Raw genomic sequence first — 144179 nt, forward strand, 5'->3', positions numbered from 1 at the left:
CTGTATGTAGATATAAGAGGAATTGGACCAAATTTCTAGCTGGTGTGATGAACTGCAGTTAGCTCTAAATGTAGAAAAATGTAATTTAGTGCCAATGAGTAGACAAAACAAACCCGTAATGTTCGGATACAGCATTAGTAGTGCCCTGCTTGACACAGTAACTTCCTTTAAATAACTGGTCCTAACGATGCAAAGAAATATGAAATCGAACGAGCGTGTGGAGATTGTGGCAGAAAAGGCAAACGATCGACTTCGGATTTATTAGAAGAGTTCTAGGAAAGAGTGGTTCTTCTGAAAAGGAGACCGCATGTAGGACCCAGTGCGACCTGTTCTTGAGAGCTGCACTAGTGTTTGGGGGCAGTACTGGGTCAAATTAAAGGAAGACATCGAAGCAGTTCAGCAGCAGGCTGCTAGATTTGTTTCTGTCAGGTTCGAACAACAGTAAATATTACGGAGATGGTTCGAGAACTGAAGTGGGAATCCCTGGATGGAAGCCAACGTTCTTTTCCGGGAATGGTATTGAGGGAATTCACAGAACTATCATTTGAAACTGACTGCAGAGCGATTCTGTTGCCTTTAACATACACCGCTCGTAAGGACAACGAAGATAAAATGCGAGAAATTAGGTCTCATACGGAAGCATATAGACAGCCGTTTATCCCTCGTTCTATTTGCGTGTTGAGTGCGAAAGGGAATGAGTAGTAGTGGTACATGGCACCGACCGCCACGCGTCGTGAGATGGATTGCGGAGTGTCGATGTAGATGTAGACCTAAACGATTTTTCAAGTTGCTATGTGAAATCTATGATACTGGCACTGTACATCATGCTTTCGGATTGGTGACGTCCTGTCTGATCGCTTTGAGCAGGAGAACGGTGTCGCTCAGGGTAGCGCTTTAAGTGTGACTCTCTTTGCATCGCTATTAATAGCATTACGTCCATAGTGAAAAGTCCTGTCCAGTGTTCCTTGTTTTTGGATGATTTCTCTTTGTTTTGCTCGTCTTCAAGCCTTGCAACGACAACGCGTCAGTTGCAACTTACTATTAGACGTTTGGATGACTGGGCGCGGGCGAGTGGTTTTAAGTTTTCCACCGAGAAGCCTGTATGAGTTCTTTTTAACCGTTCTCGTTCGATTTTAACCTTTTCTGAGTTGAGGATGAGGGACACTATTCTTACTTTTAAAGACACGGTGTGATATCTGGGGCTCATTTTTGACTCAAAGCTCACGTGGTTACCTCATCTTAAAGGCCTGAAAAAGCGGTCGCTTCAGGCTTTAAGTATTTTAAAATATCTAAGCCACAGTACATGGGGAGCTAACAGGACTTGTCTTCTCCAGTTTTACAGGGCGTTTGTGCGATCTCGGCTCGATTATGGGTGCACGGTGTACGGGTCTGCGAGGCCTTCTTACTTAAAGATGTTGGACGTTGTGCACTATGATATGAAAGGCTTCGGTTGGCCACTGGGGCGTTCCGAACTAGCCCCATACCAAGCCTCTGTGCAGAGGCTGGTGAACCGCCACTTCATATGCGGCGACGGCTACTTACAGTACGGCAGGCGTATAAAACTTTGTCCACACCATACACACCTGCATACCACACCATTGCTCATCCTCCTCTGGCACGGTTCTTTCATAATCGGCAACGTGCGACGCAGCCCTATGGGATTCGGGGACAGGATTGCCTCGCTGCGATGTCTATGGCTGGTCTTCGTGTTTTACGTCGCGGTTGGAGCAGATCTCCACCTTGGCTCCTCCGGAGACCCAAACGTATTTTAGGCTTGACTAATTTTAAGAAAGATAGCACACCAGATTTTACATTTCAGTGTCTGTTTTTTAACATTTTAGACGTGCATCACGGTTTCACTGTCTTTACACCGATGGCTCCAAACAGGAGAATTTCCTTGGCTGTTCTGTAGTGTTCCCTGATCAAGTTACCCGGATTCGCCTCCCTGCTGAATATACCGTTTTCGCAGCGGAGCTCCACGCGATCCTGAAGGCACGGGAGCAGATGAATCGTGTTGGGGCGATCGATTTCTTCTCTGCTCCGATTCTCTTAGTGCCTTACAATCACTGCAGAACCTGTGCCCGACTGAGGAGATGGTCCAGCTGAAACATGACCAACTGTACTTGCTCCAACGGCTGGGTGCCTGGTTATGTAGGAATATGGGGCAATGACCAGGCCGATCGGGCTGCCAAGGAGGCCTGCAGAGAGCAGGATGTGGTCCAGTGTTCTATCCCCGTGCAGTCAGTCATCGCTGCACTCCACAGGAAGTGCATGGCGTTGTGGGAGGAAGAATGGCTGGCGGTGACGGCCAATAAACTGCGGTTGGTATAGTCAACCACTCGGCCGTGGCGTTCCTCCTGCCGGTTGCTCAGGCGGGAAGAGGTGGCCCTCACACGACTTCGTATCGGGCACTGTCCTCTCACACATAGCTTTTTATTACGGCGGGAGGATCCTCCGTATTGTGATGCTTGTGGTGTGCACATTTCTGTCCAGCATATTTTAATAGACTGCATTTTATACCGTGATGCAAGGGCGGAAGCACAAGTTGATGGGGATCTGCCTTCTGTTTTAGCTAATGATGGGACGTGTGTGTCTAGGGTTTTTAAGTTTTGTGATGTGTCTGGACTCTGGCCTAAACTTTTAGGCCGGAGGTTTTAGTGTATTGCAGAGTGGCTGACTCCTCCCCTTTTTTCCTTGCGGTCAGCCAGCCACTTCCATCTGCTACATTGTTTTAGCTACCTCTATCATTTTCTTCCTGTGTTGTCCATGTTTTACCGCTGACGCCCTGCTTCATCCCACGCTTCGGTGTGGGTGAGCACTTATTTTTCAACGATTGTTCCCCGTGTTTTATGTTCCGTTTTATATTCCTGTTCTGGGATTTTTCTTGACACCCGTCTATGTTACTGAACGGGCGCTGAAGACCTTGCTGTCGTGCGCCGAAAAAACCCCTCTACTACTACTACTAATATCATCCACTAAGTTCCGAATATCACAAGGGTACATAAGTAAGTAAAATATCGCACAATCAGCATAACATCTCATACATCCAAGCTGCTGAAGAGAACGGCATACAGAAAACGGAACAGAAGACTGATTATCTGTTAGATGACGAGCAGTTTGGTTTTACGGAAGATAAACGCACCAAAGAGGCAGTTATGACCTTGTGCTTTATAACGGAAGCAGTTCAAAAGATCTGTCGATCTATAAAAACCGTTCAGTAATGTGAAATGGTGCAAGATGTTCGAAACTGCGACAAAAATAGGGGTAAGCTCTAGGGAAAGAGGGTAATACACAATATCTATGAGTACCAAGGGGGAACAATATGATAGTATGACCAAAAACAAATTGCTTTAATTAAATAGTTTGTAAAACAGGGATGCAGTTTTTGCCCTTACTGTACAATCAAAGACGCATGGGAGGAAAGGTTCAGGAGTGCAATTGAAAGTCATGGTGAAATGTATCACAACCTTAGTGAAAGTGAAGAAAAATTACAAGATCTGCTGATTGGAATGAACCGTGTAATCAGTACAGAATATGGGTTGAGAGTAAGTTGAAGAATGATGGAAGTAATGAGAAGCAGCAGAAATGAGAACAGCGAGAAACGTAACAACAGTTTTCCTGGTCACGAAATAGATGAAGTTAAGTAATTCTGCAACATAGGCCGCAGAATGACCCATGAGGGATGGAGGAAGGAGGACATAAAAAAGCAGCCTAGTACTGGAAAATATGGCTTTCTTAGCCAAGAGAAGTTTACTAGTATCAAATACAGGCCTCAATCTGAGGAAAATTTTCTGAGAATTAAGTTTGGCGCGTAGCATTGTACGGTAGTGAAACATGTATTGTGGAATAACAAGAAAAGAAAAGAATAGATGTATTTGAGACGTCGTGCTACAGAAGGATTTTGAAAATTAGGTGGACTGATGATGTAAGGAATGAGAGGGTTCTCCGGAGAATCGGTAAGAAAAGGAATATATCGAGAACACTGACAAGAAAAAGGGACAGAATGGTAGGACATTTGTTAAGACATCACGGAATACCTTCAGTGTTACTAGAGAGAGGCAGAGAGGATAAACGTTGTAGAGGAAGATAGAGATTGAAGTACACACAGCAAATAATTCAGGATATGAGGTTGCAGATGCTACTCTGAGATGAAGAAATTGACAAAGGAGAGGAATTCGTGGCGGGCTGCATCAAACCGGTAAGAAGGCTGATAATCCAAGAAAATGGCGGAAATACAACATGGATCATTTCCTGTGGGCCCTCTGCTGGAGGCCAACCTTAACACAGATCCACCTGAGACCTGGGGAGCTTGGAGCTCTTCTATGTAAGTGCATGGTGATATGTTTGTCAGGCAAGTTATGTCACAATGACGTTATATAACCAGGCATGTGTAACCTACGAACTGCATATATTACAACCTTCTCAATTAAATGGCGGAGAATAGAAACATGCACCTCTAGAGTAATGAAGGCATATTACTCTCATGTTTAGCTTGGCTATGTGTCAGAAAATTTAAATCATTGAAGTATTAGTGATCAGAGAAGTGGCTTCCAGAGATAGTTACGCCCTGACAAGCTTAATTAAATGTTGTTGACATCATCATAATATTGTTGTGACTGTGGTCAAAGTTGTTATTTCTCAATGGTTGTGTACAGTATAAAACAAAAGTTTTTAGTATATATGCAAAGTGGCAGTATAATAAAAATATCTGTGGATCTAATCGCTTTATAGAACATGATTAAGGGTGAACACCATATGCTGTTGTACTGGAAGCTTTTGTAATATGAAGGCTTACAATCATAAATATAACTTAGGCCTGAATACAGTTAGAAATTAGATGCTGGGATTAAAGTATTAAAGTATGTTATTTCTTTGACCTGGTGTGTCACGAAGTACAAAGTTACTCATAATTATCTTTTGTACCATGACTTCAATTCAATAATTTGCTTTTAATCTTCTAATGCATCGTGGAACATTTTAAAATCTTATTTTCGGTAGATGTTCTTGCAAATCGTTGACAAATATTCTCTAATCTACAAATATAGACTAAGATATGTCACTGAGCCTATTATTGAGTACACTCCCCAGTATGTCAATCTTACTACTTATCTTGCTTTTAACTTGAAATTACCAATGAAAGTATCAGCTTTGGTACCAGTGTATAATTCATTGCTTTTTATTTATTCAATGTCTTTTAGTACACGAAAAAAGAAAAACAAGTCATATTACTGTGAAAGATTTGACGCCGTCTGAAACAACTGTCCTATAAAAGTATGCACTGACATACATGCTATTTTCTCTTGTGTTTCCAATGTCTGTATTTACACTACAAGAGGTGCTTGCTGTAGTTCTGCCCACTCTTACACAACGTTTGGCCCACCTCAACAAATTAGAAAGCGTCGCGAACACAAATTGCTGTTCTCAAATTAGATTATATGAACGAGACAGACCAACACATTTAAATTTTCGCATGACCTTATATTTAAGGTCTGTTTATCTGAGAGGCCAAGCTAAGCAATTTTCTTGAACAACTGTTTTTTACGTAACCTCATATGATGCATAGGAAATACGTGCCCCATCAGGTACAAAACATCTGTCAGATGCATAAATTGGCAATACTTTACTTTTTTGTCATCTTCTTTATTTAAATTAGATGTTTCAGTCAAACAACAGACTATCGTCAAACTACCATGGACCGAACCTGGATACAAACGTGCAATTGAAAAAACTGTGGCTATTGTTTTTTTTTCACAAACAAGTATCCAACACAACCAAGTTACAGTAGCATTCTCACAAAATATGAAATTGTACATCAGTTGCATTTGCTGCTCTTTGTTGGAGAGAGCTGTATGACTCACTTTATCTATAATGTCAAATACTTAAGAGTTTCCAGCTAAAGAAAACAATGGTCCGTGATACAAAAGCAAATGTGCCAATGCAACTCATATCCAGACAACAGAAACTTCTGTTGGAAGAAAAACTATCATTGAGAGAACACATATCTTGGACTTTACAATCTTAATAGAATTTAGTCGTTGTGTTATTCTCGAAAGGACTTACCGCAGGCATCTGAAGCAAACATAGAATGTGGAAGATCAGAACTCGATACTGACGAAGCAATTCCTACAAGCTCTCATAACAAAAATTCCTCTGGCTGCTTTTCCCGTTGAGGACATTGTTATAGTTCCATCATAAATTCCATTTGTCAATCGAGATGCCCAGCAAAATTGCGAAGCTTAAACCGATTGCAAGAAGATGCTCCCAACAGTGATGTCATAAGCATAGCGGGCAGTCAAGGAGGACTTTGGACCATTACCTGTCAAAAGCAATGAGAATTCATGAATAAGGATACGTGCGTAGGGCCAGCCAAACCAGTCCAGCGTGGACAGCTTAGTGCCATCGATGAAGAATTGCTCTCCACTGCCACTACTGACAAGGCATGTGAGGAAGCTACTACTGCTAGTTCTGCATGTATCTTGTCTTCAGACTTTAAAAGGCTAATACCTCTATAACTGACACTCATCCTGCAGTCCCCTATTTTAAATAATGGCACACCAACTGCAGTGTGATGATCTTATGGTGTGTTACTGAATTTAAAATTAGTATCTACAAAATTTAATACGCTTCAGAGTAATGAGTCAGTTTTAGAAGGTTATGTAGAAGGGAGAAGGAAGCGAGGAAAGTAGAGATTTCAGATACTGGATGACGTGATGGACGGTACAACATACAGCAGCCTTAAGAAGGAAGCAATGGATCGAAGAAAATGGAGAGACGAAGGACCTGCTAATAGAGCAGAAAACTGATGATGAGAGTAATGACCCTGAAGAATATTTAAATAGTTCCATACTAAAATTGTCCTCCCCTGAGGATTATCTGCTTTATGATGCCTTTAACACAGACTTTAGTTCTCTCACTGATATAAGTTCAACATTCTCATCACTAAACGCAGATTTCACATTTCCCTCATCAACTATCAACAAATTTCGGAAATAAATCAGCCACCCATTTCTCGAAATGGCACTAATCTGAGCCACATCTCTTCCATATTAAGTAAATTATTCTTGTCTCTTATAGTTTATTTCACCCATAAAATTTTCCAAGTTCTATTTTATTTCCCTTCCCTCTCTTCCGATCACTGCTGTGTGCCTCTTGTATACGATGTAGTCTAGTTTGCCCGATTGCAGATTTTTCTAGAATGCTTGTATCTTACATTTTACGGGGAAATTTCAAGGGCACCGCAGGACTTGTCAAACATATTCTGAGTGACGTTAAAGAAAATACAAAATATCCTAAACTATCGGAAATAGTTGAGGTAAATTATGTTTCCGTTAACATAACTTGTATGACAAGATAATCATTCCTATTTTCAATTACCACTGAATCAAAACATAATACGAGTGTACGAGTGGAGATACGTCGAATACATTGTCCCCTAAGAGTGAATTTGACAGCACGGATCTTAGGAACAGAACACTACTTGCATTACGTTTATCGTCTGTGTGGGTGGCGGATTCTGCGTTCACAACTGGAACCGTGGCTGTATAAATCTTTTGAAGCATCCAGCGGCTCCAGCAGACACTGTCATGTCTGCACCGTAACCAAGTCAATATGCAGAGACTGCATCTACAGTGAAGATCAACACCCACAAAGAGAACGCCTCAACGTAGAGCAAAAGATTTGCCCTAAATTTGGCAGTTTGCTTTGTACAACCAAAAATGAATAATGATAGAAACTTAAAAATGAACTGAAATTTGTGATGCAGCTGGGACCTGAACCCAGGTCTTCTTGTTCACTAGGGAGATGTATTAGCCACTACACCACGGCAGCAGTATGACTAACACAGCTCCATGGACAACCCTGGTTCAACGTCCTCCCTAACGCAAACTTCAGTTCACGTCTTGAGCACATTTTCTCCTCTGTGAAACATCACTACTGCCGAGGCTCTCCAGTATTGGCATAGCAAGCCAGCATTGGATATAATGGGGGTAATCCTGCCTGTACATCAGGCGTAGGTCTGATATAATTAAATTTTCCTTGAGACATTTGAGTCTCAACTTTACCTACGATAATGGCAGAAGTTTAAGAACCAAGCTTAAATTTGTGACACAACCGGGGATTGAACCTGGCTCTCCTTATTTACTAGGCAGATGTGTTAGTCATCACACCACGGCTGTTTGTACGCTAATGTACACTGAGATTCATGAGATATTTTAGTTATTCAGTTAGGCAAGGGGAATGTTTTCTTCTTATTTTTCCGGGCTTTAAGGGGCATATTTGTCATATAGTTGAGTAAGTTTGTTAGTAAGCCCATTCAAGTTTTTGTTTATATCCAAGAAACGAATATCAAACGTCCCCCAAACTACTTTTTGCATCTCAGTTGCAAATCCAGAAAAGTTTATGTGTTTGAAGTCTTGGTATGAAATCAACTGCGGTTTCTCTCTGGGACATTCTATCGAGTACGTCAAGAAAATTATGTCGAAGGATGTCATGCCAGTTGCCGAGATTTGAGAAGTACTCTCTTTGGGGGTTTCGCTGCAAATATATCTATGAGCGTGTGACTACTATTTGTAAGGTAGGTAGGAGAAAGCCGAAGTAGCACCCGCTTAAATTTTGCACTGTGTGGCTCACTGTTAGGAAAATTTACGTTCGAGTCACCAGCTATAATTTTATACTCTTATGTCGATTCGAGACGTGAAAGAGCAGTTGTAAAGGTGGCAATCCGCCTACTTTAGAAGGTTTGTATAGCACACATAACAGGAACGTTCTGTTAATGGAAGTTCTCTATGAATGCATATTCCACTTGTTTCTCTTGATTGTTGTTGGATGAGTGTGGCGCACTACGTGACAGTTTGGAGCGTATATGCAGCTCTCCATCATCTGCTACATCCGTATTAGGAACGTGTAGCCGTCCAAATTTACCGAACTCGTGAGAATACTTGGTTTGAGCTAGCTCTCCGAATGAAGTGCCATATGGATTTCTATACACTGAAATGTATGGAAGAACTCGTCGAGAATAGGTGGCAGCTAAAAGACATCTGAGTGTGTAATATGTAGCTAAGTCCTTTCGGGCTCGAAGCGCGCTAGGATGCTATGATGCTAATGGACTTTGGCGACGCTGGGCATTGAGGGTGTGGAAATAATGTATTCCGGAGTGTGCTCTGTTTAAGAACATTAATTCTTTACTCCACACGGAATTTTCCTCTGTGCAAATTTTTCCACTTAAATAAAAAAATGAATCACTCAAGAAAAGAAGTATCTCTCTTGCATGGAAGTAAGCCCTTAATCGCTCTTAATATGTAGGGCCTACTCATGAAGTCACTTTTTCAAATCAATGTTGCAGATTTAAAACACTATAACCAGTCAGAAAAGTCAAACTGTATACACTAAATTGAATGAATGTAAGGAATTAAAAGTGTTTGTATTCAAATATGTCTCCCCCCCCCCATTAACCATGGCACTTGCCTTTGGTGGGGAGGCTTCCGTGCCTCAAGCGATACAGCTAGCCGTACCGTATCTGCAAACAAAACGGAGGGGTATCGGCTGGAAGGCCAGACAAACGCGTGATTCCTGAAGACGGCAGCAGCCTTTCAATAGTTGCAAGGGCGACGTTCTGGATCACTGACTGATGTGGCCTTGTAACACAACCCAAACGGCCTTGCTGTGCTGGTACTGCGAACGGCTAAAAGCAAGGGGAAACTACAGCCGTAATTCGTCCCGAGGGCATGCAGATCTACTCTATGTTAAAATGATGATGGCATCCTCTTAGGTAAAATATCCCGGAAGTAAAATAGTCCCGCATTCCGATCTCTGGGTGGAGATTACACAGGAGGACGTCGTTATCAGGAGAAAGAAAACTGGCGTCCTGCGGATCGGAGCGTGAAATGTCAGATCCTTTAATCGGGCAGGTAGGTTAGAAAATTTAAAAAGGGAAATTGATAGGTTAAAGTTAAATGTATTAAGAACTAGCGAAGTGCGATGGCAGGAGGAACAAGACTTTTTGTCAGGTGAATACAGGGTTATAAATACAAAATTAAATAGGGGTAATGCAAGAGTAGGTATAATAATGACAAATAAAGAGAACCGCGGGTAAGCTACTATGAACAGTATAGTGAACGCATTATTGTAGCCAAGATAGACACGAAGCCCATGCCCACCACAGCAGTACAAGTTTGTATGCCAAATGGCTCCACAGATGATGAAGGAAGAAATGTACGATACGTTATAAGAAATTATTTACATAGTGAAGGAAGACGATGTAAGTAGGCTGTTTAGGTTTTTATGTTGGTAATGCCACGTAGCGCTCTGTATGAAAATCACTGACTGTGCTGTGTGCAGTCTGTGTGGCTGGTTGGACTCATTGTTGGAATATTCGCTTGTGTAGTGTTGGACAGTTGGATGTGAAAAGCGCGTAGCGTTGTGCAGTTGGAGGTGAGCCGCCAGCAGTGGTGCATGTGGAGACAGAGATGCCAGAGTCTTGAGCGGACGATCTAGACGTGTGTCCGTCAGAAAAAGGAAATTTGTTTAAGTGGATGTCACAAAAGTATTTTTGAACGCTTTTAAGGTAAATACATTGTTTGTTCTCTATCCAAATCTTTCATTTGCTAACTATGCCTATCAGTAGTTGGTGCCTTCAGTAGTTAGAATCTTTTACTTAGCTGACGGTGTTGGCGCTCACTGTGTTGCAGTAGTTCGAGTAACGAAGATCTTTGTGGGGTAAGTGATTCATGAAAGGTGTAGGCTATTGTTAGTCAACGCCATTCTTTTGTAGGGATTATTGAAAGTCAGATTGCGTTACGCTAAAATAAAAATTTTGTGTCAGTTTAGTGATGATCAGAATAACTAAAGAGAGAACTGTCTGAGTACTTTCAGTTTTTCTCACATGCCTTTGTATCAAATAACGTAGAAGTTTGCCAGCACAGTAATTTATAATTTTTCTGAGGGGACGTTTCAACGAAAATTTATTAATCATGGAGGGACTGGAATTCGATAGCAGGTAAAGGAAGAGCAGGCAAAGTAGTAGAAGAAAGTGGAATGGGGGTAAGAAATGAAAGAGAAAGCCGCCTGGTAGAATTTTTTTCACAGAGCATAACTTAATGATAGCTAACATCTGTTTTAAGATTCATGAAAGAAGAATGTATACGTCAATAGACCTAGAGACAAAGGAAGGTTTCAGATAGATTATATAATGGTAAGAAAGAGATTTAGGTACCAGGTTTTAAATTGTAAGACATTTCCAGGGGCAGATATGTAACCTGACAACAATTTATTGGTTATGAATTGCAGATTAAAACTGAAGAAACTGAGAAAAGGTTGGAATTTAAGGAGATGGAACCAGAACAAACTAAAGGAACCAGAGGTTGTAGGGGGTATCAGAGGGAGCATTAAGAAAGATTGACCAGATCCGGGAGGAAGAAATACAGTAAAAGAAGAAAGAGTAGCTTTGAGAGATGAAATAGTGAAGGCAGCAGAGGGCCAAGTAGGTAAAAGGACGACGGCTAGTAGAAATCTATGGGTAACAGAAGAGATACTGAATTTAGTTGACGAAAGGAGAAAATCAAAAACGTAGTAAATGAAGCAGGTGAAAAGGAATACAAACTTCTCAAAAACGAGATCGAGAGGAAATGCAAAACAGTTAAGCAGGGATGGTTGGAGAACAAATGTAAGGATGCAGAGGCATAAGTTACTAGGAGTAAAATAGATACTGCCAAAAGGAAAATTAAGGAGACCTTTGGAGAAAAGAGAACAACCTATATGAATATCAAGAGCTCATATGGAAAACCAGCTCTATGCAAAGAAGGGAAAGCAAAAAGGTGAAAGTAGTATATAGAGGTCAATACAAGGCAATGTACTTCAGGGCAATATTATGGAAACGGAAGAGGACGAAGATGAAATAGGAGATATGACAATGCCTGAAGAATTTGACAGAGCACTGAAAGAACCAAGTCGAAACAGCCCTGGGATTAGACAACATTCAATTACAACTGCTGACAGCCTTCGGAGAGCCAGCCATGACACAACTCTACCAGTTGGTGAGCAAGATGTATGAGACGGGTGAAATAGACTCAGACGTCGACAAGAATATAGCAATACCAACCCCAAAGAAAGCAGGTGTTGACTATTTTGAAAATTACTGAACTATCAGTTTAATAGGTCACGGCCGAAAAATACTAACGCGAATACTTTGCAGACGAATGGAAATACTGGTGGACGCCGTCCTGGGGGAAGATCAGTTTGGATTCCATAGAAATGTTGGAACATTCGAGGCACTACTGCCTCTACGACTTATCTTACAAGACAGATTAAGGAAAGGTAAACATACATTTCTACCATTTGTAGACTTAGAGAAAGCTTTCGACAATGTTGACTGGGTTACTCTCTTTCAAATTCCGAAGGTAGCAGGTAAGATACAAGGAGCGAAAGGTTACTTACGATTTGTGCAGAAACCAGATTGCAGTTATAAGAGTCGAGGGACATGAAAGGGCAGCATTTGTTGGGAGGGGAGTGAGAGAGGGTTGTAGCCTATCCCTGATGGACAAAAGAAAAATTTGGAGTAGGAAATAAAATCCATGGCGAAGAAATAAAGACTATAAGATTTGCGGATGACATTGACATTCTGTTAGAGGCAGCAAAGGACCTGGAAGATCAGCTGAACGGAATGGACCACGTCTTGAAAGTAGGACATAAGATGAACATCAACAAAAGCAAAACGAGTATATTGGAATGTAGTCGAATTAAATCAGGTGATGCTGACGGAATTAGATTAAGAAATGAGACACTTAAAGTAGTACATGAGTTTTGCTATTTGTGCAGCAAAATAACAGATGATGGCCAAAGTAGAGAGGATATAAAATGTAGACTGGCAATTCCAAGGAAAGCGTTTCTGAAGAAGAGACGTATGTTAGCATTGGCTATAGATTTAAGTGTCACGAAGTCTCTTCAGAAGGTGTTTGTGTGGAGTTTAGCCAAGTATGGAAGTGAAACATGGGCGATAAAAGTTTAGATAAGAAGTGAATAGAAGCTTTTCAAATGTTGTGCTTCAAAACAATGCCGAAGATTAGATGGGTAGATCACGTAGCTAATGAGGAGGTACTCAGTAGAACTGGGGAGAAGAGGGATTTGTGGCACAACTTGACTAGAAGAAGGCATCAGTTGGTAGGATAGGTTCTGAGGCATCAAGGGAGCATCTACTTAGTATTGGAGGGAAGTGTAGAGGGTAAAAATCATACAGGGAGACCTAGGGATGAATACACCAAGCAGATGCAGAGGGATGTGGGTTGCAGTAGTTATTCGGAAATGAAGAGGCTTGCCGAGGATAGTCTCTGGACTGAAGTCGAAAACAGAACAACATATTCAAATGAGCATGCTAAATGTGAAAGTTGCAAACATAATAGCCCAATTATTATTAATCATTATGTTTATTTACTACACAAAATTTACTACACATATGAACTGCACAGTGACAGCTAGTCTTTGTACATATTTTTGTCCTGCCTTGCGTAATTTATTGGCTCCAAACAGATCATTTTGAATTAAATATTTGGAAAAATAGCTTGTATAACTGTTCTCACTTTCTCCTCTAATAAAAATGAAATCAACAAATATCAAGGTTAACTAGGTGGATCCTGTTCCGTGAATTAAATTATAGAAGTAAAGCCAAGCTGATTAGGATTATCACAATGAGATACAAAGGAGGTTCCCATTTATTGTGACAGTAATGTCATACTGAAATGGGTAAAATTAAATAGCAGGCCCCATTACATTTGGGAATTGGTTCCTCGGTGTCCAGGACATAACTGTTGGAGAATCATACTATTAGCGACAGAGGAAAAACTTAAACGTTTAAACACTGCTCTGCAGTGAGTATGAATTCCAGCATCCCAGGAAAGAGAAGAAAAGTGCGACTTAGGAATAAAATACCCGACTACATCAGCTAGATTGTGTAATTATTTACATGCTATTCGAAACCACTCATTGCTTTTAAACTGTTCTAGACAAGATGGCAATTAACAGTATATTGCACACCGTGCAGAGTGTTCTATGTTTGGTGAACAAGTCATGATTCAGACTCATGTACAATGTCACCATTAAACCATTCCGTGACAAAATATTTTTTGCATCTTTGCATCAAACTCCTTTAAATCATAATTTCGGAACAGTTCTTTAGGAGTGCATATTAATCAGGCTTTTGACAAGACTCAATAACCACAAAGTTTAGACAACAGTATTTAAGCGCCATTAGTACTGTTTTGTCCAAAGGAAAGAGACGAAGAACTGCGAGGCAGTTTTGCGCCCCTTACCTAGCATTTGTAGACTGGCAAAATAAAAAGAAGTCAGACTTTGTTATTGGTTCACTTCATGCGATTCTGTCATCACAAATAATACTGTTTCCACGATTTACAGGAAATATTAAATCTGTGCTACAAAGGAGATTATCTGTCTCTCCACTGCACCAGAGGAAAAATGAAATGCCTCCGGTTCAGGTGACAAATTGCATTCTGTCTGGCAAAGCTAAGGTAAACCTGCCGCAGGAGTGACGCAAGTTTGCTCTGCTTGCCCTGGCGCACAATTTTCCTGGCGTTCCACGTGCGTCGCTAGTCGCACTCTTGTCCGCTGTGTGCCTGGTGGTATATACTGACAGGGGGCTACGTTACGCTTGTGTCCGGCGCGAGCCACAGGGCAGCCGACCGGCCGTGTAATCTTGTGTTGCGCTACAGCGCTATTGATCTCGGTCCCCGCAGCTTCCTGGGCCACCTTTCGGATCATACTGAATCGCGCTGGAGACGCGTACTGGCAGCTTTTTTGCCACTGTGCTCTACATTCAGTAACAGTTTGTAACGAACTGATAAATTAGTCCCTGTGTATCAAAGAAGCTGTAACAATACTTACTGTGCAGACTTCTGCCTCACAAAGGTCATTCCTGGTATGAAAGACGGCTTAATAATTGACCAATTAGCAAATAACGGTGTCACGGAATGGATACCTTATTTTCAATTTCTACCTTACACCGACTTTGAAGCTACAATAAAAAAGAGATATTGGAAGAAAGGAATTGGTTCTGGGAAATCTTTTTCAGGGACTCGACCGCTCATTACTAATGGAACATAGCATTAAGAGTTCAAATTTGCCCGTAATAATGGACATCGTTAATAGGAATGCGAAATCTCTGAGGATGCTACTCTTCACATAAGCATAGAATCAAAATGTCAACCAGTCCATATTCCGAAAGCTTATCCTCCAGAGCTTGCTGATCTGTATCACCTAATGCTCGGTATTCGCCGTTACCCCAGTTAGCAGGTGGAACAACACAATGAATTCTTCAGACCGGGCATTCCTGCACCCACACGTGTCGCGAACCGCAGGCGGCAGCCGAAAATCTATTAATTGTACTAGAAGAAACAAACATTTGTCCGTAAAACCTGATTGTTTGTTATCTCAGCTTTAAATCTCGACAATCTCCTGTGGTTCAATGGCCGAACGAAGTCTTTCAATTGGACGCCACGGCAGCGACTTGTATGTCGCTAATCTACCATATTTGAATAACTAGGGAAAGGGGTCTTGCAGTTTAAACTCAACTTCGAACCACCTGTCCCCACTGCGAACTCCTCACGTCTGAGGAAATTTCTATATTTCTTTATGTTGTCCATCTCAGTTGGATGATCTACAGTTTTTGGTACAGTGGTCATCGGTTTCGGGCTAACACGCCAATTCTCGAAGCACTCACCTTGTTATAAACCGTAACTATGCACAAAATGTGACGCCAAAAGGTACGAATAACTGCAGAAAGTCAAACCGTCGGCAACAAGTAAAGTCATTGGTATTAGCCAATGTGTCTGCTGTTCCTAGCTTGTTGCTTGCCTTCGGAACAGGAGTCACAGAGGTTATTATCAACGAGAGTACTTGTTGCCCACAGTTTGGCTTTCTGGACAGAAGTTATTCGTGCCTTTTGGCATCTTACCGTATGAATAGTTACGGTTACTAACAAGGTGTGTGGTTTGAGAATGAGCATGTCAGCCCCAAACGGCTAACCACAGCAGAAAAATGTCAGTATTCATGCAACTGAGACGGACAAAATAAATAAATTTCGAAGTTTCCTTGGTACTGAACAGTTTCGGAACTAATATCCCATGGCAGTATTCCTCGAATCAGCAACTCGTCACATCGTTGAGCGGTGAAGGCTACATGAAAGAAGTTCTAACAGGATTCTGTCCCATGACATATCAATTATCAGGCATGCGCATCACCATGAGATCTACATCTACATCTACAGGAATACTCTGCAAATTCACAATTAACTGTCTGGCAAACAGTCCCTTGAAGAACTTTCAAGCTCTTTCTCTACTGTTACATTCTCTAACAGCGGTCACGAAGAACGATCATTTGAATCCTGCTGAGCGAGATCTGATATCCCTTATTTTGCCACGATAATCTTTTTCCTAAGTGGGTTGACGTGAGTAAAATAGTTCGTTTTCGGAAGAAAATGTTGGTGATCGAAATTTCCTGAAAACATCTCGCCGCAACGAAAACTGCCTTTGTTTTAACGATTACCACCCCAACTCACTTATCATATCCGTGGCGCTCTCTAGTCTATTTCGTGATAATACAAACCGACTGGCCCTTCTTTTCCTCTGTCAGTCCTATTTCATGCGGATCCCGCACTGTGCAGCATCACACAAGACTAACAGGCAAGCGTGGTGCAGGCCGTCTCTGCAGTAGTCTAGACCTGTTACACCACCTAAGTGTTCATTAACCGTGTAACCGAAATCTGACGGATTTCTTTCAAGGCCATTATTTGTATTGTGAGCCAAAAATCTGCTATATTCAAAACTATTCATTGAGATGTTACTCTCTGGTGCTATATTTCGGCTCCATGGCCATTGTCAAGCTATCTGCAAATTATGTCAAGTTGTTAGTGTATTTATCTATGTCTATTCGTAACTATTAACTGGTTTGTATACATTTGTCGTAATACTTACTTCCATAATGCATCGTTAACGCTGTCGCTGTCTAATATCTTCCATGGCAGCGTAACATGGGTATAGCACATAGTAAGTTGTTCTCTCGATATGTATAGTCTCAGCAGTGTAACTTGTTCCTGAGCAGTATTCGCTAAGACCTATTTAATATTTACACGCAGTAATACAAGGTATTGCCAATAGCCTTGCCGCGGTGGTAACATCGGTTCCCGTCACAGCACCGAACGTAAGCACTGCCGAGGGCTGTTGGCAAGCGGGGTGCACTCAGCCCTTGTAAGGCAAAGTGAGGAGCTGCTTGATCGAGAAGTAGCGGCTTCGGTCTCATAAACTGACATACGGCCGAGAGAGCGGTTTACTGACCATATGACCATCCATGTAAGATTTCAGTGACGTCTATGATCTGAGGATGACGTGGCTGCCAGGCGGTACCGTTGAGCCTTCATGGCCTGTTCGGGAGGAGTTTAGTTTAGTTTCACTACAAGGTATTCGACAGCGACAGTGTTAACGATGTACTACGGAAGTAAGTACTACAACAATTATATATAAAACTCTTATTAGTTACGAATAGACATAGATAGATGCACTAACCTTTCATTGTATGCAGATATCTTGACAATGACCACGGTGCCGATATAAGCTTATAGCGACCAAAAAATAATATCTGAATGAAGTCTTAGAATATACATATAATGTCCTCACATCTCTAGCGCTGCAGACCCAAAAGGATTTAGAAAGGATTCCTTTTAGTACTCACGTAGATTTCACAATTTTCGTTATTCAGATTCTGTTGCCACTTTGCACCCTACGGATAGCTTGTCTAAATGATTTTGCAATCGGTTTTGATCTTCCCATTACTTTATTTGACGGTAAATGACAGCATTACTTGCAAACAGTCTAAGAGGACTGCTCGAAGTGTCTCCCAAATCGTTTATATAGATCAGGAACGACGGAGGATCTAATCGTTTATATAGATTAGGCAACATATCACTTCTGTTTCAATCGATGACTTTCTGTCAATTACTACTTTCTAACAGGAAACATTCAATCGAGCCGCACAGTTGAGAGGAAACTTCATAGGCGCGCAATTGGTTTAAAAGTCTCTTGTGAAGAACGCCGTCGAAAACCTTCTGGAAATCTAGTAATGTGGGAACAGTTTGAGGTCCCTTGTCGATAGCGCTCATTACTTCGTGTAAGAAAAGGCCAAATTCTGTTTCACAAGAAAGACATTTTCTGAATCCGCGCTATTTGACAACAGATCGTTTTGTTCGAGTCAACACATAACATGTTCGAAAATCATCCTGAAAGTTTGTCTGCAATTCAGCAAATTACTCCTCTTTCCGATCACCAGGCCCGACATTTGTCTCTAATGACCCCATAAAGCGAACTGTTACTCTCAGTTAAGAACTTCGTCAGCTGAAGTCTTAGGTTCACTTCTTAGAGGAGAACACAATGATTTTATTTCAATATTCTTCGGAGGGACGATATGTAATTAGAATGATGAGCGGTAGGTGATACTGTCTTTAATTGAGCGGATTATTCCTATAACCAGACCCTATAAAACGTACTAAGACTGTGTCATGAACTTCGTCAGCACAAGACTAGTGTTCACTTGGTAAAGGAGAAGATAACGAAAAATTATATTTTCATGTTCCTCGTAATTCCGAATTATGCGAACGATGTATCAAAAACAGACGGAAATGTATAACAGAATTATTAAGCATGTAATCACATTAAATAAATTTGTAATTAGCTAAATAGGAGAATAATTGCAGATTTCTGTTCATTCTTCCTCTACCGTAATTCGCTTTCAACTACATAGGGCAGGCTAGCTACAGCTGTTTTGCCATTCTTGAGACGTACATAAAACGCAATATTTTCAGAGAGATATGTGATTTCAAAAAATGGTTCAAATGGCTCTGAGTACTATGGGACTTAACATCTATGGTCATCAGTCCACTAAAACTTAGAACTACTTAAACTTTACTAACCTAAGGACATCACACACATCCATGACCTAGACAGGAATCGAACCTGCGACCGTAGTGGTAACGCGGTTACAGACAGAAGCGCCTAGAACCGCACGGCGACAACGGCCGGCATATGTGATTCACTTGGGATTATTTCTTCCTCTACTTGTAACAATACTATGAGACTTGGTTGCCAACAACAAAAGTTCTTGCTGCTGTTGTAGTCTTGTGAAAATGTTGATGGTGCTGTTGAAGGAACTCGGACTGATGCTAATAGTAATACTGTGACAATTTCTTCTGGTGGCGATTGTGATCCAAGCAGCAAATTTGAAACAGGTGTGTGTCAGACTTTAATTACCTACTGGTAATAATAAAAAAATCTGAACATTTCTGAATGGTTTGATGCGGCCCGTTAAGAATTCCTCTTCTGTGCGAACTTTTCGTCTCAGAATGGCATATGCAACCTTCACCTCAAATATCTGCTGGGTATATTGCAGTCGCAGCCTTCGTCTACAGCTTTTATGCTCTTCGGCTCTCTCTAGTTCTATGGAAGTTATGCCCTGATGTCTTAATACATCTCCGATCATCCTGTCTCACCTCGTTGTCAGTGTTTTTTATAAACTCCTCTCATCGCCGATTCTGCGGAAAACCACCTCATTCTTTATGTTATCAGTCCACCTGAATTACAAAATAGTCGCACCACATCTCAAATGCTTTGATTCTCTTCTGTTCTAGTTTTCTTAGAATCCATGTGCCACTACCATACTGTTCTCCACTGTTCTCCAAACATACATGATCAGAAATTTCATCCTCAGATTGTCTTACATTTGATATCATTATGTTATCTTGGCCAGGAAAACCATTTTTGCTAGTGGTAATTTGCTTCTGATATCGCCCTTGCTCCATCCATCATAGGTTACTTTGGTTCCAAGTTAGCAGAATTCGTAAACTACTTCCATTTCGTGATTCCAGATTGTCATGTTATGTTTCTCGCTATACTCATTTTTCAATTTTTTATCACTTTCATCCTCCTTCGATGTACTATCAGTAAATATTCTGGTTTCTTTGCACAGTTAATTCTATTTGACAAGTACTGTTATTTTCCTTCACTTTCATTGAGGGCAGCATTGTCATCAGCGAATCTTATCACTGATATCCGTTTACTTTGAATCTTAATCCCAATCTTGAAACTTTCTTTTGTTTCAGTCATTTCTCCTTCGGTGTATGGAGTGAACAGTAGGGCCAAAAGACGGTATGCCTATGTTACATAACTTTTAATCCGAGATCTTCATTCTTGGTCTTCCACTGTTATTGCTCCCTCTCGTTACTTGTACATGTAGTATACTTCCGGTTTTTCCCTATGGTTTACCCAAATTTTTCTCAAAATTTCTCATGTCTTGCAGCATTTTACTTGACCGAATGATTTTACCAGGTCGAGAAATCTTGTGAAGGTGTCTATTTTTGTTCAGTCTTGCTTCCATGATCAACAGCAGCGTCTTAACTACCTCTCTGATGCCTTTACCTTTCCTCAGCCAAACTGATCGTCTTGTCACAGATTCTCAGTTTGCCTTTGAAGATTTCTGTATCTTATTCTTAGCAGCAACTTGGACGCATGGTTATTAAGCTTATTGTGCGATAATTTTCGCTATCTTCGGAATTACGTGGATGATGTTTTAACGAAAGTCTGACGGTATATCATCAGCCTCTTACATTCTACGAACTAAGTGAATAGTTGTTTTGTTGCCGCTTTCTTGATTTATTTTACAAATTCCGATGCAGTGTTATCTATCCCTTCTGTCACCATTAAATTTGAATCCGTCCAAAGCCGTTTTAAATTCTAGTACTGGATCCTCCCTTTCCCGTCGACTCCTGTGTCTTCTTCTTCACTGTTCCCTTCCTTGTACCTATGTCTTTTTTCCCAATTCTGAACTGCCACCTGAGGTATTCATTATCGCTGTATCTCTAGCCCCAGAGAACTTGAAGCGTACCTCTTCATTCTTCAGTACTTTCGTATCCACTTCTCCGCGCGTTGACACTTCCTGAGTAATCTCTTAAATTACAACCTACTCTTCATCATTACTAAATTGTGATCTGAGTCCATATCTGCTCTGGATACGCCTTACAGTCCAATATCTGATTTCGGAATCTCTGCAAGAACATGATGTAAAGTAACGGGAAGCTTCCCGTGTCCCCCGTTCTTTTCCAAGTATAGCTCAACCTCTTGTGATCCTTCAACAGAATATTCTCTATTACTAATTGAAATCGTTGCGGAACTCAATTAAGACATGCGCGGAAAATCGGGCTTACCTTCAAATGCGAAAGCTTACAGATAAATGTTGCCATCTGCTGCTGGATACTGGAACTATCAAAACTGACATTGGTCTCACCCCTAAATATCGTACCCAGCAACAGATGGCAACACTTATCTAAGCTCTTACATTCGAGTGTTAGCCCCTTTATTCCTTGCATGTTTTCAATTAGTCTTACTCCTCTCTCATTCCTGCTACCATGCCCATATTCTTCCGTAATCCTTTCTTCTGCTCTTTCCCTTAGAACAGCATTCCAGCATGACTATCACATTTTCGTCTCCCTTTACGCACTGATTTGCCCGTTGCATAACTTTATCTCTTCCTCTTCTGCTTGTGACGTCGAAATGTGTAATTGAAATGTTGTTGTTGGCGTTCGTTCACTGTCGATTCTGATGAGAAGATTCTTACCACTCAGTTGTTCACAATAATACATTCTCTGCCCTAACTCCCTATTCATAACGAATCCTACCCCATTTATACGATTTGTTGATGCATCAACATGTGGTCCCCAATTACACAATAATTTTATATTCAATCAAAAATATGAAAGATATACTCATTTCGGGAGTAACATAGGTAATCGTTAATGGGTAATAAGCGTTTCTGTAGGTTACCATTCACTGCTGTGAAACACTGCTGACATAGTACGGAAGTAACACCACCTAACGCAGAACTGGAGGTCTATGAAACTATAATAAATAAAAACATCACTGTGAAACAGAAATGCTCAGACGAGGTCTACGAAACTGTAATAAATAAAAACATCACTGTGAAACAGAAATGCTCAGACGAACACGTCTACTGAGTCACCCAGTTCAGCTAGAAGTGATTCTAGAACATCTCTGCTACCGCAGAACACTCCTCTGTTCTTAAGAGTGGGGAAAGAGAATTGTTGAGTTTTAAAATGTACATAAAAATTTTCTGCTCCCCTTCTAAGTTTCTCATTCTTGTCTGAATCTGTCTCTTTCTCCCTCGTCTCTACCACCATGCTATACAGAGAACAGCTTCTCCGCTCAAAAAATATGGGTGGGGGGGAGATTCTTTCTGTTTGAAGGTACCATGCACTCTCTCGCTTCAGGTTTGGCCCTTTTGTACCCTTCTTGTTGTTGTTATATTCTCTGTCGTCTCTATAACGACGTTGACTAGGGAACGATTCCTCCTTTAATAAAAAGATTCGATGGGTTTGAAACCCCCACCGAAAATTCCGTCCCGTGCTTACTGTGGCCTGTTCCCTTCTCTGTCTTCACGCTGCTTTAATTTTAGGACATTAACACAGTCAGCGACAATGCTCATGGAATGCAGAATAAAGGAAATAAAAAATGCGTCCATAGGAATAAAGGAAATAAAACACAAAGCTTGGGCCATCTTCTCCCCAGAGATTTTCGCACAGTCTTGCCAGAATAAATAATTAGCGTGGCAGAATAGACAATGGCGCATGAAACAAGATGCGAAACTGGCAAATTAATTCGTTATACGAAGGGGACCGACAGACACCTTTCAACACAGTCCATTTGGAATCGTAGAGGTATACTGTTCTCTTCCGCAATCACGTTTCTCAATGTCTCGTTTCGGCGGTCATAGAAAATTGAGAGAAAGAGCAGTAGTACGATTTGACACACATGTATTTTTATTGGTAGTTTTATTTTCAACAATTTTGGTTTAGGCTGAACTGTATTGACTCCGCACCAATTGAACATATAGCCATAATGAATTTTGGCACATCTACTAGGAGCTGCACCACGTTGTACAGGAGAGAGAGAGCATTTGGACGGGACAGGCATGGTGTTGACATCCTTTAGGAGCCGTTGAATTATTACGCTTAGGATTTTATGAATATAGAGGTACAATATTTCTTGTTCGGAGTACAAATGGCCTCACCTATGTTGGTTTGTTAGGCAGTGACGGCGGTCATAAGAAGGTTTAATTTTGTTGTGGAAACAAACTCCGAGGAAAAAAGTACATGAATAAAACCACGTTATTGCTATGTGAAACCTGGTGCCAGAGACAGTTCGTGCTTCGAGCCGATGAGTTTCAGCGACAGCCAGCAGTGAATTTCTGATTTGACCTCCATTGCTTGCTATTGGCTACGCAGAACGGACGTAAAGTCTGCACGCTGTCAGCAGATCGTGTTCCACATAAACAAACTTTCGTAAAGCTACTATTCTTCTCGGCATTTAGGCCACAATGAATTGAACATTACAGGATAATATAAAATAAAACATTAAAAATAAAATATTCAACTTGAAATACCTTCCAAACTGGCTTAGTGTCCTGCATATGCACCATCTCACTGCTAAAACAGTTGTAAATTGTTTTGTACGGTTGCCGGATAATTAAGTCAAAACTGTCTAAAGGTGGGTACAATTTGTTCGAAACTTGTCACAATATACACTCCTGGAAATTGAAATAAGAACACCGTGAATTCATTGTCCCAGGAAGGGGAAACTTTATTGACACATTCCTGGGGTCAGATACATCACATGATCACACTGACAGAACCACAGGCACATAGACACAGGCAACAGAGCATGCACAATGTCGGCACTAGTACAGTGTATATCCACCTTTCGCAGCAATGCAGGCTGCTATTCTCCCATGGAGACGATCGTAGACATGCTGGATGTAGTCCTGTGGAACGGCTTGCCATGCCATTTCCACCTGGCGCCTCAGTTGGACCAGCGTTCGTGCTGGACGTGCAGACCGCGTGAGACGACGCTTCATCCAGTCCCAAAAATGCTCAATGGGGGACAGATCCGGAGATCTTGCTGGCCAGGGTAGTTGACTTACACCTTCTAGAGCACGTTGGGTGGCACGGGATACATGCGGACGTGCATTGTCCTATTGGAACAGCAAGTTCCCTTGCCGGTCTAGGAATGGTAGAACGATGGGTTCGATGACGGTTTGGATGTACCGTGCACTATTCAGTGTCCCCTCGACGATCACCAGTGGTGTACGGCCAGTGTAGGAGATCGCTCCCCACACCATGATGCCGGGTGTTGGCCCTGTGTGCCTCGGTCGTATGCAGTCCTGATTGTGGCGCTCACCTGCACGGCGCCAAACACGCATACGACCATCATTGGCACCAAGGCAGAAGCGACTCTCATCGCTGAAGGCGACACGTCTCCATTCGTCCCTCCATTCACGCCTGTCGCGACACCACTGGAGGCGGGCTGCACGATGTTGGGGCGTGAGCGGAAGACGGCCTAACGGTGTGCGGGACCGTAGCCCAGCTTCATGGAGACGGTTGCGAATGGTCCTCGCCGATACCCCAGGAGCAACAGTGTCCCTAATTTGCTGGGAAGTGGCGGTGCGGTCCCCTACGGCACTGCGTAGGATCCTACGGTCTTGGCGTGCATCCGTGCGTCGCTGCGGTCCGGTCCCAGGTCGACGGGCACGTGCACCTTCCGCCGACCACTGGCGACAACATCGATGTACTGTGGAGACCTCACGCCCCACGTGTTGAGCAATTCGGCGGTACGTCCACCCGGCCTCCCGCATGCCCACTATACGCCCTCGCTCAAAGTCCGTCAATTGCACATACGGTTCACGTCCACGCTGTCGCGTCATGCTACCAGTGTTAAAGACTGCGATGGAGCTCTGTATGCCACGGCAAACTGGCTGACACTGACGGCGGCGGTGCACAAATGCTGCGCAGCTAGCGCCATTCGACGGCCAACACCGCGGTTCCTGGTGTGTCCGCTGTGCCGTGGGTGTGATCATTGCTTGTACAGCCCTCTCGCAGTGTCCGGAGCAAGTATGGTGGGTCTGACGCATCGGTGTCAATGTGTTCTTTTTTCCATTTCCAGGAGTGTATTACATTGTTACAAACGCTAATTTTACAGGTAGCAATACAAAATGGTTGGTTCAAATGGCTCTGAACACTATGGGAAATAACTTCTAAGGTCACCAGTCCCCTAGAACTTAGAACTACTTAAACCTAACTAACCTAAGGACATCACACACATCCACGCCTGATGCAGGATTCGAAACTGCGACCGTAACGGTCGAGCTGTTCCAGACTGTAGCGCCTAGAACCGCTCGGCCACCCCAGCCGGCAGCAATACAAAACAAGTAATTTATTGGTGTCGATCACACTATACAGACGTAGAAACGCTGCCTCCAATTAATTAATCGAGATTCACCTGTCAATGGCCATTAAAATGGGGATTTGAAAATAACCAGCACAGCCTTTTTTCATAACTTCAGTCTACAATAATAAAAAATCGATTTAGCTGAGCTTTTTTTGAAAGCGGAACATGAGCACTGGAAGGAGAGATCGAAAATTGTGGGCTGTAACTGAGAGGCACGATTGGATGCCGCCCTCTTCCTCCAACACCTTTCACGTCGCCGGTATTGCCGTGGGCAGTCTATATAAGACAGGGTGAACGACGGTTATTGGCGGCTGCCTGGGCGACCGCCACACGTTTGCGCGAATACAATAGCGCCGCGCAGCGACGAGGCAGCGGGTGATAGAGCATGCGCCGAGGTCTCGATATTTCAACGATAAATGCTACACTACTGGCCATTAAAACTGCTACACCACGAAGATGACGTGCTACAGACGCGAAGTTTAACCGACAGGAAGAAGATGCTGTGATATGCAAATGATTAGCTTTTCAGAGCATTCACACAAGGTGGGCGCCGGTGGCGAAATCTACAACGTGCTAACATCAGGAAAGTTTCCAACCGATTTCTCACACACATACAGCAGTTGACCGGCGTTGCCTGGTGAAACGTCGTTGTGATGCCTCGTGTAAGGAGGAGAAATGCGTAGCATCACGTTTCCGGCTTTGATAAAGGTCGGATTGTAGCCTATCGCCATTGCGGTTTATGGTATCGCGACATTGCTGCTCGCATTGGTCGAGACCCAATGACTGTTAGCAGAATATGGAATCGGTGGGTTCAGGAGCGCCATGCTGGATCCCAACGGCCTCGTATCACTAGCAATCGAGATGACAGGCATCTTATCCGCACGGCTGTAAGGGATCGTGCAGCCACGTCTCGATCCCTGAGTCAACAGATGGGGACGTTTGCAAGACAACAACCATCTGCACGAAAGTTTGACGACGTTTGCAGCAGCATCGACTATCAGCTCGGAGACCATGGCTGCGGTTACCCTTGACTCTGCATCACAGACAGGAGCGCCTGCGATGATGTACTCAACGACGAATTTGCGTGTACGAATGGCAAAACATCATTTTTTCGGATGAGTCCAGGTTCTGTTTACAGCATCATGATGGTCGCATCCGTGTTTGGCGACATCGCGGTGAATGCACATTGGAAGCGTGTATTCGTCATCGTCATACTGGTGTATCACCCGGCATGATGGTATGGGGTGCCGTTGGTTACACGTCTCGGTCACCTCTTGTTCGCATTGACGGCACTTTGAACAGTGGACGTTACATTTCAGATGTGTTACGACCCGTGGCTCTACCCTTCATTCGATCCCTGCGAAACCCTACATTTCAGCAGCATAATGCGCGACCGCATGTTGTAGGTCCTGTATGGGCCTTTCTAGATACAGAAAATGTTCGACTGCTGCCCTGGCCAGCACATTCTCGAGATCTCTCACCAATTGAACACGTCTGGTCAATGGTGGCCGAGCAACTGGCTCGTCACAATACGCCAGTCACTACTCTTGATGGGCTGTGGTATCATGTTGAAGCTGCATGGGCAGCTGTGCCTGTACATGCCATTCCAGCTCTGTTTGACTCAATGCCCAGGCGTATCAAGGCTGTTATTACGGCCAGAGGTGGTTGATCTGGGTACTGATTTCTCAGGATCTATGCACCCAAATTGCGTGGAAATGTAATCACATGTCAGTTCTTGTATAGTATATTTGTCCAATAAACGCACGTTTATCATCTGCATTTCATCTTGGTGTAGCAATTTTAATGGCCAGTAGTGTACATGACTCCTTGCTTCTCGCGTGGAATGTGTAGCCTCTTACTAGTCAACGACTGCTGTCCCCTTTTAAACCCGTTTGGATTTAACGATAAATGCTTCTAAACTGAAACTGTGTAGCAGATATGCGTAAACACATCTAGCTATTAGCTACAGATCCTCCACTTATTGCTCCTGCGCTAGAGACCATGACGACGCATGCTCAGTCAAATACGTTATGAAACGTATTATTACAGTATAAAGATATACAGTATTAAGATATAGGAATATGTAAACACATGCTCTGAGCTACATCAGAATACCGACGTCAATGTAAATCATCCATGTAACTTTTATTGAGGAGTGTGCCACTTTCTTCGCAGTTAAACTAGTCTGTCGCCATGTAATACAATCTCTACATGCGTATCGTGCACAGTGCTTAAAGGTCAGTTCGTTTCGAAAAGATTCTTCCGCTTTCACAACACTTTCTCTTAGGTAAGAAGTTGTATGCTGCTTGATCACGTGATTACTGGAAGAGGCCTCCCTTGGCCGGCCGAAGTGGCCGTGCGGTTAAAGGCGCTGCAGTCTGGAACCGCAAGACCGCTACGGTCGCAGGTTCGAATCCTGCCTCGGGCATGGATGTTTGTGATGTCCTTAGGTTAGTTAGGTTTAACTAGTTCTAAGTTCTAGGGGACTAATGACCTCAGCAGCTGAGTCCCATAGTGCTCAGAGCCATTTGAACCATTTTTTTTTTTTTTTTTGAAGCCTCCCTTGTGCAACAATCTCGTAGGCTCGTGCATCTACATTTTTCCACAGCTGCTCCAAGAACGGGATCACCAAAAGATACGAACTGTTCTCGCATTGCATCGTTGACCTCAAAAGTAGCCGACTCTCACGATGTGCTATTTTTTTGCAGGGTTTTAGAAAGACTCCGTGTATGTGACTACCCTGCCGGCAATTTTGGGTGAAATCATTAACTTGACTTTAATTGTCGCGAGGATGTTTATCGCGCGATTGTTGAGGGTTGCTCAGAAGAGCTTCTGTGAACTTGGGAAGGGAGGAGACGAAATACTGGCAGCTGTACTTAGGTAGTTCAGTTGGCAGAGCACTTGCATGCTAAGAACAGAGGTCTCGAGTCTCGGTCCGGCAAACAGCTTTAATCTGCCAGAGTGAAAATCTCGTTCAGGTTTATGAGACATAGTTTTGTAAAAAAAGATAAATTATTTTGAAACGCCTATTACTGTAATCCAAAAACGTGAAATTTACAGATATCGGCAAAAAAATTGTGTTGTTTAGGGACACCCAAAATAATTTGAATCCTCCTGGCGATTGGTGCATGTGAATCATTCATTATGGGGTGGATATCTTTTGCTGTTCCAGAGTGAATGAGGGAGCGCTTTTAGAGTTACGGGACGAGTTTATCCACATGCATCTACACTAGACAAAACACCTTACCGTTTGTCGTGGAGGATTCTTATGTTACCAAAACCATTTCCCTCTATCCTAATTAAACTAGCAGATTGTGCGACTGATGAACGACTTTATTAAGTTTCCAATATTAACTCAACTTGCTGCGTTTTTTTGTCGTAGTTTTTTCCCAAAAAATGTGTGGACTAAGTAACATGTTGCACTCTTTTCTAGCAACATACCAGCAGTATATCTACAGGGCCTTGGGAACAGTTCAGGTTTCCGCGACTAGTTGGTAATTTTCAAGTGACACCACAGAATTTGGCCAGGCGATGGGGCTGGGCTGGAATTTAAACATCTAAGATGACAGCAGCCACGCTCCTTATCGGTCACGTGACCAGCCGCACCCTACTCGTCTGCACGTGACGTACCATACGCTCCCCTTCTCCTCCACGATCCCCATCCTGCTCCTGATCAGCTTTCCGGCCAGTTTGAGAGTAGTACTAAAAACAACCAATGGAGCCTAGTATTTCAGCGGGGATTAAAACTAAATCACTATGTAGCACTAGAGCACTCATCTCGGCTGTGTTTAGAGGCAGCCAAATGATTCTTTTTTTTTGTTTTGAGATACTGGCATTTCATCTCTGTCTCTTTGATGATAATCTTTGGTTCTGATTTGTCTGTTTTTGTTCCAGCAATGTCTTTAGTCATGTTGGGTTGAATGTAAAAATAGCAGACTTTCTCCTTGTTTATGACGGAAATATGCAGTTTAAGTGATGCTTCGCATTAAAAAAATCGTGTCAAAGAATGCTCTTCTCAGAACGAGTTCTCATTCTGCAGGGTAGTGTGCACTGATCTGAATCATCCCGGCAAACAAAAACCGTGGACCCTCAAAGCAAGTGCTGATCCCCTCACAAGGAATGCAAAAGAACTTCAGCCAAGAGCGGAAAGTAGGCGATGTGCTGCCGGAAGTAAAGATGTGAGGGCGGGTCATAAGTCGTGTTTGAATAGCTCAACCAATATAGCACTTGGAAACGTTATGCAGGGATCGCAGTTGAGAGTCAGTGTCCGGCCCACAGAAAATTTGCTAAAATCGTCTTTATCAGTTTGTTTGTCTTTTGGTTATATTGCGTATATGTGTTTTTAACATCACACACAGACACATACACTCGTGCACACACACACACACACACACACACACACACACACACACACACACACACAATTATGTGAACTCTCAAATTAAGCACTTAGGACAAAGTTAGTTAGCCGGCGGGGTGGCTGAGCGGTTTTAGGCGTCACGGTATGGAACCGCGCTTCCGCTGCGGTAGCAGGTTCGAATCCTGCCTCGGGCATGGTTGTGTGTGATGTCCTTAGGTTAGTTAGGTTTAAGTAGTTCTAATTTCTAGGGGACTGATGACCTCCGAAATTAAGTCCCATAGTGCTCAGAGCCATTTGAACCCGTTTTGAACAAATTTTGTTAGTGTAGTAATACTAGCCTGACTGAGCTTACAACTGCAGAAAAGACATGTTGGCTAAAATACACGCTTAGCAGGCGAACAGAGGAGCAAATAGGCAGTCTGTCGCTTGTTGTTTGTTGCTTATCTTGGAAGTATTCCTTGCTCGACACGTGTGCAAGTTAAACATTAGAATAGAACTTTGGAATGTGGGCAGCAGCAGCTGTCAAACGTCAGCGTCAACGGAAGTAAAAGGAACCACAATACAGTTGTGAATGTTGATTCCTTTATTGTAATAACCGGTTTCACAGCATTAATACAGTAATCGTAGTCAAAAATCAAACCCCTGAAGATGGTGAACCGTCAAAATAAATAAAACATGACGTCGCGGTGGATAGTGTGGTAGCAAGATACATCGATAGAGTTCAAAGAAAGGCAGCACGTTTTGTATTATCGCGAAATATGGGAGAGAGTGTCACAGAAACGATACAGGATATGGGCTGGAGATCATTAAAAGATCTACGGGATCTTCTCGCGAAATTCCAATCACCAACTTTCTCCTCCGAATGCGAAAATATTTTGTTGACACCGACCTACATAGGGAGTAACGAACACCGCGATAAAATAAGGGAAATTAGAGCTCGTACGGAAAGATATAGGTATTCATACTTTCCGCGCGCTGTACGAGATTGGAATAATAGAGAACCCTCTTCCAGGCACTTAAATGTGATTTGCAGAGTATCCATGTAAATGTAGATGAAGATGTAGAACGAGCATTTTTTGTGGAAAGTTCAGCTGCCTTTCGCAGGACATTTTGAAGTTGGCTCTAATTTTGCTTAGCAACAATCTCGGGTGAACTATCTGTCCGAAGATGGCTACAGGAATTTGTGGCACTTACTTTGTAGGTATCTGTAACAGTGTTCTGTGTCATCGTAACCTATATCGCTACTCAACAAAGGGGTTTTTCTTTTATTTAGCCGAGTACAAGTTGTCACAGTAAACTCGTTGATGCGTCCCGCCAAGATGAGATCTTCTTACGACGATACAGCAGCATATATTGATGAACACTGTGCAATATTTTCTGACGTTTCCAATGGCTACGCCAGATGTTGCGGCCATGATGTTAATTGAGAAGTTCAAATGGTTCAAATGGCTCTGAGCACAATGGGACTTAACTTCTGAGGTCATCAGTCCCCTAAAAATTAGAACTACTTAAGCCTAACTAACCTAAGGACATCACACACATCCATGCCCAAAGCAGAATTCGAACCTGCGACCATAGCGATCTCGCGGTTCCAGACTGTAGCGCCTAGAACCGCTTGGCCACTCCGGCCGGCAGTTGCGAAGTGTTTACAGTAATTGTGGTTCCCTTTCGGGGTTGAAAGCTCAATTTTTAGACGCCTAATGATATGTCCAGCGATCAGAACCCGCTATAAAGGGTATACAGGAAACCCTTTAATTTGTTTCATACAAACCCCAGTTTATTCATAGTTTTCTAGATATTCTGGGGTTATAACAAGAGTCGCTTTTCTCAATTTCGGAAAAAGAGCGCACTGTCCGTCATTTCTGCTCAGCATACTGGGCGTATAATTTTCCCATCGAGTTCAGCGTCCGAGGACTTGGGTCCAGGTAGTCACATGCACACTTCTGCCCAGGGACACCCGCCACGAAATAGAATACGTGCTTCGCTTCATGAATGCCGCCCACGCGGAGGTGCGCTTCCTCCATTTTTCTCTGGCAGTTCTCGGCCAAACTCATCCTCTGGGTTGGTATTTCTACGTCTTTCCAAACAATACTATTAACTGTTCGTAGTTTTCACAATTGTTTCGTACAATTTTCATGGTTTCATACATTACACATTTTTACCTTAAGCGATACTTTTGCGTCTGTTTAAGATCATGTTGATGACTCTCTGTGACCTTAACAGAAGTGTTGATTGCGGTACAGAGTAATAGCATGTCATACACACAGTAGCAGAGATGTCCCCGTTTTTTCCTCTACTGTTCTTCCAACATCAGTATAGGCACACTGGGAAAAAATTAGATACAGCGGACGTAAAGCTCATTACTTGTAACAATGCCGCTGGTCTTGATAATTCGCTCAATTTGTCAAGCAAGAAAGTTTACACGTGTCTTCAGGTGTGCCATATCCATCTGCAACTCATTGATGTTTAGAAGCCATAGCACCACCGGACTGTGGGGATTCTGATTACTGTTTTCACCTGCAGATCTCAGTCGACCCAGACATTCGCTATGGGATTAAGTTCGTTTGGTATAGAGGGAAAGTCGAGATATGGTAGTGCGGCCGTGTGTCTCTCACTGAGTGGGCGAGCGGTTCTAGGCACTTCAGTCTGCAACCGCGCGACCGCTACGGTCGCAGCTTCGAATCCTGCCTCGGGCATGGATGTGTATGATGTCCTTAGCTTAGTTAGGTTTAAGTAGTTCTAGGGGACTGATGGCCTCAGATGTTAAGTCCCCTAGTGCTCAGAGCCATTTGAACCATTTTTTGTCTCTCACTGAACCAACACCGACTCCCTACCGCTAGCATGAGGATGCTGTCACCAGATACCACTCCACTCACTTGCGTCTACGGACCGGAAGAACTTCTCATAAAGCGTCCCACTCCCTATTGTGTACCGTTATCACTTTCTTTCCTACCGAATCTAATATTCGTCCGTCAGGGGATGTTTCCAGATGAGTTAACCGAACAACAGTGCTACAATTCTTTACCCAGTTCTTAGTTTATTTTCAGTACAAAAACTCTGCAAACCAAACTCACAACTTCAGCTGTCAAAACAAGACCCACGGGGCTTTAAATGTATTTTCAGTCCATGTAACAACTGTTGCGATTTTACTGCTACAGTTTGCTATAATCGACACATTTCCGACTTTACGTAGCACTGCATAGTCTATACAAGACAGTGACAATATGCTACGTAGCACATGGCCAATAATTAGTAGTACAGTAGTAGAACAACATGACTGTGCTGACTGGTGTGCGAGCGCCATCTACTAAGTCCCAATACATTATAATAAATTTCTTAGGGTCTTAGACCGCGTCATATTGTCAAGCAAACAAACGTTTTGGGAATTTTTTTCAAGTACTTAGCGATACCACCTATAAAACACAAATATTCATGCTAGTAATTGACAATTAATTTGTTAAAAATACGAGACAGACTAAAGTTAGATAATATGGTTCAATATGATGAGAATTTTAAGTGATTAAACACTATTAATAACACGCACGGAAACTTTAGAATTGTAGTGTTCTGAATTCCTGTTTCGGAAGCTGTTGAATTTTGCATTATTGCCAATGTTATAATGAATACAATAGAGGCGGTAGTATCTTTGAGATTCCGATTCTGTAAGCATTCTCTGTATCTGTGATATTTTAAGATAATTGTAGGATATAAAAATTGTGCAAACGTCTGTCAATTATGGGTAAACATGGAGGCAGCAAAGTACATAAATTAGAGAATCAGTCCGAAAACAGGTAAACTGGTGACATGACAAAATAAACTGATGTTTAAAATTAATAAGTTCCGAAAAGAATTAAATCCACATCAGATACAAAAAACAATGAACTACATAATCAACGCTGTTTCATAAACCAAGAAAAACGTAGCGCAAAGAACACTCCCAAAAGACTAGTGCGAAACTCGTAAACACGTCGATCGTTGAATTTCCTACTCAAAGTAAGATAAGCCCAGAATGCGTTACTTTCCATATCCTCAACGAAAAACTCTACAAATATGACATTACATACGTTTGTGTTAATGATTGCTATGAATTATACAACAGTGTAAAAATCCTTGAAAAGCTTTCAAAAAGTACTTAAAGTGACGCCATCGGTAGATAGTCATACGGGTGCCAAGTCTTATTAAGAAACGCTTGGGTACTTGTCAAACTGCGGTTTTGACTGAGTTCCTTTTCTCACTCTTTGGTTTTGAAGTGGGAAACACTTCGGCATGAGCAACGTATTTGTATCTAACTTTAAGCCAAAGCTAGTTTCTTACGCGTCACAACGTTTACGACGACATACTCTCTGAACTATGTATCATCCAATGATATAATTTTGCAGGTGCATCTACTGTGGAAACTGTCTGCAGAATAACTTGTAAATGCAGTTAGCAGTAAAGACGTAATAAAGCGTCATGCGTGATGCTGACGTTTTAGCTCACGAACAGCCAAAATGTAGTAAGAACCTTCTCTCCAATCGTTATCTTTTTGGAAGCTATTACCAAGAAAAGCTTTCATCTATGATTCAAATTATGCGTGAACGTTTTTAAAGGCCGCTAAGTGCTCTTATTTTCAAATATGGGATGAATGATTACCGTGAGCCGGCCGCTGTGACCGAGCGTTTCTAGGTGCCTCAGTTCGGAACCATGCTGCATCTAAGGTCGCAGGTAAGAATCCTGTCTCGGGCATGGATGTGTGTGATGTAATTAGGTTGGTTAGGTTTAAGTAGTTCTAAGTCTAGGGGAATGATGACCTCAGATTTTAAGTCCCATAGTGCTTAGACCCATTTGAGTTTTGCTAACACTTGGTTCAAGAATAATAAAAGAAGGTTGTATACATGGAAGAATTCTGGAGATACTAGAAGGTATCAGATAGGTTATATAATGGTAAGACAGAAATTTAGGAACCAGGTTTTAAATTGTAAGACATTTCCAGGGGCAGATATGAACTCTGACCACAATCTTTTAGTTATGAACTGTAGACTAAAACTAAAGAAACTGCAAAATGGTGGAAATTTAATGAGATAGGACCTGGATAAACTGACTACAACCAGAGGTTGTAGAGAGTTTCAGGGAGAGCATAAGGGAACAATTGACAGGAATGGGGGAAAGAAATACAGTAGAAGAAGAATGGGTTGCTCTGAGGGATGAAGTAGTGAAGGCAGCAGAGGATCAAGTAGGTAAAAAGAGGAGGGCTAGTAGAAATCCTTGGGTAACAGAAGAATTATTGAATTTAATTGATGAAAGGAGAAAATATAAAAATGCAGTAAATGAAGCAGGCAAAAAGGAATACAAGTGCCTCAAAAATGTGATCGACAGGAAGTGCAAAATGGCTAAGCAGGGATGGCTAGAGGACAAATGTAAGGATGTAGAGACTTACTTCACTAGGGGTAAGATAGATACTGCCTACAGGAAAATTAAAGAGACCACCGGAGAAAAGAGAACCACATGTATGAACATCAAGAGCTGAGATGGAAACCCAGTTCTAAGCAAAGAAGGAAAGGCAGAGAGGTGGAAGGAGTATATAGAGGGTCTATACAAGGGCGATGTACTTGAGGACAATATTATGGAAATGGAAGAGGATGTAAATGAAGATGAAATGGGAGATACGATACTGCGTGAAGAGTTTGACGGAGCACTGAAACAACTTAGTCGAAACAAGGCCCTGGGAATAGACAACATTCCCTTAGAACTACTGATGGCCTCGGGAGAGCCGGTCCTGACAAAACTCTGCCATCTGGTGAGCAAGACGTATGAGACAGACTTCAAGAAGAATATAATAATACCAATCCCAAAGAAAACAGGTGTTGATAGAAGTGAAAATTACCGAACTATTAGTTTAGTATGTCACAGCTGCAAAATACTAACACGAACTCTTTACAGACGAATGGAAAAACTGGTAGAAGCCGACCACAGGGAAGATCAGTTTGGATTCCACAGAAATGTTGGAACATGTGAGGCAATACTGACCTTACGCCTGATCTTAGAAGAGAGATTAAGGAAAGGCAAACCTACGTTTCTCGCATTTGTAGACTTAGAGAAAGCTTTTGACAATGCTGACTGGAATACTCTCTTTCAAATTCTAAAGGTGGCAGGGGTAAAATACAGGGAGCGAGAGGCTGTTTACAATTTGTACAGAAACGAGATAGCAGTTATAAGAGTCGAGGGGCATGAAAGGGAAGCAGCGGTTGGGAAGGGAGTGAGACAGGGTTGTAGCCTGTTCCCGATGTTATTCAATCTGTATATTGAGCAAGCAGTAAAGGAACCAAAAGAAAAATGCGGTGTAGGTATTAAAGTCCATGGAGAAGATATAAAAACGTTGAGGTTTGCCGATGACATTGTAATTCTGTCAGAGACAGCAAAGGACTTGGAAGAGCAGTTGAACGGAATGGACGGTGTCTTGAAAGGAGGATATAAGATGAACATCAACAAAAGCAAAACAAGGATAATGAAATGTAGTCGAATTAAATCGGGTGATGCCGAGGGAATTAGATTAGGAAATGAGGCACGTAAATTAGTAAAAGAGTTTTGCTATTTGGGGAGCAAAATAAATTATGATGGTCGAAGTAGAGAGGATATAAAATGTAGACTGGCAATGGCAAGAAAAGCGTTTCTGAAGAAGAGAAATTTGTTAACATCGAGTCTAGATTTAAGTGTCAGGAAGTCGTTTCTGAAAGTATTTGTGTGGAGTATAGCCATGTGTGGAAGTGAAACATGGACGATAAATAGTTTGGACGAGAAGAGAATAGAATCTTTCGAAATGTGGCGCTACAGAAGAATGCTGAAGATTAGATGGGTAGATCACGTAACTACTGAGGAGATATTGAGTTTGTGGTACAACTTGACAAGAAGAAGGGACCGGTTGGCAGGACTTCTTCTGAGGCATCAATGGATCACAAATTTAGCAATGGAGGGCAGCGTGGATGGTAAAAATCGTAGAGGGAGACCAAGAGATTCAGGACCAAGCAGATTCAGAAGGATGTAGGTTGCAGTAAGTACTGGGAGATGAAGAAGCTTGCACAGGATAGAGTAGCATGGAGAGCTGCATCAAACCAGTGTCAGGACTGAAGACCACAACAACAACATACCGTGAGTTAGGCTGCATCACGACGTTTGCAAAGTGTCTAACAGAAATACTACACTTACTGTGTTAAAGTCCGCAGCTCGTGGTCTAGCGGTAACGATCTCGCTTTCCGAGCACGGGGTCCCGAAATCGATTCCCGGCGCAGTCAGGGATTTTCACCTGCCTCGAGATGAGTGGGTGTTGTTATGTCGTCTTCATCATCATCATTCATCCACATTACGGTCGGAGGAAGGCAATGGCAAACCACCTTGCCTAGTACGGCGGTGCTGGTCTCTCGCATCGTCCCCTACGCTCTGTCAAGCAGTATGGGACCTCGTCATCATTGTGCTAAATGTTTATCGCAGGATTATATCTATTAAGATTAGATTTTGACGCCATATTAAATTTTTAATTTCGGTCAGTAAACATGTAAGAAAACGTAAAAAAAAGTTGTCAGTTTCTGAAGACCTGTGCATGGGCAAATTGCATCTTGAATTTCGTTTTAGCAGTCTACTGATGTAGATTTGCTTTCCCTTCTTGATATTAGTGTTGACACTTGTATAAAGACCCTGTAGTTATCCACGAACGTTGGTTATATTCTTTTGCCGTTCAAGTTTAGTATAGTTACATAAGTACGAATCGTCTTTTAAAGAATCGTCTATTAATATGGCTTTGTGTTGCAAAGGTACGTCAGGACGGCGTACATGCCACAGTATACGATAGAATTAAATATCACATCACATTCATTACATTTGCCTGGTGGAGATATTTTCATTTCAAATCTCTAATTGAATTATTCGTGAGTGTGCGTTTTTTTTTTTTTGTTTTGGTTTTAGGGCGCAAAACTTCTATGGTCATTAGCGCCCGGTCCGTGACTTAGGAACCAGTAAAAAACCGAAATTGAAAACCACCAGCAATGGGAACGAAAGTCATAAAATTGGAGAAACTAGAAGCAGGAAGAAAGCTTAAAAATCCACTACAGAAAGGGGCTGGTTGTCCCCAAAAAAAAAGCTTCAAATGACTGACGTCATTTCACTGGCACTAATAAACTTGAGAACGCGGTCGGCTGAGCGTGTGTCATCTGCTAAAATCGACGATATATCCGGCGATAGCTGGAGACGGGAGCGTAACGGATTATGATAGGGGCACTCAATTAAAACGTGTCTTACCGTCCACAGCTGAGAGCAGTGGGGGCAGAGTGGGGGAGGATCGCCGCTTAAAAGATGTCGATGGCTAAAAAGACAGTGCCCTATCCGAAGTCTAGTTAAAATTACCTCCTCCCGACGACGCGTTTGGGAGGAAGAGGTCCAAGCACAAGGAAGAGCTTTTATGTCCCGCAATTTATTATGGCTAAGTGTCGACCAATGCGTGTGCCATAAATGAACAACACGTCGACATAGAACGCTCCGTAGATCGGCGAAGGGAAGCGATTGAATAGCTGGCCGAGGAAGAGAGACTGCAGCCTTGGCTGCAATATCGGCCGCCTCATTTCCACAGATACCAACGTGTCCCGGGAGCCAGAGGAACGCCACCGAGACGCCCCCCAGGTGGAGCAAGCGCAGACAGTCCTGAATCCGGTGGACCAGAGGGTGCACAGGATAAAGAGCTTGGAGACTGAGGAGAGAGCTGAGAGAATCTGAGCAGATAACGAATTGTATCCGCTGACGGCGGCGGATGTAGTGGACAGCCTGGAGAACAGCGTAAAGCTCCGCAGTATAAACCGAACTCTGGTCGGGAAGCCGAAAGTGATTTGGGGTGTCGCCAACAATATAGGCACTCCCTACACCTAACGATGTTTTCGAGCCGTCGGTGTAAATAAATGTGGCGTCCGTCATTTGTGCACATAGAGCAGCAAATGACCGACGATAAACAAGTGAAGGGGTACCATCCTTGGGAAATCGACAAAGGTCACGGAGCAGGCAGATCCGGGGACGGAGCCAAGGCGGTGCTGTACCCCAAGTTGTCAAGAAGGTTTGAGGAAAGCGGAAGGAAAGAGAATGGAGCAGTTGACGGAGGCGGACTCCCGGTGGTGGCAGGGAGGAGGGGCGGCCTGCGTACCCTACATCAAAGGAGGCGTCGAAAAAAATGTCATGGGCTGGATTAGCAGGCATGGAAGACAGATGGCTAGCATAACGACTCAGAAGGACTGTTCGCCGATTGGACAGCGGAGGTTCAGCAGTCTCAGCATAAAGGCTTTCCACAGGGCTGGTGTAAAAAGCTCCAGACACTAAACGTAATCCACGGTGGTGGATAGAGTCGAGACGCCGAAGAATAGACGGCCGAACGGAGGAGTAGACTATGCTTCCATAGTCCAATTTCGAGCGCAATAAGGCCCGATAGAGGCGGAGAAGGACCACTCGGTCCGCTCCCCAGGAGGTACCACTCAGGACACGGAGAGTGTTGAGGGATCGCAGACAGCGAGCCGAAAGATAGGAAACGTGGGAGGACCAGCACAGTTTTCTGTCAAACATAAGACCCAAGAATTTAGCGACGTTTGAAAACGGAAGGTTGACAGGACCTAGATGTAAAGAGGACGGAAGAAACTCCTTACGTCGCCAAAAATTAACACAAACGGTCTTACTGGGAGAGAAAAACGGAAGCCGGTTTCGATGCTCCAAGAGTGGAGGCGATCGAGACATCCTTGAAGACGTCGTTCAAGAAGGCTGGTCCGTTGAGAGCTGTAGTAGATCGCAAAATCGTCCACAAAGAGGGAGCCCGAGACATCAGGAAGGAGACAATCCATAATTGGATTGATGGCAATGGCAAACAGTACAACACTCAGCACGGAGCCCTAGAGTACCACGTTGTCTTGGGAGAAAGTAAGGGAGAGAGTAAATGTGCGCTCTGCCATAAATTCGCGAAGAAAAAGGGGCAGCCGACCTCGAAAGCCCCAAGAGAACAGTGTGCGGAGGATGCCTGTCCTCCAACAGGTATCGTATGCTCTCTCCAGATCAAGAAATATTGCTACTGTTTGGCGTTTCCGGAGAAAATTGTTCATGATATAAGTGGAGAGAGCAACAAGATGGTCAACTGCAGAACGATGCTTTCGGAATCCGCATTGGGCAGGTGTTAAAAGACTGCGGGATTCCAGCCACCAAGCTAAACGGTAATTCACCATACGCTCCAAAACCTTACAGACACTATTCGTGAGAGAAATGGGGCGATAGCTAGAGGGGAGATGTTTGTCCTTTCCAGGTTTCGGAACAGGAACGACGATAGCTTCCCGCCATAGTCTGGGAAAAGTACTGTCGGTCCAAATTCGATTATAAAGGCGAAGGAGGTAACGCAGACTATGGGTTGATAAATGTTGCAACATTTGGACGTGGATACCATCTGGTCCTGGGGCGGAGGAGCGAGAAGAAGAGAGTGCATGTTGAAGTTCCCGCAAGGAGAAAACAGTATTGTAGCTTTCGCGATTTTGAGAGGAGAAAGCATGAGGTCGCACTTCCGCTGCACGTTTCTTCGGGAGAAACGCTGGCGGGTAATTTGAAGAGCTCGAAATCTCAGAAAAGTGCTGACCCAATGAGTTAGAAATTGCGACGGGGTCCACTAATGTATCATGCGCGACAGTGAGCCCAGAGACCGGGGAGAAACTAGGCGCGCCTGAGAACCGTCGAAGCCGACTCCAAACTTCCGAGGAGGGAGTGAAGGTGTTAAATGAGCTAATAAAGAATTTCCAGCTTGCCTTCTTGCTATCGCGGATGAGAAGACGGCATCGTGCTCGGAACTGCTTATAGCGGATACAGTTGGCCAAAGTAGGATGGTGGCGGAAAACGCGGAGAGCATGTCGCCGCTCACGTATTGCATCACGGCATGCCTCGTTCCACCAAGGAACTGGGGGGCGCCGGGGCAATTCGGAGGTGCGTGGTATTGAATGTTCCGCAGCTGTAAGAATAACGTCGGTAATATGTGTGACCTCATCGTCGACGCTGGGAAAGTGACGGTCATCGAATGTCGCAAGAGACGAAAAAAGTGTCCAATCGGCTTGGGCAAACTTCCAGCGTCGCGGGCGCATGTAGGGCAGTTGAGGCTGCAGTCTAAGGACACATGTAAAGTGGTCACTCGAGTGTGTATCATCAAGGGCAAACCATTCGAAGCGCCGAGCTAGCGGAACAGTACCGACCGCAAGGTCCAAATGAGATAAATTTGTCGTGGAGGCTGACAAAAATGTAGGGACCCCAGTGTTGAGGCAAACTAGATCTGCTTGGTGGAAGACGTCTAGCAATAGTGAGCCACGTGGACATGGATGTGGAGATCCCCAAAGCGGGTGGTGTTCATTGAAGTCCCCAACCAGCAAATTTGGGGGTGGAAGCTGACCAAGGAGATGAAGGAGATCAGCTCGTGCCATTGGTGTGGACGATGGAATGTATACAGTACAAAGAGAGAACGTGTATCCGGAAAGGGAAAGACGGACGGCGACAGCGTGGAAGGAAGTGTTTAAATGGATTGGGTGATAATGGAGAGTTTCATGGAGAAGAATCATGAGTCCTCCATGTGCTGGAGTGCCTTCAACAGAGGGGAGATTATATCGGACGGACTGAAAATGAGGGAGAACAAAGCGGTCATGGGGACGCAGCTTTGTTTCCTGAAGACAGAAGATGACCGGCGAGTAGGATCGTAAGAGGATCGACAATTCATCACGATTGGCTCGAATACCGCGGATATTCCAGTGGATAATGGACATAGGGTGAACAGAAAATGGAGAAATGTGACCAAGGTCGCTGTCAACTCAACGACTGCTCTGAGCTTGCGACCGACAGCATGGAATGGCATTCAGCCGAAGGCAGAAGATCCTGATCCATAGGTTGGTCAGGAGCAGCTCCTGCCACCAGCGATCGGCCGGTTGTTCGGCCGCCAGCAGTGCGCCTCGGCGACACAGAAGACGGCCGAGGGCGATTTCCGCCAGGTGGTGCTGTAGATGGGACACGCCTTGGCGGAGAAGGAGAGGAACTGGGTTTCTTTGTAGCCTTCTTGGAAGTATGATGTTTAGAGGAAGGAGGAACCGATGGTTGGGAAGTTGCCGTACGTAAAAACTCTTCACGAGTATGCTCTTTTTTCGAAGTCTTGGTGTCTGACTTTTGGGCTCGAGATTTACCAGAACCCGACGAAGGGTGAGCAAGAGAGTGGGCAGGCGAAAGTGGTGAGGTTGAACGGTCGATCTTTGCGCTGGCCGATCTGACGACCGTGGCACTAAAGGTGAGGTCGCAAGTCTGCGTGGCCGCCTCCTTTGTTGGCCGAGGAGAAGCAAGGACAGTGCTGTATTTTCCTTTCTGAGGCACGGTGGGCTGTCGACTGGCGAATAATTTTCGAGCAGCAAAGGTCGACACCTTTTCCTTTACTCTAATTTCCTGGATGAGCTTTTCGTCCTTAAAAACGGGACAATCTCGAGAGGAAGCAGCGTGGTCACCCATGCAGTTGATGCAACGAGGGGATGGAGGTGGACAAGCACCCTCATGGGCATCCTTGCCACACGTAACACATTTGGCCGGATTGGAACAGGACTGGCTGGTGTGATTGAACCGCTGACACCGATAGCAACGCGTAGGGTTTGGGACGTAAGGGCGAACGGAAATTGTCTCATAGCCTGCTTTGATTTTCGATGGGAGTTGAACTTTGTCAAATGTCAAGATGACAGTGCGGGTTGGAATGATGTTCGTGTCAACCCTTTTCATAACCCTATGAACAGCCGTTACGCCCTGGTCAGACAGGTAGTGCTGAATTTCTTCGTCAGACAAGCCATCGAGGGAGCGTGTATAAACGACTCCACGTGAGGAATTTAAAGTACGGTGCGGTTCCACCTGGACAGGGAAGGTGTGTAGTAGTGAGGTACGCAGCAACTTTTGAGCCTGGAGGGCACTGACTGTTTCTAACAACAGGGTGCCATTCCGTAATCTGGAACAAGACTTTACAGGACCTGCAATTGCGTCGACACCTTTCTGAATAATGAAAGGGTTGACCGTGGAGAAGTCGTGACCTTCGTCAGACCGAGAAACAACAAGGAACTGTGGCAACGATGGAAGAACTGACTGTGGCTGAGACTCAGTGAACTTACGTTTGTGAGCAGACATAGTGGAAGGTGAAGAAACCATTGCGGAAGAATCCCCCATGATTACCGGCGTCTCCGATGGCGCGCTCCTCCCTTGTGGGGGCCCTCTCTGAGGGCACTCCCGCCTTAGGTGATTGTTCACACCTCCCGACAAACGGACGGAGGGACCAATCGGCACTTTCGGAAGGTATCAGCTCGGGTAATCTCCCCTCCCTGGGCCTGGCCGTTACGAGGGGGTACGTACGTGTCCTACCTGTCTACCCGGGGCGGGGAATTACGCGTTACCCCGTCACCGGCTACGCATGGAAGTGCGTGGGTCGGCCTTCAGACACGCACAGGGAGGAAGAAAGAGAAAGGGAAAGGAAAGAAGAGGGGTCTCAAACGCCGCAGCGGAGAAAAGGGTAAAGAGAAGAGGTAAGGAAAAGAGAAGGACAAGGGAAGGATGAAGACATACAAGCAAGGAAGGCGAAGAAAGCAGTACATTTACAAGCGTCCGTCTCTGGACGTAGGCACAAACCATACTCCCAGAGGGGGAGAGAGGGAAGGAAAGAGCCAGAGGTGAGGGGGGGGGGGCGAAGATGGGGGATGGGGAAGGATGCGGAAAGGGAAGGTATGCAGCCCGGAAAGGAAGGAGGGCCACATTAGCTCGGGGTCCCATGCTCGCTACGCACGTATACATAAAAGAGTTGTGGATCCCCTGGGGGGGTGAGTGTGCGTTATTCACTCGTGAGTTCTACGAGTCGCATTCATGCAAAATTTTCAATTTCTATTAAATGTAAATTTCTCCTAATATACACTCCTGGAAATGGAAAAAAGAACACATTGACACCGGTGTGTCAGACCCACCATACTTGCTCCGGACACTGCGAGAGGGCTGTACAAGCAATGATCACACCCACGGCACAGCGGACACACCAGGAACCGCGGTGTTGGCCGTCGAATGGCGCTAGCTGCGCAGCATTTGTGCACCGCCGCCGTCAGTGTCAGCCAGTTTGCCGTGGCATACGGAGCTCCATCGCAGTCTTTAACACTGGTAACATGCCGCGACAGCGTGGACGTGAACCGTATGTGCAGTTGACGGACTTTGAGCGAGGGCGTATAGTGGGCATGCGGGAGGCCGGGTGGACGTACCGCCGAATTGCTCAACACGTGGGGCGTGAGGTCTCCACAGTACATCGATGTTGTCGCCAGTGGTCGGCGGAAGGTGCACGTGCCCGTCGACCTGGGACCGGACCGCAGCGACGCACGGATGCACGCCAAGACCGTAGGAACCTACGCAGTGCCGTAGGGGACCGCACCGCCACTTCCCAGCAAATTAGGGACACTGTTGCTCCTGGGGTATCGGCGAGGACCATTCGCAACCATCTCCATGAAGCTGGGCTATGGTCCCGCACACCGTTAGGCCGTCTTCCGCTCACGCCCCAACATCGTGCAGCCCGCCTCCAGTGGTGTCGCGACAAGCGTGAATGGAGGGACGAATGGAGACGTGTCGTCTTCAGCGATGAGAGTCGCTTCTGCCTTGGTGCCAATGATGGTCGTATGCGTGTTTGGCGCCGTGCAGGTGAGCGCCACAATCAGGACTGCATACGACCGAGGCACACAGGGCCAACACCCGGCATCATGGTGTGGGGAGCGATCTCCTACACTGGCCGTACACCACTGGTGATCGTCGAGGGGACACTGAATAGTCCACGGTACATCCAAACCGTCATCGAACCCATCGTTCTACCATTCCTAGACCGGCAAGGGAACTTGCTGTTCCAACAGGACAATGCACTTCCGCATGTATCCCGTGCCACCCAACGTGCTCTAGAAGGTGTAAGTCAACTACCCTGGCCAGCAAGATCTCCGGATCTGTCCCCCATTGAGCATGTTTGGGACTGGATGAAGCGTCGTCTCACGCGGTCTGCACGTCCAGCACGAACGCTGGTCCAACTGAGGCGCCAGGTGGAAATGGCATGGCAAGCCGTTCCACAGGACTACATCCAGCATCTCTACGATCGTCTCCATGGGAGAATAGCAGCCTGCATTGCTGCGAAAGGTGGATATACACTGTATTAGTGCCGACATTGTGCATGCTCTGTTGCCTGTGTCTATGTGCCTGTGGTTCTGTCAGTGTGATCATGTGATGTATCTGACCCCAGGAATGTGTCAATAAAGTTTCCCCTTCCTGGGACAATGAATTCACGGTGTTCTTATTTCAATTTCCAGGAGTGTACATGCGTTCTCAATACTAAGGTTGAACCACGCGGGGTAGCCGCGTGGTCTAGGGCGTCTTGCCACCATTCATGTGGTTCGCCCCGTCGGAGATTCTAGTCCTTCTTCGGGTGTATATTGTCCTTAGCATAAGTTAGTTTAAGTTAAATTAAGTAGTGTGTAAGCCTGGGGACCAATGACCTCAGCAGTTTGATCCCACAGGAACTTACCACTACCTACCTACCACTAATGCTGACCACTGCTTTATTTTAGTAGGCATCGGAGATGTTAGGTTTTTACCTTCGTGCTACTGTTGATCTGTTCGTAACTCAAACAAGTCATTGTGAGAGATGGAAGAAACGGTAAAGGACAGAAAAATTCCTGGAACACACCGTTGCTTGAACCAGTGTCCTTCATATTTATAGCCACGTAATTACCGATTTACGAGGGCTGGAACTTTAATAGTGGCAACTATTTGACAGCTCATACAAAATAGATACGTTACTGGCCTTCAAAGTAGTCACCAGCATTGTGAATAGCCCGTTGCCAGCGATGTGGAAGTCGTAGGAGACTCTCAGCAGGGCCAGTTGTGTTGACAGTTGGAGCGGCTGCGTCTGTTGCCCGACGAATTTGAAACAGTTATGAAGGAATGACCTGAAGTGTTCTCTTCAGTTTAGAAATCGAGTTGAACGTACGAGGGCTTAAGTCAGGGGTGTGCAGCCCCACCAGTCAAATCAGTAATGGCTTGCACTGTACGTGCTTAAGCATTGTCCTGCAAAATGATGGTCAGGTGCTGCAGAAAGTGTCATCACTTCGACCTCCTAGAGACTGACGGAGCCATATCAGGTGAATAAGGCGGGTGTGGCAACAATTTACACCTACATTCGTGTAATTTTGCCATGGCGATGGCACGTGCGCTTCTGATCCAGCGTCAAGAGTCGCGGCACCCATTTTGCAAATATTTCTAATTCTTCAGTGAAAATGTGATATACCAACGCTTCATGCAATCACAAATTCATGGAAGCAAATAGACAAGAATTGGGAAGTGTGACACATAAAACGCAGATGGGTCCATTCTCATATCCATAAGCACTATTTCGTGACTGTAACAGTTGAAAAATTTTGTTGCCCCACGTGGTACCATGACAATCAATCTGGTGACGTTATAACACTACTGATACGCAAAGTTTTTAAGTGGAGTGTGTTGACAGTACTTCTTCAGTTCCACCGTCGATTCTGCGAAGAACAACGTATCTCAATCCTTTCAATTCACTTCTATTTCAGTTTTCCGAGAGAAAATGTTTCACTGCAATACTGTGCTGTGCTCCGAAGTCATATTCCCAGAAATTTCTATGTTTGGTACCAGTAAACTTCTTTCGGCCAGAAAACGCCTTCTTTGCCTGTGGAAGGCTGCTGTTATATCCTTCTTTCTTGGTTCGTCCGTAGTTTTGCTTTGAAGGTAATGGAATTCCTTCACTTCGTTCATTTTGTGTTCCGCAGTTTTGATAAAATCCTCCCTAATCTTGTTTTTGCCACTCTTCATTACATTCGTCTTCCTTCGTTTTAATCTCAGTCCATATTCTGTACTCATTACTCTGTTCAGGCCATTCAACAAGTTCTGCAATTGTTCTTCACTTTCACGGACGTTAAATACGTCATCATATTATCATTGATACCTTGCCAGCCTAAATAGGAATTCCACTCCTAAACCTTTCTTTTATTTCCGTCATTACTTCTTCACAGTATAGACTGAACATCCTTCTTAATCCGAGCACTAGTTCTACATCTACATATGAACTCCGCACTCCACCGCACGGCGCATGGCGGAGAGTATCACATACCAATAGTAGTCATTCCCTTTCTTGTTCCACTCGAAAACAGAGCGAGGCAAAAACGACTGCCTATATGACTGCCTACTGCGAGCTTAGTATGTTGAAGGTATTAGAATGTTCTGCAGTCAGTTTCAAATGCGGGTTCTCTACATGTTTTTCTATAGTGTTCCTCGCAAAGGATGTCGTCTTTCCTCTGGAGATTCTAATTTGAGCAAAGCGTCTTGGTAACACTTGCGTTCCGTTCGAACCTACTAGAAACGAATCTAGCAGCCTGCCTCTGAACCGCTTCGATGTCTTCCTTTACTCCGACTTGGTACGGATCCCAAACACTGGAGCAGTACTCGCGAACAGGTCGTGCTAGCGTCCTATATACGGTTTTCCTTTACACATGAACACTCTTCCCTAGAATTCTCCCAATAAAGCGAAGTCCATCATTCGCCTTTCCTACTACAGCTCTCACAAGCTCGTTGCATTTCATATCGCTTTGCATCGTTACGCCCAGATATGTAAACGAAGTGAGGGTCAAGCAGGACGCTAATAACGCTGTATACGAAACACCAACTAGAAACTTCGATCCCTTACCGTATATCACAACATCATCAGCAAACTATCGCAGATCGCTACCAACCGTCGTCATTTATATTCCATATTCGTGCTTACGAAGCTACGAGCAGTTTTTCGGCGGTTTTTACGTGCTCTGTGGTTGGAGACTCGGAGATATTTCTCGCAGGAAGTGTGTCAGGGAGCGACTCCAAACTTCCCCACGCGCTCCGGGCCGCCTTTCGCAGAAGCTCTCAGCGTCCGGATCGTAGACAGGAGCGTCGCGACGGCGTCAGACGAGCCGACAGCCCGTCACGTGGCTTATGACGTCATGCAGTGTGACCTGCATCCTCGCGGCCGCCGCCACCGCAGGTGGCGCAATCGATACCAACGGCGTGGCTCGCCCACAGTTGCACTCCGCCCGGCCTTTGTTTGCTTGTTTATTGGGCAGTCACCTGTCGCGGAGGTTGACAAGAACCTCAGCGAACGCCGTATGAACGCTTTAATAGCAGCGCTAGGCAACTGGTACCAGAATGTCTCGGCTGTTTTGTACCCAGAGCGCATGTCGAATGTCCTACGCCCACAAGTACGAAAGAATTAACGCTTCGATGATCGAGGTTCTAGTTTTAGCAATTCAGTGTCTTTTAAAACTTGCTGTCTTCAGTTGGCATTGTATTAGGTTGGTGCATAAGGTCGTTGCGATTTTTTTTTTTACGTTGGTATTCGGTTGCTATGGGTTTACTTATCGAACGGCATTTATTATTTTAAATCCACTGTTGCTGTTTGAGTTCGAATATTGTCATTTTGTCACCTGGCAATAATGACCGGAGCTTTAGATGCTATAAAATGGAGGGTCATAACCATTTCCGACATTTTCTTCTGTTTGAGTACGTTAGGGCGATGACAGCAGAGGGGGCAGCCAGAAACATTTGCGACGTGTGTGGGGTGAAAGCAATTGGACAGAGCAAGGCAAGGAAATGGATTCCTCGTTTTAAGGAGGATCGTGTGGACTTTGCTGACAATGTTGAGAAGACGTTCGAGTTTTCATGAAGACCCTTTAAAGGCACTAATCCACAATGACTCACATCATTGTATTCGAGAACTGGAAGATTTGATGAACTGTTATCATTCCACCATCGTGCGACATTTTTCGGCAATGGGGAATGTCCAAAGACCGGATGTATGTGTACAGCATACTCTAAAATCACAGTAATCATAAGGTGGCAACATATGCATCTCCGCTAGCTCATCATCAGTTGGTTTTTGAACACCGACCATTCCTATCCTTTATTGTTACTGCTGTTGAGAAGTGGTGTCTTTGTGCCAACATAATGAAGGAAAGGAATGGTTGAGCCCAAAAAAACAGCAGCTTTCAGTACAACAACGGAAGATAAATGTTATCGGCTGGTGGAACAGCGGCGGTGCGGTGTGCTACGAATTGCTTCCCCCGAGGTGTAACCATCACTGCTGACATTTACTGTCAACAATTGAGACTGGGCGAAGTGGTGCTGTTCCATCCCACCCGCATTATGCAAGACCGACAAAAAGCGCTATACAGGAGCTGGGTAGGACGTCATTCCACACCTGCCTTATACACCTGATCGTGTGAGATCACATTTGCACCTTCTCCTCTCACTAATAACCTTGAAAAAGCTACATTTCCACATGAAAATACGTTCCAAACGTAGCTGGACGAGCTCCTCGCCTGAAAACCACGTGATCTCTACACTCGCACAATCGAAAAACTACCCCAGAGTTGTAAGACGGTTCTAAATAGTGAAGGAGAATATGTTGTTGACGACGAAAATCTTTGTTATCTGTAACTGTTGTGTTTATTAAGCTAATGGGAAAACTCTACCAACTTATGCATCAACCCAGTAGATACCGTAACACCTCTCCCTACCTTCATTGTTCCTATACATCATTTTCTACATTTCTATCTACACGTTCACGGCCACTCAGCAATTCACACTTCAGTAATTGACAGAGGATTCATAGAACCAGTTTCTCCATCGTTTGACTGTTGAATTGTACGTACGAAAAATGAACATTTAAATTTTTGCGTGCGAGCTATGGTTTCCCTTATCAAATTACAATGTTTTGTCCCTTTGCAGGTGAGTCATTTAGCCCTATGAAGGTGAAGCCCTACGTCAGTCGTAAATGGTAAGGAATCCATACCGCACAGTAATACTCCAGAAGAAACCGAACAAGCATAGTGCAGGCACTCTCTTTACTGAATATAATGCATCTCGTAAATGCTGTGGCAATAACATGCAAGCTTTAGTTCACCTTCCCATAACATTTTCTGTTTGATCCTTCTAATTTAACTTATTTCTAATGGTAACGCATAGGTATTTATCTGAATTGACAACCTTTAAATATGTATGATCTAACGTCCGCTTACATCGGCCATCCATGAATCTCTTTAGTTTCCTGCTCCCTATAAGGAAGTGGTCCTGTCCGACATACCGGAACCCATCCTGAAATTTTTTTATGCAGGAAGAAGCTTGTGATAGCGATTTTTACAGCCCTTCTTGCTTACTGCGCGATAGGCCATGACAAGAGAACGTTGCACCGCGTAGTGCTAATATCTGGAGTGAGTCACACGAATTAGAAGCACCTAAATGGTATAAAAAAGTCATGTATCTTTCTTGTTTCTAACAATGATATCGTATAGATAATGAAACTGTGGCATAGGTAATTCCTACAAATGTGACTTATCGCGTAAAATAAATCAAGGCAGTGTTTGATGCTACGTTACAGACGACTTCAATCAATTGGGCTTTCAATTTATTGAAATGAAATATTTCTTACCCATGCACCAGTTTACAACAAATTCTCTAGGACAGCTTTTGTGATAATGTTTGAATAGTGCATGTTTTCTAAAAATGAAACATTCCTTGTTTATTCCCCATAGTAGCCACAATAAAGCTAAGTATCATTCGGAAAACGAAAACAAACGTTTTGCTTACACGTGGAAAATTAAAAATTAATGCCTTCAGGAACATCACAGTAATTACTAGTGTTCTTTAGACAAAATTCCGGTGGAGTGAGAAATAGTTCTGGGTTTTGATCTTATTGATCTACGTACCGAGAATACTTAAAACAATCCATAAAATGTGCAGATGCAAATTGACACCGTAAAAATAATAGAAATTTAAGAATAATGTTCTCCTGATAAACTTAAAATGTAAATTTTATTGTGGACCAATTCCTTAAAAGTACTTTCCGTAGTCTAAAAAATTCTTTATTGGTTGTTCCACATGGAATCTAACATATATCAATATTATTTTCGTCATCCTCCTGAAAGACAGACGTATTCTTGTGTACAGGCTAAGAATCCAACAAAAATAGTTTCTGCAACTGGCTAGAAACCATTTCGAATACAATGTTAAAAATTATTCTTTCCTATTTTTCCAGATTGTGACTGATCGATTATAATATTTTTGCCGCTCATCAGTCCTTTTCTCTATTTTTGGCCCTAAAATAACTCGAGGCCTCTGAAGACAAATATAAAACTGTGGAAACAATAATCTTCTCACACTTGTCACTCACTGTTGTATTGGAATGTTTCATAACATTAAGCGATTGCACAACAGACCAGACTCAGTTTTTTTGAACTGAAAAAGATAATGTGCGATATGCCCGTAGTTCTTTCATGAAACTAAACTGATCAGCAGTCGACACACCAAAGATGGGGATAACAGCGAGCTTTGTCTTCACTACAGCTCTGGATTAATGTCATCTCCCGTACACTTCAACTTGAAGCAAACACCGCTCTTTAGCGGCCCCCTGTACGAGTTTTTAGTTTGTCTAACCATGTGTCAGAAAACTTGAAATCAGCAGTGGTTCTGAGGGCCCAGTGTCATAGATCACCATTGGTAAAAATGCAGTGCCTATCATGATAAGCTCTATAAGGTTCATATCTCAAGAAAACTCCAGAGGGCCGTAATTCATGTTATTTATTCAAGTTTACGTGGTTAGTAAATGGTGTGGGGGGGAGGGGAGGCGGGGAGACTAGGGGGCGGGCTAACAGGACTTTGTGGCAATACTGTGCAGTAAATTTTTGGACAGTTTTGCGAGTTTCATTTTGTGAAATTTATTTTTTCGAGTAACCCTCTTTCCAATTACACAGCTTACGGTCAGATTTAACGAAGGAAAACCGTGTTATCACAGTGTTTAATATTTATTAATTAGAAATAATATTAACATTAATATTAATTCAGTCAGGACAAAAGCAAGTGGTAATTATGATGTTATTATGGATATTATATAAGTTCCAAATCTGAGTAAACAGTAACTTAGTATAATTGTTTCAGAGAAACTAAACTGCAATTCGCTTTACAGATTACGATCGCACCGAGTCATATTATCTGTTTACCGATGCACCGTCAACCAAGGCTACGCACTTGCCATGTTGCGCATAGCTAGTTCATTATGGTTCCAGTAGGGGTGTACATATCTCCATCCGCTTGGCAACCTATGAATTTGGCAATGTTCAACATTTTTGTAATATACTTGTAGTGTGTCCTAGCAGCTATAATTCTGACTGGTTCTGTCTTTAGAAATATTGTTTCTGTATAAAGAAAAACGTACGGGTACATTTCGACATGTAGGTATGGACCATATCCTTGTTAGCAATAAAAATACAGGTGATCGACACATTAAAACTACAGTGGGGGAGAAACCTTACATAAATATTTTCGAAAATTGTTTTAGTAAAGCAACTTCCGGCCACGCAGTGTTACGACTCGCTAGGCCGTGCGCGGCGGCGGCAGCATGACAATGGGTCTGTGGCAAAAAACGTCCAAAGACCAACATAATTTTGTAAAGATCTCATTTTAGCTCCGTATGCATCAGCTGCTGATTTGTATAAGTACCAGACAGTCGTAGTGATATTAGTTGTACTTGGCCAGTGTATTTAATGTCGCCCGAAATATTTAATAGTCGGGGATTATATGGCGCCGCGCGGGATTAGCCGAGCGGTCCCAGGCGCTGCAGTCGTGGACTGTGCGGCTGGTCGCGGCGGAGGTTCGAGTCCTCCCTCGGGCATGGGTGTGTGTGTTTGTCCTTAGGATAATTTAGGTTAAGTAGTGTGTAAACTTAGGGATTGATGACCTTAGCAGTTAAGTCCCATAAGATTTCACACACATTTGAACACATTTTTGATAATATGACGCAGTGTTTGTAACGTCAATTTAATGAATACACGTTCAAGGATTTTTATTGACTTCAGGAATATTACTTGAGAAATTATTTACTTTTTGTAATTGGCAGTGAAATCTGGTTTCGCAGGACAGAGCGGCTCAGGTTGTGGAAAGGGGCCAAGGTCAATTACTGTTAGTTATAGGAGAGCACATACAACTTTATTCCTCAAATCAATGCACAGTTTTCTCTTTAAAACGACAAAGATCAGTTCACGGCTGAGATCCCAAGTAACTTTTCCAGAATATGTTTAAATGGGTGCCTTTAAAACACCAGGATTTAGAGTAACAGCTGAAGGCCTTACTTAAGTAAAATTACATTATCTTGTCTGCTAAAGGCCGAAAAAATATTTCAGATCAACTAAGGAAATTCTTTACAAGCCAAGAATTTACAAATTCCGGCTGAAGACCATATTAAGGAAAATTCAAGTTAATTCTTTCGCTGACAGCCAATTTTAAAAAAATTTCTTTACATAATTAAAGAGAGACTTTAAATAAAAGCTTTTACACATACAACAGAACAACATCATAAAAAACTTTAAGTACCTTGTCAGCTGAAGGCCAAAACAATTACTCAAAAATAATTAAAGACAACTTTAAGATTAACATTTACAGAACACGGCTGAAGGCCATTTCAAGAATTCAATATAATTAAAGAGAAACCATACAGACAAGGATTTACATATTAAGGCCACAGATTCTGAAACAAACGCGGCTGAAGTCCTAAATACTGAGAAACAAGAGTCTTCAATGAAACACGACTGAAATCCTAATCTTGAAGTTGTTATGACATTCGGCTGAAGGCCATATACTGAGCACAAAACAGAAAAAATTGATACACGGCTGACGGCCCGGCACAGTACCTCCGACCAAATAAAATGACAATCACAAACAACAAATAGTGGTGCTCAGAAGTGTTCCAAGCTTCGGCCAGGGGAGGAAACTCTAACCACAGTTTAGATGACACTTTTTTTTTTGTTTTGGATTTAGGGCGCAAAACTTCTATGGTCATTAGCGCCCGGTCCGTGACTTAGGAACCAGTAAAAAACCTAAATTGAAAACCAGCAGCAATGGGAACGAAAGTCATAAAATTGGAGAAACTAAAAGCAGAAAGAAGGCTTAAAAATCCACTACAGAAAGGGGTTGGTTGTCCCCAAAAAAAGCTTCAAATGACTGACGTCATTTCACTGGCACTAATAAACTTGAGAACGCGGTCGGCTGAGCGCGTGTCGACGATATATTAGGCGATAGCTGTAGACGGGAGCGTAACGGATTAAAATAGGGGCACTCAATTAAAACGTGTCTTACCGTCCATAGCTGAGAGCAGTGGGGACAGAGTGGGGGAGGATCGCCGCTTAAAAGATGTCGATGGCTAAAAAGACAGTGCCCTATCCGGAGTCTAGTTAAAATTACCTCCTCCCGACGACGCGTTCGGGAGGAAGAGGTCCAAGCACAAGGAAGAGCTTTTATGTCTCGGAATTTATTATGGCTAAGTGTCGACCAATGCGTGTGCCATAAATGAACAACACGTCGACATAGAACGCTCCGTAGATCGGCGAAGGGAAGCGATTGAATAGCTGGCCGAGGAATAGAGACTGCAGCCTTGGCTGCAATATCGGCAGCCTCATTTCCACCGATACCAACGTGACCCGGGAGCCAGAGGAACGCCACCGAGACGTCCCCCAGGTGGAGCAAGCGCAGACAGTCCTGAATCCGGTGGACCAGAGGGTGCACAGGATAAAGAGCTTGGAGACTGAGGAGAGAGCTGAGAGAATCTGAGCAGATAACGTATAGTATCCGCTGATGGCGGCGGATGTAGTGGACAGCCTGGAGAACAGCGTAAAGCTCCGCAGTATAAACCGAACACTGGTCCGGAAGCCGAAAGTGATTTGGGGTGTCGCCAACAATATAGGCACTCCCCACACCTAACGATGTTTTCGAGCCGTCGGTGTAAATAAATGTGGCATCCGTTATCTGTGCACATAGACCAGCAAATGCCCGACGATAAACAAGGGGTACCATCCTTGGGAAATCGACAAAGGTCACGGAGCAGGCAGATCCGGAGACGGAGCCAAGGCGGTGCTGTACCCCAAGTTGTCAAGAAGGTTTTAGGAAAGTGGAAGGAAAGAGAATGGAGCAGTTGACGGAAGCGGACTCCCGGTGGTAGTAGGGAGGAGGGGCGGCCTGCGTACCCTACATCAAAGGAGGCGTCGAAAAAAATGTCATGGGCTGGATTAGCAGGCATGGAAGACAGATGGCTAGCATAACGACTCAGAAGGACTGCTCGCCGATTGGACTGCGGAGGTTCAGCAGTCTCAGCATAAAGGCTTTCCACAGGGCTGGTGTAAAAAGCTCCAGACACTAAACGGAATCCACGGTGGTGGATAGAGTCGAGACGCCGAAGAATAGACGGCCGAGCCGAGGAGTAGACTATGCTTCCATAGTCCACTTTCGAGCGCACTAAGGCGCGATAGAGGCGGAGAAGGACCACTCGGTCCGCTCCCCAGGAGGTACCATTCAGGAGACGGAGGGTGTTGAGGGATCGCAGACAGCGAGCCGAAAGATAGGAAACGTGGGAGGACCAGCACAGTTTTCTGTCAAACATAAGACCCAAGAATTTAGCGACGTCCGAAAACGGAAGGTTGACAGGACCTAGATGTAAGGAGGGCGGAAGAAATTCCTTACGTCACCAAAAATTAACACAAACGGTCTTACTGGGAGAAAAACGTAAGCCGGTTTCGATGCTCCAAGAGTGGAGGCGATCGAGACATCCTTGAAGACGTCGTTCAAGAAGGCTGGTCCGTTGAGAGCTGTAGTAGATCGCAAAATCGTCCACAAAGAGGGAGCCCGAGACATCAGGAAGGAGACAATCCATAATTGGATTGATGGCAATGGCAAAGAGTACAACACTCAGCACGGAGCTCTGGGGTACCCCGTTTTCTTGGGAGAAAGTACGGGAGAGTGTAGTGTTCACCCTCACCCTAAATGTGCGCTCTGCCACAAATTCGCGAAGAAAAAGGGGCAGCCGACCTCGAAAGCCCCAAGAGAACAGTGTGCGGAGGATGCCTGTCCTCCAACAGGTATCGTATGCTCTCTCCAGATCAAAAAATATTGCTACTGTTTGGCGTTTCCGGAGAAAATTGTTCATGATATAAGTGGAGAGAGCAACAAGATGGTCAACTGCAGAACGATGCTTTCGGAATCCGCATTGGGCAGGTGTTAAAAGACTGCGGGATTCCAGCCACCAAGTTAAACGGTAATTCACCATACGCTCCAAAACCTTACAGACACTACTCGTGAGAAAAATGGGGCGATAGCTAGAGGGGAGATGTTTGTCCTTTCCAGGTTTCGGAACAGGAACGACGATAGCTTCCCGCCATCGTCTGGGAAAAGTACTGTCGGTCCAAATTCGATTATAAAGGCGAAGGAGGTACGCAGACTATGGGTTGATAAATGCAGCAACATTTGGACGTGGATACCATCTAGTCCTGGGGCGGAGGAGCGAGAAGAAGAGAGTGCATGTTGGAGTTCCCGCAAGGAGAAAACAGTATTGTAGCTTTCGCGATTTTGAGAGGAGAAAGCATGAGGTCGCACTTCCGCTGCACGTTTCTTCGGGAGAAACGCTGGCGGGTAATTTGAAGAGCTCGAAATCTCAGAAAAGTGCTGACCCAATGAGTTAGAAATTGCGACGGGGTCCACTAATGTATCATGCGCGACAGTGAACCCAGAGACCGGGGAGAAACTAGGCGCGCCTGAGAACCGTCGAAGCCGACTCCAAACTTCCGAGGAGGGAGTGAAGGTGTTAAATGAGCTAATAAAGAATTTCCAGCTTGCCTTCTTGCTATCGCGGATGACACGACGGCATCGCGCTCGGAACTGCTTATAGCGGATACAGTTGGCCAAAGTAGGATGGTGGCGGAAAACGCGGAGAGCACGTCGCCGCTCACGTATTGCATCACGGCATGCCTCGTTCCACCAAGGAACTGGGGGGCGCCGGGGCAATTCGGAGGTGCGTGGTATTGAATGTTCCGCAGCTGTAAGAATAACGTCGGTAATATGTGTGACCTCATCGTCGACGCTGGGAAAGTGACGGTCATCGAATGTCGCAAGAGACGAAAAAAGTGTCCAGTCGGCTTGGGCAAACTTCCAGCGTCGCGGGCGCATTTAAGGCAGTTGAGGCTGCAGTCTAAGGAAACATGGAAAGTGGTCACTCGAGTGTGTATCATAAAGGGCGAACCATTCGAAGCGCCGAGCTAGCGGAACAGTACCGACCGCAAGGTCCAAATGAGATAAATTTGTCGTGGAGGCTGACAAAAATGTAGGGACCCCAGTGTTGAGGCAAACTAGATCTGCTTGGTGGAAGACGTCTAGCAATAGTGAGCCACGTGGACAAGGATGTGGAGATCCCCAAAGCGGGTGGTGGGCATTGAAGTCCCCAACCAGCAAATATGGGGGTGAAAGCTGAGCAAGGAGATGAAGGAGATCAGCTCGTGCCATTGGTGTGGACGATGGAATGTATACAGTACAAAGAGAGAACGTGTATCCGGAAAGGGAAAGACGGACGGCGACAGCTTGGAAGGAAGTGTTTAAATGGATTGGGTGATAATGGAGAGTTTCATGGAGAAGAATCATGAGTCCTCCATGTGCTGGAGTGCCTTCAACAGAGGGGAGATCATATCGGACGGACTGAAAATGAGGGAGAACAAAGCGGTCATGGGGACGCAGCTTTGTTTCCTGAAGACAGATGATGACCGGCGAGTAGGATCGTAAGAGGATCGACAATTCATCCCGATTGGCTCGAATACCGCGGATATTCCAGTGGATAATGGACATAGGGTGAACAGAAAATGGATGAATGTGACCAAGGTCGCTGTCAACTCAACGACTGCTCTGAGCTTGCGACCGACAGCATGGAATGGCATTCAGCCGAAGGCAGAAGATCCTGATCCATAGATTGGTCAGGAGCAGCTCCTGCCACCAGCGATCGGCCGGTTGATCGGCCGCCAGCAGTGCGTCTCGGCGACACAGAAGACGGCCGAGGGCGATTTCCGCCAGGTGGTGCTGTAGATGGGACACGCCTTGGCGGAGAAGGAGAGGAACTGGGTTTCTTTGTAGCCTTCTTGGAAGTATGATCTTTAGAGGAAGGAGGAACCGATGGTTGGGAAGTTGCCGTACGTAAAAACTCTTCACGAGTATGCTCTTTTTTCGATATCTTGGTGTCTGACTTTTGGGCTCGAGATTTAGGAGAACCCGACGAAGGGTGAGCCAGAGAGTGGGCAGGCGAAAGTGGTGAGGTTGAACGGGCGATCTTTGCGCTGGCCGATCTGTCGACCGTGGTACTAAAGGTGAGGTCGCAAGTCTGCATGGCCGCCTCCTTTGTTGGCCGAGGAGAAGCAAGGACAATGCTTTATTTTCCTTTCTGAGGCACGGTGGGCTGTCGACTGGCGAATAATTTTCGAGCAGCAAAGGTCGACACCTTTTCCTTTACTCTAATTTCCTGGATGAGCTTTTCGTCCTTAAAAACGGGACAATCTCGAGAGGAAGCAGCGTGGTCACCCATGCAGTTGATGCAGCGAGGGGATGGAGGTGGACAAGCACCCTCATGGGCATCCTTGCCACACGTAACACATTTGGCCGGATTGGAACAGGACTGGCTGGTGTGATTGAACCGCTGACACCGATAGCAACGCGTAGGGTTTGGGACGTAAAGTCGAACGGAAATTCTCATAGCCTGCTTTGATTTTTGATGGGAGTTGAACTTTGTTAAATGTCAAGAAGACAGTGCGGGTTGAAATGATGTTCATGTCAACCCTTTTCATAACCCTATGAACAGCCGTTACGCCCTGGTCAGACAGGTAGTGCTGAATTTCTTCGTCAGACAAGCCACCGAGGGAGCGTGTATAAACGACTCCACGCGAGGAATTTAAAGTACGGTGCGGTTCCACCCGGACAGAGAAGGTGTGTAGTAGTGAGGTACGCAGCAATTTTTGTGCCTGGAGGGCACTGACTGTTTCTAACAACAGGGTGCCATTCCGTAATCTGGAACAAGACTTTACAGGACCTGCAATTGCGTCGACACCTTTCTGAATAATGAAAGGGTTGACTGTGGAGAAGTCGTGACCTTCGTCAGACCGAGAAACAACAAGGAACTGTGGCAACGATGAAAGAACTGACTGTGGCTGAGACTCAGTGAACTTACATTTGTGAGCAGACATAGTGGAAGGTGAGGAAACCATTGCGGAAGAATCCCCCATGATTACCGGCGTCTCCGATGGCGCGCTCCTCCCTTGTGGGGGCCCTCTCTGAGGGCACTCCCGCCTTAGGTGATTGTTCACACCTCAGGTCACACCTCCCGACAAACGGACGGAGGAACCAATCGGCACTTTCGGAAGGTATCAGCTCGGGTAATCACCCCTCCCTGGGCCTGGCCGTTACCAGGGGGTACGTACGTGTCCTACCTGTCTACCTGGGGCGGGGAATTATGCGTTACCCCGTCACCGGCTACGCGTGGAAGTGCGTGGGTCGGCCTTCAGACACGCACAGGGAGGAAGAAAGAGAAAGGGAAAGGAAAGAAGAGGGGTCTCAAACGCCGCAGCGGAGAGAAGGGTAAAGAGAAGAGGTAAGGAAAAGAGAAGGACAAGGGAAGGATGAAGACATACAAGCAAGGAAGGCGAAGAATGCGGTACATTTACAAGCGTCCGTCTCCGAACGTAGGCACAAACCATACTCCCAGAGGGGGAGAAAGGGAAGGAAAGAGCCAGAGGTGAGGGGGGGGGGGGTGAAGATGGGGGATGGGGAAGGATGCAGAAAGGGAAGGTATGCAGCCCAGAAAGGAAGTAAGGCCACTTTAGCTCGGGGTCCCGTGCTCGCTACACACGTATCCACAAAAGAGTTGTGGATCCCCTGGGGGGTTTTAGGTGAGACAGACAGCCAAGCATCACACTAAACCATCGGGTTGCAGCACAACGACCTACAGACGGCTGATGAATCAACCAACAGCCTAATCAATTCCCTTCCACCTAACCAACAGCACGGCAAACCAAAGTAACGGCGAAGACAAGGATCGCAGCAAGGTTATGTCTTAATATGGTTCAAATGAATCTGAGCACTATGCGACTTAACTTCAGAGGTCATCAGTCCCCTATAACTTAGAACTACTTAAACCTAACTAACCTGAGGACATCACACACATCCATGCCCGACGTAGGATTCGAACCTGCGACCGTAGCGGTCGCGCGGTTCCAGACTGAAGCGCCTAGAACCGCTCGGCCACTCTGGCCGGCACCACTCTCTTTCTCTAGGAGGTCCTACGTGAAAATATCAATTTCTATTTGCATGATATTGGAAAATGAACGTGTTTGTTCTTTTCTACTTATTTAATTGTTTTTTCTTATTTCTTTTGCTTATTGCTATAATTCTTTCCTTGGATTATATTGCTGCGGTATGAATATCTGAGGATGTACGTCTGGAGTACAGCATTGTATGGTAGTGAAACATAGACTGTGGGAAAACCGGAACAGAAGAGAATCGAAGCATTTGAGATGTGGTGCTATAGACGAATGTTGAAAATTAGGTGGACTGATAAGGTAAGGAATGAGGAGGTTCTACGCAGAATCGGAGAGGAAAGGAATATGTGGAAAACACTGATAAGGAGAAGGGACAGGATGTAGGACATCTGCTAAGACATGAGGGAATGGCTTCCATGGTACTAGAGGGAGCTGTAGAGGGCAAAAACTGTAGAGGAAGACAGAGATTGGAACACGTCAAGTAAATAATTGAGGACGTAGGTTGCAAGTGCTACTCTGAGATGAAGAGGTTAGCACAGGAAAGGAGAAAGGAATTCGTGGCGGACCGCAGTAGACTGATGAACAAAAAACAAAAAATGAATACACAAAGCTGATTCCGAATTCGACATTACGAATTCCGCCAACACTTGCAGATTTATTACTTTACTTTTTTGTTTGGCTGGGGGTGTGGGGGGTGTTTGGGGGGGGGGGCATCAACAGACCTGTTCACTTATTCGTCTAATGTGAAGTAAACGTGCATCTTTCAACAAAACCGGTAAGCATACTTGTATATCGATAGTGTGGGAAGGTGTGTCGGATTATCAGTGCTATGTAAGATGTTCTTCCATTAAGTACATTTCTCTGAAGTAGAAAACAGAAAACAAAATTATCTGAAAGATTTACTGGAAGAAATGCAGGAACCTCTATGTTTCAACATATTCACCACCGTAAATCAGGCATTTGTCATAACGTTGGACCTACTTTGGTATCCTTGTGTCATAGAGGACTTCTGTTTGTGACTGGAATTGATGTGTGACACCACATCTCTGCCTCTGTCAGTCTGAAAATTCTGATTTCCACCGAGAGGAATTTTCAGAGATCAGATCAGAACTTCTCAGTCACTGGAATGAACTAATTCTTTTTCAGGTCTCACCACTAATCATTCATCCACAAAAATAAACGAATGGAGGAGGCTCAGGAGGTGGATGGAGAGAGGGCGAAGAGAAGATGCGCAAAAGGAGTTGGTCAGAGAGATGAGGATGAGGGTATGGACAGAGTATGAAAAGGGGGAAATGGGTAGCAGGGCAGTTGGGGTAGATGGATAGAAAAAGAGAAAGAGAACTTGGACAGAGAAAGGGGAGGAAAATATGGTCGGGAAGATAGGTGGAGGATGTAGATAAAGAGATGCGGTAGGTGGTGATGGAGAGAGAGAGGAAGTGGAAAGGAGGCAATGACAGGCAGAGGTGGGAGTCAGAAGTGGATGGAGAGTCGGTGGAGTAAGAGTTGGAAACAGTTACGGCGATATAATTGTGTCAGTCATGTACACGAGTGAAGTCGGAGGGAAAATGTTATATATAAGCCTCTTTGCGTAATCGCGAATAATAATTAATCATTGTTTGTACATTCACAGACACACATTCCTTCTGGAAATATAAATAGAATATTGTTTTAACATAATAGCTGATATATTCATTTACTTTCCTTAAATCTAATGGACTTTAGTTAGTTTTACATTGTCTACTGAGCAACAAATATACTAAGAAATTTAGAAACTCGTGATCAAGATGTTTGAGACAGACGAAATACCCTCAGTCTTCAAGAAGAATATAATAATTCCAATCCCAAAGAAAGCAGGTGACGACAGGTGTGAAAATTACTCAACTATTAGTTTAATAAGTCATGGCTGCAAAATACTAACACGAATTCTTTACAGACTAATGGAAAAACTGGTAGAAACCGAACTCGGGGAAGATCAGTTTGGATTCGGTAGAAATATTGGAACACGCGAGGGAATACTGACCTTACGACTTATCTTAGAAGATAAATTAAGGAATGTCAAACCTACGTTTCTAGCTTCTGCAGACATGGAGAAAGATCTTGAACATGTTGACTGGAATACTCTCTTTCAAATTCTGAAGGTGACAGGAGTAAAATATAGGAAACGAAAGGCTATTTATAATTTATACAGAAGCCAGATGGCAGTTATAAGAGTAGGGGAGCCTGAAAGGGAAGCAGGGGTTGAGAAGGGAGTGAGACAGTGTTGTAGCCAATTTCCCCGCCCCCCCCCCCCCATGTTATTTAGTCCGTATATTGAGCAAGCAGTAAAGGAAACAAAAGAAAAATTTGGAGCAGGAATTAAAATCCACGGAGAAGAAATAAAAACTTTGATGTTTTCCGATGACACTGTAATTGTGTCAGAGACAGCGAAGAATCTGGAAGAGCAGTTGAACGGAATAGACAGTGTCTTGATAGGAGGATGTAAGATGAACATCAACAGAAGCAAAATGAGGATAATGCAATGTAATTGAATGAAGTAAAGTGATGTTGAGGGGATTCGATCAGTAAATGAGACACTTAAGGTAGTAGATGAGTTTTGGTATTTGGGGAGCAAAGTAACTGATGATGATCGAAGTAGAGAGGATATAAAATGTAGACTGGCTATGGCAAGGAAAGCGTTTCTGAAGAAGAGAAATTTGTTAGCATCTAGTATAGATTTAAGTGTCAGGAAATCTTTTCTGAATGTATTTGTAGGGGGTGTAGCCATGTATGGAAGTGAAACTTGGATGATAAATAGTTTAGACGAGAAGAGAATAGAAATTTGGTACTACAGATGAATGCTGAAAATTAGATGGGTAGATCACGTAAATAATGAGGAGGTTCTGAAAAGAATTGGGGAGAAGAGGAAATTGTGGCACAACCTCACTAAAAGAAGGGACCGGTTGCTAGGACACATTCTGAGGCATCAAGGGATCACCAATTTAGTATTGGAGTGAATCGTGGAGGATAAAAATAGTAGAGGTAGACCAAGAGATGAATACACTAAGCAGATTCAGAAGCTTGGTAGCAGTAGTTACTCAGAGATGAAGACGCTTGCACAGGAGAGAGTAGAATGGAGAACTGCAGCAAAGTAGTCTCTGGACTGAAGACCACAACATCAACAACATTAATCCTTCTATTAAAAACATGTGTTAAAATTTCCCTGTTTAAATCCGCCGATGCCAACAATGTTCTCAGTATGGTTTATACACAAAACGAATAGTGAATGCCACATATTTGCGTTTGTAGGGCCTTTAACCAGCAGTTACCAGAACAACAGGCCCTTAAAGGACATACTACAAGAATAAATGCAATGGGCACGCTGGATGAAAATTGACCTTTGATCTTTAGGTTGCCGCATGCCGTGTCAGGTCTGCGGTGAGGACAGCGGCTGGTTTGGGGACAAAAAATAAAAGAGGCAACTGTTATTTACCCCAAGGCTGCCTTGTTGACCTAGTACGTTTATCTCTGTTCTGGAAAGTTTGATCCCTGCTATGGACGAATATTTGACCCCTGCACCGAAAATATTGCACTTTATAGATGGAAAACACTGTCAGTGTTACTTATCAAAATACGTAAGGATTTATTAGATAATCGTATTGAACAGACGTGGCTTTGTTATTGACACTGCTTGTGTACCTTAGAGGTTAAGGTACTCTTACCGGCAAAATTTGACTGAAGTGCTATCTTTGAACCTATTTGGAACAATGGGTCCCTCAAACTAAGTACCACAATCTTACATCTATGTCGAAATTGCATTCCGATTGGTACCAGGACTTAAAATAATAGAGGGCCGTAGAAACTCTTGGGAAGTTGTTGTAAATTCTCTTACAAGGCAGCGAATTCCTGCTCAACTGTGACAGGAAATCTTTCCTCAAAGTGGCTGACTTGGGTGGCTCCCAGTGCCAAGTTGACTGACTTGTTGCTAGCGTCTGTAGTGACGGTTTCCTGGCTCAAAGCCCTATGTGTGACTGTAGGATCACCTAAACCCTTGAACCACGACTAGGACTATTTAGCATGGATGTCAACAAGCACATCATATCGTTTCCATGAAAATGTAATAAAATTGATGCCATCGCCACAATATTTCTATCCATCCAGTCCTATGTACAGCTTGTCTTACTAGAGACGTGTGTACCACATCCACTAGCAGTCAATAATGAAAGACTATTCATACTTGGTACCAGTCTGATATCAGTAAAATCTGTACTTGTACATCACGTTAAAGAAATTTCGGCGAACGTTTAATCAATTTTAAGCTTTAACCAGCAATCATGACATCACACCGGCAAAATCATGATGTCATTCCTCCAATGGAGTTTCGGATTGGTGTTCTGGATGGTCCGAGGCACCCAGAATTTTACCTCATTTACTTATTATGTACCGTGCCTTGCTGAATGTGAAGTTGGAAGATGCAATTCTGCGTTTTATCAGGTTATAGATAGTGTGACTTATTTATGTTTCCATATTCTTATCTGCTCTCGTTTAACTTGTTTGTTTGTACATCTAAAATGCTGAGTTCATTTAGAAATTTCCCTTATTAATTAGAGAATGCTATCTGGCCAGGTGAGAAAAATTATATTCCTTCAGTCTTCCTAACGAGTTCAGTCAATATACCATAAAATTAGTTTCAGTTTTTGGTGATAGCTTTCTGTGATTTACAATTAATGAAACGATGCGGGCTATTATTCCATGGTCGATTTCACCTAAAAACCCAACGTTTCGACCCAATCTGTTGAGAACATATTGAACTACAGACGACCCAGGATGTGAATAGGAAATTCAAAGAAGCTACGGTTCCCCTTGGGAACGTCCTGAGCAGATGGAAGGATGGGATAGAGTTTCAGAGGCCGATAAAAACAGTGGAGGATGTCAGAAGAATTTTGAAACACTGCACAAAAGCAGTGATTGGATATTAGACTTAATTGACGAGAAACTGGGCAATATGACAGAAATGGCTGAAAATGACGCTTAATGGCTCCAACAGACTGAATCTGACTTGGACACACTAGATAAATAAGTAGAGGGACCAGACACATCCCGGGCAAGGAAGCGAGTTCTGCCCATCCGCGTTTACTGCCCAGCTGTAACAGGAAGCTGTCCTTACGACATGGGTGACAGACTTGCGAATCTCCAGGGACAAGTTGCAGCAGGTGATTGCGGAATTCTGAAGTGGCGGTTTCATGGCTCTAATCCTTACGCCTGGCTGTAGTAGCACTGAAGCCCACAAGTGTCCACTTGAGTCGTGAGTACACCGTCCTTTCTTTTCCATAGCAGTGTCGGGAACTCGGTACCATCTCCCCAATACTCGTATTTCTATCGATCCAGTCCAGAGTACTGTCCTGTTTGACATTGTGTGTGCTACATCCGCCAACAATAAAAGACTGTTCAGACTTGATTCCAACCAGATAACAATAAATTGCTCATTTGTATGCCACATCAGAGAAATTTTGGCGCCGTTCCCGTCACTTTCAATATTAAAGGCATATTAAAATCGTCACTTGGCAACAGAGTTTGAGCTTGGGATGGAGTACAGAGAATATTTTATCATTCGCATTCTGGCTTTCGTCGCATGCTGACAACGAAGTTTGATGTGTCACTTTTGCAGTACCACAGCATGCGTAAGGATATTTCAGTCGGTATTTTGAGCAACTTCTACGAGAACTCATTTATTCGTGCTTCGAAGTTATGTAAATTCTCTCGTTAATTGGAAAATGCGAGCCGCTCGTATGAGGAACTCATTCTTCAGTGTGCCAAGGATTTCAATCAAAGTCTTGCACAATAGCTTCATTTATTTCATATTAGTTTTCTGTGTTTTTTTCATTTGTTTTTTAAGAGTAACATGGCAGCAAGATTTCATGTTGCTCTTTACAACTAAACAAAAAACTGGTAATTTTTAAATCGACTTCTACTTATGAACACTATTTTCTGCAGCTTCTCCCACGGTTAGGCGACCTATGAGTAGATGACTTCATTGTGGTTGTATTTCCATTGTGCAAAACGGCCAAACACTGATGGCAGTGATACATAATACGTAAATATCTTAAAATGACGAGAGGGTGGCAGTCACACGTTTTATTACAGAGCTTAAAATAAGCTGTTGATGAATTGCTTTAAACAAACAAACACACTGTCACGTATAGTCTCCGAGACACATTATAGGGATGTATTGCAGTCATCAGGTGGAAGGCTTGATGCTGTGCTATGAGTGTGAGTAGTAGTTTTGTCGTTGGACCACTTTCCACACAGATCTCTCTAAGGCACACAGATGTATGATCTCTAACCAGCTGATGAAAGTTCGATCATTCACCAAAAGTTGAACAAATCCTCAAAGACACCATAAATTGTCTGCATTATGTGTCAAAATAAGTGAAGCTAGATTCTATCAAGAATACTACATTAACAAAAGATATGTATAAAGGATGGCTCTAAGCACTAAGGGACATAACAGCTGAGGTCATCAGTCCCCTAGAACTTAGAACTACTTAAACCTAACTAACCTAAGGACATCACACACATCCATGACCGAGGCAAAATTCGAACCTGCGACCGTAGCATTCGCGCGGTTCCAGACTGAAGGGCCTGGAACCGCTCGGCCACACCGATGAGCCAGAAGTAGGGGATTTTACTTTATTATGTGAGCTTTCAAACGGCAACTTCATTTTTCTTGTTACGGCCAAGCCACGGTCGGCAGTGTTACCTGCCCGTAAATTCTTTTATCTCACTGTTTAGCAACAGGAAGTCAGCACCGAGGAAGGCCACCTTAGCCACGCGCTTCCCTCACATGCTGACGAGGTAACGTCACCCCAGGCGTCGCTTAGCAGACGACGCTCTGGAAAACTCCATGCCGCCGACACGGTTTGCTCGGTCCTGACCAATCAGGCGGAGGAAGCTGCATGGTGCGTCGAATATACCCGGCCGTCCGTCGCCGGGCTCCCTCTCATGTACATATTCTTGCTCACCCGCGAGTCGGACGCACGCCCTGTAGCAGTGAACATCTCCCGCTTCTCCCGGTGCTGCGGCACTGAGGACTTAGTTTTGGCAGACAGCCCGCATCTCGTGGTCGTGCGGTAGCGTTCTCGCTTCCCACGCCCGGGTTCCCGGGTTCGATTCCCGGCGGGGTCAGGGATTTTCTCTGCCTCGTGATGGCTGGGCGTTGTGTGCTGTCCTTACGTTAGGTTTAATTAGTTCTGAGTTCTAGGGGACTGATGACCATAGATGTTAAGTCCCATAGTGCTCAGAGCCATTTTTTTTTGGCAGACAACTTTCGTTAGCTTCGCGAACAATGTCTCGCCAAACTCTGGCTTACCCTCACCTCCCTAGGCCCATGTGACCACCTTTCTAACATGCTTTCGCTAATAGATGGCCTTTGTCTAAATTATGTCCTATTCATTTCATAGCGCCCACCGTCTGCCCATACGCCCATCCTGTACATAAGGTAAGGTAGAAAATGTCTGTTCACCTGACATAGACATTATAGTAACACAATTAGAAAATGTCAATCAAACACTGTTAAAAAGGAATTAGAAACAAAATGATGCAAATATGCCTCACAATATTGATTCAGAGCCTCTGGTGGAAGGAACCAGCACCGCAAAAGAATCAAGAACCAGCAAAATATTCTTGCCCAGGGTGCACTATTTTAAAAAGAAATGAGAAAGCTTATTCGACTGTTTAGTAGTGCTATCACTAACATTTCACTTTCATAGAATATAGTCAAACACGATCTGCACTCCAAACAAACATGAAATTCTGTTTTTCCCACAAGAAAATCAATTAAAAAATCACTGTCACAGACTGAATTATAAAGGGATACTACCATCCATCCGTGTGTGTGTGTGTGTGTGTGTGTGTGTGTGTGTGTGTGTGTGTGTATATCAAAAAAGAATATTGAGTTCCCGCAGTAAATCGAAGGAACACGCAGCATGAGAATATATTATGATCATATAACACCAGAAAATATAGATAAAATATGAGAAGCGTGTGTAAGACGCAAATGAAATGCACAGCTGGGAGCCATCTCACCCTATCTGACCAAGTTACATATTACGACTACATGAATGCCACATCCATCCACATAGTACAAGATAAAACGGTAAAGCGATCCGTTCTCTTTCGAACATGTGGTTTCCAACCGAAATTTGGCTACTAACGATATTGGCTCCCGCAGGTCAAAGACCCTGAACCAACCGACATATGGCATGCTAGGCGGAATAATGACAACATGCAATGGCCGATCGAAAGGGACATCTAGTTGGTGCTTCGAAATACAAACGACTCACGCGGGGCGTGACTGCGCGCTGAATGCATTACAGCGACGCAAGCTATCCCCAAAACCAATGTAGGCGCAATCTACATCGTGGTGAACTAATGATCACCGTTGTGGCACCTTTTCTCCTGGTAACTCAATGAAAAATCTTAACACAAGCTTTAATAAAAATTTAATCCTAGCGTTACCGGCGATGAGGAACCGGAGAATATGAATCACTCAAAAGCTTCACTTAAGTTTGTATCTATTGCAACACAACCAGTTACAACACCAACAATCATGTGTTGCAATTGGTTAGGTAGGTCACAGCTATACTGGCATCAATTCACAGAAAACAGATTAAGGCATGCAATTTTGAAAATTTAAATTCTGCCAAAATTAGGGAATAAACAGTTAAACTGAACAACTTGGTTCAGCTTTGACTGGTATACATCACAGCACTGAAACATTTTTTGACGAGATAAATCGTAGAACACGGAGATCTAAGCAAATTCACGTGTTACAGGAAGCCAAATCAGTTAGTTTAATTTGGGAGTGATATTTCAGTGGGATTACTCAAACACTAAATAAGACAGTATAAATCTAACAACCATTAAAAAGGGGCATATACGTCAAATGAGTTTTGCATTAAATTTGCATACATTAAATGAGAAAGTAATAAATGAATTTTGCTATTTGGGAGCAAAATAACTGATGGTGGTCGAAGTAGAGAGGATATAAAATGTAGACTGGCAATGGCAAGGAAAGCGTTTCTGAAGAAGAGAAATTTATTAACATCGAGTATAGATTTAAGTGTCAGGAAGTCTTATCTGAAAGTATTTGTATGGAGTGTAGCCATGTATGGAAGTGAAACGTGGACGATAAACAGTTAACACAAAAAGAGAATAGAAGCTTTCGAAATGTGGTGCTACAGAAGAATTCTGAAGATTAGATGGGTAGATCACATAACTAATGAGGAGATACTGAATAGAATAGGGAAGAAGAGAAATTTGTGGCACAACTTGGCTAGAAGAAGGGATCGTTGGTAGGACATATTATGAGGCATCAAAGGATCACCAATTTAGTATCGGAGGGTAGCGCGGAAGTTAAAAATCGTAGAGGGAGACCAAGAGATGAATACACTAAACAGATTCAGGAGGATGTAGGTTGCAGTAGGTACAGGGAGATGAAGAAGCTTGCACAGGATAGCATGGAGAGCTGCATCAAACCAGTCTCTCGATTGAAGACCACAACAACATACATTAAATCATAGAAAAGGGACAATGAAATTAAAGATATCATAAATATATATAAATAGGCTTCTAAAACAACTCTGTTTCGCCCTGAACAATTCAGGATGTAACAGGGGTTACAAATTTGCCGGCCAGTGTGGCCACGCGGTTAAGGGCGCTTGAGTCTGGCACCACGCGACCGCTACGGTCGCAGGTTCGAATCCTGCCTCGGGCATGGATGTGTTTGATGTCCTTAGGTTAGTTAGGTTTAAGTAGTTCTAATTTATAGGGGACTGGTGACCTCAGATGTTAAGTCCCATAGTGCTCAGAGCCATTTACAAATTTCTCCTAAAAACCATCACTTTGGGATCACATTGGCCTTGTGTAATCCACTTAATAAACTCTACCACAATAAGTTACTCTCAAATCTATATAAAATTGTATATAAGATCAATGGAATCCTAATGGACCAGCGATGGCCTAAAGCAAGTTTGAGGAATTAAACCCCTCCCTAAAGCTGAGGCAGGTAAAGAAAGGGTAAGATTGACCTCCACAAAGAACTAAACTCATTAATTGACCAGAGCCCAGAAGAAACAACGCATGTCAAAACCTCATTTCCTGGGCGGGACAAACTGTACATAATGTCAAGAATAAAACAGTTATTTAACTAATTACTTAAAATCTCATAGAAAACTGCATAAACAAGTTACACAAATGAAAATTAAAAATCACCTTTATCTTGGTTGCTGGACGTGCGTCTTGAGTGGTGTGGGACGTCGAGGTTATCGATTCAAACAAATCCAAGACGCAACCACAAGACAACAAGATTTCATTTCTAATACATTGGGCTGAATGTTAACACTGAAATGCTCCCAACAGCACACAGCGGAAGAAACGGAAGAGAATACTAAAGCGTCTGATAGGAACAGTCAACCGTAGTCACGACGACTAACTTCGGCCATGTGGCCGGGTTACTGAATCACCGTTTTAGCGGATTGTTAATGTCAACCATCGCTGAACAACGCTGTATGATAGGTCTTACTTTGATTGATGCCCAATCCGACGAATAGCTATCGGTACCGAGACACAGTCTTCCTTCCACACCAGCAAAATAGGGAAAACAGCACTGATAGAATTTCCATAACGCCTTGAATCAGACACCTTTATTCAGACCCGAAGCCAGTAACCTTATCGTGGCCACGTCCACACTAGGCATATAACGTCGACAACCTTCTTCGCACTACTCCCGACCACTCGCCACTCCACGACTTTCTGCTCAGCCCCCCCCCCCCCCCCCCCACGGCTGCATGTGCAATGAGGAACCGCTTCAAGCAGAGCACACAGCGCCCTCTTGGGATCGCTAGTGGCTGGAATTGAAATTAACGCTGCAAGCGGCATTAAGAGGCAGAGGAATCGAACTGTGAAGAACACACAGTTCAACAGTCTCCTTTCTAATATGGTATTCCATCACCTGGATTAAATCTTAATTGAAATTCCGCTACTGAAAACTGCGAGATTTACTCAGTTTATCCCAAGGATAATATTGCTCTCCTGAAACCAATTATATTAGTATAATTCGCTGACCAGTACATCAATCGACTCCAAACTCAAAGCTCAACTACCTTAAAAAACCGGCATTAACTATAAAGGAATACAATGGAAGAGCATATTTGCATATGTTAACAATATTCTGTTATACTTTATGGCTATCTACATGATACACAGTAGCCAGCATCGATGCCGTAGTACTTCATTTCTAATTTCACTTCATTTCTCTGTACAGAAAAGTTGGGAGTGTTGGGAGCTCCTTCGTCCCCCACACTTCTGTGACATTATAATCAAATTTTCAGACTAATTCACAACGTATAAAAATCACATTTCACATCATTTAGGCAGTCATATTTTCATTATTATTCAGTGTAATGTTCATCTGTACGTAATTTTGTGTGATCTCTTAACTACGTGGAACATTATTATTATTTTGGGCTGTCGCATAAGTGAGTTAAGCTGTGTATGGAGAGGTGGGCTCACGCTTTCCAACACATTTTGTTAATAACCTGCGAGTTCTAAAATATGTTGATGTGGACTACGTCACTTCATGAACTATTCAAAAGAATCACGTCAAAAGCAAAAAAAAAAAAAAAAAAAAAAAAAAAAAAAAAAAAAAAAAAAAAAGTATGAGAAACAAAGTATATTTTCTTTTATTACGTGATAAGGCACAACCAATCTATGAAATGTTCAGCAGCCTAAAAGCTCCTTTCTACATGTTTCTCCGTTACATAATCCGCTTAAGACTTTCCGTTGTCGCCTGGTGTCTTCCACGAACACAGCATTCATTAATTACTCTTAACACACGTATTCACAATGATCATTCTTTCAAAAAAAAAAAACGGCTCTGAGCCCTATGGGACTTAACATCATAGGTCATCAGTCCCCTAGAACTAAGAACTACTTAAACCTAACTAACCTAAGGACATCACACACATCCATGCCCGATGCAGGATTCGAATCTGCGACCGTAGCAGCAGCGCGGTTCCAGACTGAAGCGCCTAGAACTGCTCGGCCACTCCGCCCGGCTCATTCTTTTACCCCCTCCATGTTCTCCATATAGTATTCCTTTCTTCTAAGCTATTAACATAAGTTATCAAGCTAAACGGTAAGTTCTTGCTCACAAACGAGTGGTTATTCTATAATAGAATAACGCGAATTGAATTCATGATTGTAAAAGAAAAATTTAGCGATTAGTTTAACAGGAATTTCGTTCTCTCGTTATTACCATCGAAAAGTTTCCACGAAGTGAAAGCACTAGAGCAGCCTTAGGCGTTATTATTGCGTACTCGGAAAAGAAACATCTGTCGCTGCGCGTTAGTATCATGGGAATTATGGCTCTCCAACGCGGGTGATGGTGCTTTTGCGGCAGAAATAGCTTTTGCACAGTTCGCCGCTTTACAAAGTCAATTTCGCTCCATTCTAACAACACCACTTAACTTAATGCTGATTACGTACAAGCAAAATTGAATTATGCTCTCACTTTAATTAATTAATTGAAAGCACTTTACTTAGGCGATGTGAAAGTAATTTTCCATTGTTGTACTGCTCTGCACAAGACATACCCCCTTGCTTGAATGAAAACAGAATTAAAATGATATCTTCGCTGCAAAGTTGCATTCACGAAAATGAGGTAACTGTTTCCGCACAAGAAATATTCCTTCCCTTGTAAGTCAGCCTCGCTCCAAAATTTTTAGTGTTATTAACTCAGCGAACGCGAGTATCTGCCTCAGGTGGCACAACGACCTTTAGGGTTTAGTGTACAAATAAGCCACCACACTCTGCATGTTATACGCTTTATTTCACTTATTTTACTCTACAGACGAGATCATCTTGAGGTATTCATTGCCCTGATTTATGTGGCATTATTTAAAGTTTTGTTTAGGGGAAGAAAAATAGTGTTTGCTTGCAGAATGCATCCGAAAGGAGCTGATGAAACAAGACGGTTTGTTGTGTGAGAAATACATTTTTATATACAAATATCTTCCACAAAAAAATTAATATTGTAACTTATTAAAAATAACGTGTAAGGTTTCACGCATGTGGTGTATTATCTTTGATTTCTCACATAATTTCTCGGAGTTTCACTGTCGTACAGAGAAAAGCATCCTCGTTCTCCGATGCTTGTTGCCTCCGGCTCTCTGTAGTGTTATATACTTCTCGTAATTTAGCAAGATTAACTGTGGACGATGAGGTGTCGTCCAAGAACAGAGGAATTGGTCACCACAAAGAATTGCTCACCATAACGAACGTAATTAACAAATATGTCCTTCGGGCTACCGTTGGGCAATAAAGGTGCTTCCGATATTAGAGGGCTGTCTTACTTAATGCTATTCAACCTCAAGAAAAATATCGGATGCTAATTTCGAAAGATGGGTTCGCAGTAGTATCACCGTATTGGCGAATCAGAGATATAATTCTCATTTTCACAAAACTTCGCAATATTCAATTTGAGGAAGGCAGATGGACATTATTTTTTTAATAACAAATACCAAAAAGGCTCCCTTCTCCAGTGACTGATAAAATCGTGCAATAAAAAGTAATAATTAAAACAAATAAAAGTTGGAAATTATAAAAAAATAAAGTTCCTACAGCCCAGTTGAAGATGTTTGTATCTATCTACGTATTTCTCATTACAGCGAACCTCCTCGTTACATATGCATCTTTGAGACTCATTCTGCAGGAAAACCACATTTCTCTCTCCATTAACTTTCAGCAAAGTTGAATAAAAGTCAGCAAATCATCCCATAAACACTATTTGGCAGAATTTGAAATAGTCACTTCGCAAAATGGGAGAACGGAAGAAAGGAGATAACTTAAAATAAGATTAAAATAATTTGTAGAATATACAAGTCCTCAATTTTTCTGCTTTATAAAAAGGTGACTAAACGGCCTGGTATTTCTTCCACCTCAGCAACAAAACTTTGAAGCACTTTATATATTAATATATTTCTTACGAATTTTAAAACATATATTTTAATTTTTAAATAAATTAAATCTTACCCTCTAGCATTCCAGATAATTGCTATAACGAGGGAGAAGTGTGTATGGTCTTTAGAGAAAGAAAAAGTCTAACAAGGAGTCGAACATCAGATCACCAGGTAGTTCAGTGCAGGTTGAATGAAATGCCAGCCGCAAGTCTAAATGTTGCGATTAGCAACAGGAGTCCGCAATGCTTTAGAGAGTGATGCCGCAAAAAAAAAAAAAAAAAAAAAAAAAAAAAAAAAAAAAAAAAAAAAAAAGAGCACATGCATAGAGGAGTGTACTTGAATCAATTATATTTTCTAAGTGAATGACACGCGAAAAGCAACTGCAGCAGCATAAGCGCTCGCATATAAATGTTTCTTGTTTAGCATGATAGTTTTTATAATTTCAAGATTATTAAAATACTGATTTTTGTGTTCCTCTACAAAATCTTATCCAAAATACCGACCCCTGATAACCTATTTCAGGGATCAGCTCGTAGAGGTTTACTTGTACTATCTGGGTGAAGCAACTCGTGTGAAAAGCGTGTAGGTTCTCGACGAGATCAGTTAAATTTTGCTTGTTGAAGCCAATTAGAGTCAAGCCACTTGTTTGGCTTACAATTGAGTTTGTTGTCTTTGAAACGCGCGATTAGTTAGTCATCACCCGTATATTTTTAAGAGAATAGTATTCCGCATGAAAAAGGAGGCAGTTTCTCTGTCCGGAGGCTGCCATCAATTTAAATAACACAGTAAACACAAGTTAATGGACACATAAATGAAAAGAGTGATAAAAAGAGGCGTGTCCTCAAAGAAGAAGTCACTTAGTTTGTCTTTGAGGTAATTAAAAATTTAATAAGAATTTGACGATAAAGAATAAATGAAACTTGTAGCTGACTTTATAAGAGGAGACTGAAAAGCAGTCTGAAGTGGAAGACGTAAATTTTAACTGGTAGGCAAGAGAGAGCCATAAAGAAAATGATCGATAGCAGTCCTGTACCGGACGTGACCATTAGATTAACAATATATATGTATACATAACCAAGTTTTGTAACTATTATTAGTCAAGGTATCTTGTTATCCTTCTGTGAAATTGTTATTTTTGCAAAGAGAAAGTGAGATGATGGACGACGTTTATTTCACGAACGCCTATCAAAGTCAATGTGAAAATTTGTGCGTCAAAACCGAGTCTCTGTCACGAATCTTTATACCACACCTTGCAACGTGTGCAACGATCAGCGAATAAGTATCGTTCGCCATGCAGCCCTCGCAAGCCAGCAAAATAACTTCTTTTCACTTACCTGTGAGTCCTTTACGGACAGTTGACAAGTGGTACGACGAGATGACTTCGTGCAGGCTTCCTCGGTGAAGCAACAGCAGCAATCCTCAAACAACGTGCTTTAAACGCAGCACGTCGTCGGCACATTCGTTCGTCCTCTGCGACAGAAGCTGATGTAGTACCTCCGCCCTTCACAACTGTTCGTTCTTCCGTCTCTGAGGACTGAACTGCCATTGCGGAACATTCCATACGGAACAAAGACCTTTTGGTGTTTCCAAGGCCCTTTGGCGGCCGTACACACAATGTCTGAAAGCGACTGCACGATTCCCGAGGCGCATACCTGGATGATGTTACACTGTCGACCTCCTGCCGAATATAGCATCGCTTCACAATTCGTCCCCCCAACAGAGTAGAGGGAACAAAAATGTTACCATTGCATACACACGGAATCTATGAATTCTAACTGCATGGAAGTGCTACGAAAAGAAATTAGTGAAGAAACGTTACCCCAGAAACTCATACTCAATCAAATATTGACTGAAAACCAAACCGGAGCTAATACCGAAAGAAAAACTCATTAAATCTATTATGATTAATGTCCCTGCGAAATTTAATGTGAGGAGAACACAACACACCATAACAAGTAAAAGATATACACACATCAAAAAAAGCTTTGCTTCACCCCATTTCCCAGAACTCCTGAAGATAGACGTTGACTGTTGATATTGTATCACAGACACAATCCCATTGACTGTTCAGAGACGACACTAAACCCGCTCAAAAATGTAAACAACCATGCACGAGCAACACCTATTACACGGAGGGTGCCCGACAGCCGATCAGTTAATCATTCCACCAGGAAGGAAATACATGGCTAGTGTTGTCTGTACTTCAACCACGTGGTTCGATCGCGTCCACATTGTTACTTGGTGCCAGGAAATGCTATCAAAAAGGGAAGTGAACAGGCGTCAAAGAGTGAACCAAACTGATATTGTTCGGACATGGAGGAAATACAGAGAGACGGGAACTGTCTATGACATGCTTCGCTCAGGCCACCCAAAGGCTACTACTACAGTATGGAATATGGCTTGGAGGAACCCTGACAGTAACGCCACCATGTTGAATAATGCTTTTCGTGCAGCCACAGGACGTCGTGTTACGACTCAAACTGTGCGAAATAGGCTGCATTATATGATGTGCAGCTTCACTCCCGACGTCCATGGCGAGATCCATCTTTCCAACCACGACACCACGCAGCGCAGTACAGATTGGCCCAAAACATGCCTAATGTACCGCTCAGGATTGGCAACAGGTTCTCTTCACTGTTGAGTATTGCATATGCCTTCAACCAGACAATCGTCGGAGACTTGTTTGCGACAACCCAGTCAGGCTGAGCGCCTCAGACACACTATCCAGCGAGTGCAGCAACGTGGGAGGTACCCTGATCTTTTTGGTGGCATTATGTGCTGCCGACGTATGCCGCTGGTGGTCACGGAAGGCGCCGTGACGGATCTACGATACATAAATGCCATCCTCCGACCGATAGTGCAACCACATCGGCAACATTTTGGCGAGGCATTCATCTTCATGAACGACTATTCGTGCCCACATCGTGCTCATCTTGTGACTGACTTCCTTCAGGATAACGACATCGCTCGACTAGAGTGGCCAGCATGTTCTCCGGACGTGAAACTTGTCGAACATGCCTGGGATGGACTGGAAAGGGCTGCTTATGGACGTGACCCACCAACCACTCTGAGGAACCTACGCCGAATCGCCGTTGAGGAGTGGGCCTATCTGGAGCTTCAGTGCCGTGATGCACTTGTGGACGGTATGGCATGATGAATAGAGGCATTAGTTGTTATGTTTCTTTAAAAAATATTTAAATTTTGATAAAATTACTATTCTCTTGTGAAGATTAAAAATCTTTTGTGACTTTTGCACCACTTCTTGGCGGGAAGAGCAAAGACTTTTCAAAAAACTGAAGTACTGTATGTGATAGTTTATATGTCACCTGAAATCGTTTGCAGAAGGCGTAGCGTTCTTAAGATCAAGAACAGAGTTCGCAAATGCTTTTATCCGAGTCTTTGATCACAATATTATTTCTTTAGACGATAACCGGTTTCAGTCCGTAATGACCATCTTCAGATCTTTTTTACACCATGTCATAAAGCGATAAGGCCGTAATGGCATCGTCAAAACATGTAAATAGCACAGCATCGTCACACAGATCTATGTAACGATTCTGTGCTGATTATATTTACATATTTTGACGATGCCATTATGGCCTTATCACTTTAGGACATGGTGTAAATAAATTCTGAAGATGGTCATTACGGACTGAAACCGGTCATTGTCACTTTAGGACATGGTGTAAAAATGATCTGATGATGGTCATTACGGACTGAAACCGGTCATTGTCTAAATAATTTCTATTGACATCAAAGACTGGAATAAAAAACATTTGGTAGTATTGGATCACTGTTTGTATACGTGACTAAGTCGCAGTTGGTGAAACAGTGTTCGCATGGCCACTTAATTTATTTGTGTCGTGGTCATTTTCGATCACGACCGGATATGAGACGTAGCACCTACGAACAGAGAAACCTAAGGGACCAGACAGAGCTGGAAATTTTCTTTGCTATACTACACCACACGTTAAAAGAAATTAGATTTAAATCACAAACAAGGTAAATGGCAATGCGCCTTCTGCCTTAACTATGACGTTTGCCGACATGCAGTCGGTCCCTGGTAGCTGTATGAAAACTATAAGAAAACACCGTTATTTCTATTGCCATTAATAGGAGATGGATAGCATAGAAATACTTTAAGCAATAAGCAGGCACTAGATCATTTGAGAGCACAATAACCAATTTAATTACCTTAGTCAGTATTGCTAACAGTAAGCTCCGTACAGTTTCAATGTTCTATCTTGCTGGCTGTTTCTTTAAATAAAGTCCTTTAACATTTTCGACATTTCATCTTAGCTGCACACATAAATTCTTACATAGCACTGAACAAGAGTAATATTTTATAATAACAAATTAGTGATTGCGGATCACGCCATTCGCGTCCGCAGTCTTTAAAAAACATATCAGGACTGTGGTAACAGAAGAGGATTACAATTCTTCAGCTACCAAAAAATAAGAATCACAAATTATCGCTATCGATATAATTTATGAACAGTTCGTATTCTGCGCCGTGGCGCGTAAGATATTCTTTGAAGCATCAGGTGGTCGCTGCTCAGCGACGATCTGAGAAATTTTTACACAAATTGTATGGCTTTTATGAGACTGCATGGTTAGATTATCGAATGTAAGTTTATTTAAGCTATCAAAACAGATACTAATATTACACTGCCTCCCGTGAGGAGGGGAGTAACCCGGAGGTATTACTTCCGTCCTCATGTCACTTGTAATATTAGTGGCTTTTAATACATGTCTATTGCTGAAACTGGGTAGTCATATAGTACTATACACTTGACGTTTCATAAATTTACCATAATAGAAAAAATGTTCATTGTTAAGAGTATTGGAAAAAATTGTCTTTGTGCAGTTCATCTGCATCTATGTTTTCGTCACAGGGTTTCTTAACGTCTATAACAACATGGAAAGTATTACTATTCACAATAAAGAGCTATATACATTAAGTGGGGATGACGGGCATTGTCGCAGAGAAAAAAAATACATGAACATAGAAGTACCTATATAATCCTAAAATGCTTACAAACTAAGAAATTGATATGACATTTTCATTATTCTTTCACATGTTTTCCAAATTTTCAATGTCTCTACAAGCTCGATTGGCTCGCGTTTATTTCATCGTAATATTCCTTCTTATTTTACACACATTTTACATTGGTTTGTGGATCACACTACGTCGTCGAATTGTTTGTCAAGAATCGCTCACGATGGGAGTCTATTTTCTATCACTTCACTGAACGGAATTTGCCATTCTCCCTCAACTCATGGAATATGGAACATAAATAGAAAATACTCTCCATTAGCATTACTTAAAATTATCGGTTTATTTACAATGGGTTCAGGGTGGGTAAGGATCATTTCTTTCTTTCTTTCTTTGCGCACTGATTTCTGCTCTTGTTTATGACAGCGGTTAAGGCAAATATCAACCTCGTTCTGACCGTGACCGTTATTTATTCTAGTCGTGAACATTTTATTCTTTGCCTAATACAAATCGTTCTCTTTCAGTCTCTAAAATATGATGTTTGCTATATTCATTATAGCGTCCCCAGTGCTATATTACGAAAAGACTTAATAAACAGTATTTATAAAGAAGAGACATTTAAAAATTGAATAATATATTTTTATCATGTAGCCGTAAAATAATAATTTCTCTATTTAAGTTTCGATTGCAAAGAAATAATTTATGACAAAATGATCTAAAGAGGTGACAAGATACGCTCTTTTGTCAATTTTTTAGTCGTCTTCACTTCCTCTCTTGTCTTGGTTGTGTGTAGACGGACATCTTGCGAGTGCTGGCAAATGTAAACATATTTGTATGAGTTAAGCAGATAATATATTGATTCAATATTACTGTGCACTTTTAATTTGTAAGAGGTGATCCCGATTTCATGTCCGCCTTCCTTGAATTAACCTGCATTCAAGTAATTTAAAGTTCAACAATCGCAGCGGCCGATGCAGCCAACGACGCCATTACGTGACGATGTTAACTTATGAAAAATTAGCGGAAGCGAAATACTCGCCCGCTATTAACATAATATTATTTTTTCTCCACAGCCGCACGAAGTTGCAGAAAATACGTACCATAGCCGAGAGCCAGAGCCAGGACGCAGACTACAATACAATGGTTAACGGAGGTAAGAAAAATACTCTCGCGCGTGTGTGGGCCGCAATTGTAATTAATAACTAAAGATCTTTTGCTTTAAAGTGAACTGACTAGCCGAGGAAATTAATATGAAAAGTTTATTATATTGTTCAACTTGTATGCACATGCTTTAAGATTCAGCGAGTCCAACGTTCATTAACGTAGCAAATAATTCGAGATTAATATTGTTAAAAAAGAGAACTTCAGGAAAGCATTTAACCGTAAATCAAAATTGAATGAAATATCATTTTTATTAAGGCCCACCACGTAAGTCGGCAACAATCAAAAAATGATAATAACAATAATAATATATTAAATTACGACGGCCGACGGATGCGAGAACATATAGAACAATATCCTTCAAAGTAGTATGATGTCTCAATTATTGTCGAAGCGAGTCACGCGGACCCTACCATAAAGTTTCAAATATCCATTGTTTCGTCATACGCCGCTGCACGGCAATGTTGACGGACCAACACCGGCCAGTATCGCGCGCGCAAATGTCTATTTGGGTGTGTGTTGTGTTGTCAGCCGGTGACGTGCTGCGTTTAAAGCACGTTGTTTGAGGATTGCTGTTGTTGCTGCACCGAGGAAGCCTGCACGAAATCATCTCGTCGTACCACTTGTCAACTGTCCATAAAGGACTCACAGGTAAGTGAAAAGAAGTTATTTTACTGGATTGCGAGGGCTGCATGGCGAAAGATACTTATTCACTGACCGTTGCACAGGTTGCAAGGTGTGGTATAAAGAGTCCTGAAACAGACTCGCTTTTGACGCACAAATTTTCACATTCACTTTGATAGGCGTTCGTGAACTAAACGTCGTCCTTCATCTCAATTTCTCTTTGCAAAAATAACAATCTCGACGCTTTATGATTAGGCTTTTCTGTGAGGATCTGCTTAACTTTTCTCCATTTTGGATCAGTATCTTGGAGATCTCGGATATCTTTACACAACTGAAGAAAATATTTTCTGTGGATCGGGTCTTTCATTAAGAGTATCCGGTAATTAGACATTTTTTCCACTAACTCGCTGGTTTCTGGCAGTCCTCCTGGTGATCGGGATAAAGCGTCGGCAATGATACCATCAACGATATCGATTTGGAACAAACAGGATCCAACGCCCAAAAACGAAGCATCGGACGTAATATCAAATTCTTTATCCATCTTAGGATGATGAAGAATATTGCTTTTAACAAGACCAATCTTAATTTGTTCAAACCCTTTCCGACACTCAGAATCCCAATTCCAAAACACATTCTTTCTTAAGATGTTATGAAGAGCTTCATTGTTCATTGCCTGACAAGATATGAAACGTCTGAAAAATGACGCAATGCCTAAAAAACCTTTCAACTGTCTTTTTGTTGTGGGTGTGGGAAAATTCTTAATCGCTGCCAACTTCTCAATATCGGTCCTAATCCCTATCGCTGTGATATGATACGTCCTAAGAACTGGATCTCACTCTTACTGAATTTTGACTTATGAAGATTGACCGTGACTCCATAATTTATAAATCTCTTAAATACTTTCTTCAGTGTCATCACATGGTCTTCCCATGTTTTCGAAGCTATTAGGACGTCATTCACATACACAGTTACTTCATCCAATAACTCCGGTCCTAAAACATAGTCTAACGCTGAAACAAAAACTCCAGAACTGACATTCAGTCCAAAGGGCATGACTGTAAAGTGATATGATCGGCCTGAAAATATGAATGCCATGTATTTTCTTCACTCAGGCGATAATCTTACCTGCCAGACACTTTTTTAATCCAATTGTGCTGATCAATTTAACTCCATTAAAGTTCTTCCAGAGTTTCGGGTCTCGTTCGAATCGGCACTATTATTTTGTTTATCAGCCTTGCGTCTAAAACTAATCTCACACTTCCATCAGATTTTAAAACTGATAACAAGGAACTCGAATACGGAGGAAGTGACGGCTCAATCACATTCCAGAGTAACATTTTCCTAATCTCACGTTTACAGTTTCACGTCGTGATTGGGGAACTGCGTAGCTCGTTTTGCAGTAGGTCTTACGGGGAGGTACGTCCATACGGTACTCATATCCCTTTATTACTCCAGGTCTGTGTGAGAAAATCTGCATATGACTAACTAGCAAGTCAAAAAGATCACTCCTTTGATCCTTAGTCAAACCAGTCGCTTCAAAAGCTTTGTGATCTAACTCAGTCGTGTCAGGTAGTAAGTCAACATATTCGTCCTCACAAATATCTACAAGACTGGTTTCGTCATCTGCCCGCCCGTAACTTCGTCTGTCAGTGAAGTACCGCACCTTAAATTGACATTTGCTAAGCACTGGTTTCACCTTCCTGCGTAACAACGTTATTGTTACCTCCTGCTGGTTCACCGTTAATCTACAAGTCCCATTTTCACTGTCAGTTTTTGCTTTTGTCAGTCTGAGAAACTCCATTCCAAGGACACATGGTACCGATAGGTTCTTTACTATAAGAAAATAGCACATAACAGAAATAGAGTTAATACTTACTTGAAGTTGCGCTTACAAGATTACACGCTGTGTCATAGGCCCTATTGCTCCAGACACTGTACAGCCTTGTATAGCGATAAAACTTTGCTCACTGAAGAAATTTGTTGAACAAACATGAAGATACCCGTGCGGAGTTGCTAGTCTCCCATTGGGCACCTCCCCAGGTGGCGGATTGGGGAATGTTCACAGGATATGGTGGACACTGGGGAAATAATATACCTGGGGCGGACCAAAACTAGCAAAACAATAACTGCTGCCTTGCAGTTGGGAGTTGGGTCTCCAAAGGTTAAGGGAAGAAAACCCTGTTAAAAATCACCCGTCCCCTGGTAGGGGTTGGACGCAGGGTTGACAGCCCGCTCTGTAAAAAACAACTGTTGCGAAACTTCTACAAAATATACCCGGACGGATGAAGGAAGACGGACCTGGCATGGTAAAGGACAAAGGGGATGGAATACATGTAAATGAAGGAGGGAAAATAAGGAAGAAAAATAAAAGGCGTAGATCAGATCTATATAATGGTACTTGGAATGTGAGATCCCTATATCGACCAGGAGCACTGAAAGTAATACTTGATCAAATAATGAGTCTTAAGCAAAGTATAATAGCACTACAATAAATTAGATGGAGTTATAGAAAAGAGGCGAATATATTCTATAGCTGCAGTGAAAGAAATCACCAGCTGGGGAGAGGATTTGTTGTACATCATCAATTAAAGCATTTGGTAATAGGGTTTACACCCATTAGTCCAAGATTATCAACACTCAGGATAAAGGGGAAATTCTTTACCTATTCCATAATTAATGCCCATGCACCAACAGAAGGATCCGAAGAAGAGAAAGAAGTATTCTATGAATCTTTGGAAAGAGTATATGATGAGTGCCCAGGGCATGATATTAAAATAATAGCTGGAGACCTAAATGCTCAGGTGGGGAAAGAACAGATTTATAGACCGATAATTGGCCCCCACAGCAAACACGCAACAAGTAATGATACTGGAACAAGGCTTATACAGTTCGCAGCATCTAGAAATATGGTAATAGGATCAACAATGTTCCCACATAAAGAAATTCATAAGGTAACATGGAACTCACCTGATGGAAACACAGTAAACCGGATCGACCATGTGTTGATAGATGTGAGACACAAATCGAACCTATTGGACGTGAGGAGTCTCAGAGGCCCAAACATAGATACAGATCATTTTCTGGTATGGGCACGGGTGAGGGCAAGGATATCTAACGCAGCGAAAGGAGACCGACCCAGGGCACAGAAATATAACAACTTTAGAATCAGTGGAAGTAAGAGAACAGTATCAGGAGAAGATAACTCGGATTCTGGAAAACGCTGGAGAATATAACAATATTGAAGATCAGTGGGAAGCGATAAAAACGACGGTGGAGACATCGGCAAGAGAGATACTTGGAATTGGTACAAGACAAGTAAGACCATCGTGGTTTGATACTGAATGCGAAATAATAACTGAAGAAAAGACCAAAGCATATAGAAGGACACTGCGATCACACTGTACGAGGAGGATAGTAGGAGAATACAAAGTAAAACGGAGGATTGAAAAGAGGACTCACCAAAGAAAAAAGAGAATGGATGAAAGCAAGTGTCAAAGGAATGGAGCTCATGAGAAGCAAAAATGAAATAATAAAGTTCTACAGAGAGCTGAATGCGGCACGGAAGCCTTTCGGTAGCAAAACAAACTTAACAAAAGAGGAGACAGGGAATATAATAAGTGAAGGGAAGGGAATATGCGAAAGATGGCGCAGATATTTTGATAGTTTCCTGAACCCTAGATTAACTATTACCAGGAACCCAACAGACACGAATGGGGAAGAAGACCTAGACAACAACACTCCCCCACCAAATGTAGAAGAAGTGAAAACTGCCATGAAGAAATTGAAAAACAACAAGCCGGCAGGGATAGATGGTATTCCAGCAGAACTGTTTGAGCAAGGAGGCAGAGAGCTGCAACGAAGCCTTCTGAAAATGGTCACCAGAATATGGGAAGAGGAGAAAATGCCCCAACAATGGAAAGAGGGTATGGTATGTCCTATATATAAGAAAGGAGATAAGATGGAGTGTGGCAATTACAGAGGGATCACACTACTTAATTTGGGATATAAAATACTCTCTAATATACTATTCGACAGAATACTCCCAACCATACAGAGGGAGACGGGGCTTTACCAATGCGGTTTCCTTCCTGGGAAGTCAACCATAGATCAAATATTCACCTTTAGGACAAATCCTGGAAAAAGCAAACAAATACGGAGTTGGCATGCATCACCTCTTTATAGATATCAAAGCAGCTTATGATAGCATAAATAGAGAGCAGTTACATCAAGCTCTAGATGAACTGAGTATCTCTAGAAAGTTGGTAAGGCTGGTGAGAATGACAATGAGCGAAACACAAGGTAGTGTAAGAATAGGAGGAATGATGTCCAACACATTGAGTACTAAAAATGGAGTGCGACAAGGGGATGCATTGGCATGTCTTCTCTTTAATGCCGCCCTGGAGAAGGTGATGAGAAACGCAAACCTTCTGAACAGAGGAACGATGTATGAATCGGTGCAGATACTGACCTACGCAGATGACAGATATAATAACAAGAACCTAAAAAGCAATGGAAGAGACATTTACAGCTCTTGAACAGGCCAGTAGGAACATGGGGTTAATCATTAATGAACAAAAAACAAAATATATGGCAGCTGGAAAAGCACATAGAGAAAATATGCCAAATGTAATAAAAATGGGCAATTAGACATTTGAGAGAGTTGAACATTTCAAGTATCTGGGCTCGACAGTTACACATCTAAATGATACCTCCTCTGAAATTAAGCAGAGATTAATACTGGCCAACAGAGCCTATTTTGCCCTAACAAGACTTCTATCCTCAAGGCTCCTGACTTGTACCTCTAAATTAGCTATGTATAAATCACTTATACGACCAGTGCTTACATATGCCTCTGAAGCCTGGACATTAACAGCTAAAGATATCGAAACACTGGATGCATTTGAAAGAAAGGTACTTATACGAATTATCGGTCCAATCTGTGAAAAAGGAAGATGAAGGAGGAGATACAATCATGAGTTGTATACAATATACAAAGACCAACCCATCAGAAGGATAGCGAAATCATCCAGACTGAGGTGGGCGGGACATGTGGCTCGCATGAATGATACAGAAGTACCAAAAAGAATATTACAAGGAAAGCCAGGAGGGCAGAGAGGACGTGGTCGACCAAGAGCCAGATGGGAAGATGGAGTAATCGAAGATCTTAGGAAGATGGGCTATAGAAACTGGAGAGTGTTGGCAAAGGACCGAGAGAGATGGAAGGAAATTATAGAAGAGGCCAAGGCTCATCATCAACTGTAGAGCCAAGAAAGAAGAAACATGAAGATAAAACATTAACATTGGCTCCCGTATCAATAATAGTGGTTATGGGCATGTTGACTATTGGAATCTTGGTAGAAGCCTGAACTGCATTTGGGTTATGAGTGTTGGTGGGTCGTTCATTTCAGTATGGTTATGCACTGTCTCTGTCGGTCTGTGGTATGACGTGTGATCAAGTGGAGTGCTGTAATGAATTTGCCTGTTGTAATTTCGGTATGGGGAGTGATTCCATGCGCTACCCATCGGATGTGAGGGACTTTCCACTTTGTTTTTTAGTGTCTGCACCTTTTCAGTGACCTGCTGCTTCCATTGAGGAAGGTCTTGGGCCAAAGTTCGCTTTAACTGTCTTAGCTCAGATAACACGGTATCTCCCGATTTTTCTGGTTTCGCCAAAAGATCATAAGTAGCTAGTTCCTTCAGTTCTGTCTTTACCTTTTTTTCCTATCAGATGGTCTTTGGTTTTTACCGATTCTGTGTAGTGGTCGGATAACGCCTGGGCGTGAGAATTTATCGTCATTTTTACCTGCTGCTCTATGTCAAGTGATTCTACTTGTTTCGTGAAATCATCTATCTCCTTTCCCATATCTCAGCCTCAACCTGTTTACGGATCTCAGTTTTTACTGCTTCGATTTGCCCATTTATTTCCGATTTGACCTCGCCCAATTGCGTATTCAGATCAGTTTCCAAGTCGGTAGTTATTTCAGTGTCAAATTTTCCATTTAGCACTTCACATTTTTCATTTACCGCATCAAATTGTTTATTTAAATCGCTGAAAGCTCGCATTAGTTCTTTTTTGTCTCCCTCCTCTCGTTCAGCTCTCTCTCTTGCTTTTCGTTCCTTTTCTAACCACAATTGTTCCTTTTCCTGATTTCTCTTTTCCTTTGCTAATCACAATTTTTTCTTTTCCCTATCATTATTTGCTATCCAATTTTGGATTTGAAGGAGCGTTGCATTCGTATCTACAGTTGGGTTGCTACCCGCGGGAATCGTTTGAATTGTTTAGTCTGTGCCAATCATATCACCGGCGTTAGCCTCCGCCTCCACTCGCATGCTAATTGCAAGTGAGCGCAACGAATATAGAGTGCTGTTCATATCGTCGCTGTCACCTGCGTCGGGATTAATTTCTGTTTACCCTCCGCCATCCCGCGTTGTCTGTTTGTCAACAGTATTACGTCAGCTACAACTGATCTGCAACGCGGTTCGTCTGCCTTGCTTGTGACGTCAGGTCATATGCTGTCTGTCAAGTATGGGAGTTGCACTCGCCTAACAAACGACTGTGAACTGAAGCGGAGAAGACAAGATGGAAGACGAACACACTAAACAACTGAATTAGCATAGAGCGCTAGCATTTTAAATGTAACACGACGCCATATGTACACATTGAAATCGGTAATGGGATTTAGACATTACATTGCAAATCTTACTAAATTTTGACTAAAAAAGAATTTCAGCTGATTTTTGAATGTGCAGATGGAAATATAAAGAAGAATACTAGTGTAGCTCGAAAGACAACTGTACTACTAAGGGTCACAACTACATGTGAAAATTTTTTCGTAACTTATGTTTGATGTCTTGAAAGTCGGCAACTGGATGTAAAATTTCTCCGTTATCCGCCGTCGGCTTGTCTTCCGTCTTTAAAATTTTCGTCCAAAATTTTTTAAGCGCGTTGCGTGCAGATGAAAAATAAGTGTATAGTTAGATACAGCAAGAGGATTGATTTTCAGCCGAGTCCCTGTTCGGGCCAAGTGTGGTGTTTAAAATATATATATATATATATATATATATATATATTCTCTTGTGAAGATAAAAAAATCTGTTGTGAGTTTTGCACCACTTCTTGGCTGGAACAACAAAGGCTTTTCAAAAAATTAAGTACTGTGATAGTTTATATGTCACCCGAAATCATTTGCAGAAGGCGTAGCGTTCTCAAGATCAAGAACAAAGTTCGCATTGCCACTTAATTTATTTGTGTCGTGATCATGCTCGATCACGACCGGATATGAGACATAGCAACTACGAGTAGAGAAACCTAAGGGGCCAGTCAGAGCTGGAAATTTTCTTTGCTATACCACACCCCACGTCAAAAGAAATTGGATTTAAATCACAAACAAGGTAAATGGCTATGCACCTTCTGCCTTAACTACGACGTTTGCCGACATGCAGTTGGTCCCTGGTAGCTGTATGAAAACTGTAAGAAAACACCGTTATTTATGTTGCCATTAATAGGGGATGGATAGCATATAAATACTTTAAGTAATAAGCAGGCATTACAGCATTTGAGAGCACAATAACCAATTTAATTACCTTAGTCAGTATTGATAACAATAGGCTCAGTACAGTTTCAATGTTTTATCTTGCTGGCTGTTTCTTTAAAGTCCTTTAACATTTTCGAAATTTCATCTTAGCTGCACACATAAATTCTTACATAGCACTGAACAATAGTAATATTTTATATTAACAAATCAGTGATTGCAAACCACGCCAAATACACGTCCGCAGTTTTTAACAAATATATCAGGACTGTGGTAACAGAAGAGGATTACAGTTCTTCAGCTGTCAAAAAATAAGACACACAAAATATCGCTATCGATATAATTTATGAACAATTCGTATTCAGCGCCGTTGCGAGTAAGACATTCTTTGCCATCAGGTGGTCGCTGCTCAGCGGCGATCTGAGAAATTTTTACACAAATAGTGTGGCTTTTATAAGCCTGCATGGTTAGATTATCGAATCTAAGTTTAATTAAGCTATCGAAACAGATAATTACAACATCAATGCAAGAGGACGTGCTGCTGGGTATTAGAGGTACTGTTGTGTACAGCAATCTGGCCCTCCACCTCTGAAGGTCTCGCTGTGTGGTGGTACAGCATGCTGTGAGTGATTTTCATGAGTAACAAACGTGCGTAAATGATGTTTTTGTTGATCTCTTTTCCAATTTTCTGTAGAGCTTCCGGAAATATCGGAACTGAGGTGATACAAAACTATTTTTATGTGTGTATACAAGGGTAACTAATACAATATTGTTACCAGTTACGTATTTTCTACTTTGATTACATATAACTTTTAGTTAAGACAAATGATTATTTGCGTCAATTACACTGCTATGAAAAGTTATAACTGGCTCGGTAGCCATGCATCTTAAACAGCCACTTCTGGGAGGGGGATATGTGCTGGCCCAGATCGATATAACGAGGAGGGTTGGGGACCCAGCCAGTCTGAATGTGGTTTTTAGGCGGATTCTCAAAATTCCCTCTCTGTAAAGTAGGATAGATGGTGACCTTTAGCGTCTCTGCCGAAAAGCACAATGCTGGAGCACGCACAAATACTTCGAAGCACACCGTTAATTGTACACTATGTGATCAAAAGTACCCGGACACCTTGCTGAAAATCACTTACAGGTTCGTGGCGCCCTCCATCGGTAATACTGAAATTCAGTATGGTGTAGGCTCACCCTTAGCCTTGATGACAGCTTCCACTCTCGCAGGCATACGTTCAGTCAGCTGCTGGAAGGTTTATTGGGGAATGACATCCCATTCTTCACGAAGTGCTGCACTGAGGAGAGGTATCGATGTCGGTCGGTGAGGCCTTGCACGAAGCAGATGTCCCAAAACATCACAAAGGTGTTGTATAGGATTCAGGTCAGGACTCTGTGCAGGCCAGTCCATTAAGGGATGTTATTGTCGTGTAACCACTCCACCACATGCAGTGCATTATGAAGAGATGCTCGATCGTGTTGCAAGATGCAATCGCCATCCTTGAATTGCTCTTCAACCGTGGAAAGCAAGAAGTAGCTTAAAACATCAATGTAGGCCTGTGCTGTGATAGTACCACGCAAAACTACAAGAAACTACAAGAGGTGCAAGCTCCCTCCATGAAAAACACGACCACACTATAACACCACTGCCTCCGAATTTTACTGTTGCCACTACACACGGTCTGAGATGACGTTCACCTATTATTCGCCATACCCACACCCTGCCATCGGATCGCCACAATGTGTACCGTGATTCGTCACTCCACACAACGTTGCTCAACTTTTCAATCGTCCAATGTTTACGCTCCTGACACCAAGCGAGGCGTTGTTTGGCATTTACTGGCATGATGTGTGGCTTATGAGCAGCCATTCGACCATAAAATCCAAGTTTTTCTCATCTCCCGCCTAACTGTCATAGTACTTGCAGTGGACCCTGATGCAGTTTGGAATTCCTGTGTGATGGTCTGGATAGATGTCTCCCTACAACACATTACGACCCTCTTCAACTGTTGGCGGTTTCTGTCAGTCAACAAACGAGGTAGGCCTGGACACATTGGTGCTGTACGTGTCCCTTCCCGTTTCCACTTCACTATCACGTCAGAAACAGTGGACCTAGAGATGTTTAGGAGTGTGAAAATCTCGCGTACAGATTTACGACGCTAGTGACACCCAGTCACCTGACCACGTTCGAAGTCCATGAGTTCTGCGGAGCGCCCCATTCTGCTCTCACGATGTCTAATGACTACTGAGATGGCTGATATGAATTAAATGTCAGTAGGTGGCATCCTAATACACCTAATATGAAAAACGTATGCTATTTGGGGGTGTGTTGTTACTTTTGAGCACATAGTGTACATCGGTGAACACGGAGCTCCACAGCAGTTCACCGCTATGTGTTCACATGTTGACTCAATGATATCGTCAGTGACAATTGCAGCAGGCGGAGGAAAATCGGGATTCGTCTGTGAAGCAGTGGAAGCCTATCACCTCTACGGAAGAATCACATTTTTGCTGTACTAGGTCGATGGCCGCCTTCACAAACGCCGTCATCGAGGTGAACAGCGGCCTCCAACATGCAGTGCGCCACGGATGCTGGCTGGTGTGAGCATTATCTACTGCACTTACGTGGTGGTACCTGTGGTAGCACCGGAAGACCTGCTGACAGCTGCGAACCACCTGCATTCCGTCATGCTTGATGTTTTCCCCGAAGGCGATGTCATCTTTCAGTAATGTAACTGCTTGTTCGGCTCTTGCATACGTTCCAACAGCGCTATGACTCGCGCTGAGGGTTCATCTATACCTTGAATACCGTCTGCCATAGCGGACAGCAACCGAGCAAACAAGGGAAACTCGTAAACGAACTGGTCGCCACTGAAGTATCTGTGCTAGCAGAATAGAAATGCGGAAAACACAAGTACGAGAACAATTTATTGGACCCCCCCCCCAAACGCAACAAAAGAACAACAAATATAAAATCGCAAATAATAATAACAGAAAACACTAGACTCTTCACAGGGAGCAAACACAATAAACAATTCTGCAGTGTCAAGAGGTTCATCGACTATACCACGTTCATCTACAAGAAATCAGCCAAATAGAAGAGGCATATGGCCGTGGCTACCGGGGCGGCAGCTCGTTATCCTTCCAAGTGGTGCGTCGAACTGCCTTGCTGGCAGTGCGCAGCCTTATAAAGCCCCTTGGCGTATATCTCTGCCGGAACTATCTGCGATCACGTGCCTGGCGTATCAAAGTAGTTCCCGGGCTAGCTGCGACCTCTGATGGGGCTGTTCTACATCTACATCTACATCTACATCTACACGGATACTCTGCAAATCACATTTAAGTGCTTGGCAGAGGGTTCATCTAAACACCTCTTTTATTCCAGTCTCGTATAGCTCGCGGAAGGAATGAATACCTATACCTTACCGTACGAGCTCTGATTTCCATTATTTTATCGTGGTGATCGTTCCTCCCTGTGTAGGTCCTTGTCAAAAAAACATTTTCGCATGCTGAAACACGTATGTAACGTAGCAGCGATGGTGAGGCACGTTAAAATCTTTGACCAGAGAGCCTATTATCGTGGTTAGTCTGCGCTTGACCGCGCGAGTGTTGCGAGCAGTTCGCTAGTAGTAGTCGTACAGTAGAGTACAGTAGTAGTCGTCGTGGAGTACGCTAGTAGTCGTCAAGCAGAGCAGTCGGTCAGTAGTAGCAGCCCAGTGCGGTTGTGTGATGTAGTCTGTGGGCAACACTGGTCAAGATGCTGAATGAGGTATATTGTTAATTAAGGTAATCATCAGATAATGTAAAGTTTATTTATTGTAATTAATTTCCAACAAGTGCCCCAATAATAATTTTGATTTCAAAAGCAATTTTACAAAAAAAAATTTATTTAATTGAACTAACGATTTCGTTCCACTTCCCTTAAAGAAAAGTTTTAGTTAAATTACAAAAAAAAGAATATTATTATTTGCAATGCAGTTCCTCCAAGTCGTGTGCAAGAATAAGAGCAGAAATTTGACTAGCAGTTACAATGAGGTAAGAATTTAATTCTGATTTTTGCACGGGGCCAAAGACCGATATTTCGGTTTAATTGAATTATCATTATCACTGAGATTTTCTTATCACTGAATGGACTTTAATTTTTTTGTGAAGAACTTATATTTCAGTCAGATTGCGATTCTCACTTTTGTTGTCATTAAGTTTAATTGCTAGGGAGGTTACGTTTAGCTCCCATTCATTTATTATTTCTGTCTTTAAAATTTCAGTGGACAGGTTACACTTAGCGCAATGTACATTATCATTCTTAAATAATATTGTCATTTTTAAAATTTTTGTGGGGAGGTTACAATGCGCAGGAGAAAGTTGGTGATTGGAATTTCGTGAAAAGATTTCGTCGCAACGAAAAACGCCTTTCTTTTAACGATTTTCAGCCCAAATCCTGTATCATTTCTGTGACACTCTCTCCTATATTTCGCGATAATACGAAACGTGCCGCCTTTCTTTGAACTTTTTCGATGTACTCCGTCAGTCCTACCTGGTAAGGATCTCACACCGCGCAGCAGTATTCTAAAAGAGGACGGACAAACGTAGTGTAGGCAGACTCCTTAGTAGGTCTGTTACATTTTCTAAGTGTCCTGCAAATAAAACACAGCCTTTGGTTCACCTTCCCCACAACATTTTCTATATTTTCTTTCCAATTTAAGTTGTTCGTCATAGTAATACCTACGTATTTATTTGAATTCACGGCATTTAGATTGGACTGATTTATCGTGTGGATGACCTCACACTTTTCGTTATTTAGGGTCAACTGCCACTTTTCGCACCATTCAGATATTTTTTCTAAATCGTTTTGCAGTTTGTTTTGATCTTCTTATGACTTTATTAGTCGATAAACGACAGCGTTATCTGCAAACAACCGAAGACGGCTGCTCAGATTGTCTCCCAAATCGTTTCTATAGATACGGAACAGAAAAAGGGCCAATAACACTACCTGGGGGAACGCCTGAAATCACTTCCGTTTTACTCGATGACTTTCCGTCGATTACTACGAGCTGTGACATCTCTGACAGGAAATCGCAAATCCAGTCACATGACTGAGACGATATTCCATAAGCACGCAATTTTACTACGAGCCGATTGTGTGGTACAGTATCAAAAGCCTTCCGGAAATCCAGGAATACGGAATCGATCAGAAATCCCTTGTCAACAGCACTCAGCACTTCATGTGAATAAAGAGCTAGTTGTGTTTCAGAGGAATAATGTTTTCTAAACCCATGCTGACTGTGTCTCAATAGACCGTTTCCTTCGAGGTAATTCATAATTTTATAACACAATATATGTTCTAAAATCCTGCTGCATAGCGACGTTAACGATATGTGCCTGTAATTTAGTGGATTACTCCTACTACCTTACTTGAATATTGGTGTGACCTGTGCAACTTTCCAGTCTTTGGGTACGGATCTTTCGTCGAGCGGAATGTTGTATATGATTGTTAAGTATGGAGCTAATGCATCAGCATACTCCGAAAGGAACCTAACTGGTATACAGTCTGGACCAGAAGACTTGCTTTTATTAAGTGATTGAAGTTGCTTCACTACTCCGAGGATATTTACTTCTACGTTACTCATGTTGGCAGCTGTTCTCGATTCGAATTCTGGAATATTTACTTCGTCTTCTTTTGTGAAGGTCTTTCGGAAGCTGTGTTTTGTAAATCTTCTTTGGCAGCACTGTCTTCGATAGTATCTCTATTGTTATCGCTCAGAGGAGGCATTGATTGTTTCTTGCCGCTAACATACTTCATATACGACCAGAATCTCTTTGGATTTTCTGCCAGGTCTCGAGACAAAGTCTCGTTGTGGAAAGTGTTATAGGCGTCTCGCATTCAACTCCGCGCTAAGTTTCGAGCTCCTGTAAAGGATGTCCAATGTTGGGGATTTTACGTCTGTTTGAATTTGGTTTGATTGTTTCGTTGTTTCTGCAGCAGTGTTCTAACCCGTTTTGTGTACCAAGGAGGATCAGCTCCGTCGTTTGTTAGTTTATTTGGTATAAACATCTCAACTGCTGCCGATACTATTTCTTTGAATTTAAGCCACATCTGGTCTACACTTATATTATTAACTTGGAATGAGTAGAGATTGTCTCTCAGGGAAGCGTCAAGTGAATTTGTATCTTAATTCTTGAATAGGTATATTTTTCGCTTATTTTTCGAGGATTTGGGGATTACAATATTCAGTCTCGCTACGACAACCCTGTGCCCACTAATCCCTATATCGGTTTTGATGCTGGTTTTTAACTCAGGATTATTTGTTGCTAAGAGGCTCCACGAATTGGTAGTGATCCCTGGCGACTGGTGTTGTGTTGTGGTCGCCGGTAAGTAAGTGTTTTGACGACACAGACGACGTAGTTTTTTCTGGTGAATGTATGCCCTGTGTTGCAGGCATCCCGCGTTGGTTGCACGTGATGTGAGATGCCAGTGCAGTAGAAGCTACGATGCATGATGTAGGCGGCCATGGGAAAAAAGAGCTTGCTGTGTTGCTCAAGGACGATATTTTCTGAATCCGTGTTGGTTGTGTATCAATAAGTCGTTTTCTTCTAGGTGATTCATAATGTTCGAGTACAGTATATGCTCCAAAAAAAAAGTTCAAATGTGTGTGAAATCTTACAGGACTTAACTGCTAAGGTGATAAGTTCCTAAGCTTACACACTACATAACCTAAATTATCGTAAGAACAGACACACACACCGATGCCCGAGGGAGGACTCGAACCTCCGCCGGAAACAGTCGCACAGTCCATGACTGCTATGCTACAAAATCCTAATGCAAATTGAGGTCAGTGATATGTTTCTGAAATTCGATGTGTTACTCCAACTTCCTTTCTTGAATATTGGTTCAAAATGGTTCAAATGGCTCTGAGCACTATGCGACTTAACTTCTGAGGTCATCAGTCGCCTAGAACTTAGAACTAATTAAACCTAACTAACCTAAGGACATCACACACATCCATGCCCGAGGCAGGATTCGAACCTGCGACCGGAGTGGTCGCTTGGCTCCAGACTGTAGCGCCTAGAACCGCACGGCCACTCCGGCCGGCTTGAATATTGGTGTGACCTGTGCTAATTTCTAGCCTTTAGGAACAGACCTTTTGTCAAGTGAGTGGTTGTAAATGATTGCTAAGAAAGGCTCTGTTGTGTCTGCATACTCTGAAAGGAACCTGATTGGTATACCATATGGGCCGGAAGACTTGCCTTTCTTAAGTGATTTGTTTCGCAAAACCTAAGATAGCTACTTTTATGTCACTCATGGTAACAGCTGTTCTGGTTTCGAATTATGGAATATTTAGTCTTTCTTCTTTCGTGAAGGAATTATAGAAAACTGCATTCAGTAACTCCGCTGTAGTGGCACCATCATCGGTAACATTTCCGTGACTATCGAGCAGTGACCGTGTTGACTGTTTTTTGCCACCGGTGTACTTTACATACGACAAGAATCTCTTTGCGTTTTCTACCATATTTTGAGACAATGTTTCATTGTGGAATCTATTAAAAGCATCTCGCATTGACGTCCGCACTAAATTTCGAGCTTCCGTGAGACTTAGCCAGTCTCGGGGATTTTGCATTCTTCTGAATTTGGCAGGCTTTTTTCGTTGCTTTTGTAACAGTGTTCTGACGTGTTTTGTGTACCATGGCGGATCAGTCCCGTCTCTTATTAACTTATGCGGTATGAATCTATGTACTGCTGTCGATACTGTATCTTTGAATTTGAGCCATATCCGGTCTACACTTACACAATTAGCTTGGAAGGAATGGAGGCACTCTCTCAGGAAGGCATCAGGGGATTTTTTATCTACTGTTTTAAATAGATGTATTTTGCGTTTATTTTTAGTGGTTTTGGTTGATATGGTTTTGAGCCTTGCAACAATGACCTTGTGTTCACTGATTCCTGTATCCGTCATGACGCTCTCTATTAGATCTGTATTGTTTGTGGCTTAGAGGTGAAGTGTGTTTTCGCACCCATTTACAATTCGAGTGGGCTCATGAACTAATTGTTGAAAGTAATTCTCAGAGAAAGCATTAGTTCAATTTCGGAAGATGTTTTCGGTCTTCCACCGGCTTTGAACATATATTTTCGCCAACAAATCGAGGACAGATTGACGTCTCCACCAATTATTGTTGTATGAGTGGGATACTTAACCGTAATGAGAATCAAGTTTTCTTTGAACCGTTCAGCTACGAGGGCTATCCACAAAGTACATTACGTTTTGGAATTAAAAATAAATAAAGTATTGGAAATTTTTTTTATTATATACAGATGAAAGCCACACTTAAATACAACTTTTCTACATAGTTGCCATTTAAATTAAGGCACTTATCGTAGCGATGGACGAGCTTGGAAATTCCTTCGCCGTAAAATTCGGCTGCCTGCACCTTCAACCACGTAATGACTGTCTTTTGGGACAGAAAAGGTGTGATTTTTGTGGATTTCCTGGAAAGAGACACTACAATAAACTCTCAAAGGTATTGCCAAACTCTGCACAACCTCAGAAGAGCAATATAAAACACGCGCAGCGGAAAGTTGGGCTCAAAGGTCTTGCTGATTCACGACAACGCCCGGGCCCACACGCAAATGCCACTCGTGAAGTACTCGAATCTTTTAAGTGGGAGTTGTTTCCTCATCTGCCGTACAGTCCCGACCTGGCACCGAGCGACTTCCACTTATTCCCAGCAATGAAGAAGTGGTTGGCTATGCAGCGTTTTGATGACGACGCACAGCTTCAAGAAGAGGTAACCACGTGGTTGAAGGCGCAGGCGGCCGAATTTTAGGACGAAGGAATTTCCAAGCTCATCCATCGCTACGATAAGTGCCTTAATTTAAATGGCAACCATGTGGAAAAGTAGTATTTAAGTGTGGCTTTCATCTGTATATAATAAAAAAAATTTCCAATACTTTATTTATTTTTAATTCCAAAACGTAATGTACTTTGTGGATAGCCCTCGTATTATATCATCTTAGTCGGGGGGTCGGTAGAGGGAGCCAGCTTTTTTTTTTTTTTTTTTTTTTTTTTTTGTGCGGCTGTTGAGTGTAACCTCTACCCAATTCGCAAGATTTACGTATGTCAACTTCAATACAACATAAACTGCTACCAGGAGACATAAACAGGCCACCACCTACTTTATTTAATCTATCCTTTCTGAACACGGTTTACCCCTCTGTAAAAATTTCGGCAGAATTTATCTTCAGCTTTAGCTTAATGTTCCTATAACGATTTCAGCTTCAGCGCTTTCTATCAGCGCTTGAAGCTCTGGTACTTTTCCAACACAGCTACGACAATTTACAACAAATTTGGCCGATTTTCGTCGTTTCTTAGCCGTGTACCCTTCGAGACTGGAGCCCTTTTTGATCTTTCCCGAGACTGTCTAACCTAAAAAACCGTCCAGTCCACGCCACATAGTCCCTAGTACCCGTGTAGCCGCTTCCTGTGTGTAGTGGACCCCTGACCTATTTCGCGGAACCCGAAACCCCACCACCCTATGACGCAAGTCGAAGAATCTGTAGCCTACACAGTCGCAGAAACGTCTGAGCCGCTGATTCAGGCCCTCCACTCGGCTCTGTACCAAACGTTCGCAATCGGTCCTGTCGACAATGCTGCAGATGCTGCATGAAGCAAATTTTACACAGACAAGTACCCTCAATCACATGGTGTTCAGCAGACACTGCTTTGTTCAGAATATCTGCCTCAAATTTAATACTCAATACATCGTTTGCTGTAAGTATTACATTTTTTGTTTTACAGATTGTATTTGCAAAGACTGCCCTTTACATGAATCAGAGTCTTACATCTGGAGCACGCAGAGTGTATGCTATCCATGGATAATATTTTTCACACCAATGGTTCAAACCATCATCATAATGAAAATTCAATGTTTCATCAACATTACCAGTGTGGAAGTACCCCTTTGCACTTATCTCTTTTGATCCCTGCTTGGTAGCAACAGGCTACTAACCACACACACACACACACACACACACACACACACACACACACACACACACACACACACATTCCCTTCCGAGGAAGGCTTGTGTACTAGTTTAAGCATTTAGATTTTTGTTAAACCCTCGGTGCTATTGACATGTTTATCTTTCCAAATATTTATATGGGCATCTTCAGTGTTCATTAATATACTGGCCAAACTAATGAAGCATCTGGTTATTTGGTTCTGACCATACTGATATTTGGGAAATGCCCACTTGCAGGCCATTGTTCAGCAAACAGCTTCCTCTATCTTTGATTCCGGGCCAGTTTGTTCCATCACCTCTCACACCGCAAGCTTGAGCTCTTCTTCGATGAAAAGCAGCTATCCTCTAACAATTTTATACTTATTGTTTCGCCAACACTTGTATTTGAATGCTCTATTCGTTAGGATTCTGGTATTATATCGAACCAACGAAGACCGGGCACACTACCCCCGGAGTTTAGCTTGCAAATTTCTGAAGTACTAAGACAACGGATTCATATTTAGGATGGTGGTTCTAATCACCATCCAGCTTTCCAGTGATTGCTATAAACCCTTGCGGCGACTCCTGGGATTTTTCCTTTGGAAGGACGCTGTCTGTTCCCCTAGAAATTGTTTCCCAATCTGAGCACGGTCTCAAGTGTCCTTGTAGGTGACAGAGTGTTGAATCCAAATTGTATATCCGCAAGAACAACACCGAAACGAAATACCCTCACAAATATTATTTACAACTTTACATCATCATTCACTTAGCAATAGCTTCATTCCTCACAATAAAATGAAACAATTGATTTATTGCAGTTATTAAGTACTAAGTTATAGAATAATGCATCAAACTGGAGAGAAAGTATTGTATAATAATAAAACAGAGACCTCTGACGAACAGTTGTCTCCACCTTTCTCATTCGTGGAACATTTCCTATGACTATGAACTACTTACTAATTCACACCCATAGGAAAGGAAAAACTTAAAAGTTAGTGGGAGGTGTTCATTTCGGTTTCAGAATAGATAAAATCAGTTCTGAATTAAGATTTAGTAATATCAGCGTCAAAAAGGAGATTTTTAATACATTCATTATATTTGTGAACAAGATGGGCCGGAATAGGATGTTAGGAATTCTCAGATGAATGATGGTGACGGAAATTCCAGTGTATATTCCATATATTCCACAACAAATTGGGAACGAAGGAAGTTCGACGACAACGAATTAATTTTCAATGATGTTGGACTACAGGATGAAGCAAAGGATGCAGTAACGTTCATTAACTGTCAGGGAGTGTGCATATGGAGCGATTTACCATGGAAAGATCGCATAACGTCCTGTCAATGGGTACATCAAAGCTGGCGCAAAATCATATGCGACAATTGTAGTTCATAATGGCACGTTCCAGGACTGTCTTTCTCAGCGTCCACCAGTCCACCATGGAATTCACGTTGTCGACTACATCAAAACAAAGTCAGCGTCCTGGTGTTTGCGGTACAACTTTTCCAGGTGCCTTTGAAGCACACAGTTGCTTATGTAGAGACAGGAATCGGCCCATCGTTTGTCAGTTTTTTTGACGAAGGTCTCTGAAGCTGTGGGTGCGGGTGTGCTGGCTTAAAAATGCTGGGTGATGGCGGGATGCCGTGGTTCACAGGGAAAGAAATGTCCTTCGTACTAGGCGCAGGAAGTATACTTTTAAATTAACACTCTATCCAGAAAATGCTCTTGTTGCAAAAGGTGCAAGCTCACAGATCGCATCAATGTGAGACCAACACAGGGGCGACAAGATGCTGCTTCTAGTCTGCAGGTTATCAGGGCAGGAACAAAAAAAGGCATTCCAGGCAGCCACCGACTGATTGAACATTTCGTTCCAGGAAATACACATAACGATCTGCCGGTGGTCAGCTACCAACAAAGAAGAAAGCCAGTAGCGTAGGTTTCTACTTTTCTTTCCTTTATTGAGTTTCGATTCCCCCCTAGCGAGGAGGGGGGGGGAGGGGGAGGCTGCACCAGCTTAGCACGCCGCTCTTCAGCCTACAGATTTTTTAAAACAGAAAGAAGATAATAAATAATCAAAGCAGGCTATAAAAATTGTGACTTAAATTGTAAAATGGCGGAAAATTGTGGAAGTTAAAACATAAAAGAAAGGGTTGGAGATTCTAATAAAATTCACAGGAAGCATACAGGTAAAATAGTAGACAAATAACTAAAAAAAAAACAGGGCGACATTCTGGTTTCTGTTTGCAAGAGATATAAAAAACACACCCAGCGACAGTATGATTTTTGTTTGCAACACTTTGGAAAAGACGCTCAACACTTAACACTCACTTAAAACACTGCACTAAAAAGTTGGCACAAAGATGACACCACAGCCAAGGGCAGATGGGGAGGACTTGGACAGATGAGGGGAAAAAAGCGGGTAGGGGAGGAAAACTGAAGTGGGGGAGAAGCTGACAGAGGGGGAGGACTCATAAGAGGGGGGCGCAGGGCAGATGCGAGAGGGAGTGGGGAAAGGCGGTGAAGGGGAGAACAAAAAGGACTCAGGGGAGAGAAGGGAGGCAGAGAGAGGGTAGGCAGTGGAAAAAACAGGATGGAAGGGGGGGGAGAGGGAGCCTGGGGAAAGGACAGAGGAAGGGAGGGGGAGTGAGGGTCAGAGTTGATATGAGGGATAAATGGAGGGAGAGAGGGCATCATCTGGGAGGGGAGTCGACGGAGTCCACCTTGGGGAAGGAGATGAAGGGTGTAGAGGTGAAGGGTAGGAGGGACACAACGGTGAAGGGGCAGCAGAGGGTTGGGATTGGAGAGGAGAGGAGCAATCAGGGGATGAGGGGGATCAAGGCGGTGGGAGGTATACGTTTCTAGAGGATTACAACTATTCATGGACTTGAACAGACTGCCTTAGCACAGGGGAATGAAACACACATATACCCATTTACGAATCGTAACTCGCATCCTAGCCAACAGAAACGTGAGAAATACATTTTACGACATTTTATGTGAGTGTAGTGCTCATTACCTTATTTGGACACGGCATCTCAAGACGAAAAACTGGCCAGTCACCTCCAGTCCTGCCGAGTGCCATTTACCAAGTGTACCGTGTACCTGCAGAGCAGACCAGCCAGAGCCTTTCTTGTACCAGTCTGGTCACGATAGGCCAAGCTGCGGCTTCCGTTCGGTCGAGCCCTTTTGACCACGCCTGTCGCTGGCCATGGACCAACGTCGCTAAATCCCAGCAAACTACAGACAAGCACACACGGCTTGGAGGTAGAACTCTAACTGCAATTCCAATTTAGATTCCCTCGTTTCAAAAATCCACTTTCCACAATTTAAGACAGGATGATGGTGTCCATACACACCAAATTTCTCAGGCAAAATGCAGATTCCTCCCATTTATGTGCGTTATTTTGAACACGGAAGAAAATGGAGCATACACGCATTTTCACGTCGCTGACCCATCGTTAGCTGTTGTTTCTTAATGTGATAATCATGTACAACTGTATGGCACAGGCTATATTTTCCTTAAGCATTTTCTCATTTCTTAAAATATCTGTTCATGTCAGCTTAATGTCTATTACACCTAGCATCACAGAAATAGAATATTAACCACATTTTAAGTTCATGACAGAGTGCTAAGGTCAACTCTGTCATAGGATACCTCCTCACTTTCGGACTCTCTTAAGATAATCAAATGCCTTTTCACCTAAAATGTTTCCTAAGGCTGCCACACACCAACGCAGATGAGTTGTAAATATCAACTTAATTCTATGTGTCACTTTATAAATTCGGTAACGTAGTTGATTTTGTTACCATCCCGTTATAAGATCTTTCCACAACGAAAACAAGCCTGATAACCGCTCCAACTCGCGAATCACATCCGTGGTGCTCTCTCCATCACTTCCACCCAGCCAGCCGCACATCATTGATATCAAAGGACTTATTATTAAAATTCATCATAAGAGTCATTCTACATGGTGAGCAACTTTTTCCCTTCAGTCGGATTACAGTCACTAAGTAGCTCAAATAGAAATCTCTGAGGGGAAGACGATGTTCTTTTCAATGAACACTATTGAGAAAATTTTGTGTTCAGGTTTCGACAGGTTGTCCAACGGGCCGACTTACCACTAAATCTGAGCGGAGGGGGATGGGGATTTTCCCTTGTAAGAATAAGCAGTATCGCTTACCCGCCATGTTCTCGCGAATCACCCAGTCTTTGATACACAGCATTTGAATCCACCAGATTTTGACGGAAAGAGGTGTCCTCCGCCAAGTCACATAGCTCTGCTTGTTCTGTCTACGTCCCGTTATGTTCTGACAACACTGTTTCCTTAGTTACAAGGGTGTCTTGCTCTCCACCCTTCACTGACGAGGTACAAGCTGTCACAACGAGAATAATAGATACTAATGTTCAGGGAGGAATTCATCACCCTGCTGATGCTTGCGTCCAGAAACACTTTTTTTTATGATTGGTGTTGCTTATAGTGATTTGTAGTTAATGATGTAAGAGAACAGCAGCAAGTTTTTCGGCTGTTTTAGATTCAATAGTTACATGTATCTACATTCAGCTCCAACACACACCTATCCTCAAATGCTGTGTAGTTTGCTGTAGCTTACCGGTATCATAACCATGCTATAGACACTAACATACATCCGAATACGTATTCCGCAAACCATTGCACGGTTACTGCTATGTCGTAGCAGTATTATCGGTTTCTTCTTTCCTTTTCCAGTCACATGCGTGACGACCGAGTAAAAACTAATGTCTGTGTGCCTCTGTAAATGTCATAGTACCCTCTATGATCGCTACGCCGGATATAGGTTTTAAATGACCAAGAAATCCTTATTGCTGCACCTTTACTATAGAAGCACTGCCACAAAGAAAGACTGGTACATCTGCAACTCTTCGATACCGAATGACTGTCTATAAATATGTCCCAATACGTGTCCTAATCTCATTTATACTATTATAATGATCGCTATGCTGGATATGCGACAAAATCATGTATTAGCATCTTCGTTGAATGCATAGTGTGAGCTGAAGTGTTGGCAGAAGAACCAACACTTGCTAGGGGAGGCCGAAATGCACGCGTTTAATTACACGCTGACTGGCGTGAGGTCTGGAACAGTTAAGGGAAATAATAGTAGCAAATAAAGTACGTAGTTGATATAATACTTAACTTTAATCCACAATTGGTGTACATCGCTCTTGACGGTACGTGTTATAATCTCAATATCAAATGCTATGGCGCCTTGCTAGGTCGTAGCGAATGACGTAGCTGAAGGCTATGCTAACTATCGTCTCGGCAAATGAGAGCGTAGTTGTCAGTGATCCATCTCTGCCTAAGACGCCTGTACAAATGGAGCGACTGCTAGTAAGTCTCTCTAGACCTGCCGTGTGGTGGCGCTCGGTCTGCAATCACTGACAGTGGCGACACGCAGGTCCGACGTATACTAACGGACCGCGGCCGATTTAAAGGCTACCACCTAGCAAGTGTGGTGTCTGGCGGTGACACCACATGAGCCATGGCCGGCTTGATTCATGCCGTTTGTTCTTTGGCATTGTGCCACCATCGAGTAGAGGATACTGCTACTGCTGTACTATCTTTCGTGTGACCGCTATATTTCCGTGTGGTGGTGCGTGCGGCAGTCAGTCGGTTGGGACAGAGCATAGAAGAAGTCTCCACAGCGGGTGGTCGGGCTGGGACCGCTGGCGTCATCCACACACGGTTGGATTGTTTGGCGGTAGCTGCGAGAGCTACAAAGTTTGCCGCCCACCGAAACTAGACACTGAAGTTCACTGATCAGCTAACCTATTATGAAACCACAACTGCTGTGACATCTCTTCGTTCATTGCCGGTTGTTGCTCCCTGGGCCGTTGCAGCTAGCAGCAACATATTGTGTGTTGGAGTCAGCGAAATTTTGCAGCCATCTTCCAGTATGGTCTTTAACTATGAAGTTGGTTGTTACTTATCAGTGAAGTGCACCAGCGGTATTTTCTGCCTTGTGGCCGTTACCACCCCCATTACCTGCCCTGGTCATTAGCGTTGTTTTCCGGCAGTGTGTTTTCTTCGGTGTGTTAATGCTGTCCATCTCGGCATGTAGTTCGATAGCCTTTTAGTTGTTTGTTAATTTTCTTTCCTTAAGAGTGGTTATTGTGTCTTGGCTGATTTTATATGCCAATTTTGAAGACTTAGTATGGTAGGTATATTCGTCCTCAGCTGACATTTTCCATTGGCATACCTTTGGTCGTACTGAAAGGAATTGATTAGGTTGTTGGTCGGTCCTTCAGGCGTCCCTGGGTCGGGTTGCCATCCGATTATTTAACCTTACTCTTGGCTGCCTGTCTCATCTCACTTTACGTTAGTGCTACATACTCAGGTCGACCCTTGGAACACTTCTGAGCACCACTGTTCTTTTGGTTTTAGATTGTGATTTTCATTTTACTCTGATGCACTGAGTCGGCTGGTGTGGCCGAGCGGTTCTAGGCGCTTCAGTCTGGAACCGTACGACCGCTACGGTCACAGGTTCGAATCCTGCCTCACGCATGGATGTGTGTGATGTCCTTAGGTTAATTAGGTTTAAGTAGTACTAAGCTCTAGGCGACTGATGACCTCAGATGTTAAGTCCCACAGTGCTCAGAGCCATTTGAACCATTTGTGATGCACTGTGCAAGGCCTTCAGCTGTCTATTGATTTAGTTTATTTTAATTTTGAAATAAGGCCTTCAGCCGCCTAAAATTAAAATTTGAAAATTGATTTCTTTAGAAACTAAATTTTGAAAGTTTGTTCTATCTGAAATTAGTGTTATCCAGGCCTTAATCCCTGAATTGTTCAATGTCCAGTGCGTGGCCCTCATCCGAGCTTTTACGTGAATAATTTTAAGATAAGTTGAAGATTGAGTTGTTGAATAACTAAAATTTTGAAGGTTTGTTCTATCTGAAATTCTCGTTATCCAGGCCCTAAGTTCTGAGTTGTTCAATGTCCAGTGTGTGGCCTTCAGCTGAGCTTTTACGTGAAATATTTATAAGATAATGCCTTTTTTTAGGCGTCTTAAATTAAAAGTTTGCTAATTGATTGGTTTAAAACAAATTTTCTTAAAAAATTTGTTCTATCTGAAGTTCTTGTAATCCAAGCTCTAAGTCCTGATTCGTTCAATGTCTTGTGTGTGGCCTGCAGCCGAGTATTTACGTGATATAAGTAAGGCCTTCAGCCGCTTGTATTCTTTCAAGAAAATTTTATGACTTGTGTTCAGGCCATCAGCCGTTCTTGTTTTTGGTGTGGTTTTGGGCCTTCAGCCCAAGAGGTATTGCAAGTTTTCTTAACTAGGCCTTCACCCGTATTATTTTTATTCGATCCTTTTAAGGCAATGTGTTCTTAGGAAAATGAAGTTTGTGTGTTTTGTGCAACTAACAGTAACTGGTTACGGCCCTCTTAACAACGATAACAACTCAATCTTGCGAAACCAGATTTCAACTGTTTCATGAGAAATGCATTACCCGTTTTTCAGTGGCGATATACCTCCATAACACAATCCTAACAGCATCACAGAGCTTACAACACGCACACTATCCACTGAATCGTTTACATTGGTGTAACAGCCTCGCACCTCCAAGCAAATTTCAGAGCTACGAAAAGAGTGGGGAAAGATTCAGCGTGTAATCATAATTTCGTTCAGTTTTCCTCCTTGTACTCTTCCCGAGTGGAACGACAGCATCTCGCAATTAACAGTTTTTTGTATGATTTGAATTCTAAATGCTCTGTGATAATTTTCGAGGTGTTGATTTTACTTAGCAACGCCTAACCTCTACATAAACGATCTCCCAACCACACACAACTTAACGATGGCAATCTACGCGGATGACACAGCCATCCTCGCGCAAGATTGGAAACCATCAAACATTACGTCACGCCTACAGACTGCACTCCGAGTGGCTGAGCCTTGGTTGGAGAAATGGCGTGTTAGAGTAAACGTCGACAAGTGCGAAGCCGTTCTGTTCACTAGAAGACCGAAGAAACTGCGCAAACACCGATACTGCAGACCAATAACTCTACATGCACGCCCAATACGTTTCCGCGAGAAAGTCAAATACCTCGGTGTCTGGCTGGACCGGAAATTACTCTGGAGGGACCACATACAACACATGACCAACCGAGCTAGCGCGAGGCTCAAACAGCTCTATCCTATGCTCAACAGGCGTAGCACACTGAACAGAAGGGTGTCGAGGTCCATGTACATGACACTTATCCGACCCCTGATGACGTACGCAGCTCCTGTCTGGGGATACGCTGCGGCTACACGCCTGCGCCGTCTGCAGCTCATACAAAACAAAGTACTCAAAATCATAAGCAATGCTCCACGATACACACGCATCACGGACCTTCACCGGGAATACCGACTTGACACTCTCGCGGAGGTAATCAACAAACTTACCACAAGACTATACAGAAACTCCAGACATTCGCAGAACCCGTTTATTCTGAATCTAGGGAACTACGACCACAACCATAGATGGAAACATAAAATACCAAAAGACATACTTGTAAGGACCTAACATCTATGGCCAAGCATACGCAAACATAGCGGTACAGGCGAGCCCCTCTTAATCAGACGCCATTACTGGATATCCAGCTGGAATAGACTGCCGAATAACTGGCACCACGCAGGGAAGCCGTACCGTACACTGTATGCAGACAAGCTCCACACATCCCCCATCTATGGCCGATCTCCCACTACTGTATAACGATCTTGATTGTTCCAGGAATGTAGCGGCTGCAGCAACTGGGATACATCGCCATCGCTTGCCACGGTAATGATGCATGATACCCATACTAACAAATCCAACCTTGCATGAACTATCGCAGCTAGTAAGCCACTACTGCTCTTAGTACCCATCCCACTGTCGCAGAGGTTTTTTTCCACGGCACGAGCCATGGCACTTTTTTCCCTCTGCTCTTCAAATCGCTACCCTCACTCGCGTTTCGTCCACTATCTATCACCTGATGGACCGTGTTAATGCGTAGTCTTACCCAGACGCACGGATAACATCACAGCCCAGCATCCTGAAATCCACTTACTAGATAACTAACATGTTTACGGAGGTGACAGTAGAACGTTTGGTTTGTTCACCACGTTGGTGCGGGCGTGGAGGGGCCCCATCTCTATAAAAAAAAATGCTGTTGGAGACAGGAGTGTCAAGGAATAATGTGTACTTTACGTTTAACTGCCCCTCGATCTACATGGCAGTTTGGCACACAGCTTCTCCCATTCCATTTGAACGTGTCTCACTTTCATACCTCTCATTCTCGACCTCCACAATAACTTTGAGGCCCAATAGCTGTTAAATTATATGTTCAGGTGAACTGTAACATCGATTGAACAGCTCAAAACACCATAGTTACACATCTGTATGTCCCTCTTTCCAGAGATGGAAGCGGTACTCGGCTGTTCGGTACAGGATGCCAAATCAGACACATTTCAGCCGTCTAATTTCCAAAATGTTATTTTATTTAGCTACCAGTTTTGGTGATTGACTACACCATCAGCCGATATTCGGCAGATGATGGTTGAAGTGATCGCTACATCAAGCAGAAATCTGCAGATACCAGTATTCGAATGCTGGCCCCTATTTTGATCGGAACCGTCGTTGGAATCTTCCAACACGTCAATCAGGGGGTTCAAAATTGCGTAGTAAATCGCCAAAATGGTAGACAAATAAAATAACTGTTAGGAAATTAGACAGCGGAAAGGTGTTTTACTCGACATCCTCTACATAGTCACTGTCTACCAATCATGTGAGCCCACATCAGTTCATGTTACATGGCTCAGCCATGAAGCAAAAGCATCATGTGGATGCTGCTAGGATCATATAGGATGGCACACTCCATTCGAATGTGTAACAAAAAGGCAATTAATCTCTGAGAAAGACGACTTGCTTCTCCCAGAAGCATAAGGATGGATTGGGATATGCGTTGAAGTTCACAGAAAACCTTTTTTTGCTCAATCAGTGCATGAGTTGGGGATGGAAGGGTAATTTATAATACTGGTGCGATATATCGATAATCATGCACTTATGACGTATATGTTTTATCTGTAGGACGTCCGCAAGTGTTACAGTTGTCTGAAGTACGCGGAAAGATCTGGTCTGACCGATAACCTTAATGTAACTAAATTTATTGCACATTAGTAGGACTAGAAATCCCGCACACCGTCGTCGGAAGCATTAACCACAGTAAAATTCCTAGCGTTCAGCATATGGAGCGACCTGAAGACCCTTACATATATTGTCGTCAGGCTCATTTGCTGGAATTTTACGGGAAGCAACTCTATACTGAGGGCTGATAGCCGGTAAGCTAAGGCAGAAGAATATGTTAGGCTCAAATTCATTTGCATGGTATTTTAAGGAGTTTAATCCACTCACTAAAAAGTGAAAGTGTTGGAGGCGAGTGACCGTAATTCCCGTCGGCATGTCACCTGCAGAGTGTGACACTATAATACGGATCGATGTGTAAGATGCACTACGGTGAGAGCTGTTGCTGGAGAAAATATCGAGACTGTCAAGGTCTGGCGTATTTGCTGGCTAATTCGCTTTCGATGTAAGACAGTCGAATAAGCGTGTAGGTATTGGATTTTCTTCTAAAAAATTAACTGTGCTGTGCATGTACAAACTACCAAATGGATATATACTTTTCTAGATGAAGTACTGTATCATGGTCGGTCCACTCTCGAAGAGCACGTGGGTAGAAAAACGAGGAATGCTATGACTGAGCCCTGAAATTCTCAGTAAAATTTTTATGCCTATAAATGGAGAGACTGACATCTTAATAGGTAAACTAGATTTATGTGTACCTCTACATGCTTACTTCCCAATCCATGGTATAGTGCCTTCACATGAGCGCTGAATTTTCGTATTTTATGTTTATGGTCCTTACGCACAATGAATGTTGGCAGCAGTAGAACCCTCTTGCAGTCAGCTTCAAATGTCGGTTCTCTAAATTTTTGTAATGGTGTTCCTCGTAAGGATCATCGCCGTCACTGCAGGGATTTCGATTTGTCTACCTGGTGATTATAATCTGACTGCAGGTGAAGAAAAAATTACTCACCATGCAGAGGGACTCTTGTGATCAATTTAAATAATCAGTTAATCAATTTGATATTAATGGCGTGCCGCCGAGCGAGTGGAAGCGATGCTGAGAGGGTTACGGATATAATTCGTCAGTTGGTGCAGTTATCAGGCGTGTTTATTTTATTTTATTTTATTTTTTTTTGTTCGTGAGAACTTTTAACAAAATTTCAATCTACCACGTGCACAGGGAGATCTCGTTATCGCAATAAAATCAACTATATTACCGAGTGTATAAAGTGACAAATAGAACAGACCAGCTCATCTGTGCTGCTATGTCGCTACCTTAAGTGAAGTTGCAGTTGACGAGTCGTTTGCGTATCTTAAGAGTTCGAAAGTAAGGATGCATCCTGTGACATACGCGGTCTTAGCAGTCCGTCATGAGCCAAAAATGAGTTTAATATTCTAGTCTTGTGCTGCAGGACATAGCAGATGCTAAGTCGATATTAACAGATATTTTTAAGGAATGAGACAACGCTCATAAGAAATGTAACCTCTTCACTCTAAGAATCAACACGTAACGGTACTTCAGCGATGTGAAAATGCTTGTATGCTATGTTCGAAAATAGCAGGCAAAAAAAGGGAGGAAATACATTTTGCATTTTAAATTTAGGGTGTATGGACAACAAGATCCCGTCTCAAATCGAGTAAAGTTGTTTTCTTAAAATGAAGAGTGAATATCAAATGCAGAATTGCACCTGCTTGTCTCCCAGTGAGCTAAGAGTTAGCGTCGTCAGTAGAGAGATAGCAGCATTTGTGGTCACGAGAGTACGACCGACCAAAAGCCCCAGCTTAGCCTGTCATGACCAAGCAGGTACAACGAAAGGCTCCTGCTGGCTGGCTTTGCAGATACATGGTACACTTAGTAGATGGTACTGTGTTGGACTGGAGGCGAGAGCCAACTTTTTTCATATTGAGATACCGTGTTCAAGCAAGAAAACGAGCACTACAATTGTAAATCGTACAATGTATTTCCCACGTTTCTTTTGAATAGGATGCGACTTGCTTCCCCGAGATAGATAGAAGTGTGTTTCACTCCCCTGTCCCTCGAAATCCCGCTCGGGATCGTGGACAGAGGTAATGCTTTAGAGACGTGCACTGCCTGTTTTGTTCTTTGTCGGCAGATGAGCACCTGCATTTCGCTATCTTTATTTCCCAGACTTAAACGTTCACTAACGCAGTGGCTGCTTCAAAGACCTTTCCAGGAAGACAATGTCGCTCCGTGCACAGCGGCCCTGGCCAGTCTTGTTTTGTTCCTGCCCCGACAGCACACAGACCAGATGCGGCGCCTTGTGGCCGTTGTATCACACGTTCTTTGATGTGACCTGTGCCCTTGAAGCAGTTGCATCAAAGGCATTTCCTGGAAGGAGTGCTCAATTAACAATATACATCCTGCGTTCTGTTTTAAGAATGCTTCTCGCTTGTGTACTACTCCATCACCTGCGTGTTTGAGCTAGCTGACCTGTAGTGGCAACCTCAAAGACCTTCCCAGAAAGACCAACAAATATGGGGCATTTACTGCCACCAGACACACATCGGCGCCTGCTTCAAAGGCATCTAAAATGTTACACCGCAGACACCAGGACGCTGACCTTGGCCCGTATGTAGCCAACACCCAAAAATATAGGAAAATCACCCAATAGCCTTCCAAACCAACAGCAAAGCACAGTCTGAGCGGTTGTTCCCGCCAATTTCTGAGTTGTGGATCATGGGGAGGGGAGGGTTGGTGTGGCAGGAGAGAGGACTGGGGATTTTACAAAGGATGAGTGGATTTCCCAGATGGGTTGGATGGTAATTGATTGATTAGGGGGCAGGCAGTGGAAGTGGGAGGGGGTCCCACGGTACTGAATAAATTGAAACTAGTGCAGAAATGGCTTTATTTCTATACGAGCATCACAGAATGGTTTACTGTGAGAATTCAGTGAGTGTAATTTCCTAGAAGAGTCGCTCAATTTCTGTTGCTCCTTCATAAGTCTAGTGCAAATTCTAGGAAAGGAAAAGTAGTGAGATTGGACCTCACACGAAGATTTACCATCAATCCTCCTTCCCTCATTGCTTTTGCGTGTGGAATACAGAAGCAGTGAGGGGAGTGCTGGGGGGGGGGGGGGGGGGGAGGTGGAAGTGACTGTGCTATACAAACTCTGCCACAAACAATATTGTGGCTTAGGGAGTATAGACATAATGTAGATTTGTGTATAAAAGTAACACGTAACAATGATATGTAACTGAAAAGAACAAAATAGCTTTTTTAATATGAAAATTATGGAAGATAGGTTGACAGGAAAAATGAAAGTACTGGGTTAAGTAGGAAACGATCTACATCACTCAACTGCTGCAAACACCCAGCTAAAGATTGTCTAATAGCTTTCAGGTACAACAGAAATTTGATTTTCAGAATTGTTCATGTAACTGTTGACCAAATTAGAAAAATTTAAATGCTGTTGTGGTCCACACATTAATAGGCATAACCTTAGGTCAGAGGTTTAACACAACGTACAGACATCAAAAAAAGTATCACATCCGCTCGGTTCCAGGAGTTCCGGAATCTGAACAGAAAATTGGAATAGAGATAAACATAAATGTCACTTCTGCCCTTTTTATTGCTCATGAAAACCACACATTGCATGTTGCACCACCATACAGCGAGACCTTCAGGGGTGGTGGTCCAGATTGCTGTACACACCGGTATCTCTAATGCCCAGTAGCACGCCCTCTTGCATTCATGCTTGCCTGTATTCGTCCTGGCATACTATCCACAAATGCATCAAAGCACTGTTGGTCCAGATTGTCCCACTCCTCAACGGCGTTTCGACGTAGATCCCTTGCAGATTGGTTGGTGGATGACGTAGATCCCGCAGATTGGTTGGTGGATCACGTTGTCCATAAACAGCCCTTTTCAATCTATCCCAGGCATGTTCGATAGGGTTCATGTCTGGAGGACATGCTGGCCACTCTAGTCAAGCAATGTCATTATCCTGATGGAAGTCATTCACAAGATGTCCACAAAGGGGGCACAAATAGTCATCCATGAAGACGACTGTCTTGCCAGTATGCTGCCGATTTGGTTGCACTATCTGTCGGAGGATGGCATTCAAGTATTGTACAGCCGTTTCGGCGCCTTCCATGACCACCAGCGGCGTACGTCGGCCCCACATAATGCCACTCCAAAACAGCAGGGAACCTCCACTTCTCTGCACCTGCTGGATAGTGTGTGAAAGGCGTTCAGCCTGACCGGGTTGCCTCCAATCGCATCTCCGACGATTTTCTGGTTCTAGGCATATGCGACACTCATCGGTGAACACAACCTGATGCGAATGCTGAGCGGTCAATTCGGCATGTTGTTGGGCCCATCTGTAGGCGCTTCGTGGTTGCGAAGATGGTTCAAAATGGCTCTGAGCACTATGCGCCTTAACTTCTGAGGTCGTCAGTCGCCTAGAACTTAGAACAAATTAAACCTAACTAAGGACATCACACACATCCATGCCCGAGGCAGGATTCGAACCTGCGACCGGAGTGGCCGTGCGGTTCTAGGCAATGCAGTCTGGAACCGAGCGACCGCTCCGGTCGCAGGTTCGAATCCTGCCGGCTGCGAAGATGGACATCGCCATGGGTGTTGGGAGTGAAGTTGCGCATCATGCAGCCTATTGTGCATAATTTGAGTCGTAACACGACGTCTTGTAGTTTCACGAAAAGCATTATTCAACATGGTAGCGTTGCTGTCAGGGTTCCTCCGAGCCCTAGTCCGTAGGTAGCGGTCATCCACTGCAGTAGTAGCCCTTGAGCGGCCTGAGCAAGGCATATCATCGACAGTTTCTCTCTTTATCTCTGAACAATATCAATTTGGTTCATTTCGAGACGCCTCGACCCTTCCCTTGTTGAGAGCCCTTCCTGGCACAAAGTAAAAATGCGGACGCTATCTTACCGCGGTAATGACCGTCTAAGCATGACTGAACTGCAGACAACACGAGCCGTTTACCTCCTTCCTGGTGGGATGACTGTAACTGATCAGCTGGGAGCCCCTCCGTCTAATAGGAGCTGCTCATGCTTGGTTGTTTACATCATCGGGAGCGTTTAGTGACATCTCTGAATAGTCAAAGGGACTGTGTCTGTGATACAAAATCCACAGTCAAAGTCTACCTTCAGGAGTTCTTGGAACTGTGGTGAAGCAAATGTTTTTTTGGTATATGGATAAGGTATTAACCTGAATATCGTGTATTGAGGCAAAATAAGTAACGGCGCGTATAGTTCCAGTACCTTTAGCGGCTTCCTACAAACGTTACACATGATTTATAACCAATTAGAAACATTTACTTGCTCACAGGCCACATAAATTAATGGAGGGGGAAAAGATTAACGCTTACAAAATTGCTGCTGAAGTAAAGTTTCAGGCATGACATATTGTTATTTCATTACTACTAACTGTATTAGCTACACTGTTTCCAGATAGTACCCATATAAAAGGACAAGATTAGTCTATGCAACCGAGCGAGGTGACGCAGTGGTTAGACACTGGACTCGCGTTCGGGAGGATGACGGTTCAATCCCGCGTCTGGCCATCCTGATTTAGGTTTTCCGTGATTTCCCTAAATCACTCCAGGCAAATGCCGGGATGGTTCCTCTGAAAAGGCACGGCCGACTTCCTCCCCCATCCTTCCCTAAGCCGATGAGACCGATGACCACGCTGTCTGGTCTCCTTCCCGAAAACAACCAACCCGATCAGTCTATGCAGACGTAACGAAACACCTATGTGACAGCAAAGGGCGCCAAAACATCCTCTGGTGGCAGCTTAGACATGTATTCTGGCATGCTACCGATCATACAGGTACCGAAAGACATCCTGCAATAAACTGTTCCAAGCAGGTTGCGCGGTTTCTTGTAATTCGGCAATGGTCCTTGCAGACCACAGAGTACGAGTAAGACCCCACTTCAGTTGGCGAGAGGTATAGTGATCCGCCATACCTGTTCAATTGGCGAGAGATATAGGGATCTTTCTGGCTACAGCAGTTGTTGTACAACATGAAGAGCACGACTCTGAGAAGCCGTATGTGGACGTTCATTGTCCAGCTGAAAAAGCACATTACCTTCCTGTGAAATAAATAGCAATAGCATGAGGACAACAGTCCATGCATTCATGCTAGTACTGGTTACTCCACCCTCCAGAAATGTGACAGCTAGTTGCAGCTATGCCACTCTCCCCACCTCGATTTTGACATGGGACCTGTGTATTGTGGACGAATGCAATCTGGAAAGGCAGCTCATCAAGCATACTCCATACGCGTTTACGTCTGTCATTTGCAAACAGACAGAACCTAATTTCATCACTTAAGACAGCAAAGCTCCGTTCAACTCTCCAGTTTTTGACGACAACATTCTAGCCATGCTCGGCGATAACGTGGTGTCAGTAGTAGCCCCACCAGAGGCCCATGTGATCTTAATCCTGCTGGAGGCCGGCTGCTGTGACCGAGCGGTTCTAGGCGCTTTAGTCTGGAACCGCGCAACCGCTACGGTATCAGGTTCGAATCCTGCCTCGGGCATGGATGTGTGTGATGTCGTTAGGTTAGTTAGGTTTGAGTAGCTCTAAATTCTAGGGGACTAATGACCTCAGATGATAAGTCCCATAGTGCTCAGAGCCATTTGAACCATTTCAACCTGCTGGAAGTACAAGATGCCCAATGCTCCCTGGTGACACAGCAGGTATAACATGTGCCAGGATATCGCCAGTGGATCACATTCGAGCGGCCACTGCTGGCCGCACATCCCGTCGATCTTGACGTGCGTCTGCACTACGCTGACATCCAGAATGTGGTCTACAGGTGTGGGAATGTTCCACAGACCACTGTTTAAAACAGAGTAGCAGTACCCCACTGGTACATTGTGCGCAACATCCAGCTTCCTGCAGATCCACAATGCGACCCCGATCAAATGGCTGAAGCTGTTCAACAGGAGTAGGTACACGTCGATAAACTGTGATTGCACTCTATAACGAATGGTGCAAACACTGTTCGCCACTGCACTCATCATCACAGCTACTGCTTGCCGGGAGAACAGAAGGTCTACAGACGGGTCCCCTGAGCGCCGTGTGATCGCCGATCCGGTGACACGTTAATCACCAACACTATAAACCCTGAGTATCGAAATAACATTCCCTGGTGTCTCTCAACATGGTCCTAGAGCGTGCTGCATTTTTTACCGGCACTACATATCACTGAATTTGCTTGCAAAATTATATCATTGTGCAACACATAGCTCAGGAGATACCAGGTCACGAACATCGAGATGCGTGATAAATTAGGCTTTGTACATGGAAGTTCGATTCCTTAAAAAATCGGGCATGTGAGCGTTACTGATACACATACATTGGCTCAGTCATACATCAATGCAAAAAAGGCTTTCTGGAACGAAAGATCTCTACAGCTTTGTATACCAACATGTAGATGAGGAAGATGATCTTGACAGTGTACAAATAGAGAGCAGGTTTGTGGAGAATTGAAATGTGGGCAGTGGGGGAGAAAAGAAGTAGTGTGGTGCCAAAGAGGTATGTAACAAATCATCTGGACTGATGAAGTATTAAACTAAAACGAAATAACAATAAAATAATTGTGGTAGGAACTCTTGTCAGAAGGAGTGATAATAATGACGCATCCGCAGTGCTGTCGAGAAACAGTTAACTAGATGCCGGAAGGAGCATCAAAGGAGAACAATTATGGAAGTAGGGAAAGAATACGAAAACCTTCCGTATAGTGTGTGTAGAAGTCATATAACATAAAAAATATTAGCGTCGTATGATAAGAATGAAGTCGCATGAAACCAGGTAAAAGACTAATTACCGAAAATATCCATGCAATCTATGTACTAAACGTTGTAAGTTTCCTTTTTTAATTTATTTTTAATTTAATGCGTCTAGTTCAGTAGGATCGAATTGAGCAACAAGTCTGCAAAGTCATCGAACGTGTCAGAACGTGAAATTACAACTTGAAAGTAATAACAGATAAAATAGAATGTTTATGAATCCAAAAAAAAAAAAAAAAACACACGCCAAACATTTATGCAAACGCAATCAACAATATAACACAGTAATCAGCTTCATTTTTCAAGGAACTCCTCGACAGAGTAGGAGTGACCCATGAGGAAACTCTTCAGTTTGGATTTGAAAGCACCTGGATTGCTGCTAAGATTTTTGAATTCTTGTGGTGGCTTGCTGAAAATTGATGCAGCAATATACCGCACAACATACAGCGCAAAAGTAAAGTGCTATCCAGATGCAGGTTAGATTTCTGTCTAGTGTTAACAGAGTGCAATCTGCTAATTCTTAGGAGTTAACAAGAAATGACAATAAAGAATATTGTCGCAGAAGAAGGAACCCTTAGGGGTGATGAATGCAGTTTTCTCACGATCAGCCGCATCTACTTCGATCTGCCAGTATCCGGAGTACATGTCCATGGTTGAGAAAAACTTAGCCCCCTTCAGAGAATCTAGTGTATCGTTAATTCGTGGAAGAGGCTAAACGTCCTTTTTAGTTATCTTATTGCGCTTCCTGTAATCAACACAAAAGCGCCAACTACAATCCTTCTTCCTGACGAGGACCACTGGTGACGGCCATGGGCTCTGCAAAGGCTGAATGATGTCATTCTTCATCATTTTCTCTACTCCGTCGAGAATTATTCGACGTTCCGTTGCTGCCACACGGTATGCTCTCTGGCTTATTGGTTGATGGTCTCCAGTGCTAATCCGGTGTTTCACCGTCGGTTTGTCTAATTTGCTCTTCACCTGTGGACTGAAGCATTCTGAGAATTCTTACAGAATGGCAAGTAGCTTCTTCTGCTGTTCCTTAGCGAGATTTGGTGATAGCATAGGTAGAAGATCTTGTCTCTTAGTGGTAGCACTAATTTAGCCCACATACTCGGCATGGGAGGTTTCTATGACGCTCAGCTGTTCTGCAATTAACGGCTCAGCGTTTGCTACGCACGTGCGTGTTGTAAGGATCTGCGGTTCTCGGCAACAGTTAACTATCTAGCCAATCCGTTCTTAAACGTGACTATAGAGGCTGGGTGACCAAGTTACTCTCCAGTGGTATGCTTCTCTTACATTCCACTACCAGACGCATGGCATGACACATGTCAGTTACCTTCCTAGTGCTGACCGCAGGATTGATCACTTCATCCAGCACACATACTCTCCACACAACCGGATGCACATCTTCCTGTCCACAGTATCTCGTCTAATCTAGCTTAATCTTCGAGCGAATACAATCTAAAATTGCCTGAGAAGCTTTCAAAAAGTCCCATCCGACAATGACGTCATGACTACAATCTTGTAAGACGATGAATTCTAAGGGCTGTGTATGGCCACTTATACCCACACGAATGGTACATCTTCCTGTAGGTTTTAAATATTTCCCATTAGCCACCTTCAGCAGAGATTCTTTGTTGTTGACGAGTGCGGTTTTCTACAACTGGCGACGGTACTTCTCCGAAATGACTGAGCATGATGCTCCAGAGTCCTCAAGAGCTTGGGCTGGTCGGCGAACCATGAGGATATCGACATAGTTTCCTATCACTTTTGTAGTGATCGACGGCGGAGGATTTTTCTCTTCGGCGGCCTCGCCTCCAAGGAACGATGCACCCATTAGTTTTCCAGGTTGTGGCGGCTAGGTAATCGGCTGGAGCTTCTAAAAGGCGATGGAGACCTTCATCGGCGTGTTGGGGAGCGTCCTCTCCAGCGGCTAGCTTGCGGCGATGGTGACCTACGTCGTCCTGCACCCACATCTTCTTGTCACTTCGTCGTGGTTCAAATGGTTCAAACGGCTCTGAGCACTATGGGACTTAACTTCTAAGGTCATGAGTCCCCTAGAACTTAAAACTACTTAAACCTAACCAACCTAACTAACCTAAGGACATCACACACATCCATGCCCGAGGCAGGATTCGAACCTGCGACCGTAGCGGTCGCGCGGTTCCAGACTGTAGCGCCTTTAACCGCTTGGCCAACCCGGCCGGCTCACTTCGTCGTTCCGGAGTTGGCATCGGCTAAAATCGGTCTGCTGTCTTCTGGCGCGGGCGTCATCAAATATCCGCCGCCTTTCTCGTCAATAGCGCACTACGTGTCCCGGTCGCCCGCAGTGGAAACATACTGGTTGGTTATCCTGGGTCCTCGAGACGTCAGTTTCTTGGCGCCCAAACAGGTTTCTCGTGGGCATTGTAGGAACGTAACTCTGCCTGGGTCTTGAACTTTTCACAGATTTAAAGGGAAACGAAGGACGAGAGATTGGGCTCAATGTCTGTTCCACTTCCTCCCTTATGACCTCTTGAAGCGTCTTGGTTTTTTGCTCGCCGTGCAATCCAAGTACCTTCTCAACTTCCCCTCTATCTGACGAAGAAAACTGAAATCGGCTGTTTCCTCCATCACAGACATCGATACGACGTTTGGAAGCCGTTCAAACTCCTTGCGTGTGATTCTTTTTTGATGCATTGTCTCGATATACTTGCACCATTTTATGGAATCGACTGCTGCCGAAACCTCCTTCATGTGTATGGCTTCATACATGTCTTCAGCAACATTCTTCATGAGATGTGCAACTTATCTTCCTCCTTCATTCTAGGATCCTCTATTTTACACGGCTCCAAGACGTCTTGAATGTAGGATGCTGTAGTTTCTCCTGGACGCTGTGCCCCGCACTTTAATTTATCTTCCGCCTTGGACTTCAGTCGTTGTGTATCGCCGAAATACTTGCGCAGTTACTCCTGGAATACTTCACAGCTTGTGAACTTTTCCTCGATGTTCTCCTACCACTGCTTAGCAGTGCCCTCCAAGTAGAAAAATACGTTAGCCAAACACAGAGTGTCATCCCATTTGTTAAATCTCGCTATGACTTGTTTCGATCTTGGCCATCGTCACCAGAGAACCCTAAATGATGTCTCATGTGGTGGCAGACAGTTGCTGTCATCGTAGCGTCCTCCTCTTCTTCTGTCTCCGGTAGACTGCGATCTGCTCAATATGGGTCGAACTCGGGTTTCTCGGCACGTAAACGGCTGCTCTGTCGTGGCCTGATGGGAGCCACTGTGTCGTCGATAATGTGCGCTATCACAAGTTCGAATACCCGGCGCCTCCACCAGAGTAATGTCACGTAGAAGAACGTGTAATTAGATGAATGACGAATACTAACTTCACTTATCGTAGGTTTATTCAGCACTTGCACATACAAGAGCGCAGAGCGAACTGCCTCCAGCTAGGCAACTTTCGAACAGATGTTGGATAATCTTCTACGACACCTGAAGTGGACGATGTGTCTTTGTTATTAAGATGACATTATAGTGTTCTCAGAGACATTTGATGAACATGTAAAAAGACTGAAGGCCGTTCTTAAGTGTCTCCATCAAGGCGGACTGAAACTTAATCCAAGAAAGTGTCTCTTTGGAGCAAAAGAAATCATAATACTTGTACTCCTTGTGTCAAACGAAAGTTTGCAGTCAGACCCAGAAAAGGAGAGAGCTATAATGGAATTTGCTGTTCCTAACAGTATTAGAGATTTGAGAAGCTTCCTCGGATTACTTATTACCGTCGTTTTATCAAAGATTTTTGTATCAAAGCCAGGCTACTCCAATAGTTGTTAAAAGCTGATGGTAAATTTATCTGGGATTGTCCTCAACAAGATTCTTTCGATGTTCTGCGAAAAGGTCTGACGACTGACCCTGTACTTGGTCTGTATGATGAGAGATCGCTTCAGAACTACACACAGATGCCAGTGGGTATGGGTTCGGTGTTGTTCTGATGCAAATTTCGGATGGAAAAGAGAAGGTTATAGCCTATGCTTCTAGGACACTTACAAAAGCCGAGCGAACCTACTCAGCTGGAGAAAGAGAATGTCTTTCTGTAATCTGGGTCATGTGCAGATTTCGACACTATCTCTATGGAAGGCCATTCTCAGTTGTTACAGACCATCATTCACTTTGTTGGTTGACAGGTCTTAAGGATCCAACTGGATGACTCGCCAGGTGGGCACTACGTCTTCAAGTGTATGACATTACCATAGTCTACAAAAGTGGAAAAAAAACACCAAGATCCCGACTGTCTCTCAAGAAACCTTGTGCAAGACCATCAAGACTTTGATAAAGACAATGACTGTCTCGCTGCACTCCACGATCTCTCTGCTGAGCAGAAGAAGGACGCCAAGATACCTACAATTATGCTTGCCTTAAATCGGTCAGAGGATGTGAAAGGACAATTTAAGGTAGTTAATGGAGTGCTTTGCAAGAAAAACTTTGATCCGTTTGGAAAGAGGTGGTTACCAGTGGTTCCTAAACACAGGCCCTTAGATATTCTACAGAAATTCCACGACACACCCGAGGCCGGACATTTAGGATTTATTAAGACATACGATAAAATCTGCTAGAGGTTTCTCTGGCAAGTTTTATTTAGGAGTGTCCGTCATTATGTGTCGCACTGTCGAGAGTGCCAGAGGAGAAAGGCAGTTCCTCAGAAACCACCAGGCCGGCTCTTACCAATTCCACCAGCCGAAACGCCTTTCCAACGTGTTGGGATTGACTTTTTCGGACGATTTCCAACGTCTGCTAGTGGCAATAGATGGATTATTGTTTGCACTGATTATCTGACACGCTATGCCTTTACAAAAGCCGTGAAATTAGCCGAAGCATTCAAGGTAGCCAAATTCATTGTAGAGGACATTGTATTAAAACACGGTGCCCCAAGATCGTTAGTTACGAATCGAGGGAAAGTTTTTCAATCGAATCTTGTGACAGAGATAAACCGTCGGTGCAACATTACTCGTCACATGACGACTGCCTACCATCTTACTTACTGAACGCCTTAATAAGACCTTGGCCGACTTGCTATCAATGTTCGTCAATGCTGAGTAGAGCAACTGGGATGAGGTGCTACCATTCCTGACGTTTGCCTACAACATCGCCAAACAAGACACCACAGGGTTTACGCCATTTTTCCTGGTGCATGGGTGTGAGGCGACGACGACGATCGACACTGTGTTTCCGTTACATCGTGATGACTTGGACGACGACTACATCGGCCAGGTGTTAACCAGAGCTGAGGAAGCTCTGCAGTTAGCTCGACTCTGCACGCTGCAGGCTCAGGAAAACGATCGCAGAAGGTATGACGCGAGCCACCGCCCTGTTGTCTACCAGCCTGGTGACCTCGTCTGGATCTTCACTCCTGATCGGAAGTTTGGTCCCTCTGAGAAACTCCTCAGGCGCTACTTTGGACCTTATAAGGTTGTAAGACAGTTGTCTGATGTTACGTATGAAGAACATTTCGAGTCAGATACAAGACTAAGAAAGATCAGAGATACGGTCCACGTCCTTCGAATGAAGCCCTACAAGGATCCTGCAACATAGGGCAAATTCTAAGCCCCAGAAACAGGCAACAAGCAGAAAGGTGGCGAAGAGCGTAGCGGCAAAGGAAGTTCTAAGAAGGTCACCGCCAGGGCGAACATCAGTCATCGGGAGTCGGAGTATGCAGGACGGATGACTCGTTCCCGAAGTAGGAGGACACCGAGGAGCTGTTCTCTTATGGACGGAGCAATGTCACAGGAGACGCTACGTAGCATTGTCATTGTGATGTAGCGGTTATAATACTAGACCAGGGGCGGCCAGAAATTCTGCACGCGTGCGGTGCTCCTGCACATGTGCAATTTCCGGGTCGTAGCGTGCACGCCGCAGCCGTCAGCGTTCATGTAGTGCATGTTTCTACGCACAGATGTCGCTTTATCCACTTGCTGGGATACTCTGTACCGGCGCATTCTAGTGCTCTTTCCCCAGCTTGCAAGCCAACCATGGGAAAGTATTTCGCGTATTAAACATTTAAAATACTGTAATAGTCTACTCATTGAGACGTCTACTTTTGTGTTAACAGTTTAACCCAGTAAGACAAGTAATATAGTTAACAACTGTGGGTTTTTACTAAGGCAGCTTGACTGACGGCACGTAAATATGCGTAATGTTTTTGATCTAGTATTCAAGAAAGAGAGCACTTTGCGACTTCCAACGAACCTTATTCATGATTTCAAATAACATTAAACTAATGCAAGGTTTCCTATAACTAATTCTCGGTGCCCTCAGTTACTCCCATATAATTTCTGTCTCACTGACCTCTGAACAGAATGATAACCGCAGACTTCTCGATGATCACCCGCTATTTCAATACCATTATGGCTACATCTTTCATCAGTTCCGTCTGAAATCTGCATAATAACCGACAATTAGATGAATGTTACGTTTTATCGACGTCAGCTGAGCGTACCCCACCACACATCAAAAAAGAAACCTAAATGTAAGTATACATTGGAACAATCGGTTTAATGACCAACTTTCCTGATAATAATGTTATCTGGAGCAGAATGAGGCAATAATGCACAGTTAGTAAACAATAATTTCTAATTATGAAAGGAATAAATCCAAACACGTCTATCACTGGTCATGAGAAATGATAATCGAGTTGATGTGTCTCACCCATTTTCTTAAGGACATTTAATTTTGCTTGCCGTTCTTCACTGTTGAGTACACTACACTCGTCTTGTGATATGTATTGTAGTGTCTTTCAATTGAAAACTTACGCTGGCCGCCTATTATTGAGCGGCATAGCAGACGCTGTGAGTTTTCACCAACGGCTACAAAAAAGAATTGCAGTTCCCAGTAATTTTTAAACGACTGAGAACATAGATCTCCCGTCCTTTGCTTTTCCACAGTACCGGCCTTTTCTCAGTACTTCTCTGTTAAGGTTGCGGTTACCAGGGGTAAACGAGACTGGGTATGTTGCGCTCTTGCTTGTACCACATAAACATGGAAGTGGAGCCGCCGCCGTTCATTTAGGACACATGCCTAATAACAGATGTCGCTGTCGCTCGCTGTCGCACACGTGTGCACATGTGCAGCACTTCCGCACGTCTGCACACTGTGCAGCGTTTGGCCGGCCCTGTACTAGACCGTTGCATGGAGGCTCGTGAGTTCAAAAGTCATCTGAACTATAAAATCTTAATTTCTACATTAGGCTCCAGGTCATTCTAGAAGTATCCACAAATATCAAGAATCATTGTACTGGAATGTTCTGTTACTGTATATATACCGTATGTGTTCTGGCCGGAGGCAGTTCGCTCCGCGCTCTTGTATGTACAAGTGTTGAATAAACCTTCGTTAAGTGAAGTTAGTGTTCGTCATTCATGTAATTATACCTTCTTCTACGTGGCAATATATATATTCAGAGGCCAATGTCAAAATACCCAGACTAGTAAACAGGGCCAACAAGAGTTTCGAGAACTTACAGCACTTATTGCCGGAACCGCCCGTTTCTGAGCCAAAAATATCCTTCGAGAATGGGAAGTACTACTCCAAAATATAATACCATACGTCATTAATGAATGAAAATAAGCAAAGTAGACTACTTTTTGTGTCAAACTATCACTTACTTCAGATACCATTCGAATAGTAAAATTGGCAACATTAAGTCTTTGAACAAGATCCTGAACGTGGGCTTCCCATGCCAGTTTACTATTTATCTGAACACCGATAATTTTCAACTCTTCAGTCTCACTAATCATATGCCCATTTTGTGAAATTAAATCGTCGGCTTTTCGTGAAGTGTGTGTTAGAGCCGGCCAAGAGGTTCTAGGCGCGTCAGTCCGGAACCGCGCAACTGCTACGGTCGCAGGTTTGAATCCTACCTCGGGCATGGATGTGTGTGATGTCCATAAGTTAGGTTTAAGTAGTTCTAAGTTCTAGGGGACTGATGACCTCAGATGTTAAGTCCCATAGTGCTCAGAGCCATTTGAACTTTTTTTTGTGTGTTGGACGTCAATATATCAGGAAATGTCTACTGTTCTTCTTCAACCGGTTTATATTCATCTTCCAGTCTAATCGTTCGTAGCTGATATCATTACTGAACAAATCCTTTGTTTTCTGTGAATCTTTTTTGTGCACTGTACTTGTCATTGGTGGAGACTGAAGGTTTAAAAACATCTGTTGGCTCTGTTTACTCTTACACAATAGAGACGACATTCTGATGCCACTATGCTGCATCGTAAAATTCAAGTGAGCACCCTCCCGCTCTCCTGTATGTGACCTTATGACCTTTGGTGCAGCCTGTTTAAAGAGGTAAGTACATTCGCTATCACAGTCTGATATCTCATTCGCAAACTGTTATTCTTTCCCATTTTCTTCCAATCGAACCCGCATTCTCTGCTACCATAATAATTGTTTTTATGTAGAAGAACAAAGTTTGTCGTCAGCAGTCATAATAGTTGTGTTCCATTCGAATCTTTCCGATGCGCTCTGAAGCCGCATTCAAAATTGTGAGGGGGCGTTCCATTTTCATTGCTGGTAAATTGCGATATCTGTCGTTTCATGCAGCAATTACTGTATTCAGAATTTTTCTATTGTAAGTCAGGATTATGTAAATATTTTGCTTTGTTTTCGACGTTACATCGTGGCTACAAGGTATGACACACTTTGTTCTTATTTTACGCAGAAGACGTTCTTATACCGTTGAATCACGCATTTCTACACGACGAGAGGAAGTGCTATTAGGTTTACCGTCCACTCGAGGAAGAGTGTAGTGCAGACAGAGCGCACGTCCGAACCGAGGGAGGGTGGTGAGGAAGTAGGTAGTATTCCGTTCAGAGCAAACACTTCGCATTTCCTTACACGATTTAGGTAAATCAGGGCAATCCTAACTCTCGATAGCCGGAAGGAGCCGAAAGGCAGAGTGTGAACAAAAAAATGGTTCAAATGGCTCTGAGCACTATGGGACTCAACTGCTGTGGTCATAAGTCCCCTAGAACTTAGAACTACTTAAACCTAACTAATCTAAGGACATCACACACATCCATGCCCGAGGCAGGATTCGAACCGGCGACCGTAGTGGTTGCGCGGTTCCAGACTGTAGCGCCTAGAACCGCTCGGCCACTCCGGCCGGCGAGTGTGAACAGCTGGGAGAGGAAACTGCGGGTAAGATCATATTTACCCAGAAAAGGTCGAAATGTTTCATTTTCCTCCAGGTCAGGGCACCTAGTAACAGAAAACAATAAAATTTACCCATGTTTATTGCCGTCTGTCTTAACACATATACATCAAAATAAAATAAATTTTTTTATAAGCGCTAAATAATTTACAAAACCTGCATTAGTGCAACTCATTTGCAATACGCAGCTAGAGTCTGTCATCATCAGTCTTGACACGCACACCGCCTGGTAAGGTGATGCAATTTTACAGTTTTTCCAGGGCATTTCTTTGTTCATACATGGCAACTGATCATTTCTAATATCTTCCTTAATATATACACTATTATACACAGAACTCTGAATAAAAAAATTGTAATCCGGTATAGTATGATAATAGTAAATGGAAGAACTATTAACATTATAGCTACAGAATACACTGAGGTGACAATAGTCTTGGGAAATCTCCTAACATTCTGTCGGAAATCCTTTTGTCGGCGAAATGAAACTCAACGTTGCATGGACTCAACAAGTTGTTGGAAATTGTCTGCAGAAATGTTCCGCTATGTTCTCTCTATAGCTGTCCATAATTACGAATGTGCTACTGGTGGAGGATTTGGTGCATGGGTCGGCCTCTCGATTACGTTTCATAAATGTTCAACGGGATTCATGCTGGGCAATCAGCGTGGCCAAATCATTCGCTTGAATTGTCTACAATGTTCTTCAAACCAATCGTGAAAAAATGTGGCCCGCTAACATGGTGCATTGTCATCCATAAAAATTACATCGTAGTAAAGTCCATGAATGGCTGCAAATGGTAGCCAAACATAACCATTTTCAGTCAATGATCGGTTCTCTTGGGCCACAGTTCACTCCACGTAAACATAGTCTACGCCATCATGGAGCCATCACCAGCTCGTAAAGAGCCTTATTGATAACTTGGATCCACGGCTTCGTAGGGTCTGCACCACACCCGAACCCCATCAGCAGCTCCTACCGACCTAAAATGGGACTTATCTGACCAGGCAACGGTTTTCCAGTCGTCTACGTTCCAACCAATAAGTTCACGAGCCCAGAAAAGGTAGTGCCGGCGATGTCGTGACGCTAGCAAAGCGCTCGCGTCAGTCATCTGTTGGCATTGCATATTAACGCCAAATTTCTAACGGATACGTTCATCGAACGTCCCACGAAGGCTTCTGCGGTTACAGTGTTGCTTGCCTATTAGCACAGACTAATCTACGCAAACGCCGCTGCTTTCAGTCGTTAAGTGAAGGTCATCGGCCACTGCATTGTCCGTGGTGAGCGGTAACGCCTGAAACATGTTATTCTCGTCACACTCTTGACATTGTTGATCTCCTAGTTCTGAATCCCCTAACGATTTCCGAAATGGAATATCCCATGCGTCTAGCTCGAACTACCATTCCGCGTTCAAAGTCCGTTAATTCACGCCTAGCGGCCATAATCATTTCGGAAACCTTTTCACGTGAGTCAGCTGAGTACAAATGACAGCTCCACCAATGCACTGCCGTTTCGTTCCCTCTGTACACAGTACCGCCGCCATCTCTATATACCACATCGCCATCCCATGACTTTTTTCAGCTCAGTGTACAACTAAAACCACTGTACTCACAAAAGGGACTAACTTTAGACTAAGCTATACAGAACAAACACTTAAAGAAAATAATGCCGACACCAATATCGGTACACATATTGGGTACATATAAACGTACATATGAATCAGCGACTTCTGTTGACATGGATTTAATGTCTAATATTTTTTACGAGTTTAGGTAAGGAAAGAGTGAATTTATATTTCATAAATAAGCTGTCATTCTGAAATCCACTTAACTGAAGTTGTTTACGACGTAAGAGGAAATATATATAAGAGAAAATAGCATGTCTCCAAATATTGCTATGATTATGTACGAGGATTTCCTTGCATGACAGGTTCGTTAAGCGGCATTTGCCGATATAGAAACCTTAAATGAACTTTCATCGATTGTGGCGGATCCGGTTTCGTGACTTTAATTACTTATAAATGATATTTCATGCAGATCAAAAAAGTACTTAAAACCAGTTACCTACTGTCAGTGTAACAAATTGTTTGCTCTCAAAAATGATTATTCCGGATAATATTTGACACTCTGCTAAAGAAATCTCCACTAGACGTTGTGTATAAATGTTGTCTGTAAGGTCGTGTGAGTGGCACTAAATCGCATATCATTTATCAGATTTTACACAACTATTACTTAAGATGGAAGCACATTTCTCTAGCAAAGGGAACATTTAGTCACAAAATGCTACCCGCGAACAACACTGACGAATGTCTCCTATTAATAAATTGTCCGAAATAATTAGGCTCCATACATTAGCAAACAAGAAATTGATATCACGTAGCGTGCTGTGAACACTATTTTTAAAGATTCAACCTGAGCTGAATTCTGTGTTTTAAAGTAGATACGGGATCTCCGTTGCACATTTATTTCCATTCATTTATATCTAACAACATTTATGTTTGTTAAAATTCTCGATTCAAAACTGCCGCGGAGATACTCGTATTTTTGCTAAGATGGCGGCAGACAGACGATAGTCAGTTTGTCTATTGTTAGTCTTGAGTCCTTTTATATAAATTTAGCATAATCAGATAAAAGTCTTTAAGCCTTTTGTTCTCTATTCTTTAGCATTTAAAATTATTCTCAATGAAAAGTGTTTCATATGTTTATACGAGCTACTAGTAAACTCCGCTGTAAGTTACTAGCGCTAATGGCTGCGCTCCTAATTGTGGAGCTGAAAATTAACACTTAAGAACATTCATTATATTGGATTACACTTGAAATAAATACAAATCCACGTCTAGACAACAGCGAGGCTATTTTTCAAATAATAATTAACAATATAGTTATAGGTTTTCTCTTTGCAGACCTCACACGTCTCACGTCCGAACAGTTCATCGGTTAGCACAGGAAGGACAACTGAACCACAATTATCACAGGTAACAAAAAAAGATTATAATTGTCGTTGTCTATGAATGTAAGTCGCTGATAATTGTTGTAATTCACACATAAATTAACTTATTAGAGAAATAATGAAATAACTATCGTCATTTTTACACGACACAGTCTTTTTTATACGTAGTATCGATAATATTTGTTGAAGTTTGTACACTTAGTTCATTTTAACATCTTGTGGCTAGAACATAGTGTCGTGGATATTACACGGTGTAATAAAATTTCTGTGTTCCTACCTGTATGTATTCGCTGATCACTAAATGAATGCATCTGATTCAGTGTTTAATGCGGTAAAACCGTAAGCCATTATTATGATACAAATTACATGTGATACATATTATATTACTAAGACGAACATGGTATTTGTAAAGCGAACGTCTGATTTCCTGATCGAGTAGTTCCTTTACCTTCTACAGAAATTGGGATGATTAAAAACGATTCCATTTCAGCAGTTGAAATTTGTTTGTAAACATTAATAATAAAGGAAGTAAACAACAATTCATGTCACTATCTTTTTCTTCACATTTTTCATTTCTGAAGACTAAATAGCAATTTCTTGTGTCTTCTGTACTAATCGCAGCATCTGCACTACAGATATATCACGTAACCCTGTCTACATTAAACGTTAACCTTTCGACACTAAATTCGTATTGAGGCATGTGACTGACAATCGTGTCAGAAAACAATATTCGCTTTCATTAACACTTATTATCATTTGTGCTAATGGACGTGAATCTTACAAACGAAATCGAAGCAGTATCCTTTTCACACGATGGCCATATGACCCTGAATTTATTGCTTCACTTTTCTCTGTCGCTTGCTTCTTTACGCCGATATTTTTGGAGAATTAACAATAGCTTCTAATACATTTTGTCACATGTGAGTGACCTCTTCTTCATTGCTCAGAAAGTGTGCGGCAGTTGAGCTCAGACAGTAACCAAGATCTTTGTCACTAAGCTCTACTGCTACTTCAATGTCCTATTTTGAAACTGAAAGCTCCAGTGCTCTTCCGGAAAGGTGACAATAATCTAAACGGCTCTTTCATTTGAAAACTTCGTTACTAAGATGTTGATTTGAACACTGATTTTCTGTGTCGGAATACGAAATGCGTGCCACCTTGTGAAACTTTAAAAATGTTCAGAGGTGTAAACAACGACAAATAAAGATATTTTTCTACTTTCACGTTATTAGAGATTATTTTTACTTCCACGGACACAGAAAAATTAACTATGGAGACTGAAAGGGTACAGGAAGTTAATTGATGATGAGAGAAGAAAGTTCTCAGAACCTTTCTTTCATCGATGTTGCAAAAGTTCTAATGATAAAGCAGATTCCATTTTTAGCCACTTTTCTCATAAAAAGGATAATTTGTTATTTCTTGAGCTGTGAGACGAAGTTATGGATAGTAGTGCGAGAAGCAGGATATCTCTGTCTTTCTCTCGCGGTGTCTGAAAGGTTAAACTCGCTCGTAAAAGGAAATATTAACGACATAATGTCACAGGAGAGGCACTCTGTCCTCTTCTTTTCTTTAACGCCAGGCTACCGCGGGAGAAATGTCTTCATCCGATTTAATGGCCACCACAAGCATGCTTCTCACTTTTAGCCCTGCTCCCTTCTAGTTCTCTTTCTTTCTATATACCTCGTCCCTCCTCGCCTCTCGATCTCTCCCTACCTCTCTTCTCTCTCGTCCCTCTCTCCATTTCTCCCCAGTCTTCCTGACTCTCGCTCTCGTCCATTCTTTCTCCCTCACTTCCAGTTTCCTTGCTCAGAACGCCACGGTTCGCCGAATTTATTTCCCTGCCTTCCACCCCTCTTCATCCTCACTCTGCCCCCCCCCCCCACCACCACCACCCACCTCTTCACGCCTCCCCACCCACACTTTTCTCAGCTGTACCCCTGAGAGCCACATCTCATAGTCGAGTTTCGCGGGCGATGCAAAACTCCTAAATGGTCTTTTCGCCTTTGGCGGATTCCGGCCCTAGATGCGGGAGCTGGTGTGAATACGCAGACAACAGCCTGCCAAATGGAATATTTATGGATGAGCCTCGCAGGGGCCAGCGATGGGCTTCTTCGCGAAGCGGCGCGTCCCTGGAGCCGCGAGGCTGCGAATTTGCAAGTTACAACAATTCTGGCGGTGATTCATATTCATGTCCATCTGGGACGGCGGTATTCAATACTCGTCCCCTTCTCCCCGCGTGGTTTCCATTGATATAGGCGCTCCCTACGGGTAGAGGTGGGAAGAAGCACACGGTTGGGGCTGCCTGAAAAGTCTGCATTGTCTTCAGCTGCGAACTTCGCGAGGATTCACTACAAGACTCTTCAGAATGTATTAAGAAATGGCTATTTAGGGAAGACCGAGAGGAAAATGTAGTTTCAGCGTGATGGGTCAGTATGGGCTCTTTATAAAAATCTCACGAAATGTATGTACCCGATTACCAGTTAGATGAAAACTGTTTAATAAAGATACGCAGAAACTTCGTTTTAATATTTATCATTGACTATTAACAATCCTGTATTTCGCTGCTTTCACGGCCTACTTCTATTATTTTAAGCTTAAATCTCCTGTTTTACCATTTTATATATCTTTCGTTGTTACAGACTGTTAGTCGCTAACATGATGTACCCGATTACCAGTTAGATGAAAACTGTTTAATAAAGATACGCAGAAACTTCGATTTAATATTTATCATTGACTATTAACAATCCTGTATTTCGCTGCTTTCACGGCCTACTTCTATTATTTTGAGCTTAAATCTCCTGTTTTACCATTTTATATATCTTTAGTTGTTACAGACTGTTAGTCGCTAACATTATTATTAATGCCTTGTTAGTACATTCGACCGGTGCCTGCTAAACATATTCACTTATTTAAATAATGTTATTTGTTTCGTCATGTGCGTGTGGTGAAATAGTACGTAGCTGCTTAGCAGTTTCTGAGGGTTTTTTCGTTCCCTCGTTACAACTGCAATAAAATACGTTTTTCTCACCAGACGAGTTTCGCTTTATTGAGGTAAAACACCATCAGTAGTCTGATACTCACAATTTGACTTGTTTTTCAGATCGAAAAACAGTTCGTGAAAAATTCGTTGTTTTTTACTTACGGCGGTTTCTGCCTGGTTTCTCGCCTACATCAGAAAATGCACTTTTATTTACAAAGCAGCGTACGAGGTGGTTCTGTAAATGTAGTATACCCAATGTGATTCCACCTCTGCTATTTACATATTAAAACAAATTTTCTTCGTGAATTTGATGTAAAACTTACTTGCTGTCTTTGTTATTCATTTTTACTTGTTTTGAAGTTAGCCGGTTTTTGTCTTATTATTGATAAAATGTAGAAACGTACTATATAAACTACATTTGTTGAACCGCTGCTAACGATGCTGTGTAAATAAAACAGAAAAGCATATTGTCTAAATTTCTCTTAAATTTCAGTAGGTTTCGGACAAAAAGAATTATACGTAGAAGCTACTCCGGAAGATGATAGTTCAACAGCAAATAAATTAACTGTAAGCATTAAATTTAGGAAGTGCAGCTGCTGTGATCATCGGATGTTGTAACTTTATTAGACGTATACGCTTCTAGCAATGTTGCAGCATACTACGGTGAAAGCGTAGATCCGTCAACACAGTTAATAGCAATACAAAGAATTTCTATCGATCTTGAAAACTTGATTCTTCAAGAATAGTGTAACTCTAATATCGCCCCCACCTACTGACACAATGTCAATGTCAATATATGAAACCATAGTACTCGTCCGTCACTTTAAGCCATGGATACACATGCACCAGAGACGTTGATCGGCGGCACTGAAGATGCAGAAATCGAACTGTGGGACGCGTTCGATCCATGCTGGGATATCGATATATCATTATTAACCACAGTGTAGTGATATTTATGCGAGTTCGATAAAGGAAGCGCCACATTCCATAACTTGTCCCCGATGACACCGTTGTCTCTGTTAACTAAATTTTTCGTTAAACGAGTTTAAGCTGCTTTTTCACCACCGACTCCCAAAAACAAGATGTCGACGCTAGAATTTCGCATAGAGTGCTCTGCCACAGCAGATGTATTCGGCAGGAAGAGCTGGCTAAGGTAGTGAAAGAGGCTGCCGAAATTTTCTTCGCATAGAATTTCGTACACATACCACCATGGTTTCAACCTGGGAAAAAAACAAAAAAAAATAAACAATGGAATCTGGCGGTTTCTTTAATAAACTGACAATGACGTCGCTAGAGGGCAGCTTTTAAAGATACATCGATATCCTACCATGGCACAGTTTCAGTTATGAATACACTTTTCCACTGATGAACTTTTCTGGCGTTTGAGTATCTGTGGCTTAAAACGACGGAACGAATCTGTCAGACAGTCTGTCGTCTCAGTCTGAAGATAGCCGGAAGGTAAGCCGCCGAAATATTAAAATAACAAGGAACAGTTTGCGGTGCTTTCACTCCCGAAATGTAGTTGATCAGCTATAGCGCCGCAAGAAATGAAGGTGTGAATAGTTCTAAACATGTTTGTGTTTTTGGTTTTAGCGTCAGGCTTCTACCAGTAAATTAATATTAGTCGTTGGTACCCCCAGTTACGCAAGGATTTGACAGTTTATGGCAACACTTACGACTTTATGCGGTACTTTCCTCACATTTCTGTCGAAAGTAAACTGTATTATTTGTCTTCCGCAGTGCTTTGTCTTCTACGTTTTCCATGTTTGCACGCACATTTCGTTGCATAAACTTTACATGTTGGGAAGTGTATGTTTACTCTTTTTTCTCTCTCTCTCTCTCTCTGTAGAATTGCCAACTGCCTCAGCTTGTTCTTCTGACGTCATTTAACTGTGTTATGACGACTGTACCGTTGTTCACTTATCCTTTGTTCTCTACGTGGTTTCTTATCTGTCAATTTGTGGTGGAGGCGAACACCGTAGGAACAGGGTACCACGCGGCGAGAAATCAGTAGCAATAGTCGTCACAGCATTCTGTCTATCTCTAACATATTTGATACAAATGAAAAGGACTGTTTTTAGTATTTTCGGAAATTCGTTTTAGATTCTTTAGATGCCGCTAGCGACAACTGCCTGTCCTATGTCAACCTTTTCATCTCAGAGTAGCACTTGCACAACCCACCAGTTATTTGTTGCTTACATTCCTGTATCTGTCTTCCCCTGCAGTTTTTACCATCAGCTACCCTGATGTTACTCCCCAACGTATCAACACATGTCCCATTGTCCAAGCCCGTTATTCTAAGTACTATCTTCCACTAGTTCCATTCCCCGCCGTTTTAGCGGGAACATCCTAGTTTCTTAACAAGTCATGCAATTTTCCCCACCCTTCTATAACGTCACGTCTTAAAATCTTAGATTCTCATCTTTTGTGGTTTTTCCATAGTCTATGATTCACTAACATAAAATTGTGCTCCAGGAGCACATTTCTCAGAAATTTTTTCCTCGTATTAAAGCCGATGTTCTGGCCAAGAAAACAATCTTTTCCTAGGCTAGTCGTTTCATGTCCTCTTCGTTTCATCCATCACGTGTTGCTTCACGTCCAGGGTAGGAGAACAACTTCTTGGCCTTCAATTTTGATCTTCGTTGTATCTTTAATCTCTTTTTTATCAGCCCTCGTTACGTTGGTGTTTCTTCCGTTTATTCTGATTCTGTACTGTGTGTACTTGTGACTGTCCATTAATTCAGCTATTCCTACAATTGTTCCTAAATTTCGCAGAGGTTGGGAATGACATCACCGAATCCAGTCGTTTATATCATTTCTCCCCGAATTTCAATCTCATTTCAGAAGCTTCTTTATTTCCGTCATCCCTTCTTCGGTGTATAGACTGGGCAGTAGGGGCAAAGACTGCATCTCTGCCTTTACAACCATTTTAAGCTGTCAACTTCCTTCTTGATTATCCATTCTTAGTCTGCCCTTTCGCTATTTGTACATATTGTGTAGCCGACAATTATTCTTCTGAAATTTCAAATACCTTGCAACATTTTTAACTTTGTTACGCTTTAAATGATCATTCATCTTTCTGATACTTTATATTTTTCCTGAACCAAGTTTGCTTTAACTTCCCAGCTTTTCCTAAGTTACGTTGCTCTAGGCCTCTCTTTTCATGGATGTTTCTCCTGTGAATCATACCTGCATTTGAAAACTCGTGAGCAAAATACTCACTAGGTTACATCTGTTAATACTGTAGGTGGAATGTGGCCTAAGAGTAATTTCAGATGGACTTTGAATTTAAAACACATCCGGGACTATAAAAGTGGCGAACAATATTAATTGAGTGTTGACGCTCTCTATTGGTTTCAGCCGGATTTCGTCGTCCTGACGATAGGCAGCGGCCCGTTCGTGGGGTCTAAAAGCCGCCGTATCTGATGTTACCTCAGTACTGACGTGATTTTGCATCTCGAAGATGGTGGCCAGTTTCACTGTTTAAATATAAAAAAAAAGTCTAGCCAGGACAACGAAATCAGGCTGCGTAAACGTGAAGAGCATCAATATCACCCCAGAAAAATATACCTAATCACAATAATAACTGATAACGAACTGCCATGTTTGTCTTTAGTACGACCTTGCACAACAAAATATGAGATTAAGCATTTAAATGAATGGCTTGCCCACCAGCAAATTCTTAACAAAGCAATCATCGAACGGAGCACCAGCATCGCTTACTCATCTTAATGCAGCGGCATCTTGACATAAGAACGCGCTTGAAATGCCCTAAATAGATTCACAGACAAATATTTTAACTCTTTCATTCAACAAAAGTCACTGCCATGCGACGACGCTACCACTGATTAGTTATTTTGAACGCTCGGCGTAATGTCCAGATAGTGCTAACACTTGCGAAAGTACTTCGTTAGCACCGACGCTAACATTTCGCGAGCGTCAGTTTACGCATCCATCAGCGATGAGTCACCTGACGGGTGCGGCTGGACTGCATGTCAAGGCGTTAGCTGTCACCCTTCTCCAGTCTCGTGTGCTTCCGTGATGTCAACTGCGCACGCCAATCCCAAACTAATAAACTAATGAATTTTTATTTGTTATTAAGTTGCAGTTTACATGCGTAGGTCTCATTCTCTAATTTATGCTTTAATTTGCGATTAACACAAATCTGCGTACACATTTTAATAAACTGTTAGAACAACCTTATGTCAGCGATACTTCAATATATTGTTCAACAGCCCACCTCTCGTCATTCATCTACGACAGCGTCATTCCAAGTGTTTCCCACGCTACGGAAGGTCTATATGCGTCAAGCCTCTTCAAGAAAATTCGAGAGCGAAGCTTTTTTCCCACGCATCTGGTACCCTAGCCCAGGGGCGAGCACATGGGCAAGGACGTTCGCGGGTGCCCCCGTGAGCCCTCATTGCACGCCTGCGGGTGCTATGAGCCTGCAGTGCCCTCTCTACCACTCTGCTAACATCGTTCGTTTGTTAAGGGGGGACGTTGACTAAAAACACACACTATTTCAACAATGCACCAAATCCACAGTTTTTGAGATATGGTAATGAGATTTTGTACCACACTTTACATGAAAGTAAGACATTTACAAATAAAATCCTTTGATTATATATATTCAACACTTTTTAATGATATTTGAAGTTTTATTTTCAAAAAAATAAAGTATATACCTTTTTCTCAGAAAGTATTCAAGAGATTTCTACAAAAAATTCTCTGTTACAGAACTTTATATGTTGTAAGCTTCTCTCAAGAGGTTTTCGGAATAGGTCAAATAGGAGAATTTTCATGATTTTTTAATTATAATTCGACAAGTACAATTTTAAATTCATACAAAATTCCAAGCACTTTGCAACATATCTCAGCTGGCAATTAGAATTTCAAAATTTGCTCTTTGCGACAACGTTTATTGGGTTTACAGAAATGTGTGTACAAAATTTAATAACTCTACCATTCATAGAATCTAAGGAAAATGTACACAAACTTTCCAGGAAACACAATTTAAAGTTCAACCTAACATTTTTCCTTCTGTCACTTCTTCAGAAGGCACCACATACGTACTCTGGGTCATCTTTCCCTTCAAGGCTTCTCGTATGGTTTCTTGTTGTCTGTCTTCTTTCCTTTACCAGGTCTTCAACTGTCAGCTGCAGGGACGCGCTGTAAATCTATTTTTCGCAGGATGTCTTGAGTAAAATTTCCTATCATGAAGCCCATTCTTTCTAATACCTTCATCCTCCCGACGTTCCCATCATTAAATACAATAACTGCATCATAAGTTGCAATTATGACAACTGTAGCAGATGCAAATGTGTTTTTAGGGCATCGTTTCCATATGAGTGAATTTAGAGACTCATATGGATTTTGGGTTTTGCCATAAACACACTTTTTGAGAAGCGCAGAATAGGCTAAAGATGAACTGTAAAACCAAAGAGTATGTATCACGGCTATCTAGATGTATCCCGCACACGTTTGGTTGAAAGTAACACACACAATCGTTGTTCACTAAGCTGGAATTGAACGGCTGCATCAAAACGTGGGAGTGGCGGAAAGGCCGCATCACACTTTTAATTAATTTTCAGGCACTTCGGATGCGATTTCTACATTGAAACTTTGGGATCTTATTGTCCATGAATTGTACTAACAAATAAAAAGTAAATCGAAAATTGACATTTTTGGTCAATTTCATCAACGTCCCTCATTAACGACACACCAGCCGCAAGACAGTTTTTTCTTCTTCGCGTTGTTAGTGTTGTCAAGTGTCGAAGACCGATTGGTAATAGTGGTAGAACCTAATTAGTGAGAAGAAAATAGCTGAGGAGTAGGTTAGATCCTCGACAAGAAAATTATGACCCCCCGCCCCCGAGGATGTTAGATGTCTCATGTCCAACTGATCTCTCAAAGGAACTGATCCACTTGCGTACTGCTTAGACATCGACAAACGATGGTTTCGAGAACGTTCTTTGCGTTAAAATAATATTTCTGTTGTGGATGAAGCTACTTTCAAAAAGCTCAATCCTGCGTTTTTCGAATGTTACAGGAGTTACGAGTGCACAATGACCGAATGCTTCAATAACGTTTTTACTGTGCTACAGTATTTATTACAAGACTTCAGTAACATATTTAGTGACTTAAATCGATTTGAAACTGATTTTAGTACACTACTGGCCATTAAAACTGCTACACGACGAAGATGACGTGCTACAGACGCCAAATTTATCCGACGGGAAGAAGATGCTGTGATATGCAAATGATTAGCTTTTCAGAACATTCACACAAGGTTGGCGCCGGTGGCGACACCTACAACGTGGTGACATGAGGAAAGTTTCCAACCGATTTCTCATACACAAACAGCAGTTGACCGGCGTTGCCTGGTGAAACTTTGTTGTGTTGCCTCGTGTAAGGAGGAGAAATGCGTACCATCACGCTTCCGACTTTGATAAAGGTCGGATTGTAGCCTACCGCGATTACGGTTTATCGTATCGCGACATTGCTGCTCGCGTTGGTCGTGATCCAATGACTGTTAGCACAATATGGAATCGGTGGGTTCAGAAGCGTAATACGGAACGCCGTGCTGCATCCCAACTGCCTCGTACCACTAGCAGTCGAGATGACAGGCATTTTATCCGCATGGCTGTAACGGATCGTGCAGCCACGTCTCGATCCCTGAGTCAAGAGATGGGTACGTTTGCAAGACAACAACCATCTGCACGAATAGTTCGACGACGTTTGCAGCAGTAAGGACTATCAGCTCGAAGACCATGGCTGCGGTTACCCTTGACGCTGCATCAAAGACAGGAGCGGCTGCGATGGTGTACTCAACGACGAACCTGGGTGCACGAATAGCAAAACGTTTTTTCGGATGAATCAAGGTTCTGTTTACAGCATCATGATAGTCACATCCGTGTTTGGCGACATCGCGGTGAACGCATATTTGGAAGCGTGTATTCGTCATAGCCATATTGGCGTATCACCCGGCGTGTTGGTATGGGGTGCCATTGGTTACACGTCACCTCTTTTCGCATTGACGGCACTTCGAACAGTGGACGTTACATTTCAGATGTGTTACGACCCGTGACTCTACCCTTCATTCGATCCCTGCGAAACCCTGCATTTCAGCGGGATAATGCACGACCGCACGTTGCAGGTCCTGTACGGGCCTTTCTGGATACATTAAATGTTCGACTGCCGCCCTGGCCAGCACATTCTCCAGATCTCTCACCAATTGAAAACGTCTGGTTAATGGTGGCCGATCACCTGGCTCGTCACAATACGCCAGTCACTACTATTGATGAACTGTTCTATCGTGTTGAAGCTGCATGGGCAGCTGTACTTGTACATGCCATCCAAGCTCTGTTTGACTCAATTGCCCAGGCGTACGAAGACCGTTACTACGGCCAGAGATGGTAGTTCTGGGTACTGATTTCTCAGGATCTATGCACCCAAATTGCGTGAAAATGTAATCACATGTCGGTTCTAGTAAAATATATTTGTACAATGAATACCCGTTTATCATCTGCATTTCCTCTTGTGTAGCTATTTTTGTGGCCAGTAGTGTGTTTTTGCATCTCCTTCTGCAGTGGGCGTTCGAAGTGCGCCCCCAGATCTCAGTTGGGGCTTAGTGCCGTTTGTAACATTACGTGTATTTGAGCGAGTTATCCATCCACCTAGGCATGATACTGAAGAGAGATGAATTTGTTAAACAGCTGAACGAGAGCCCAGGGAGCAGGGCGTACCGCAACGAGCCTGCCTAGTTGATGGTTACTTGCCAGCCATGTGCAGAGACGAACACCGTCATCAGAAACGGGTAAATCCCAGCGCTGGGAATTTGGACGGCTGTCACCCGCACGCCCTTTGTGCAACAGATAACGCTAAGGAAACGGTGGATTGTTATACGGTCTCAAAGATGACTAAGTTACAGATCTCTGAACACCGACAATGCGACAGTGTCACAGTAACGGGCTAAAGCAAATTTGAACACATCGGCGATCTCAGATGAATGAGGCGCGTCTGATGACACAACAGTATTTCAGTGTGTTTAAAGCTACAGAAGTTAATTTTTCACAGTGAATAAACATTTTCACAAGGAACTTATTAATTAACAACTACCGAGCGACGTGGCGTATTCGGAAGAACGACGGTTAAAACTCGGGTCCGGCCATCCCGATTTAGGCTTTCCGTGATTTCCCTGAATCGCATCAGGCAAAAGCCGGGACGGTTCCTTTCAATGGGCACGGCCGACTTCCTTTTCCATCCTTCCCTAATCCTATGGGACCGATGACCAATCCCCTATCCCCCAAACCAATCAACTCACTGACCAATTAACAACTTTTAAACACTTCACGTGAGTTCTACAAACGTTACATCAGATGATAGAATTGCACTGTAGCTATCGTATCTGAAAACTAACTATTTGTATTTTCATTATTGATTTATGTTTTTCATAACTTTGTCATTACGCAATGTTTGTCAGAATATCGTATTCTTCACATTAACGTAGCAAATGAAGACAGCATGAATACCTCATATTTCTTCGTACTTGTTATATTATTTAGTGATCTGTTTACTATTTTGCCAGTAACTGCATTTAAAATGTTGTCTACATTTAAATTTTGAGTGCTATTAAGAAGCTGCGCTAATTTTAAAAGTGATCAATTGCATGTCTTAGCGGACACTGCAATTGAAAAGAGAAGGTGTGAACAATTGCTTAAAAATATTTAACACTAGTCTGTTGTCGTTTACTGTGACCACACTTGCGAAGGAATGGTGGCTTATTTATTTATGAACTAGCTGTTACTTGTATTTAACGTAAATGATGCGACCGAATTCTTATAGCATTCCTTTTATTTGTACATCGTTGTTTATATATTAGTTTAGTAAGGATAAGTGTTCATGTTGACTCAGTTCATGTCTCTAGAACTTGAGAACGATGTATTTTTGATGCTGACTGTCTTCAGCCGATGGAAAAGCAGCGGAACACTGCGGGAGTGAAGTGGAGACTGGGACTTAACGAGTGAAGAAAATGGCTCAAATGGCTCTGAGCACAATGGGACTTAACATCTGAGGTCATCAGTCCCCTAGACTTAGAACTACTTAAACCTAACTAACCTAAGGACATCACACACATCCATGGCCGAGGCAGGGTTCGAACCTGCGACCGTAGCAGCAGCACGGCTCCAGACTGATGCGCTAGAGCAGCTCGGCCACAACGGGCGGCTTACGAGTGAAGAGCTCAAGGGAGTGAGCCTGCAGACATCGTGTCGAATGTTTGAAGAAGACAGACCTGCCTGGCGTAACGTGCCTGATTCAGTCATATAGGTGACTGATTGTGGCAGGTGAATGGCCGCTACCATTCGAAGAGACTTTATTTTGCGAAGAGTCTGAATCTGCTCCCGATTCAGACTAACTTCTACCGCCATATTTACAGAACTGAGAGCAGATCGAGTGTGAGTAACTATTCTTTGTATCATACGTGTTTATTTGTGAATCATAATGTTCAAGTTCGAACTATTTTGAGGTGGTGGATCTGTCGTGTACAGTGTCACGAAACTGACTTAGTCTTTTCGTATTTTGATGGCTACTAAGTTTAGAAATTTTGCCACCATTTTCGTTACGCTCTCAGCATAACTTTACTGAATTTAGTGAGGGTATTTTCTATCTGTGTTGTAACTGAATATCGTAGGACCACTTCCATTTTATTTGAGATGTCCTTCCTTGAATAAACATTATTCAACACAAATATCAGTATTTTACGGACTTTGGAATAAAATATTTATATAAAATTATTCGTTTATCTTTTATTTCGTATGTGTGTATATTTTATGAACTAGCAATTCTAGTCCGTACATAGACTATTCGATCGAAGGATCACGGCTAAGGGGTTATTATTTGATTATTTGCAGAGAATTAGAAGGGGGGGTGGGGCATCAAAGGAGATGAGCGCCGCTCGACCCTAAGACTACAGCGAGGTATTCTTTTAAACGGAGCTGTGCGTAGCCCACATACCTAGAATACAAGTAACCACAGGCAGAGACGCAACTGGTTTGCTCGTATGGACTGCTATTTATAAGAGCAACTACAATATGCAGTAACCGTTAGGTACCATCGGACGTTCGGCGTAGTCGTGAGCTGAGGTAGACGTTCCGCACTGCACAAAATATTGAAATGTTTTACAAGAACGCCTGTCGAGAACAGTTCCCGTAGATTTTTCGGTATGATCGAGACCACATATTTGGGTGAAAGTATTTTTTTAACGTTCAAATGACGAAAATCGAAGCTTAGGAGTAGTCTTACTGACGTTCACCTGATTGCAACAGTTTGTTTGATGACGCGTCGTATCACTCCAAAGAACGAGACGTTCCTTTTAACAGCTGTGTATTGAATTATACTGCTGCGTTGCAGTACGGTACTCATTGTTCCATATTTGTTTGTATGTCGCCGTGTTGTGACTCTACCGGACTGTAGATGGTCAACCGCTGTTCAGTCATCTGCTGGTCTCATCTGAACTTGCCTTCATTTTTTTTCGAACGAAGCTATCAGACGGCAGTCGAACATAGCGTGCGAGCTGATCGAACAGGGAATAACGTCAAAAATAAAATTTCATGCACTGACAAACACACGAAGACACGACTGTTTTACGTCGTAATAAATGACATGCAAAGCCCTATGTGAATAAATGGCGCATAAAAGCATGCACAATAACGTAAATTCATTAGTTTTGCTTCACGAGAAAAATGTTATATGCTAAATGTTATTATTTTCTTTATTCGATGCCACTTTTGTAGAACACACGATTGGTCCTTTTAGGCTACACTTCATCAAACACCATGCACATGTTGTGTTGCGTCGTAAGGATTTATTGCGTTGCCATCCTGTGATAACTACGACAGTGCGAAGAATACATCTCGCTTCCCTACAACATCGAGCGTCAGCTGTCGGTCGTGTATCATCGGCAGTCTTCCGTTCTGTACGCGGGTAAGAGAGAGAGAGCTCCACGCGCATCGTGCTTGCACGTCGGCACACTTCTGTGTGTAGTTCTGTAAGTGTGCAGTGTGTAGTTCTGTAAGTTAATAGAAGGGAGGACGACATGTTTACACACACATCAGAAAAAGTTCGGCATTACACCGGTTCTCACAACTCCTGAAGATAGACGTTGACTCTGGATATTGTCTCACAGACACAATCCCTTTGACTGTTCAGAGATGTCACTAAACCCGTCCAAAGACGTAACATCCATACATGAGCAGCGCCTAATAGACGGAGGGGGGTCGAGCAGCCGATCAGTTTCAGTCATTCCACCAGGGAGGAAGTAAACGGCTCGTGTTGTCTGTAGTTTAACTATGCCTAGACGCTCAATACTGCGGTTCGATAGCGTCCGCATTGTCACTTTCTGGCAGGAAGGGCTCTCATCAGGGGAAGTGTCCAGGAGTCTCGGAGTGAACCAAAGCGATGTTGTTCCCAGATGGAGTAGATACAGAGAGACAGGAACTGGCGATGACATTCCTCGCTCAGGCCGCGCAAGGGCTACTACAGCAGTGACACAAATGCAGCAGTGGATGACCGCTACCTATGGATTATGGCTCGATGGAACTCTGACAGCAACGCCACAATGTTGAATAATGCTTTTCGTACAGCCACAGGACGTCGTGTTACGATTCAAACTGTGCACAATAGGCTACACGATGCACAACTTCACTCCCGACGTCCATGCCGATGTCCAACTCTGAAACCATGACACCTTGAATCGCAGTACAGTTGCGCCCAACAACATGCCGAATTGACCGCTCAGGATTCGCATCACGTTCTCTTCATCGATGAGTGCCGCATATCCCTTCATCCAGACAACCGTTGGAGACATGTTTGGAGGCAACCCGGTCAAGCTGAACGCATTAGACGCACTGTCCAGCAAGTGCAGCAAGGTGGAGGTTCCCTGCTATGTTGGGATGGCATTATGTTGGGCCGATGTAGGCCGGTAGTGGTCATGGAAGTCTCCGTAACGGTTGTACGATACGTGATTGCCATCCTCCGACCGCTAGTGTAACCATATTGGCAGTATATTGGCGAGGCGTTGGTCGCCATGGACGACGATTCGCGCCTCCGTTGTGCACATCTCGTGAATGACTTCCTTCAGGATAACGACATCGCTCGACTACAGTGGCCAGCATTTTCTACAGACATGAACCCTATCGAACATGCCTGACATTGATTGAAAAGAGCTGCTTATGGACGACATGATCTACCAAACAACTCTGACGGATCTACGCCAAATCAACGTTCAGAAGAGGGACAATCTGGACCAACAGTGCCTTGATGAACTTGTGGACAGTGTGCGACGGCGAGTACAGGCATGCATGAATGGAAGAGGGCGTGCTACTGGGTACTGGAGGTACCGGTGTGTACAGCAACCTGGACCACCACCCCTGAAGGTCTCGCTGTAAGGCCGTGCAACATGCAGTGTGTGATTTTCAAAAGCAATAAAAATGGCGGAATTTATATTTATGTTGATCTCTATTCCAGTTCTCCGTACAGGTTCCGGAACTCTCGGAACCGAGGTGATGTAAAACTTTGATGTGTTTGTAATACTGCAGCGTAGCTGCTGCGGTTATTTCTTCGAGACTACATGTCAAAATTCTGTGGCTGCGCTTTTTTGGATGTCTATTGTTCTTCAACTCAACGGAAGTATTCATTATCACTTTATCTACAGAGAACTTCACACACACACACACACAAGTCCTCAATATTTCAGTGTGTCACTTCCTTCCATACTGATTCTTGTGTAAAAGACAAGATATCGAAGGAAAACAACATTTCTGACGATTGAGACACCTTAAGGCATAATACAATGGCTTTGCTGAAGAATTTGACTGATGAGAAGGATGTTAGACACTTGATGAAGTAATGTTGGAATGAGCTTGGAACTCCTATTTCAATGAAACATG

The sequence above is a fragment of the Schistocerca piceifrons genome, chromosome 6 (assembly GCF_021461385.2).
Source record: "Schistocerca piceifrons isolate TAMUIC-IGC-003096 chromosome 6, iqSchPice1.1, whole genome shotgun sequence".
Lineage (NCBI taxonomy): Eukaryota > Metazoa > Arthropoda > Insecta > Orthoptera > Acrididae > Schistocerca > Schistocerca piceifrons.